Source organism: Sylvia atricapilla, chromosome 19, assembly GCF_009819655.1.
Source record: "Sylvia atricapilla isolate bSylAtr1 chromosome 19, bSylAtr1.pri, whole genome shotgun sequence".
Classification (NCBI taxonomy): Eukaryota; Metazoa; Chordata; class Aves; order Passeriformes; family Sylviidae; genus Sylvia; species Sylvia atricapilla.
The window spans coordinates 4,118,205-4,257,310 of NC_089158.1; the positions used below are offsets into that span (position 1 = coordinate 4,118,205).

General features: G+C 55.0%; 1 protein-coding gene across 4 annotated transcripts; it reads left to right on the top strand.

The window, feature by feature from the left end:
* The first annotated feature begins 18,600 nt into the window (after nt 1–18,600).
* On the top strand, nt 18,601–85,127 carry RGS3 (regulator of G protein signaling 3). Of its 4 annotated transcripts, XM_066332551.1 has the most exons (22): nt 18,601–18,647; nt 20,490–20,548; nt 21,182–21,276; nt 22,105–22,173; nt 22,853–22,913; nt 24,095–24,185; nt 24,775–24,842; nt 28,984–29,065; nt 29,737–29,842; nt 30,208–30,541; nt 30,903–30,942; nt 34,108–34,295; nt 36,041–36,124; nt 42,280–42,391; nt 48,105–48,145; nt 60,087–60,209; nt 74,511–75,149; nt 78,336–78,409; nt 82,034–82,135; nt 82,944–83,005; nt 83,630–83,796; nt 83,886–85,127. In XM_066332551.1, exons 2-22 carry the CDS (start codon nt 20,492–20,494, stop codon nt 84,069–84,071), a joined length of 2,781 nt encoding a protein of 926 aa, XP_066188648.1. In that variant the 5' UTR covers nt 18,601–18,647; nt 20,490–20,491; the 3' UTR covers nt 84,072–85,127. The 4 variants fall into 4 exon arrangements, with proteins under 4 accessions (XP_066188648.1, XP_066188649.1, XP_066188651.1 ...); XM_066332552.1 differs by lacking the exons at nt 18,601–18,647; nt 20,490–20,548; nt 21,182–21,276; ... (2 more) ...; nt 24,095–24,185; nt 24,775–24,842 and adding an exon at nt 26,703–27,019; XM_066332554.1 differs by lacking the exons at nt 18,601–18,647; nt 20,490–20,548; nt 21,182–21,276; ... (13 more) ...; nt 74,511–75,149; nt 78,336–78,409 and adding an exon at nt 79,454–79,555.
* The last annotated feature ends 53,979 nt before the right edge of the window (nt 85,128–139,106 follow it).

Consider the following 139,106-nt stretch of genomic DNA (forward strand, 5'->3'; position numbering starts at 1 on the left):
TGAAGGTTCAGGTGTCGCTGAAGGGACAGGGACAGGTGACGGTTCAGGGACAGGTGCAGGTGGTTAGCCCATGGTCACTGTGGGGTGCTGGGGGCTGAGGGGCTGTCGGGGCTGGGAGCAGAGCCAGGGCACAGGGGCGGCCTGGGCACGGGGAGCTGCTGGAGCCCTGGGGCAGAGCTGGCTCCTGTGGGGATGTGACCAAGGTCCTCCAAAACCCTTGGCATCGATAAGACTCCCTCTAACACTGTCTGACACTGTTACTGAGTAAGGCATGACCGTGTCCTTGGCCAAGAGTATGTGTGGCTGACAAAGTTCCAGCCTCTGCACCGATGCAGATATAAAACTTTTTCACTTATTTATACATTTTTAGCAAATAAATTAATGTTCTTTGGCTCTAAGTTACATAATTATCTTCATTACTTAGCATTCTATCTGCTCTTAGTTGTTAATTTCTCACTCTTTATGCTAATCTGGTGCACATACTTTATTACTTTAGTAATCTTTTTTCTCAGTCGGAGATTCTCCAAGTTTCCAGGCCTTAATCTCTGCTTTTCTCCTTACTCCAACACCCTTGAAGGGTCATAAATTTAAAATCCCAGATGTCCAATCTTCAACTCCCTTTAGCTTTTATTGAAGCTTGGCAAAGTTACTTTTAGCAAACTTGATGGTTTGGTTATTTAGGGATCAAAGTAATTGTAAGAGCTTGTGAAGAAACTTACCTAGTGCTAGCTGAAAGCGAGTACTGGTTGCAATTAACTAAAACAGTTAGTTAGGAAAGTTTCATCATTTCCAAGAGGAAATAACAGCTGTTTTCCCCCACATGGGTTTCTGGCCTCTTCCCTGTGAGGGCACAGGGTGTGTGAGCTCCTCCATCACTGCCCCACTGACCCTAAACCCTGTAATTCCATGAGACTTTATCCCTGTTGATAACCTGACCAGGTAATTAAGTAAGCTCCGAGTGCAAGAAAGCAGATTAATTCAGTGCTGTGTTGGAGCGATATTTGAAATTATGATCAGTGATTGGCAGCACAGCTCTTTTCCATGGAAAATGGGCATTTTCTGTTCTCAAGGGCAGTGTTACTGTTGTAGGCAGAGTTCACAGAAACTTGTGAGCCCAGGTGAAGGTGACTGTGGTGGACACAACACTGTGCTGGGAGAAGCACACACCAGTACAGCAGGGCCTGTGTGAGCCCTGGGTGACTGTTCCAGTGATTGGATTAATGAACTCCACCCCTGCTGTACAAATTGTATGTGAGTTTTGTTTTCAGCTCCTTTCCATGTGCTCTGTTGTTAAGCCTGGCTGCTGGGTGTCCCTGGGCGGATGTGGCAGTGCTGGCAGTGAGAGCTGCTGTGACAGTGACCATGACATGGATCCTGGACAGGCGGGTGGCTCTGAGCTCTTGGAGCCCTTGGGAGCCACTGCTGCTCATTTTGGTTTCTGTTTTTTGGAGCATAAGGTGTTTTTGTCCATGAACTGAGAACCAAGCGAGGTGGTGGTGTGGGACTACCTGGGGAAGGGCTGAGATGGAGCAGAGCCAGGAATGGGGCTGCCCAAATCCAGGGATATGGCCCAAAGCTGCCCCATTCACCAGCAAAGCCTGGGCTGGCACCACCCAGCTCCCTGTGTCTTCTTGACAAAACAGACCTTGGTCCCTGGTGGGAGCCTGTATTTGGTTTTAATTACAATGTCAGGAGGTTGGGACATGGAATCCCAGGAAGGGACCTTAAAGCCCATCCTGTCTCACCCCCTGCCATGGGCAGGGACACCTCCCGCTGTCCCAGGTTGCTCCAAGCCCTGTGCAGCCTGGCCTTGGGCACTGCCAGGGATCCAGGGACAGCCATCCTGGCCTTTAATACCTAAAGGTCCAGAACCTTTATATTAAATCAGCTTTCTAGTCTTGTTTCACTGCCACATGTAAAACATGAAACATGTTAGGCATGCAGTGCTCAAGTTGACTGCAGTGAGTCACATTTTACACTAGAACAAAAATATTCCATGTAGCACAGGTATAAACACAGTGACAGAGGAGCAGCAGCTCAGCTCAGCCTGAGAGGGAAAGCAAAACCATGGGACAATATTGTCCTTCTGTACCTCAGGGAAATGCTGTAACAGATTGAGATTTAAATGCTTTAAATTAGATATTAAGAAAACATCCTTCCCTGGGAGGGTGGGCACAGGGTGTCCTGGATCCCTGGCAGTGTCCAAGGCCAGGCTGGCCAGGGCTTGGACCAACCTGGGAGAGTGGGAGGTGTTCCTGCCCATGGCAGGGCTGGACTGAGATGATCTTTAAGGTCCCTTCCACATTCTGTGATTCTGTTTGACCCTGCACTCATGTCAGGAAATGAACACTGAGTTTTAAGCCCTCAGTGAGGGTGGGCACTCCCTTAACCTGCTTGTTTTTCACAAAATTGCTCAAAAATGTGACATTTGTGGTTTAGCTGCAGGCACAGAACTTACCCGGCTGTGTTTGTACTCCTCAGAACCCATTGTTAGTGCAGAGGGGCTTGAATCTCGCTTGTCTTTCCTGTGAAAATGACACATCGGTATCCTCATGGCCAAAGAAAGAAATATTAATACAAAAATACAGATTATTTCGCTGTAAAGCAGTCATTGTGGAACACCTTTATTGTTTCCAGCGCTCTTGAAGCCCTGTTTTGATGGGTGCCATCCAAGTCCTGTAAATAAGAGGCTGTTGATGCTGTAGACATAAAATCAGGGATGAGGTGTGCCAGGACGTGGAGCACAGGAGAATTCTGAACTGCAAACCCTTCCTTCTGGGCACTCCCTGCCTCTGCTCAGCATGTTTTAGGGCTGCAGGATTAACTGTGAGGTCCTGAGCCGGGGAACCAGTTCAGTGTGTCCCTGTCCCCGTGAGTCACCTCACACCTCCCTGCCCTCGTTAGCGCCGAGCAGATCCAAAGGAGCAGATCCCAGGTGACTCACGGGGACACAGGGCTCCGGGCAGAGCCAGAGTAACAGCAGGACAGCCAGTGTTCACACAGGGAAGGCAGGGACACGGGGACACTGCACAAACTGGTGTTGGATGAAGGCAGGGACACTGGGACACATCCTAAACTGGTGTTGGATGAAGAAGAGACACTGGGACACATCCCAAACTGGTGTTGGATGAAGGCAAGGACACGGAGACACAGCCCAAACTGGTGTTGGATGAAGAGACACAGGGACACATCCCAAACTGGAGTGGATGAAGGAAGGGACACGAGGACACAACCCAAACTGGTGTTGGGTGAAGAGACACAGGGACACAGCCCAAACTGCAGATGAAGAAGAGACATGGGGACACAGCTCAAACTGGTGTCGGATGAAGGCAGAGGACACAGGGACACATCCCAAACTGGTGTTGGATGAAGGCAAGGACATGAGGACTCATCCCAAACTGGTGTTGGTTGGTTTGCACTTACCAATTTAAATTTCATTGGGAGACTGTCCATGACTGCTCTGTTTCTTTTTTTTTTTTTTCCTTTTGGCTATAGAGGAAGAATGAATGTGAAACATTTGGTGATATCCTTTTTAAAAGGAAATAAGCTTTTACTTGGTCATTATAATCTGTAAAATTTTAAGTGCATTGGGCCTCTAACTTAGAGCAGGTGCCTGGAATTATTCCATTTTTCCTTGCCCTAAAGACAGGCCAGGCACTGCAGCCAGGAGCCTGGTCTCCAGAGGATGGAGCTGTCCCATGGAGATGTCACTCACACACTTCTCTTCCTACCTCAGGCCTCTCAGTTTAGCTCACCTCTGAGGAGGCCCTCTGAGAGCAGCGCTCTCAAAATATCTTCCTGGCATTCTTTTTTTAACCATAAACTAATTCAGCAGTTTTAACTGTCAAGAAAACGCCAGCCTAAAATTCTGCTGATCGAGTGGACTTTCCTATGTAACCTCAGGACAGAGACTCGGACAAATCCTGTGTACCAGGTCAGGAGCTATTTTCAGCCCTGTGGACCGACTATTGCATTAACTGTAACTTTGTTATTCCCTTTGGAAAGTGCTTTGGGAAGGAAAGCTGTAGGGTAACCTCTGTGTTACCTCTGCTGGCGTTCATTCGGGTTTGTGCCACCATGAATCTTGCTCTTGTTTGTGCTGTGGTCCAGCCAGAGCTGAGCTCTGCAGCAGGGTCAGACATCCTCCCACCCGGACAGATGGCCCTGGTGCTCTGTAACAAGGCTGGGAGAGTCGGTGCTCTCAGCTCCCAGGGAAGGGAAAGCCTCCCTGATTACAGGGAATGGGATCAGGGTTGAACAATACAGGCAACAATGAGGCTGTGCTGGGCTAATTGATCCAGAATACCAATTAATCCACAGAGGTGGCTGAAAGGTGCCCCAGTAGGGCTGGGCTAATTGTGTGCCACTACACAAATGGGATCCAGCTCCTTCTGTGTCTGCCAAATGTACACCGATGTTGATCCTACGGGAGTGAACAGTCCTTGAACTGAAAATGGTTTGAGGCTGGGCAGCTGTTTTGGGAAACGTCTCGTGCCTGCTCCTCTGTTGTGTTCTCCCTTGGGCATCACCTTCTGACATGAAACAGGAGCTTTGTCTGACCCAATGGGTCTGCTTTTATTTTCTTCAGTGTTCTTGAATATACTTATCTCCTTAAATATTCTTGTAAAAATTCCTCACTGAGAGGGCAATGGGTCACTGGCACAAGCTCCCTGGGGAAGTGGTCATGGCACCCAGGCTGCCAGAGCTCCAGAAACATCTGGAGGATGTGATCAGTCATAGGATTTAATTCTAGTCCTGCAAGGGAGTCGGGCTGGATGATCCTTCTGGGTCCCTTCTAGCTGGAGAGACACTCTGTGCCTGTTCCTGTGCTTGGGCTAAAGGGGGGAGTCAGGATCACAACTCTGGGGGAAGAAAGGATCCCAGCTGAATTGAAGATAAAAATGTCGGAGACCCTTGGTTTGCTTTGTCCAGCCTGGGGATGGGACCTCACCAGATGACAAAGGAGATCTCTGTCAAGAAAAAGGACAACTTACCATTTTCTGTTATGCCCCAGGACAAAGAAGAATGGCTTTAAACTAAAGGAGGACACATGTAGTTAGATATTGGGCAGGAATTGTTCCCTGGCAGGGTGGGCAGGGCTGGCACAGGGTGCCCAGAGCAGCTGTGGCTGCCCCTGGATCCCTGGCAGTGCCCAAGGCCAGGCTGGACATTGGGGCTGGAGCAGCCTGGGACAGTGAAAGGTGTTCCTGCCCATGGAAGGGGTGGAATGGGATGAGCTTTAAGAGCTCTCCCAGGCTGAACCAGTGTAAGATTTCTGGCATTTGATCTCTGTCTCCCCTCCATCACATGCCCTGGTCAAATTCATTTAGGTGCCAAATGCCAGAAATATTTGATTTTGTGTGAAATTAATGAGCTAACCTGGCTCCTCAGGAGGCAGAGCAGTGTCAGATGCTGGGGAGCAGAGCCCATGTGAGGTACCTGAGAGGAGAGCTCAGCTATTTCCTGCAGCTCCACACTGAGCACAGCAGTTCAGCTCAGGTGACAGGCAATAACTTCCTAAGCTCTTTTAACTTCATTACTTTGATCCATTTGACCATTCTAAGGCCAAAAGCATAATTCCCAGGAGACCTTTTGCTATATTGAAACTGATCTCTTTTATGAGAAGTGTCACTAAAGACCCAGCTTGGTTATTACATTGTTTTTATTGCATTAAAATAAATCAACAATGGATTAATACTCAGCATTTGTCAAAATGCTGCGGCAGGACTGGAAGCTCAGATCAGACATCCTCTAAGGAGCCTGGAATGTCTCATGGTGCTGCTCTTCTGTGCCATTGAGGCTTCAGAGTGCAGAAGAATGGTGCAGTGCTGCTGTAATTCACTGGCCTTTTAACCAGGTTAAGGCTGTAAGACAGGTGTGTCTTAAACACGTGGCCTGAGGAAGTCCCACTGCCATTAGGAAATGCAAAACCGAGGAGAAAGCCTTGAGCTGGAAAATTTGTCAGGTGTTTGGGTACTGTTTCTAAGTCAGGTGTGTGCCCAGCCTCCTCTTATCCTGCGGGCTAGGCATGGCAAAGGGGAGAAAGAATAAAGAAAAGAAAGAAGACGAAGAAGAAGAAAAAAAATAGTTTATGATGCCCCATTAGTGCTTTGGGGTCAGTGTCTCCTCTCAGCCTGCTCAGAGGGCATGGGATGTGCTGTGTGCCTTTCCTGAGGAGAGAATCATGGAATCCCAGACTGGTTTGGGGTGGAAGAGACCTTAATGCCCACTGGGTGCCACTCCTGCCATGGCAGGGACACCTCCCACTGTCCCAGGGTGCTGCAAACCTCATCCAGCCTGGCCTTGGGCACTGCCAGGGATGGGGAATCCACAACACACGGATAACCCACGGTGCTCTGATGGCCACTGTTCTCTCTGGCTGCTGTTTCCTCACTGTGAAGGATGACAGTGGAGGCTCTGCCAGCCCTAAAGGATGTTTCTGGAGGGGTCAGGAGATATCCCTGTGCCTCAAAGGGATCCCTCTCCTGAATTAACCCTGGATGTCTCCCTAACCAGCCCCAGGGCAGCAGGGGAAGAGGCCAGGCAGTTTCTGCAGCTTTAGAGTGTTCAAGACGGAAGAAAATCTGAACTGAAATAAAACAAGAGCTTCTCGCTCTCCCACCTTTTCCCTGCTGCTATCCTCCTGGAGAGGAGCTGGGTTATGGAGCAGCTCTTACAAAAACCATGCTGTGCTCACAGCTGCCTTAGTTTCAGGCACAGTTTAGCAAAGGCAAAGGTGAACTGTTTGCAGCAAGCTTGGCCCTGCCGAGAGACGGGCACAGGACAAGTGGTTGTGCACAGAGACTGTTCTGTGCTCTGCATCCCTGGTGAGCCACCCAGGGGCTGTGCCAGCTCCTGCTCACGTGGGGTTTGTCACAGAGCCTCTGCCTGCCCTAGAAATGCTCTGTGCTCCCAGCCACGGGCATCCTGAGCTCTGACAGCCCAGGGATCGCTGCAGGCTGCTCCCTTTCAGACCTTGCACTTTGTGGGGAAGGGACAGAGAGGGAGGTTTAGAAAAGAGATGAGCCAAAGAAGTTTGTTACCCAAAACGATGGGTGCAAAATGCCAAACACATCAACTCCTGTGGAGAGGCAGACACGGTTCTTGTAAGACTCTGGATGTTGCCAAGGCTCTGGTATTTTGGCAAAGCAGCAGTGCTGAGCTGAGTGCTGTGCTGGGATCGTGTGCTGGCTGTGAGGACACTGGAAAGGGATGGATGGTTTTGTGTAGTGGGCAGTGAGCAGGAGCAGCCCATGAGGTTGGCTCAGTGCTGGTTTAACACTGCTCTCTCCCAGCTGGAAGGGGCAATTTTCCAGCAACGTGGAGTCCTGAGTGCATCTGCCTCGAAAGGAGAAGACAAGGGAGCTGCAGGGGCGCAAAGGCAGCAGCAAAGAGCACACTGGGGATGTTGCTGCTGCTCTGGCTCAGATCTGGTCTCCAACAGGATGCTCACACTCTGGGATGTGAGCAGAGAGGGGGTGGTGGACCTAAAATACCCAGGCAGGAGAGACCTTTCCTGGGCCTCAGATTGGAAAAGGATTTGGTAATGTGCCAGTCTGCCTCTTTGCTGGGTTCCTAACTGGAGTTTTCCAGGGAGAGGCTCAGCTGTGCCTGCTGCAGAGGTGGTGTCAGGGACAGCAGCACCTCGGCTGAGCCTTGGGGAAGAGGGGCTGCAGTGTTCCCACTGCTGGGAAGTGCTGTGGTTTGTGTGTCTGCCCTATATGGCAGGCTGTGCTAATCCCAGAAATCTGCCCTCAGGATTGCCCCAAAATAGCCCAAACCCTCCTTCTTGCAATCCTCTTACCATCTGGGAAGCCAGATAATTTTTCCCAGCCTGATTTAGTTTCTTTAGTTCCAAAGGCAGCCTCAACCTTGTGGGTTTTCTGTGTGCATATGTTACCCTTTTGCCTGGAATAACTGTCTAAGCACGTGTTTGGATTTGAATATCCAACCAAAGGCAGACCCTAGTGCTGGCAGACTGAAATCTGTGGTGGAGAACGGTGTTAAATTTTAAAAGAAAGTAATTAATTCCCAGGCCAACCAGCTGAATGGGCAGTTTGCTGGAGACTCCAACGAAACTGCAGGTTAAGGTCAGCCCCGGGGTTGGAATGTGAGGAGGGAAGTTAGCAGGAGTTGATTCCTTGCTGTTGGGAGCCAGGAGGGAGCGGAGCTGTTGCAGGACCGCCATCTCTTCCCAGCTTTTTAATTTAATTTGTCCCTTCCCAGACTGGGTCTCTGCTCCCTTGGGACTTTTATATACTGGTCTGGATTGGGGTTCCCCTCCTCCCTTCGCAGTGGTACCACGATCAAAGGCTCGGGGCAGCTCAATCTGAGCTTGGACATTGCTGGAGAGGATCCTGACCCTGCGTGGGAGTTATGGAGCAGCTGGGAGAGCCGGGGCTCACACGTGAGTGCTCAGGAGATTTCCTCACTGCCTTGCAGCACTGCTCATCCCTGGGGGAGGAGGGAGGGATGGAGGGATGAATAGATGGAGGGATGAATAGATGGAGGGATGAATAGATGGAGGGATGGATGGATGAATAGATAGATGGATGAAGGGATGGATGGATGTTGGATGGAGGGATGGATGGAGGGAGGGATGATGGCTCTGTGGGATCTGGCTGGTTGTGGGAGCCAGATCCTGGTGGCTGGAGGAGATGAGAGTCTGTGTCCCCCGTTGTGGGGGCCTGGAGATGCCCAGCTCCAGGCGAGATCGTGTTTGATCTCAGGGCTCTCTGTGCTGCAGCATAGTGGTGATTTAAATCTCCTGGGTTTGTGTGTTAAGAGTGATTTCTGCAGCCATCGAGCCTCAAACCCTCTGGGAAATGGGTGGGGGGAATTTAATGGCCTGGGAGTCCCACAGAAACTCTTTACTATAATTTATTCATTATTATTGTGAAAGCCTTGTCCTCTGGGACTATTTCACCCAAAGCTGTGAGACTGCCTGCTTTCGCTGGAGAGACAGAGCATTTGTTCCTATCCTGTTTGCCTTTTAAAAGCCTTTTGCAATGAAGGCAGGGAGAGAGAAGGCTTTGTGTGAGCCTGGGGAGCTCCTGGGAGACAGAGGGGAGTGTAAACACCTCTGTGTGCTGGGAGAGCTGCAGCTGCTGCAGAGAGGAGCACACAAATCATGGTGCTGGGGCTGCCGAGGTGTTGTGCTGTGATGGGGACCAGGACACGGCAAGGCTGGGCAGGTACAAACTCTGCTCCCATTCCAGAGGTTCAGGATACCTGGGATTGTGGAGGGAATTGTTTGCTGTTCGCTCAGGAGGCTGCTTGGTGTGGTCTGTCCTGTGGGCTGAGCTGTGCAGTGGAAAAGGCAATCCCAGACTGGTTTGGTTTTTCCTGGGGGTAAATAAATTTGCTGGGAAAAAGCTTTAATTTTGATGGGTGGCAGATGGAAATCACAAGGAACGTCAGCAAATGGATTCAGCTGAACAAATGAAGGAGAATTTTTGATTATCATGAAAGCAGGAACATTGAGAAGTGGCTTAGAAATGACCCTGGATCCCTGAGCAGGGCCACTCCATGTGTGTGGTGGTTCCTGCTTGTCCAGGACAGAGCTTTGGCATCATTTACCTGTGTCTGTGGGGCTCTGGCATCAGCAGAGCTTCTGGGACATGTGGCCAGGGACAGAGGGGGACCGTGGCAGAGTTATTCTCCAACCCTCCTGTCCAGGAGGTGACACTGATTGTGATCCCAGGCAGACCATGGCCTCTCCATCTGCACTATAAACACATCCATGAGGGAGGGAGTTTGAGTCACTGTGAGGTTTCTCTGCAGACCCCGGGGCTGGGAGGATGAGGGGTCCCCAGCCCCTCCCTGTGGGCAGGATGGAAGAGCTCTTGGGATGTTCTGTAACATAAATACCCTTCAGTTCCTCTCCCAGTGCTGCCTGTTGAGAATGGGATGAAAATGAGGGATTAAAGGGTTCATCCCCACCTCAGCTCCATACCCTGGGCTCTCTTGCCTTTCAGCAAGATACAATAGAGGATGTGACATCTCCAGTGTCACCCTGTCGTCTTTTGGAGGAGCTCTGATTTTGGTGAGCTGTGCTGGAGCTCTGAGCTTTGCTGTTGGGGAGAGCCAGAGCTGCTCCCCTGGCTGTGCCCCTGTCTGCAGGGAGAGCGTGGAGCAGGCCATGGGGATGTGTCCTGGAATGCCAGGGTGCAAATATCAACTTGGGCAGCTGGGACAGGCCGCTGTGGGGTGTTGTGGCACTGGCTGTGTGCCTGGCCAGGCTGGATCCTGCCTGGAGAGCCTGCCTGGGGCACAGGGATTGTTCCTGCCTGCTGGCAAAGGACCCCTTCCCTCTCTGTTCCCCTCCTTGTGCTTCTGGGTTTTGATCACTGCATTAATCCCGTCCTCAAGGACCTGCAAAGCAGCTGTGCCAGATGTTGGAAGCCAGTTCCTTGTTCTAGGCAGAGCTGCTGGAGCAGCCTTTCTCCTCCTGTGTCCAGCACATTCCACCAGACCTCACCCTGGCCTTGGCTGCTTCAGTTCCCTGGAGGAGAGGCAGGAGCCACCAGCTCCCTGTGGCTCACCTGCTCCTGAAGGGTTCCAGAGGCTGCAAGGCAACTCTGGGAGTTTTGGGGCCACCAGGGAGGCAGGAGAATCTCGGTGGTGGCCCAGCCTTGCAGGGAGCCCCAGGCTGCACCTTCTGCTCTCCTCTGACAATGCCAGCTGGGGAATGGGGGTCCAGCTTCTCCCTGGACTCAAATCCAGCAATGCTGGGAGAAAAGGGAGATGTGCTGGAGCTGCTGAGGAGCTCCTGGTGCTGTGTCACAGATGCTTCTGCTTGCTGCCAGGTCCTGCACTGCCTGTGCAGCCCCTGCATTTTGATGAGGGCAGCAAAGGCCACTGCTGTGCTGGAGAAACAGGCAGCAATTAGAGAATAAATCACATCTTTGTTCAGGGCACCTCCTCACCCCACCCTGAGCTCTGGATCCCAGTGGCTGGAGGTGATGGGGAGCTGCAGGAGCACTGAGCAGCCCAGCTGTGCCCACAGATGTGCCTGATGCCTCTTCCCTTTCCCTCGGGCTGTGGGTGCAGGGGGCTACAGCAACGCAGCATCCATGGGGATGGATCTGGGTGCTTCCCAGGCCTGGAATGAGACTCTCACAGCCTGAGTGGACTCACCTCTGGGCCTTTTCTGCCCCACTGGTCACTGAGCTGCACATTGCCCTGCTCCCATCCTGGCTGGTGCCTCGCTGCTGTGCTGTGGGAAGGAGGGGAGATGGGACACCTGGCCCCTTTCCAGCAGGAAAGGAGGAGCTGTGTGCGGGAGCTGGCAGCAGAAACCCTGCCAGGCCTTCCCCAGCTCTGAACACCCCTGAGGCACCACAGCCTGGGCTGGCTCTTGCTTGGGTGCCTCCCAAGGGCCTGCAGGGTGCCAAGGTCAGGCTGACACTGCAGGCACAGCCAGCCCCAGCAGAGCTTTGGAGGCTGCTGGGGTGGTTTTTGTCTGCGCCAGTGGCCAAAGAGGCTTGGATTTATGGCCGTGGTACAATAGGTGTCCGTGGCAGTGATGGATTGGGCTGTGCAGAGCATTGCTCCCTCCTTCCCTGCCTTGTTTGCTCCTGTCCCTCCTGTTGCTTTTCCTTCTGTTTCAGGCAGTTCAGCTGCTGGAAGTTCAGCTGAATCCAACCAGTGCCGCTGCCAAACTTTGGGAGGAAAAGGTAGTGAGCAAACAGCCTTTCCAAACTTCTGCCTCTGTCTGGGGGCTGTGAAGATGGAGCTGGAGATATTTTGGGGTGCCTGGGGGCACTGGGCAGGGTGTGGTAGGTGCTGTCCATCCTGGTGCACACTGGCACAGGGCTGGGGCATGTCCCAGCACCAAAATCCCAGGTCAGGCTCTTTTGCTTTTACAGCTGCTGAGTGTGGCTCCATCAGGGGTGAGGGGCACTGCTCTGCCCTTCCAGGGAGTTCATCTGGGACTCCACAGCTGCCTCTGAGTTAAGGGAAGTGTAAAACACCTCTGCTGCTCTGATCCTACCCTGCTCATCTCTGTGGAAGAGGCGTGGGCAGATGTTTCTGGCCCTGCAGAGTTACTGGGCTGTGCTGGCCCCTCTGCTCTGTGCTGTGGCTGGGAGATCTCTGAACCAAGGCTCCAGTTCTGGGTCTGTGCCCTTTTGTCTGTCTCAGCATCAGATCCTGTGTTAGGTTTTGATGGCTGTGAGTGAGGAGGGCCAGGCTGGGGCTGCTGGGGCTTTGTCAGGCTGCTGGACATGAGGAAAGCATCCAATTCTACCTTTTGTGGAGCCTCCTCTGAGCCCCAGCACATCAGCAGGGATGGGCTGGAGCTGGGTCTAACCAGAGTCTTGCAAGTGTCCAGCTCTGGGGCCACCCACAGAAGGACAAGGAGCTGTTGGAGAGTGTCCAGAGGAGACCATGGAGCTGCTCCCAGGGCTGGAGCCCCTCTGCTCTGGAGCCAGGCTGGGAGAGCTGGGGGTGCTCACCTGGAGAGGAGAAGCTCCAGGGAGAGCTCCGAGCCCCTGCCAGGGCCTAAAGGGGCTCCAGGAGAGCTGCAGAGGGACTGGGGACAAGGGCTGGAGAGACAGGACACAGCTCCCAGTGCCAGAGGGCAGGGCTGGGTGGGAGATTGGGCAGGAATTGTTCCCTGGCAGGGTGGGCAGGGCTGGCACAGGGTGCCCAGAGCAGCTGTGGCTGCCCCTGGATCCCTGGCAGTGCCCAAGGCCAGGCTGGAAGGGGCTTGGAACAGCCTGGGGTACTTGAAGCAGGCATGGAACTGGATGGTCTTTAAGGTCTCTTCCAACCCAGACCATTCTGTCATTGTAAGCCTGTCCTGAACACCCAGTTCAGACCAGCATCTCCAGTGTCCTGGACAGCTGCTTGCAGATTAATAAAGCCCTGACAGGACTGGTCATCTGTTTTAAATAAAACAAAGCTGTGCTGAGCAGAGCCTCTGGGATGCACATGGTGTGTGGGATGGGAAGGGCTGCAGCCAGGGCTCCTGCCAAGGGTGAGTCTCTCTGAACGTGGCTCTGTCTCCTGCCGTGACACCGAGTGAATTGCCATTGTTCCTCTCCCCTGTGCTCACAGGGAAGGCTGGGGCAAGGTGCAGACAAACCCCTGTGGCAGGTAAAACACAGGGGCTCCAGCAGGAGCCTGTGATGTATCCCTGCTCCCCATCCTGCCGTGTCCTGTCTCATCTCCTCTTTTCCCTGGCAGGGACAGGCCAGAGCCCCCCGGGGCTGGAGCATCTCCCCGCGGTGACCAGGGCTGGACAGTGCCCCCGGCGGGGAGCCTCGGGGGGCAGGAGGAGGATCAGCCATGCCCGAGTGAAAGGGAAAGGTGAGCCAGGGGCTGCGGAGGGGCTGGGGCCAGCGGGGTCAGCCCTGGCCAGGGCTGGTGGTGGTGGGGGTGTCCAGCAGGAGATCTTGTTCTTCTTCATCCCGGAGAGTTCTGGGACAGCCCAGCCTTTGGGGAGGGTTTTTTCCCCCCAAGAAACCATCTCCATCATTCCTCCACACCCTCCGGAGCTGTGCTGCAGCACCCAGCCCCATCGCCAGCTCCTGGGTGGTGGAGTGGGCTGCTCTGCGGTCTTGCAGGGTGACCCCATAATCCTGGGGGTGCTGCTTGGCTCTTTCCTTGTCACATGAGAGCCAAGCAGGTGACCCGTGCCCTGCCATCCCCTTTCCGGATCACCCTCACAGAGCAGTCCTGCCCGCAGCGATGTCCCCAGGGTGCTGTGACCGCTCCTGCCCCGCGCTGCTGCGGTGGGACAGTTCCTTACCCAGCTGAGGACGTGCCACCAAAGCCGCTGGGCCACTCCAGGAGTCACTGACAGCACGGCGGGTTTGCCCTTTCCCTGCACCTCGTCCCTGGGACACCATCGGCAGCGTGGCCGCGGCTCGGGGGTCTGCGGTGGGGAGCGGGCACTGTCCCCTCCCAGCACTGTCCCCCCCGGCACTGTCCCTCCCGCACTGTCCCCTCCGCACTGTCGCCCCGGCCCTGTCCCCCCCGGCACTGTCCCCATCCCAGCACTGTCCCCACATGGGCACTGTCCCCACCGGGCGCTGTTCCCACCTGGCTCTGTCCCCACCTGTCGCTGTTCCCATGCTGGCACTATCCCCCCTCGGTGCTGTCCCCACCCCGGCACTGTCCCCATCCCAGCACTGTCCCCTCCCAGCACTGTCCCCCCCCGCACTGTCCCCACCTGGCACTGTCCCCCCGCACTGTCCCCACCCCGGCCCTATCCCCTCCCAGCACTGTCCCCCCCGGCCCTGTCCCCCCCGGCCCTGTCCCCCTCGCACTGTCCCCTCCCAGCACTGTCCCCTCCCGGCCCTGTCCCCATCCCAGCACTGTCCCCACTTGGCACTGTCCCCCCGGCACTGTCCCCCCCCGCACTGTCCTCACCCCGACACTGTCCCCCCCGCACTGTCCCCACCCAGCACTGTCCCCCCCCGCGCTGTCCCCATCAGGGCACTGTCCCCACCTCGGCCCTGTCCCCACCTCGGCCCTGTCCGCCCCCCCGCGCTGTCCCCCCGGCCCTGTCCCCCCCGCACTGTCCCCACCCCTGCACGTGCCCAGGTGCGCTCCCCGGGGCCGATGGGAGCCGCTCCATTCAAACCGCGGCGGTTGTTCCGTGTCCCATGGGAACTGCGCTCCCCGGGCTCGGCAGCGCGGCTCCAATTAGCGCGGCCCCTCATTAGCGCCGTGGTGCCATGGACAATGCGCTCCGGGTGTCGCTCAGCTCCCGCCGGGCCGGGCTCCTCCCGGGAGCTCCCTTCTGCCTCCGCACCTTCGGTAAGCGCGGGGCTGTCACCCGCCCGGGGTGCGGCTCCTGCCTCGCTGAGCCGCGATAATGCTCCCGGCGCTGGGGAGCGCTGTCCGGGTGTCCCGTGCCCAGCCCGTCCTGCCCCCGGGATGGACACGGGCTGGGGAAGCGCCGCTGGAGCTGTGTCCCCTTTGGGGGCGGGTTTGGGTGGCGGCGGTGGCTCTGCGGGAGGAGCTGGCCAGGCCCGAGTGAGTTTGGCTGTCTGGTGGATGTCCCGGCCCTTGGCGGTGTGGGATGGGCGGGCAGCAGGGTCACGCACAGGGCAGCTGGGTGCCCTTTCCGGGCGCTGATTTTTAAGCAGCAGTTTTGTTTTCTTTCAAAGCTTCTCTCGTTCCCATGAGCAAAGCAGGAAGTCGTGCAGTGAGCTCCTTCCCAGGGATGCTGCCCCTTCCCAGGGATGCTGCCCCTTCCCAGGGATGCTGCCCCTTCCCCTTTGGGACTTCTTAGTGCCAAACTGCTGAGGACAGCCTGGAAGCTGAAATCCTCCTGTCTTTGCCTGCAGGATTTAGGGCAAATAGTGTGGGTTTGTGGTGCCTCCTGGCTCTGTAACCAAGCCCAGGCCAAACATCATCTCTGCAGCCGCAGTTCCCCTCATGGGCTGAGCACCAGTGGTGAGATGTGCAGTTGTGTGTAACAGTTTTGGAGTGCAGCTACAGCCTTTCTAAATCCCAGTCAGCCTCTCCGTAGAGAAACTGCTTAAGAAGTATTCAGGCAGCAATCAAGCTCACACAAACACACACAGGCTGGCTCAGCAGAGGGGCAGAAGGCTCCCTGCCCCAGAACAATTCCCAGCAAACGTTTATTTCAGTGTGCTGAAGGTGAATCCGGAGGCCAAGAAGGTGAACATGTGGTTTTCTTTAGCCATATAGGGCCTCAGGTTCATAGGTGGTACAAGGGGCAGGGCAGGGGGCAAGTGACCATAGGGAAGGGAGGAACAGGACACCAGGCCCCATAGGGAAGGGGGAAACAGGGAAAGGGGATGCCACGGGGTGGGTGATGAGCTTGTGAAACCCAGAGAGAAGATTGCACAATGTCTGTGAGGATCCAAGCCTTTTTACATCTAAGGTATCTTTTAATCTTCACTTTTCCAGGGAAGGGCAGTTGGAAATTGTTTTAATGGCACAAGGCTTTCCACAGTTGTGTTCTGAGCTGCAGAGCTTGGCAGGACAGGGCCAGCACCACCCTCTCACTGAGGGTGACCAGGAGAGAGTCTTGCAAAGGGCTGGTGCCAGGGCAGGGATTGGAGATGGTGATTTTGGGGGTTGATGTGCCCATGGGGACCTCCTGTGCAGGCAGGACCTGATGCTGTGCCCTCTGGCATTTGTACAGATGGTTCTTGGCTGTCCCAGCCAGGGGATACACTGAGTTCTTCCTACAGAAAAGCATTTAGGAAGAACCCCAAATTTTCCATTTGTCAGAGACCATCAGTAAGGAACAGGTTTCCCTGCTAGATCTGCTCCCATAAAAGATTTCCCTGTCCCCTCCCTTAGCCTGGCAAACTTCTCTCATGGGTGGGAACCTGTTTGATTACCATCTTGTGCTTGTTCATGCCCATTTTCCCCTGTTCTCCTTGTGCCAGCTTTGTTCCTTGGCATGAATTGCCTCTCCTGGCCCTGTGGGTCCATATGGACGGGGCTGGGAGCTCTCTGTGCTGTATCCCTGCTGTACAGGAGATCTGGTTTTGGCTGAGCCTGGCTGAGTCCTGCTCTGTGATGGGATGTTCACCCACGAGCTGCATGTGGGTTCTCCTTCTGCCCTTCTTCTGCACTTATTTTAATTTATATTGACCTTTATTTAACAGAGAGGACCTGGACAAGCTGTGTCAGGGCCTCTCTGCTGGGGCTTGTGTCCCTCAGTTCTTGTCAGAGATGTATCAGGAGATAAATCCAGGTGGAAAAGTTTCTCTGGCCCTCTGCACTTGGATTGAGGTAGTTATGCAACCCATGAACCTGCCTTGTGCTGAGGGTGGTGATTTGTCCCTTCACCTGCTTGGGAGACACTCAGGAACAAATGCATAAGGAGGGAAAGGTCCTCTGCTCCTCACGTTGAGGAGAGCACCTAAACTCCCAATCCCCACTCTGGCCAATTTGTGCTTCTCCCCAGACAGGCAGAGCTGCTCCTCTTCTCCCTGCTGGGCTGTCCCTGGTGCCCACAGCAGTGACACACGCTGTCCCCACAGCAGTGACACACGCTGTCCCCACAGCAGTGACACACTTGGAGCGTGACCCCATCCCTCACTGTGCAAAGCCTTGGCCCCTGAGCTCCCCAGGAGCTCCCCAAGAGCAGCCCAGCCATCCCCAGGGCAGGACAGCTCCAAATTGGCATCTCCCCAAATTACCCAGCACAAAACCTTCCCTTCTCTTTCCCTTTCATTTCCCCGACTCCTCCTCATTTTTGGCTGCACGGGGGCAGTTCCCTGGATGGTGTAACTTCTGTTGTGTGCTAACAGTGGAGCAGCCTCAGAGAACTGCAGAGGGGTTCCCACCTTGTGCCCAAAGCCTGAAGTGGAAGGATAAAACTGGGGGACAGCGTTGTCTCTGCTGCAAACCATTGTTAGAGCTGTCCTGGCTCATCCCACCCGGGCCCTGTCTTTACTTTCTCACCTTGCACTTGTACAGATGAACACAGACACCATTTCCACGTGTCCATGCACATGTGAGCTGCTCAGAGGTTGGACTGGTTTGGTTTTTTTGAGTGAAAAATGTGTTCTCTGAATTGTTTCAGGTTAAACAATCCCATCAGATATCCCCTCCCAAGCAAGCCTGAGCCCTTGGGCGTGTCTTTGGCAAAATGCAATGTTGGGTTTGAACTTGCAAGGTGTTTATGTGTCTGTACATTATGTTTACTCGCCTGTAAATGATGTTTACTCACTTGTTGTGTTCTGTAAACTGGGGGAGAAGTGAAAATGGGATCTTTTGCTTTGGACTAAGGGAAACGTTGCAGCAGTGATGGTTTCAGCCTTTGGATTGTCCAGGGGTGTTGGGAAATGTTTAGTTTTGGTTTGATCCTGAACAGTTACATGATCAGAGACACTGCATTGCCATTAAAATCTGCTGAGGTTGGCAGGCCCAGCTCCCAGGGAACCTTTAGGGAGGACGTTCAGAGGGGACACATCTCCCCCTGCACCCCTTAACCATCACCCCCAGCCCCTGACAAACACCATGGGCTGGGGTTTTGTGTCACTCTGAGCCTTGTGGGGAGATTTTTGGGCTGCCAGTGCCTGGAGAAGGGAGGCAATGGGTGTGGGCAGAGCAGCAGGGCTCCCTGTGCCCTCACTGTGCGGGGCGCACCTCGGCTCTCCCAGCACTGACCTCCTGCACAGGGACGGGCACAGGGGCTTCAGTGCTGCCAGACAGTGCTGGCCTCCTGCCTGAGCCTCCAGGAGCTGGGCTGGGGATAGGGGAGGGAGACAGAGAGAAAGAGAGAGAGAGAGAGAGAGAGAGAGAGAGGGAAAGAAAGAGAGAGAGAGAGAGAGAGAGAAAGAAAGAGAGAAAAAGAAAGAGAGAAAAAAAGGGAGAGAAAGAGAGAAAGAGAGAAAAAGAGAGAGAGGAAGAGAGAAAGAAAGAGAGAGAAAGAGAGAGAGGAAGAGAGAAAGAAAGAGAGAGAAAGAGAGGGAAAGAGAGAAAGAAAGAGAGAGAGAAAAAGAGAGAAAGAAAGAGAGAAAGAAAGAAAGAAAAAGAAAGAAAGAGAAAGAAAGAAAGAGAAAGAGAGATATTTCTGGCCCTGTGTGAGCCTGCAGCTGTGGGGTGGGTGAGTCCCTCAGCCTGTCCCTCAGCCTGTCCTCTCCTGTCCCCAGGCCAGCTGAAGCTGTCCATTGAGGTGCGTGGCCGGAGGCTGGTGCTGCACGGTGAGTGTGTCCCTGGGGCATCCCAAAGAGCCACAGTGGGCACAGCACTTCCATGCTCCTCCATGGAGCTCTTTGGGGCTTGGTGGCAGCTGTTGGGAACAACTCTGTGCTGCAGTGGCACAAGTGGGAGCTCTTTGATTAGCAGACTGAACTGAAATTTCCAGAGACCTTCATTTCACAGTGAACACTGTGTTTGCAGCCATGTGTATCAATTACTTTTCTTTTATTCCATATGAAGAGAAAAAAGGCAAATACAGTTTGGAAAGGAAAGTCTGAAATGCTTTGTCTCTGCCAAAACCCTTTTGCTGTATTTGCCAGGATTTCCAAACTGCTCTGTTACCTCCAAACGTTGTTGTTTTGAACACCAGCAATATTTCCTCAATGAAAGTGTTTTGCTGGTGATTATCAGAGAGGCCAATTGGACTGTCAGAATTCTCTCTCTCGTTTTTTTTTTTTTTTTTGGAAACTCCTGTCTGAGGGTCTGGCACAGGCTTTACCCCAAGTCCTTCCATCTGGAGCAGCCCCAGCGTGAGCGGGGTGTCAGTGATGGTCTTGTTCTGATGGTGACTCCAGAAGAGGGTCTGGGAAGAGGGAAATGGTCCAGCAAGGGGGCAAAGGAGGCTCAGGGTCTGTGGCTGCACCTGGTGGCTGCTCAGGGCACTCAGTGTGGGCAGGAGGAGGCTGTGGGGTGATGTGGGTAGACCATCTGACTTTTTGGGTCTCCACCCCAACATCTTTAACACCAGGACAGGTGTGGCTGGAGGAGGAGGCCCTTGGTGCATGCTGTCCTGAGAGAACCTCACAAACCACTTCCTGAAGCACCAGAGGGGCTTGCAGAGCCCTGGGCTTTCCATCAGGCTGGGTGTGTTCATCAGGAGCACAACCTGCCTGTGACAGAGGCAGAGCCACTGCTGCCCTGCTGGGCTGGTGAGCAGGGAGCTTGGCTTTGTTCTGACAGCCCAGCCTGTGCTCTGCAGGCTCTGCTGCATGCCCCTGGCACAGCCCTGAAAAACCCTGGAAAAACCCTGGAAAAACCCCTGGCACACCTTTGGCATGTCTCTAGCACACCTCTAGCCCACCCCTGGCCCACTCCTGACACACCCTGGCACACCCCTGACACACTCCTGGTACATCTCTCTCACACCCATTGCACACCCCTGGCACACCCCCGGCACATCTCTCTCACACCCCTGTCACACCCCTGGCACACCCCCGGCACACCCCTGGCACACCCCTGGCACACCCCTGGCACACCCCTGGCACACCCCTGGCACATCTCTCTCACACCCCTGGCACACCCCTGGCACACCCCTGGCACACCCCTGGCACATCTCTCTCACACCCCTGGCACATCTCTCTCACACCCCTGGTACACCCCTGGCACACCCCTGGCCCATCCCTGTCACACCCCTGGCACACCCCTGGCACATCTCTCTCACACCCCTGGCACATCTCTCTCACACCCTGGCACACCCCTGGCCCCAGGCAGCCGCAGGGTCCTGCAGTGGGGCTGAGCAGTGTCAGGCCAGTGTCAGGATGTGGCTGTTGGTATTTAACTGGATGATACATTTGGCTCCAGGGCAGGGAGAGCGAGGCTGGGGGAAGTCAGGCAGAGGGAATGCAATTTGCCATCCGGATGCTTAACTGCCTCTGCCACCGACCTCAGCCCCAGCCTGTATTTATAGCACTTAAAGGGAAAGTACAATAGAGCCCTGCCCCTGTCTGAGGGCGCCCAGTGGGTTCTGCCCCACGAGGAGGGGTCACCCTGTGAGCAGAGCAGTGTGGGGTGGGAAGATGCTTTCCCTGCTGCTTTGGCGTGTAACCATTTCATTTCCCTTCCAGTCATGGAAGCAAAAGGTCTGATGGGACCAGAGTGCCGTGTGTGTGACTCCTATGTGAAGGTGGGTTCTCCTGGGGCTTTGCTCAGGGAGATTTGTGCTTTTTTAGGGGAATTTTTTGGTTGGCTCCTCCAAGCTTGCTCTGCACTGTTTGTTCCTTCCCCTTCCTTCTCCATCGTGCTCTGGAAAAGCATCCCCAGCACGCAGGGAGCTGGCTGGGCTCTTGCCCAGTGCTGGACAGCTCAAAGGTTTTGTTGGCAGTGTCTGCATGAGGCAGAAAAGAGGAGGACAGGACCCTGCTGAGGGCTGTGTCAGCCATTCATTGCAAGAACATCCAGTGGGTGCTCAAAGCCGATGTTTGCTGGCACAGGGTGGGTCTCCTGCTGGGATGTACACAGTGCAGGAAGCAGCTCCCCTGAGAGGGGGTGCGAGTCAGACCCCAGCTGGCCACACTGGTGTACATCACTCCTTGATTTTCCTGCTCTTTTCCCTCCATCCCCTGCCCTGAGCAGTTTTGTAATGCCATTACCTGACAGGCAGAAGGGTGAAGTGATCCCAACCACCTGTTAGGATGAGCTCAGCAGGATCTTTGAGCTTAGCCATCTGTACAAGTGCCTGTGGCAGTGTCCAGCCCTGGCAGCTGGGGCTGGTGTGTGCCCTGGGAATGTTAACACGCTGCTTGTTTTCCTCCCAAAGATGTCCATTGTGCCAGATGCTGACAGAAAGTGCAGGCAAAAGACGAAGACTGTGCCAGACAACAAAAATCCCGTGTTCCACGAGCACTTTGTGTTGTGAGTATGGCAGGGCAGAGGCAGCTCTGGGCCATCCCTCAGCACCACGCAGAGCAGTGGGGACCCCCTGCCACTGTCCCAGGGCTCCCTCCCCACGCCACAGCCCCGTGTCTGCTTTTGCTTTGTGATCTCTAATAAGCACTCAGCACGCCTGAGCAGCTCTGCTGCTGAGATCAGGAGTGACAGACATTATTCTGCTGGTTTTTGTAGCTGAAGTGCCTTGAACTTTTGGGCAGAGCTCTGCAGAGCTGTCAGCACACACAGCATGGCAGTGCTGCTCCTGCAGGCTCAGACTTCCCTGCTGGGCAGGAGTTGGACCAGCACACTCCATTTCCTAGGCCTGGCACCTGCAATAGTGTGAATGAGGAAGGTAAAAGGGTTTCCTACAGCTCCAGCATGTTTCTGCATGGGAAAAGAGCTGCATGACTTAGTGTTGGGTAGAGCTTGTCACTGCTGGGGACAGAGGCTGTGCCAGCTCTCTGACCCGTGCAGCGTTTGGGTTGGCACAGGGTGGTGGTTTCAGAGCATGAACTGTGGCTTGTTGCTTGCATTTACCCTTTGATGTTGGAGGTGTCTTCCTGCAAGATTTTTTTCCCCCTGGAACCACATGAGGGGTGTCCCTACACCTGTCCAGGAGAGGTCACATCCCCTGGCACGTGTGTGTCAGGAATGAGCAGATTGCTCCTTGGGGAGGTGCTGCAGTGCTCTGTGCAGAGACTGGAGGAGAAGACCTGGCTGTGAGGAGGCTGAGGAGTCTGTGACTGCGAGGGCAGCCTCTGCTGAGTGCTCCTGGAGAGGCTGATGGGCTGTGTCCTCTTCTTGTTACAGCTCAGTGCAAGAGGAGGATGAGCAGAAGCGACTCCTGGTCACAGTCTGGAACAGAGAGAGGAATTCCAGGTAAGGGGCTGCTAGCTGTCACAGGATCCTTTTCAGATGGGGCTTTTGTGGCAGAGACCCTGTCCCCTGCTCTGGTCACCCCGTGTGAGCTCCTCCTGGGCCCTGAGAGCTGGCCCTGACCTCAGGACTGCTCCGCTCAAGGGCTTGGGCCAGGGATGTCCCAGCTGAGGTCACACTCGTGTGCACCAGTGCTGGTGAGCACCATGGCAGGAAACCCTGCCCTTGGCACTGTTGCCATTGCTGCTGCTTGGTGCCCATCAGCTGGGGCAGCATTTAAACCCCTGCAGCCACTTGTGTCTGCACTGTTGGCCAGAGCCAGGTGGGGCTGGGACCTCCCCTCCCTGTGGGGACAATGCAGTGAGGGGCACCCCGGGGCCTGGCACCTTGCAGGCTGTGCTGCCAGCCCAGGCAAGTGTCACCTCCCTCTTTGGCCAAGCTCCTGCCAGCACCAGGCAGGCTGGAGGTGACCAGGGTGCTTCAGCCCAGCTCCTCCTTGCCCTGCTGCAGCTGAGCCACGTGGTGACACCGTGTCTGTTCAAACCAGGGGCACGTCCTGGGCACTGCCTGGCACCCAGCATGGGCAGGGAGGGTTGGGGGCTCCCTGAAAAGGGGTGCAGGGGGGAATCTGGTGCTTCAAGAGGCGTGTGCTGACAGTCCCTGAACTCTGTGTGTCCTGCAGGCAGAGCGAACTGATTGGCTGCATGAGCTTTGGGGTGAAGTCCCTCCTGTCCCTGGACAAGGTACCTCTGTGTGCCAGTGCAGGCTGTGGGGCTGGGCCGTGGCTCTCTGGGCTCAGTGGGTGGATGAGAACAGGCTTTTCCCACTGTGGGAGAAGTTCCCTCCCATTCCCAGTACGGGTGGCCAGTGTGAGACTGGAGTTGGTGTGGCTGTTGGAGATGGGTGAGGAGGCTGTTGGAGGAGGGATCCAGGCACAGGGGATGTCACACCCTTCAGCAGGGGCACAGAGGTGTCCCCAGCACATGCTGCCTGCCCACTTTGCAGTGGGGGGACACAGGATATGGGGCCAGCCTGGCATGGGTCACATCTGACACGTGGCTGAGCAGATGTGATGGTGGGACACATCCAGGAGCCTGCCTGATTCCCAGCATTGTGCTGACGGGCAGAGGGCAGGCACAGAGGGTTTTGTCTGTTCCTGCAGGAATTCTGTGCCAGAATCCCTGTCCCTGCTGCAGCAGGCTTGGTCACAGTGCTGCTGCCCCAGCCTGGCTGCTGCTCGGTAGTACAGCTGGCTCTGCCTCCCTCGGGCAGGGCTCCCAGGGCAAACGGCTCCCAGCAACCCCAAAGCATGGGAATGCTTCATCCCAGCGGTGAGGGATTCTGTCCTGGGGCAGCAGCTGGAGAGGTTTCATGGAAGTGTTAATGCATTCCCTGAGCTCAGAGAATCACAGAATATCCTCAGCTGGAAGGGACCCACAGGGAGCACCTGGTGCCTGAGAGAGTTGTCCAAATGCTCCTTGATTTTTTAAATTTCCACGCTTGAGGTGTGGATATTTCTTTCATAGCAGGAGACTAAAAAGGAGCTGTTGGTGGCCTAAGAGGTGGGTGAGAGGTGGCTTAAGCATGGCCTCCTCTGAAATTTGGAGGAGTGAGGTGCAGCTTTTTTAAAGCAGTGTGGTGCTCCTGGGACCTCAGCGAGGCTGAGATGAGCTCCTGTCTCCTGGCTGCTGCAGAGTACTGCTGGATATCCCTCTAAAAACCTGGAATCTTGTTGCTTCAGCGTTGCTCCTATTCCCCTTGCAGGGAGGATGGAATTTTAGCTGTTGCTGAGAGGATGACTCTGTGTGTGTGTGAGCAGGTCTGGGCACCTCTGTGTGCTGTACCTGGGGCAGCTCCTGCCCTGGCTGGGTGAAATGGGGCTGAGCATCTGCCCCTGCATGTACAGCTGCTTCCCTCCCCACAGGAGATCAGTGGCTGGTATTACCTCCTTGGGGAGGACCTGGGCAGGACCAAGCACCTGAAGGTGGCCATGAGGAGGCTGAAGCAGAGCACAGGTGTGTCCCACCACGGGAATATCCCAGGAGGTGTTGGCAAGGCATGGCAGAGGAGTCACTCCTGTGCCTGAGGCTGTGTGGAGCAGCCCCAGCCCCACTCACCCTGTGCCCCCACAGGCACTGCTCCAGCCTGTGGTGCACAGTGGGCACTGGCATCCCAAAAACTTGTGAGGTGGGGATTTTGGCTGCTTCAACAGGCCCTGATCTCCCCTTCAGCCTCACTTCTGGGGCTCTGTGGGGCCTCCAACCCTGCAGCCACATCTGTCCCTCTTGCTTGGCTTGTCCTTATTCTGCCTCTCAGCCTTGGGGCTCATTGCTGTGGCCACACTCTCTTTGCCCCTGGGCTCTGTGCTGGATGGTTGGGAGCTTTTCCTCCTGTCTGGGTCTAGCAGTGCTGCCAGGGTGTGCAGGAGCAGAGGCTGGCACGGGGCAGGGTGGGGCAGCAGTGCCTGTCTCAGGTGTGCACCCTGTGGGGATGTGCCTGTGACGTGTAAAGGTCTCATGTGCGGTGTGGGATTATCAGATGTGCTGCCACACTCATGGGGCCTTTTCTTTTTTTTTTAAAAAAATCTTTTAAAATTTATTTCAGAAGTTCAGCCAGGAAGTGGAGGTGCAGCCCAGGAGAGCCAGGACACTGTGACCCTGCAGCAGCTGAAGGTGGGTGTGACAGATGTGACCCACCAGCATTGGGAAGATGTGGGCTCAGGTGCCTGCATGAGGGGTGTCCAGCTGAGCCAAGGGACAGTGTTTTAGTGAGGGTGATGCTGAGGTGCTGTCACCTCCCTCTCATTGCTGTCACAGGTAATTTGTTACCCCAGTCAGGCCCCAGCTGGTGGAGGGGGTGATTTGGTGCTAACCCCCATTGCCTCAGGGACCTCCTGTTTTTCCAGTGTATTCCCACTCCAGACAAAGCCCCAGCACTGCCTGGGATGGTGGGGCTGTGTTGGATTATACCTTTTTCTGATCTAGGGATGGGGCAACCAAGAGGTGTTTTCAAAACTTTTATTCTGTTTTTAGTCTCATGTGAAGGGTAAGGCAGTACAGATGTTATAATTCATGCCATCATAACCAGAAACTAAACCTTTTCTTAATTATAACACATTATAAGCATTTTTTTGCCTATCAGCTTTTACTACACAATGTCGTCAATGCCTTAAAGCTGATTATCTAAAATTACCTCTCCTGGGTTCTACTACAGTGCACTTTTCATAGTTCCATTCTCCAAAGTATCTAGACTTGTTTGATAGGCCATTCTTTAAGACTTGTTTCTAGTCCCATTTCTCTCTTAACAATGTCCATCCTCTTCCATAACATTTCTAAGTCAGCGTTTCCTATTCCAAAGTTTGCACACAAATGCATGTTAAGTGAACCCTCTGTTAAGCTTTTAAGAATCCTCTACAAATCCATTTCCCACAGGGCTGGGGCTGGCAGGCTCCTGCCCCACAGCATCATCCCCAGCCCAGCTCTGCGGCTCCTGGGACACGTCTGCTCCTCTCCTCCTTCCAGGGCCGTGTGTATGGGAAGGGAAAGACCCGTGGTGGAGCCTGGGTGATTTATAGGAGAGGCAAGGGTGGGAAATGGGAACACAAACACATGGTTTGCATCGGAAACGGGGCTGGGGCGGCCCCGTGATTTATCTGTGCCGAATTCCGCCCTGTGCTTCCCTCAGCTGCGTTTGCAGTTATTTTTTTACAGCGCAGGGCTGAGCAAGACAAACAAAGCCAGCGCCCCTCTCCTCCCTTCCTCTCCGGCAGTCGCCACTGACTTGAAAGGTGGTGGCTGGGAAGGAAGGCTGCTCCTCCTTCCAGCTCCAGCTCCAGCGAGGCTGCCCAGGACAATGCTCTGATGGCTCTGCCACCGCAGCTCCCCTGGGAGTGCTGAGGCTCCTCAGTTCCCTGCCTGGCCTCCCTGGCCCTGCCACCCCCGGGCTACTGGGCAAGAGAACCTGGATTTTGAGTTCTCTCCAGCCTTCACTCCTTTTTCGACACCCTGTAGGAGTGTGGAAGATGTTTTCTTCTCTGTTGGAACCCCATCTCCAAAGAGATGTGCCCAGCTCTGGCAGTGGGGCAGCTGAGCCTTGCTGGGTATCCTGCTGCTGGCTGTGCTCAGAGTTCCTCTTGGCCTTTAATTCCCAAATTCCACCATGGATGCAGTTTAGTTGACCTCAGTACTTCCCCCTCGCTGACTTTACGAGCACAAAGCACGGGGACGTGCATATCCTCTGGGTCTGTGCTTTCAAAAACAAACTCTGCTTTTTTGTTGTGGGGTGTTTTTTTGGTTTTTTTTTTTTTGCTTCTATAAACCCAAACTTCTGATTTTTTTTATGAGTGTGGACTGGTGTCTTTCATGGAGAGAGGCTCTCACAGCCAGTGCCTGTGAAACGCCGCTCAAACATCCTCCGAGTGTTTGTGAGAACGTCTCAAAAACAAAGTGCTCCGTGCGCCTGAAGAATGCCACGGGAACAAAAGCCACATCAACAGAGCTGGGACTAGGGAATACTAAAGAGTTGACAGGAATTTTAATATAAAACTCTCTCCCTTCCTCGCCAGTGAGGGTTTTTCAGGAAGCCTCTGGCTTATCGTAAAGCGGCATACAGCGCTCGCAGGGGCTGGGGAGGTGAAAGGTGGCTTCCTGCCATTCTTCTCGGGAGCTGGGTTCCCATGGGCGGTCATGCCAGTTTGACTGGGGCTCCTTCCACGCTCGTGCGCTGCGAGGAGTCCGGGATCGCCGCGGGAGCCGCGGGAGCTCCATGGGCTGGCAGCGGCTCGGGGCAGGCAGCCATGAACCGCTTCAATGGACTCTGCAAGGTGTGCTCGGAGAGGAGGTACAGGCAGGTCTGTATCTCCCCTGCAGGAGCCCCCAGCCAGCCTTGCCGGGATTTCTGGGGGTTCTGGGGGTTCTCTTGCCGTGGCTGGGCTCTGCGGGTGCCGCTTGTGAGGCGTCAACTTACAAACTTTACAAACTTTACGGTTTGTAAATTATAGTGGGGATGGAAGGAAAGCATCTTCATGTGGCTGGTCTCTGCCTGGCGCTGCAGGGGAGAAATGGGCAGAGAGGGGTGCTTTTAAAAGTTATACAAATTATTAAAATACATAAATATATGTAACTATAAAAACAGATTTACTGTACAACTTGCAGGTAGCGTGCTGATGGTAATGATGTTAAGCTGCAAGGTGTTGTCTTACTTTCCCTCTTGTTAGAAAAGAAGCATATTAATATTAGGAATTAAAAAAGCAGCAGAATTCCAAACCCAACTGCCCCCTTCTTGCCAGGGCTGTGGTGACCGTCTCGTGCAGGAAAGCTGCTCTGCCTTGGCTGAATAACAACTGACTCTGCTTTGTCTCTTAGAGCTCCTCAAGCCTTTATTTTGAAAATTTTCTCTGCAGTTTTTGGCAAAGTTTGAGTACAGCAAGCCTCCCCACCCACCTCCCAGCTCATGGCAGATGCTCATAGTTCTTTAGTTCTGTGCATGGCAGGAAAAATGGGCAAAAATTGGGCAAAAATTGGGCAATCACTGCCTGTGATGGCCATGGTGGTGGGAGCTGAGGAGCATCAGCAGGGAGGAGAAGCTGCTCTTCAGTGGCACAGGGCAGGTGGGGGGCAAGGTCAGCCAGCTCAGGGAGAAGGAGTGGGAGACTTGACACAGGGGAAACCTTGAGCTGGGAAGTGCCCGTGGAGTCTCCGTGGTGGGAGAGATGCTGGGCTGGCTCCTGAGGTGCCAGTGGTTGGTGCTGGAGATGGAATTGTAGGATATAGAATATCTCGAGCTGGAAGGAACTCACAGGGACCATGGAGTCCAGCTCCTGGGTGGACTGAGTTGTGAGGTTCATTCAAAGGTGCAGAGCCACCTCTTTGAGGAACCAGCAAACTCCAGAGAGAAAAACAGTCAGTGTAGTGGGGCTGGATCTGTGTTTTGATCCTTCCAGGGCAAACCAGTTTCTCTTTTGAAGCCTGATTTTATGCTGAGCAATCACGCACAAGGTGCAGAGAAATGAAATCTCGCTGCCTTTGCCCTCCCATGGTAAAGGAGTGAGGAACCATATCGCCTCCTTGGCAACTTCTGCTGGATTTCTCATCTTCCTTCTGCCTTTTTGTTCTCAAAATAATACAGGTCAGAAGCTGGATTTTTAATTTTCTCTGTCAGTAAAACAAGCATCTTGACGAATGTCTTGGGGGCTAATCAGGTATTTACAGGATCTGTCACGCTGAGCTGCTGCTGGAAGCCAACATCAAAAAATAAGCATCATTTTCTTAATAAGCTCAATGCTCCTCGAATCAGGAGGAGAAATGAGCCTAAATCAACCCAGCATCCATCCTCTCCAAACTCAGCGAGGGAAAACACACTCAGCCCGGGGAAGGGGGTGATGCACACAGATGTCTGGAGGACAGGAGCGTGCTGAGCTCGCAGCTCACTCCGAAGCAGGGGAGTGTTGCTATTTCTGTATTCTCCAACAGGAAATGAAATGTTTAAGTGACTTGCTTAGAGAAGTCAGTGTCAGGGCCAGACTGCCAGGTTTTCCTTTCCAGTGGCTTCTCAGACCTTTCCTTACATTTGGAAGAGTTGGGAGCAGAGTGCGTGCTAAATGAACGCTCCTTTTGTGGCATTCCAGAGATCCTTGGCACTGCTTTTTAGAACCCTTTCCAGCCATTATCCGTGGGGGTCACAGTGACAACCCTTCCCCATCTCTAAAATGCTGTGTGCCAGCATTTCCAGAGGCTGTGGAGCAGTGTGGGAATGAGGGGGGATCACACACAGTGGCTGTTCTCCCACCTGACAGGCTCCGGTGTCTCCCTGCAGATCACGATCCCTCGGGGCAGTGATGGCTTTGGCTTCACAATCTGCTGCGACTCTCCAGTCCGTGTGCAGGCAGTGGACTCTGGTAAGAGATTCCATCCTTTTCATCCCTCTTGGTTTCAATGAATTATTGCTCCTTTTTTGGCTTCCCAGAGCCGGTTGTGATTCTGGACATCTCACGCCTTGCAGGACTCTGGGTACCTCCAAGAAACTTCATTAAATGAATTCTCTGTTTCCTCTAATGAGGTCAGAGGCCACTGGGTTAGCACTGTGTCACTGTTTTGGCAGCGTTTTGCAACAATTTGCAGAGATTTTGTTCCCTCTCCAACCTGAGAATTGTCTGTCTGGTCGGGTGACCTTCGGAAATCATTTGGGGGGGAAAACAGGTCAGAGGGGAGCAGAACTGCAGGAATCTCAGTTCCCTGAGTAGATCCTCTTGCTGTGGACCTATGGATGGGCTGGTGTCTCCAGTGTGCCCTGTTGCTCCTCACTGCACCCCAGGAAACACGGGAAGCTCATGCAGTGGCTAGGAGGAACACTGATGGCTCCATCCTGGTGCTGTGTGTGAATGTGCTGCGAGGTGAAGCTCCAGCTTGGCTGGCCCCACTTCATTTTCGGGTGTGGGTGTCAGATGGGGTTTGAGGGAGTGAGTGGTGCAAGCTGTGGAGCTCTCTGGGCATCTTCAAGCTCCAGGGCTTCTCCTCCTCCTCCCACTGGGCCTCCCACCTGGCAGGTGATGGAATTTATCCCTCTCAGGTGGTCCAGCAGAGAAAGCAGGTCTGCAGCAACTGGACACCGTGCTGCAGCTGAACGAGCAGCCTGTGGAGCACTGGAAATGTGTGGAGCTGGCACATGAAATCCGGTGAGTGTTCCCCAAAACACCCAGGGCAGGGAGAGGTGGTTGGAGGGAGCCCAGGGTGGGGCAGTGGGAACATTGAGTGACTGTGGGAAGGGGAAAGCGATGAGGGATGCAGGACACTGGGAAAGGATTCCCTGGAGGAGAAGGAAGGATGCAGGAAAGGATTCTCTGGAGGAGAAGGAAGGATGCAGGAAGGAATTCTCTGGAGGAGAAGGAAGGATTCAGGAAAGAATTCTCTGGAGGAAAAGGAAGGATGCAGGAAAGGATTCTCTGGAGGAGAAGGAAGGATGGAGGGGCTGGGGCGCTCGGCAGAGGGGCAGAGGCTTTGGAGGGAGCAAGACCTGATTTCCCCATCCCACCTGTCCCAGGAACTGCCCCACGGAGATCATCCTGCTGGTGTGGAGGCTGGTGCCTCAGGTGAAGCCGGCCCACGAGGGCATGACCCGCAGGTCCTCCTGCAAATCCGCCTACGACCTGCAGTCTCCTCCCAACAAGCGGGAGAAGAACGGGCCGGCGCGGGCCGAGCAGCGCCGCAGCTGCCACATCCTCTGGGACGGCAGCGAGGGGCTGGGGCTGCCCTCCTGGGACAGGTACACCGAGCTGGGCAAGCGGGGCCAGAGCACGCTGCCAGCCCTGTCCCGGGTGCCCTCGGCTGCGGACCAGAACTACATCATCCTGGCTCCTCTGAACCCCGGCAGCCAGGTAGGGCTGTGCCTGGCTCTGTGCTGCGGCATCCCCTGGGCCCTGCTTAGACTTTGCCAGCAGCAGCTCTAAATATTGGCTGATTTTACAAGCCACACCTCTGTCCCTTGGTGTTTTCCTAAACCTGCTGCCTCCCCCCAGGACTCCCCTCAGGGATATGGGGGAGGATGTGGGGAGTGTTGCCACTGCACAAGACCACACGCTGCAAGTCATTGCTCTCATTTTCTGCTGCAAAAATGGTTGGGTTTTTTTTTTTTCCCCCTCTCTGAAGTGCTTTGGCTTGGCTGGGTTTGGCACGTTAACTTTTATAGTCGGTTGTTGTCACTGCTGCAGGTGACCGTGTCCCCTCTGTCCCTTACAGCTGCTGAGGCCCGTGTATCAAGAGGACAACGCCACTGTGGGTGAGTTGTCCCTGTGCTGGGAATGCTGCTCAGAGCACTCAGCCCTAAGCTGGTCCTCCTGGCACCATCAATCCTTGTCCTGAGCCCTGCACAGGGCTCATGGTTTGGGGGCAGGAGCAGCAGGGATTTTGGGTGGGATCATCTTCCCACTGTGACTCAACCCCAAAAGCAGAGGGGAGCATGGCAAGGGTGAGCCTCACGTGGGAAGGTGTGTGGGAGCTCACAGAGGGCTGCTGGTGCAGACTTCCCACCTGGGGCAGGGTGAGAACATCAAGTGTGAGAGCTCTGAGCAGCGTGGGGCCGTCCATGACGTGTTTCCCTCCTCATCTGTGAGGCCCTGCTGGGAGAGCTGATCCGCTGCTCTGAGCCTCCCTTCAGTGCCACAGGAGTGAGGGTGGCTGTGGCTCACGTCAGTGCCAGCAGTAGTGCAGCTGGTTGTGCCAGATTTGGGGAATAGTCAAGCCCTGGGCTGCTGCAGAGTCTCTGGCAGTCTCTGGGCCAGCTCTCCTCAAAAACCCTTTGAAAACATAAACTCCCAACATAAACCACAGCTGTGGCAGGTGTGTGTGGGGTGCCTGGAGCTCCCTGGGGATGGTTGGACTGGTGGGAAGAGTGGGCTGAAGTGGGTGGCAGGGCTGGGCACTGCAGGAATCCAGGTCCATGTGGAAATACCTCTTGTGTGCTCATGGATTTGGGAGCTTTGGGAGGCTGTGCTTGCACCCTGGCCTGTCTGGATGCCCTCAGGATGAGCTGTGTATCCCTAGGGGAGCTGAGCTCTTGCAGGAGTGTGAATCCCTCAGCGTTCCCTGTCTGGAAAACTTGGTGCTGTCTCTAAGGTGGGGCAGTGTCCAGAGAAAGCCAAGTGTGGGGCTGGCAGAGCCATGGGGGCAGTGCTGGGGGGCAGGAGGGAGCACTCTGGGTGCCAGCCCCCTGTGCCTCGGGTGCTCCCAGCCCTGGAGCTCTGCAGCCAGGAGAATTTTCCACTCTCAACTGCAGGGGATGTTTTGTTCTGTGGATAATTGCAGCTCTTTCCTGCTGTTTGTGGATCCTGTGAAAAGATGAGCTGCACCACGGGGACTTGTTCATACAGTGGGGTGGGATTTGAAAGGCTTGGGCTTCTTCCCGTCACAAATTTTGGATTTTTGTGGATTTGTTTGTAATTATTTAATGTTAAGTTCAGAGGGAGGAAGGTACCAGTTAATCTAAACAGGGATGAAGTGTGGCAGCACTGAGCTGCCCACCCAGTGACAGGAGCTGACATTTGGGTGTGTTTCTGTGCCACGACTTGTGCAGGTAATTATTTCCTCTGATAAAACGAGGTGATTTAGGGATAAGAGCAAAAGCAAACCCTGAACGGCCCAGACAGATCTTATCTGCCCTGTGCTGAGCTGTCTCTCGTGCTTTGATGTTATCTGGCAGCGCAACCAGGAAAAAGGGAGAAGGGAAAATGTCAGGATTAATGCCCTCAGAGGTGGAAACAACCTCTTAGGTCACGAGGGTCCCCCCAGCAAAGGCAGGCAGCAGTAAACAGCCGAGCTGCCTTCCCAGCCCAGCGCTGGCTGGCTCTGCTGCCTTTATCTGCGAGTAAATGTGCTATTTCCTAATACTTAATGGAATATGTAATGCTGGGCAGGTTTGTGTGTTTGCTTTGGACAAGACCTTATCTGCCCCGGGCCATGGGCAGGAGTTGTTTGGCTCATTTCTGCCTGGGAAGGTTCTGGGCATCTGTTACAGTGCGAGGGTAAAAAGCTGCTGTGGTGGGAGCAGGAGCTCTGAGGTGGCTGCAGGGTGGGAAGGAGGGGTGCTGGGAGTCCCGGGGGGCTGCAGGAGGGATGCTCATTCCTATCCCTGAGACACCCCCCGGGGGGGGAGAAGGAGAATGCTCCAGCTCCTTACTTGGATATGTTCAATCCCACTGGAGAGCTCTGCCTGCAGCCCCAAGCTGGCTCAGTTCATCAGCTACAGGAGGAGCGAGGAAGGAAATATATGGATTTTTCAGTGGGGTTTCTTTTGAAGATGTGAGTTTTTGGTTAGAGAGCCATTCAGTTCCTGCTGGATCCGTTGCCTGTGAGTTTTTGGGCACAGCACAGGTTGCTGGTGTCTAGCAGGACAGGGTCTGGGCTCTGCTTAAGCAGTTGAGGTGGGATTACAGGAGAAAACCTCCTGTAGTCCGTCCTCTGAGTGAGGATAACTCTCTTCAGGGGAGAGGGAGAGACTGAAAACCAGTCAGGCTGCCCAGACCTTTCCCAGCCCCAGAATATAATGCTGAAAAACAGAGGATGATGTGATGCCAGCCTCATGAACAATGAGGTCATCCCTTATAAATACACCCAATGTCTGAATAACCACTGCTGGCAGCAGCAGGGATTGATCCCAGCCATGAATGTGTTTGTAACTTCTGCCTCTTTCTCTGGCACCTCCAATCTCAGTATCTTCTGAGAACTGTGATTAACCCACTGGCCCATGTCATGACATTCCTGCACTTTGCTATCTTCCATGCCCAGAGTCCAGAGCAGGCAGGACTTGTGTGGGTAAAAATGTAAATCCCTCTCCAGCTCTCCTGGAGCCCCTTGAGGCCCTGGCAGGGGCTCTGAGCTCTCCCTGGAGCTTCTCCTCTCCAGGTGAGCCCCCCCAGCTCTCCCAGCCTGGCTCCAGAGCAGGGGGGCTCCAGCCCTGGGAGCAGCTCCGTGGTCTCCTCTGGAGTTGCTCCAGCAGCTCCAGGTCCTCCCTGTGCTGGGAACCCAGAGTGGGACAGAGCACTGCAGGGGGAGACTCACGAGGGCAGATCAGAGGGCAGAGCACCTGGTGGATTGCTGGCCTGAAGCAGAGCTGCTGTGGCCACCCTGGGCTCCTGTTTGTACCTCCCCAGCCGTGTCTGTGCTGCTGGTGGCACCCACTGAAGTCCTTGGGCCACCAGCAAGCAGCTCTGGGGCAAAACCACCTGGAGGCATCTTGTGTCCCATTAGAAAAACTGGAATTTGTGCTGTTATTTCATGGGACACCTGGATAGCTGGGTGATGCCTGTCCCTGCAGCTCTTGGCTCCAGCAGCTCCCCAGGATTTCCATGCCTTCCTCCAGCCTGAGAGAGCAGGACTGAGCTGGAGTGGGCAGGGTTGGAGCTCTCTCCTCATTCTGTGTTTCCTTCTGCCTCCTCTGTCCATGCAGGGAATGGCTGTAAAGGGAAGTCCCACACGGGCTCTGGGAGGAAATCCAGGCTGATGAAGACTGTGCAGAGCATGAAAAGCTACGGGAACTACCAGAACTGCACCATAGTGAGGCCTCACATCCCCCATTCCTACGGCACCTACGTGACCCTGGCTCCCAAAGTGCTGGTGTTCCCCATCTTTGTGCAGGTCAGTGCAGGCAGAAGGGGCTGGGATGTGCCCAGTGCCCAGGCTGGGGCCAGGCAGCGGTGCAAGGGGCTCTTTCCCATCAGGTCCCTGTCATCCTCAGCTCTCCTCTGGAGCTGGCTGTACTTGGCACAGTGCTGGAGCTGTCTCAAAGGGAATTGTGTCCTGCCCAAGCAATTCGATGTTGGATTTTTTTCTCCTTTTCAGCTTTCAAACCTGGCCCCTTGGTACTTGCTTGGGTCATGAGGAGGTGTCCCAGCTTTTGGCCTTCAGAGCTGACTTTGGAATTGCAGATCAATGTGGCTCTTCTTGAGGGTTCTTTGTGCTGTCAGTGTGTGCAAACAAAGGGATTTTAGGTTAGCTGGTGGTCACACTAAAGTTTGGGCACCCTGTGCCAGGGCCTCACCGTCCTCCAGAGAACAATTCCTTCCCAATATCCCATCCATCCCTGCCCTCTGGCAGTGGGAAGCATTCCCCCTTGTTCTTCCCTTCATCCCTCATCCCCTGTCCCTCTGCAGCTCTCCTGGAGCCCCTTCAGACCCTGGCAGGGGCTCTGAGGTGTCCCTGGAGCCTTCTCCTCTCCAGGTGAGCACCCCCAGCTCTCCCAGTCTGGCCCCAGAGCAGAGGACAAGGATTCAGAGCAGGAACGACTTGACAGGGAATGTTCTGCCACTGCAGTTCCATGAGCTGTTTTAAGAACACAGCCCTGAATTTGGTGGTAGTAGTTCTACCTCCCTTTGTGGCCTTTGTTTTGTCCTTCATATGGCCAGAACCCCAAAAATCTCATCTGCTCCATATATTTTAGTACATTGCTGATGAATCTCTTCCTTTCTGAGCCTGTGCGGAGCCCTTTGTCCTCCCTTGCCAGTGGCATTGTCACCTCAGCTCAGCCTGGTGACTTCCTCTGGCCTGAAACCATGGTCCACATTCCCTGTCCCTGCACCCTGAGCCATGGGCTGAGGGCAGTGTGGGCTGGGCTGCAGCTGGGGGCAGGAGTTTGATCCCCTCTGTCCTCCCTGATGGCACCTGGGTGACTCCTCAGCTTGTGTTCACCTGCTGGGCTCTGCCTTTGGTAGGGACACAATGGCACTTTCTGCCTCCTTACTCCCGAAACTCATCTTGGATTGTGCCTGGGAATCTGCCACCTCAGGAGCTGGTTTTATCTTTGCACTGTCTTATGTGCAGGGCCCTGTGCAGATCCCCTCCTGTTCCCATTGTGCTGCTCCCAAGAGTGGTCCCAGGCTGGTGATGCAGGGTTTGTTCTGCACTCAGGACACCTGAACCTGTCCCATTCTCCACACTGACTGGGGAGCTGGCTGGAAAGGCACAGGAATTCTTAAAAATTGCTTTAAGAGTGATGCACACCATCAGGTACAAATGCTGGTGCCTGAGGGCCGTGGGAACCTGACGTGCCAGCACTGTGGTTGTGCTTCCTGCTGCCACACACCCATAAATAACACCCCCGTGCAGAGCAGCCCCTGTCAGAGGCAAGGGCTGCTTGTCTTTTCACAGCTGGGGCTGGCGTAGGTGTGAGTGCAAGGCTTTGTTTGCTCCTCTCACTGGACTGCAGACTTTGTGTCCTTCTGAGCACAGTGCAGGGTGGCTTCTCCCTGAGGGAGTGACAGCTCAAAGTGAGGACAAAGTGGGTTTGGTGGATGGAAAATATATCTCACAAACCACACCACCAATGGAAGGTTTGACTGTTTCTTTTGTCTTTTTTTTTTTTTTTTTTTACTCTCCAAACATAGCCCCTGGATCTTTGTAACCCAGCCCGGACTCTGCTGCTGTCAGAGGAGCTGCTCCTTCATGAGAGCAGGAAAAGGACTACACAGGTAAAACTCTTCCATGTTGTCTGAGCTCTCCAAACCTGCTCTTCTGCTCTCTTACCCAGAGGATTGAATCATAGAATCACCATGTTTTGGGTTGGAAGGGACCTTAAACTCATGCCATCCCACCCCTGCCATGGCAGGGACACCTCCCACTGTCCCAGGTCACTCCAAGCCCCATCCAGCCTGGCCTTGGGCACTGCCAGGGATCCAGGGACAGCCACAGCTGCTCTGGGCACCCTGTGCCAGGGCCTCATCCCCTTCACAGGGGAGAATTCCTCCCCAGTATCCCATCTGTCCCTTCTCTCTGACAGTGCAAAGCCACTCTCTGTGTCCTGGCTTTCCACACCCTTGTCCTTGTCTCCAGCTCTCCTGGAGCCCCTTTAGGCACTGGAGGGGACTTTGAGAAGGGACTGGAAGAGACACCTCATTACAGTGAGAAGGAAAATGTTTTTCATTGTGCAGTGATTATATCGATATAATACTTGGAAAGACTTCTGGTCAGTTTATTGTGGAATAAACTAAATATAGGAACTGTTCTGTGCTAGAAATGAGCCGTTGTTCCTGTTGCCTTTGGGCTCACAGAGAGGAAACTGCGGGTGGCAAATGCACATCAGTGACAGCCCTGCAGACTCAGGGACAGGGGGTTTAAGGACATTTTGTGCCAGGTTAGAGCAGCACAGACAGAATGGTTCAGGCTGGAGGGCACCACTGGAAGCCATCCAGTCCCATCCCCTTGTTCAGGGATCCCCTGAAGTCACTTGGGATTGTGTCCACATGGCTTTGCAGCATCTCTAGGGAAGGAGAATCCACAGGCTAGAACTAGAACCAGACAGAGAACTCGCTACAGAAGTTCTCAGAATTTCAGTTCCTGAAAGAGCTCACGTGTCCTGTCCAAATTCCTCTCCTTCTTACTTCAGCTTTTCTGCCCTGTTCTTGGAGAGCTGTTGGAGATCTGGGGATACAAGAGGACTTTGGCACCCTGTGGATGAGACAACTTTTACCATCCAAAGTGGCAGAGTTTGGATGTGTTGGGCACATTTACTGCTGGCTTCACTTGCATCCAACTGCAAAGTGTGCAAAGCCTTGGAATTTGGGAGAGAGGCAGAGCCCCCTCGTGCACTGCTAACCAGTGCCAGTTCTTCTGGGGTGCTTTCAGAGGAGCTCACAGAATAATCAGGGGTTGAATTCAGTGTGAGTGAACAATGTGTCACCTTCACAGATCTGTAGAGGAAGTTTTATTTCCCTCAATTTAGTTTCTGGGTGGCCAATAACAGAAACCCAGAGCCACTTCCCATCAACTGGTCAGTGCAAATCAGTAGAAGGTTGTGCTGAGTGACTCCTCTCTCCGGTTTTTATTGTGTAGTTCACCCCTTGCTTTGACTTGAACCACTTTTCATGCCAAAAAAATACATGAAAATACATCAAAGTGCATGAAAAAAATCCATGTTTGATTGGAAAACTTGGCACTAACTTGTAACTAAACCCCTTTCCCTGTCTGTCCTGCTGTCCTGTGCTGCTCAGGGTCTTCTGGGCACCTGCAAGAATGAATCCCAGGTCAACTGCTGGTTGTGTGGCACGGCTGTGCTGGATGGTTTGGGAGAGCAGCTGAAGTCAGGGAGCTCCTCTGGGTGGGTTGGAGGCACCTGCCTTCAGGTCAGGCTCAGATATTTGGACTAGCAGCCAAATGTGGAATATTTATGGGTAACTGGGTGGAGTATTTGTGCACGTGGGGGTGATGAAAAACCCCAGGACGAGTGAGTTTGGAGGAGGGGGTCTCTGCTCTTCACAGCACAGACTCCACTGTGGGCAGGGTCAGGAGGAAAATGTCTCAGGGAAAGAACTCTCCTTACAATGCTCTTGGGATGAGCCTGGAGCCGCGAGAGGATTTCCCAGTTGGAGCTGGTGCCAGCAAAGGGCAGGATGCTGGCCAGGAGTGTGAGGCAGTGTTTGGGAATGTTGGTGCCCCAGGGCTGTGTGTCTGGGTGAGCTGGCACAGGGGCAGGGCAGGAGGGGCTGAGTCAGTGGGGTGAGAAATGAGAAGGCGTGAATGAACCAGCCCGTGGTGCTGAGCCCATGCTGGCAGTGACAGTGGTGACAGCAATGCTGGCATGTCACCCATGGCCCTTGGGAAGGGCTCTCTCATGTCTGAGTGTGTGTCACAGCAGTGGAAGGCTTTGTGGAGCTTCCAGCTTCAATCTTCAAACCCGTGCAGGTCTCTCTGGAGTGCCAGGCTCTCGTTCTCCAGCAGAGCAGGGCTCTCTGCCCTGGTGCTGCTGGGCTGTGAGGGGACAGAACCTGAACCTCTGCAGCCAGCAAGACCTAAACCAGAGTTTGCAGGAGGGCTCTGACTCCTCTTTTTGCTGGACTTGGGTTCTTTCCCTCTCCAGCCTTCTCTGCTGCCTGGCCAGAGGCTGTCTTGTGTCCAATCAGTCCTTTCTTCCTGCTCCATGAGGTTTTTGTTTTCCCACTGCTCTTCCCACACAGCCTCTCTCCAGGTGGGCTCCTGTGGTTTGCAGGACTGTTCTGTATGTGTTAGTGATCTGCTTTGCCTGGGAGGCTCAGGAGAGGAGGGGCTGGAGCTGGAGGTCCTGCTCCTTTCCTTTTTTCCCAAACCCGCAGCATCTTTTCCCTGTGGCAGTTTCCACATCAGGCACTGCATCCCTGTCCCTGAGCAAACACTCTCCCATCTCCTGAAGGAGTCAACCTATCTCTCTGGAGGCTTGCCAGGGTCTGTCCTTTCCCTGACCCTACCTCTGGGGCAACCCTTATTCAGGCCTTAATCACATCCTGTCTAGACTTTGCTGCAATTCCCATTTTATGGGCTCCTGAAATCCCTCCAGCCCGTGGAGTGCCAGAGCAGCCAGCGGGCGATGGGACTTGAGGTGTCCAACGTGGGCTTTGGCCTTGTCCATCCATCTCCAGTGGACCTGGGGGCCTCCCAAAGCCCTGAGGTGTCTCCTTGTGCCCTGCTCCTCTCTCCTTTCTGCCACTCTGGCAGGGTCTGCAGCTCAGGATGGGCCTTCTGGACTCCTGGAAAACCTCATGGCTGGCCTTGGCTCGGTTTATGCTCTTCTCTGTAGAGCAGGAGGCTTTCTCCTCCTTTTCTCTTCAAGGCTGCATTTCTGGGCACCTTTTCATAGTGATTTTGTTGGCACATTTTTCTTTTCAAGGGGAGATGTTGGCTCCCTGCTGCCCGGGGCAGGGCTCAGTGGCAGTCCCAGGGTTGTCCTCTCTTGGGCAGCACACTGGCCCACTGCTCCTGCCTTCCCTCTGGGCTTTCAGTTCCTCCTGATTCCCCTCAGGAAACTCTTGAAACGTGTCCCTGTCTCCTGTGCCAGTGCTTTGCCAGCTATGTCCTGTAGCAGGTCAGGTCCCTCAGCAGAAGAGGCTTTGCTGTTTGCTGAGGTGCAGAGCACACTCAGATGAGCAGTGTGGGGACATCAGGGTCAGCCTCTATGGACGTTTTCCCCCCTGTAAAATCTGTTCACCCCCCTGAAAGGTCCATGTGACCATGACCATGTGGCCTGATCACTCCAGCAATAACCCAGGGTGCTGATCTCTGTCTTCAGAGAGCCCTTCTGTCCTGTCAGCTCTTGTATGTCTGACTTTGGGGTAGGAGATTACTTCTGGTAAACACCTAAAGCTACTTTGACTCTCCAGGGAACAACTCTGGTGAATTCTGTGACTTGCCTGGGTGAGCTCAGACGTTGTGTTGTTTGTTTGCTCTTGGCTTTTATGAGCCCTGTGACTTTTCAGGGTAGATCCGTTTGCCAGGGGCTGTTACAGACAGGTCTCAGCCTGTCAGTGTGTGATGGCAGCCTAGGGCAGAGCTCCACTGTGCTCCTCCAGTGTCCCCCTTGTCCCTGCTGCCCTGGGGCCGTCCCTGAGTCCCCTCCTCAGCTCTCAGGTGGGGGATGTGTCCAGCTCCCACCTCAGGGTCTGCCAGAGCCCCAGGCCCTGCTGCACTGCCTCTGCAGGTGGAAGGGGCACTTTTGTTTTTCCTCCCAGCAGCCTGGAGGAGCAGAGGGACCTCTATCTACTGCTCTCAGATCAAAAGTCTTCCTGGAAGCAGCATCTGATGGAGATGCTCTTACAGAACCTGCACTGGATGTGCTTTTACCTTCTGCATCTCAAATGCAATCTGATCCATCTTCCTGTAAAAGCTCAATGTTACCTGTAAATACTTAGTCCTTTAATTCCATTTCCAAGATTTCCTATTGAAACTTGCTTGGTTTTGAAGTGATTTTCCTGCTGCTCACAATCGTTTTTCTACCCTTTAAACTTTCACAGGCAGTAGGTTTTCAGTTTCTTTCCTCCATTTCTGTGTGACTGTTAGCTGATCATGCTTTTATCTCCTTCACTTTGGGTTGTTATTCCCAAAATCCCTTCAGCATCTCTTCTTTGGGGTTGAAGGAACTGAGATGGCACCAGATAAGTCCCTGAAAAGTTACCTTTTGGCACAAGGTGGGCATGGGACGAAGGTTATAGTGCAGTTTCTACCTGGTTATTCCTTGTATTACCAGCAAGACTAGAAGGAGTGAAGAAAGTGGATGTGGGCACTGGGCCAGCAGAGTGTTGAGAGCAGAGGAAGGGATTTTCCAAATAGCACAGAGAAGAACAGCCCCTCCCTGGTTTCATTGTCAATTAAATCTCCACCAGCAGCTCTGTGCTTACTGAGAATCCCACAAACATAAACTTGCACTGCTAGGAGAAATCTTGTGGCAAGGGCTTGGTTTTGGATTTGGAGCCAGATGCTCTTCCCTGATGTGAGACTCCCCAGCATGTGCTAACTGTTACCCAGCTTGTCCCCCTCGGGATGTGTCCATCAGCCACGGACGCAAACTGTGCTGTCAGCTGGGACTTGGTCCCTGTGGGAGCAGAGTCACCTCTCTGTGCTCTCTCCCACCTCTCTGGGACTCTGAGTGTTGTCTCCTTTTGCAAAAGCATTGCTAAAAGGCCACAAACTCTTCCTTGCTGTGGCTCAGTGTTGCAAAGCTTTCCCTTTGCTGTGGGAGGTTTTGGGGGGCACCCCAAGGCCCCTCACCCTGAGCAGGTCTGGGACCCACTGTGCCATTATGTCACTGCCACATTGCAGCTGCTCCCTGGCATCTCTGGTGACCAGGGCCAGGACCCAGGGAAGGGCTGGAGATGAGGGAAAGGTTCTTCCCCCAGAGGGTGCTGGCACTGCCCAGGCTCCCCAGGGAATGGGCACGGCCCCAAGGCTGCCAGAGCTCCAGGAGCCTTTGGCCAGCGCTGCCAGGGATGCCCAGGGTGGGATTGGTGGGGCTCTGGGCAGGGACAGGGGCTGGGTGATCCTGGTGGGTCCCTCCAGCTCAGGATATGCTATGATTCCATGATTCTGTGATCTTTGAGGCTTTCTGTGTGCCCCAGCTCCTGGAGGGCAGGGCAGCCTCACACCTCAGCTGTGGCACCAAGATTCTCATCCCTGGGAGGCTTCTGGCTCCAGGATCTTCAGTGCAGTGGAGAAACTCATTCTTATTTTAAATGTCCCATTAATCTGAACTGATTGGACTGGGGACCTCAGGCAGGACTTTTCCCACTGCTCTGGAGGAGCTCCCAGCCCCTGGGACATGAGGCACTGCTCGAGCACAGCAGTGCTGTGCAGACACTCAGGCTGGTGTTTCCTTTCCACCCCCACCGTGGTTTGAGGTGTCAGGTTTGTCCACTGCAGCTGCTCTCTGTGGGCCCTGTTCTTGTCAAAACCAAACTTTACTTTCTCGCTGAGAACAGTGAGGAACTCCCCGGTGAGGGTGATCAGAACGATCAGATTCGCTTTCAGGCTGAACCTTCTGCAGCCTGCTGGGATTAGCCGGCAATTTATTCCCTCCTCCCGCTCTGATTTGTAACTTGTGTAAGTGGGAAGTGACAGGAGGGAGCAGAGGGGGTGTGTTTGTGTGGTGTGGAACTGTCGGGCAGGTTTATCCCTCCTGTCACAGGACTCCACAAGCCTCAGGAGGCGGCTTCCAAGTGACGGGAGCCTCCTGTGAAGCTGGCTGGGTGCAGCAGCCATCAGCCCCCTGAGAAGGGCTGGCTGGGCTCCCTCTTGAGGCTGGTGCCTCTCCCCAGGGCACAGGACTTTTCCAGTGCCAAGAGATGAACTCCCTATCGATTCTCCTTTGCTGCTCCTGTGCTTCCAGGTGACTCTCTTTGTCTACTCCGACCTGCTGCTGTTCACCAAGGAGGATGAGCCCGGGCGCTGCAACGTGCTGAGGAACCCTCTGTACCTGCAGAGTGTCAAGCTCCAGGAGGGTGAGTGTCTGCAGCAGCAATGGGAGACATTTTGGGGGGTTTTCTGGCTGCTAGCTGCAAAGGTTTCTGGCAGGGAGAGCAGCCCGCTGTCCTGCTGCTTCCAGTGCCATCCAACTGGTTCTCCCAGGTGATCCTTGCCGGGGTCAGGGCCAGCATCAGCCCTGCTGCCCCTGCAGTAACCTGGGAGCTCCATCTCCTGGGGTACCTCAGGAGCACTCAGGCCCTTTCCAGCCCTTTTGGGTGCGTGTCTCAGGATCTGGGCTGCCATCCCCCAGGGTCTGTTCCCCTGGCTGGTGTCACTGTGACAGCAAGGATTGGCTGAGGCTGGGAAAGGGAACTGAAGGCCTGAGGTTTCCCCAATGGTGCCTCAAGGGAGTTCAGACATTGGCTCCAGGGGTGGCTGGCCAAGCTCTGATGACCTTTACTTTGCTGCTTTGCTTTGCTACTTCTCTCTTCAGACGCCCACGGTTTCTCTGTTGCTCACATCCATCCCCCTGCTCACCCCTCTGGGGAGGAAAGAGCAGATCCTCAGAGCAGGGCTGGGGGCCTTGCCCCCACTCTGCACCTTGGCTGACACCTTTGGTGTCTAGCTGAGGGCTCAGAGAGGGCTTTTAGGGCAGGGGTGACTGGAAATGGGTTATTTCAGGCTGTACAAAAGACTCCCTTGATCTCCTCATGGTCTAAAGAGGAATGAGAGAATTGCTCTACCACATCCTATTTGCTACAGTGGTGCCACTTCTTGGCCCTGGGCCCACTTTCACCTTGTTCCTTTGTCTGGTGTCATTGCTTTTTGGGTATGGGCTTGTTTGAAGTACAGTTACCTGACTGCGCCACAGTTCCTCCTCCAGCCCAGGCAGCTGCCCTGGGAGCCCAGGGGGCAAACTGGGATGAGATGGAAGGGAAAACTTTCCCGTCATGAGGTTGCTCAGATACTGAGTTGCCCAGAGAGGCTGTGGGATCTCCATGCCTGGAGGCATTCAGACTCCCCAGTGCCCTGGTCTGGGTGCTTTGGTCAGGGGATTGGACTCCAGAGCCCCCCAGAGAGGCCCTTTCCAACCTGAGTTACTCTGGCAGGGATGAGCCAATGTCTTTCTGTCTCCTGTGGCTCTGACCAAAAGCGATGAATCCAGATCTGGCTGCTTCTCCAAAGGGATCTTTTTCAGGGTGAATTTTGCTGCTTGCCATGACTTTTCCCAGCTGAGCCACGAGCTCTGTGGATGGGCTGTGTCTCTCCACGTGCCTCACATTGTTCTGAGCCTCGGTGCTGGACACCACAGGCTGCCTGTCAGTTGTTATTTCCCATTTCCAGCAATGTTTCTGTTTCCAGATGAATTCCCTGACCTATTTGGTGGGAGCAGAAACACAAGGGAGGGAGATAGGACATCAAAGCCACGGGCCATTGAGAAAAGCCATTGAAGCCTCCCTGGGCTTTGGGGAGTGTGTTCTCAGCACTGCTTATTTCTAAGAAAGGGACAAAAGAAATTGTTCCTTGTTAAAGTGCTTTTGGTCAGCTCCTGGACCGTGTGTCTGTGCTGTCCCTGGCTGGTCCCAGAGGCTGGGGAATAGCTCTGTTCTTTTCACCTGCCTGCAGAAATCAGCGTCCCTGGTGCTGCTCCTGCCTCGGCACACCGAGGTCCGTTTGCAGCAGCACAGGATTGTGCCTCCTCACCTGAGGCACAGTGGATTTGTGAGCAGTTTTCTGCCACTTATTTCCTTGTTGTCATAATAACGTGGCTGAATCGTGTCTGGAACAGCTTCCCAAGGCTCTCCAGAGGAGATGCAGTCCCTGCAGCACTGACCTGTGCACTGGGAATCCAGCTCAGCTCTTCAGGCAGCCCAAACCCTCCTGCTTCGGGGCAGAGCTGCTTCAAAGGCGGCTGGAGAGAGCAAGAAGATGTCTGTGCCTTTTGGCAGGGATTTGCTGCTGCTCTCCTGAATGACTGAGTGGCACATGAATAGGAACAGGCGTGTGGCTGCCTCCAACAATTGAGACATCTCCGGTGCGCTCAGGGCCATTGTGCTGTTTCCTGTTCCTGCTCTGTGCGAAAGCAAATCAGTCTGATCTGCTTCACAATGCTCTCTCTTCCTGCTTTACAAGCCCAGCACCAGGCTGATGAGCACAGCCAAGGTTCCCAGTGACACAGGGCTGGCTTCCTCACCAGGCACTGTGGGAATTTCCACACGCTGGGATCTTGGTTCCCTTCTGGGTGGGTGTGCTCAGCTTGGGGACAGAGAGGAGCATTAATCCCACACTGGGAGCCCCATCCCCAGCTGGGAACGAGGGCTTCTCATGTGCTGCTTCACTGGCCTTGACATCCCAACCTGCTGTACTGTGCAGCTCCAAGATGCTCAAGGGCCAAGAGTAGGATTTACAAACCTTCTGTCCTTCCTTGGGATGCTGGGGAGCACCCAGGCCTTGCATCCTGCCACTCTTCCCCAGGGACATGTGTCCCAGTGGGACAGGCTTGTCCCCTCCTGGCAGCCAGGTCTGGATGTGCTCAGCAGCCTCCCTCCCTTCCCACATGTCCAGGTCCTGGCAGCACCTTGTCCTGGGTGCTGGCTGCAGCCACAGCCTCACTGAGCAGAGGGGAGGGTTTGGGGTCAGGGTGCCTGCCCTCCCCAGGGCATTGCCACAGCCCTTGGGCTGTGCACAGGAGCAGCTTCCCTCTTTTCCCATCTTTGTGACCCAGCACCAGGCATGCACCCCCAAATCCTGAGGGCAGGGGGTGCTTTCCATGGGCTGCACAGGGAAGGGGCAGAGGCAGAGCAGTGCTGGGAGCTGCTGCTGTTCTGGGTACGGCAGTGTGGCTGTGCAGGACAGAGCTCAGCTGGACAGGGGACAGTCCCCTACTCTGCTTCATGCCCAGCCTGGCACTGGGACAGTTCCTATTGCTCTGGAAGCCAAACCAGTCCCCACCACAGCATATCAGAAAGAGAAGGAAATATTTTCAAGTGAGTGCTGTCCTACTGCTGATTTCCATTTAGCTTTTCCCTGGCTTTCGCTGAGGGAATGTGCTGTGCTGTTGTTACAAGAGATGTGGGAAGCAGAGCTGGGGGTCATCCCGGGCATCTGTCACTTCTCCAGTGCCAGGTTGTGCCTCTCCCATGTTTTTCTGGGCCCTGGGGCACATCAGGCTCTGCTGCTCCACCCTCACCCTCCCGACACTTGAGAACATGGAAGGAATCCTGGCAAACCTGGTTTGTGGCAAAATCTGCCCCCAGGTTTGCCCTGCTTGGCTCTGCCACTGTCCTCCAGCCTCCCCCTGTGCCTTGCCAGGGACTGGCCCTGCCTCCAGCCCAGCTGCTGGGATGGGCAGCCAGGTTATTACTAGAGTTCTCCCTAAAGGTTGGTAGAAAACGGGATTTGAGCCATTCCTTAGCCCAGACTGGCTCCCTGCTTTATGTGTCCTGTAGGCACTGAGCTGCTGGGCCATGTGTTGCAGTGAGTCCTGGAGGGACAGGGGACAGGAGCTGCTGGCTCTGGAGGCTGCTGGTGCCAGGATTCACAGCTCAGTGGAGAGGAATTTGGAAGGGAACTTAATTCTGGTGCGTTTGGATCTTGTCAGGATCACTTGTTAAGGAATCCACAGAGGCCCGAGAGGAGCAGGGTCATTCCCTGGGCTGTTACACTTCAACATCACCTCTCTTTGCTGAGGATCCTCACATCAGCAGGGAAAACCTGCTTAAAGCTCCCGAGGAAACAGGGCTGGGGTCTGTTGGTCCTCTGTGACCTGCTCTGCCAGTCACCCTGGAGAGGAAGAGCAGGGCCCCAGCTCAGGGGCAGCAGGAGGAGGTGGTGGGCTTGTGGTGTGCCAGCAGCAGGCACAGATCCTGCTTCCAAACTCTGCCCTTTCTGAGGGGAAAAGCATTGGGTGAGGGGCTGCAATGGGCTGCACAAGGAAAATCTCCCTGATGGTGCTGCTGGGATTTATGGAAAGGGGCTGGGAGCACTTGGACACTGCCAGTGGGGGTGTCTCTGTGTGCAGAGGTGAGGGATGGGCTCCCAGCCAGGCCCATCCTGCACCTCCTGCCAGGGTCCAGCATCCCTCCCCTTCTGGGAATGATGGTCTGGAGGGGCAGCCCTGGGGCCAGGCTTCCCTCACCTGGCCTGGGGGAGCACAGGGAAGGTTTTGGGAACACACAGGGGCTCCTCACCTGAGAGGCCCACAGCAGCACTCCCAGTGGTGCTGGGCTCCAGCAGCCACTGTGACACAGTGTCCTGGTGTCCCCATAGGGATTTTCCAGCCCATGTCCTGCAAAATGCATTAAAACTGGAGCTGGCAGTGGAGGCAGAGCTGTGACCCCACAAAGGGCAGCTGGAATAGACACCCAGCAAAGGGCTCCAGACAGCTTCTTCATGGGTTTCACATTGCCCAGGAGTGACTCAAGAGGCACTTGAGTCCCTCAGTGGGTCACAGCTCTTATCTGGACATTTGGGCTGCTGCCTGCAGCAGGAGAATGGTTTTCCTCTGGGGAACAGGGTGTTTCCAGCCCTGTGCAGAGCCTGTTCCCATCGAGCAGCTCAGGCTGCTGAAATGAAGCAGAGCTTGTCCTGACACCACTTCCAGTGGGATCTGCAGCCATGGCCAGGCTGCAGCCCTGAGCTCCTGGCACGGATAATGGCATTAGGAGTGTCGGGGAAGCAGCAGCCCCACGGTGCTGCCAAGGGCAGAGCTGCTGTGGGGAGCCAGCCAGCTCCTGGAGATGGGATGTCCTGCCCCAGAGCTGGGATGTCCTGCCCCAGAGCTGGCCCTGTCCTGGGGCAGTTTCATGTCCTGCTGTGAGGCTGGGGTATGCCCAGAGCTGGCTTCCCTTGGGGCTGGGGACACACCAGGGCTAGGGGCAAGTCTTCAGGCACGCCTTTTGGTTGGATGCAGGGAAGGCTGGACCTGCAGCCTGCTGGAGCAGCCACAGTCTGACACATCTCCTGGGATATCTGGCAGCCAGCTGAGGAGCTGTTCTGGGCTGCTCTGTGATTTAGCAAGATGTGGATGGCAGAGTTGGTCATTGTGTTGTCCCCAGCACCGTCTCCTTTCACAAAGCTGTGGAAGGGCAAGTTCCTTGGCTGGGTCTCCCCAGAGTCTCAGTGTGGCCTCAGCTCAAAAGAGCAGGATGAGCTCTTCCCCCTGCCCCATGCCTGCTCCTTCCCATTGCTCTGGCATTTGGCTCCATCCCCTTGGAGAGGCACTGCCCCAGCTGCTGGCACTGGTGGGGGCTGGGACAGACAGCAGGACCTCCAGGACCATGCAGGACTTGGGGCAAGAAGCCAGGAATGAGATGCAGGAACAGGAGCTTCCCTGTCAGTCCTCCTGGGAGCCAAGTGCCCGCAGGGGTCAGATGGAGAGACCCATCTCTGGTTCCCAGGGTGGCTGTGTGGGTGCTGCAGGACCTGTGCAGCCCCTGGGAAGCTCCCACAGGCTGCATGTGCCAAGGTTGGGCAGCAGAGCCTGCACATGGCCTGTGAATGAACCAAACCCTTTTCCAAAGGAGAAACCCCCAGGAGAATCCCTGCCAGGGCAGTGAGTCCCTGCAGGACCCGCCTGTGCCCGGCCCGGGCAGATGCCACAGACATCACCCAGGTCACAGCCTGGTACTGGGGGACAACAACAAACATCCATTCAGTGCTGTCTCTTCGCCAGTTCCTCTGCCAGAGGCTCCACTTGCAGAAATGCAGCTGCAGCTTCGCTCTGATCCCGGTTTTTCTCCTCTGCAGGTTCAGAAGATCGCAAGTTCTGCCTCCTTTACCTTGCAGAGGTGAGTGCTGCTGTTTTCCACTTTAACTTTCCAGTGAGAGCTGGACAGGTACCGACAGCTCTGTCCTTTCTTCTGGGGCAAGGAGCACTGAAAAAATTGATTTTAACTTCCCTTTAAATGAATTTGCCAAAAGCCTGGAAAAGAAACGTAATGGCTGTAGAATGTATGAATAAGAAGCTGCTAAAAGGAGCTTGGGCAGCACCAGGACAGGTTTCTTTTCCCCTTCTCCCTGTGGATCTTCCTTGAGACATCTCACTTTTGTTTTCTCTTTGGATTCTATCTCCTGAGGGCAGACTTCTTTGCCAAATGTTTTGTCATTATTTTTAGGCACCTTGCTTTCCTTGTTTTCAAACATCCAGGTGTGGAGCCCTCAAACAAAAAAAGGAACCCCGTTTTGAAAGACAGAATCTTAGCTGTAAACCCACATGTAGCTGAGTACTCCAACCAGATTTGGGGTGACCTAGACATTGGCACAATCCCTTTGGTCAAGTAAAGAACTCTGCAAAATAGGTTCACACTGCACCTCCCCAGTCGTTGAAGGCTGTGGGTTTTTTCCCTTTTGCAGTGACTTTACTGTGTTCCTGCTTTCAAGGCCTTGTATTTTCTGACGTGGAAAGGTGGGTCTGGGAAAGCTCCCCAGGGCACAGAGGAGAAAGGCAAACATTGCTCAGCAGCACTGTGGAATAATGAACCATTGTGAAAGTTGGGTGCCAATGCTCAGCGTGGAAGTTGTTCACCTTGAGTGGCTGGAGCTGGGCCAGGGCACGACTCACTGCAGAATCCTCAGCTCCTCTCCTGTTCCTTCCCTCCTGCTCCTTCCTTGTCTCCTCTGCTCTTTCCCGAGGTGGCTGGGCAGAGCTGAGCCTCCCCTCGGGGTTTGCTCAGTTTGTGTCCCAGGGCAATGTCACCCTGGGCTGGTGACAGCTCATCCTGGGCTGTGACTCAGCCAGGCTGCCATGGGTGTTTGGGTGAGGCTCTCCAGCATTTTCTCAAGCACCTGGAAAAAGACACTCCGAGCTGGATATTTGGGTTAGAAGCTTCGTGCCCCTAAGTAGAAGTAATCAAAAGAGAGGTGGCTGTGTTTCATGAGATCTTGAGAGGGGAAAAGGTGTCTTTGTCAGGCTGCAATGAAATGCTGGGCTTTATTCTGAGGGGCCTGTGAGAGCTCTGGTGATGGAGATCCCTGGCATCCCTTGTGGCTGCAGTGGAGTAGTTGGATAGGAAATGTGAGACTTTTGCATTCCTGCCTCCTGTTCCCCCACAGACTTCAGTAGTTCTGGGCTGGCCACGCTGTGGGACTCTGCAAACCCTTCTCATTCCTCCTGTCCTGCTGGGGTATTTTGGGGCAGGTCACAAGTGGAGTGTGATTTCTGTGGTGACAAGCAGCTCTGCCGCATGCTGGACCCCAGGAGTGGGTGTTCAGCCCCTGCACTGGCCAGCCCAGGCTTTGAGGGGACATTGGGACAGCTCCTTGCCAGGCAGGACATACCCTGTGCCACCCCTTCCCTCCCAGCCCCACGGCTGCTGCTCTGGCCTGAGGCAGAGGCACCAGTGGCTCCAAGGTGAAAGGGACAGCAGTAACCTTGCAGCTGTAGGTTCTCCAGCAGTGGGAAAATCAGGTTTGAAAGGGGAACAGAGTGGGGGATGTGTCTGAGTCAGCAGTTAGCCAGGGCAGGATGGGGCTGTCCCAGCAGACTGCTCTCAGACTTCTCTTCTGGGAAACAGTGACCTGCAGGTCACGTCCCCAGGAGCCACGTGGAGGGGTGACTGGGCTGCAGGGGCTGGAGCAGGAGAGCAGGAACCTCCCAGATGTGCAGCACAGGGGTTGTGTGGCTCAGTGGATTGCCCTTGGCCTCAGGTGGAGAGATGGACTCTTCTGAAAGAATGGGAATTTCTGGGAGCATTCCAGCATCTGATTCCTGCAGGGAAGCCAAGAAGAGCATTTCCTTCAGGTTGTCTCTCTTTTCTTCTCTGCATTCACATTTTGGGAGCAAATCTTTGCTCACAGGGTTGTGGGGGTGTCACCAGGAGGCTGGGAGGGGCTGGTCCCCTCAGAGGTGTCCCTGCTGCTGGCTGCTCACAGGAACACTGCAGGGGGAGGCTTTGGGTGCCTCTCTGGGAGGGTGGGTTTGTGTGACAAGGTGGTTTTTACAGTGGTCGTGCTCTCAGGTGAAGGCTGGGGCTGGACCCAGGAAAGTGGGACTTGCCCCACACACGGGGCTGTGCTCTGGGGACATGGATTGTCCTGGAGAGGGGCTGGCTGTGCCCTGGGGACATGGATTGCCCTGGAGAGGGGCGGGCTGTGCTCTGGGGACACGGATTGCCCTGGAGAGGGGCTGGCTGTGCCCTGGGGACATGGATTCCTCTGGAGAGGGGCTGGCTGTGCTCTGGGGACATGGATTCCTCTGGAGAGGGGCTGGCTGTGCCCTGGGGACACGGATTGCCCTGGAGAGGGGCTGGCTGTGCTCTGGGGACATGGATTGCCCTGGAGAGGGGCTGGCTGTGCCCTGGGGACATGGATTGCCCTGGAGAGGGGCTGGCTGTGCTCTGGGGACACAGATTGCCCTGGAGAGGGGCTGGCTGTGCCCTGGGGACATGGATTGTCCTGGAGAGGGGCTGGCTGTGCTCTGGGGACACGGATTGCCCTGGAGAGGGGCTGGCTGTGCCCTGGGGACACGGATTGCCCTGGAGAGGGGCTGGCTGTGCTCTGGGGACATGGATTGCCCTGGAGAGGGGCTGGCTGTGCTCTGGGGACATGGATTGCCCTGGAGAGGGGCTGGCTGTGCCCTGGGGACATGGATTGTCCTGGAGAGGGGCTGGCTGTGCCCTGGGGACATGGATTGCCCTGGAGAGGGGCTGGCTGTGCCCTGGAGACATGGATTGTCCTGGAGAGGGGCTGGCTGTGCCCTGGGGACATGGATTGCCCTGGAGAGGGGCTGGCTGTGCCCTGGGGACATGGATTGCCCTGGAGAGGGGCTGGCTGTGCCCTGGGGACATGGATTGCCCTGGAGAGGGGCTGGCTGTGCCCTGGGGACATGGATTGTCCTGGAGAGGGGCTGGCTGTGCCCTGGGGACATGGATTGCCCTGGAGAGGGGCTGGCTGTGCCCTGGGGACATGGATTGCCCTGGAGAGGGGCTGGCTGTGCCCTGGGGACATGGATTGCCCTGGAGAGGGGCTGGCTGTGCCCTGGGGATGTGTTCAGGCTGCTGGGAATTGGGGTGAAGGGGGATCAGGAGTATCTGGCTGCGTGCCCCGTGGCTGCTGGTGGCAGCTGGGGAGGATGGGGATGGATCAAGGCAGGATGTGTGAGCTGTCCTGGCTTTTTTGGCCACATGTCACCCTGAGGAGTGTCTCCCCATCCCCACCTGCTCCATCCCTGGCCGTGTCAGCAGCTCTGTGTGTGCTCAGAGCCCTGTCCTGGCTCAGCCCTCCCTGCTGGTCCCCCCTGGGAGCTGCTGGTGGCTCAGGAGGGTTTGTGGCCACTCTCAGCTGGGCTCCTGTCGCCGTGGGCCGGGCAGACACATCCATTGTGCCGCTCTGACGGGGCTGGGAGGTCAGAGGAAGCTCTCGAGCTGCTGTTTCTTGCCCACAAATCATCTGCAATGAGCACTAATGTGTTTAGTGCTTCTGAGAGCTGAGAGGAGCCCACGGGGCTGGGCTGACACTGCCTTTGCTGCAGGAAGAGCTCTCTGCTGGAGCCTTGAGCTGCAGTCTCCTGCTCTTGCTCATCTTGAGGCTTTCTGAGCAATGTTCTGACCCCTAAGGTCACAAATTTGCATTTGGATCTGACATGTTACTAAAGGAAAGTATGTTCTGATACCTGCGAGTTGCTAAATTTATTATAAACAAGAGAGAAAATTCCAATCTTCAGGAAGTGTCCCAAAAAAGCTTCTGCTGGTCATCCTGTCTAATTGTGTGTAATAAATCACTGCACAGAGTTTAAACCCTGGGCAGTTTGGTTATTTGCAGGCAGAGCTAGCAGGAGCTGCAGAGCACACAGGGGGTTTGTTTTACAGGCTCTGCAAGGTGTGAATCGCAGGGTTTGGAGATCCTGAGTGCAGATGGACCCAGTTCTGGAGGGGCACTTGACATCCTGGAAGGATTAAATGTCGAAAGAACATGGAAAACAGAGGGAGGTTCTGCACTGAGCTGCCCCCTTTGGGGGTTTTGTTCCTTCTGGTGGCTGAGGGACAGCTGTGACAGTCCCAGCACTGACACGAGGCAGGACTTTGGAAGTGAAGGTGGCACCTTTTGATCTCAGGAATGCTGTGTGTACTTCAAATCCCAGAATCCCAGAATAGCTGGGGTTGCCAAAGGCAGAGTCACCTGGAGCAGGTGATACAGGAATGTGTCCAGGTGGGCTTGGGATGTCTCCAGAGGGGGAGACTCCACACCCTTCCTGGGCAGCTGTCCCAGGGCCCTGCCACCCTCATGGGGAAAAGTTCTTCCTTGTGTTGGGTGGAACTCCTTGTGTTTTAGTTTATAGCCATTACAGCTCCTCTGCTTTTTCTATTTGTCAGCTGATATGTTAAAAAGTCCTGCCAGTGCATTGAGACCTGGCCTGGGCTTCTTTCCTGTCAGGATTTTAAATCCAAAGAGCACGGTTTGGAGTTGAACAGCCCCTGCCTGTTTTGAGCTCTGCAATAGGTGGAAGTGGCACAGGGTGCCCAGAGCAGCTGTGGCTGCCCCATCCCTGGCAGTGTCCAAGTGTTGGATGGGGCTTGGAACAGCCTGGGACAGTGAGAGGTGTCCCTGCCCATGGCAGGGGTGGAATGGGATGAGCTTTAAGGTCCCTTCCAACCCAAACCAGTCTGGGATTCTGGGATTCAGTGTGGAGCCACATTTGTGCACCCCACAGGATTTGGGGTGTGGGAGTTTGTCTGCATTTTCCTCATGCCACCCCATTCCCTGCAGGACACACTAAGCTCATGGGATGTGTCAAAGCTGTCAGAAGGAGATGTTTGCTGCCTGGTGGGAATGGGCAGCCTCACAGGGAGCCATGTGGAGCTGTGAGTGTGCTCCAGGGCTGTATTCACACCCTTCCCTGCTCCGGAAATATCCTGCTGAGAGGAAACTGCAGGTCAGGGGTTTAATGCATTGTTACAAGTGTTTGATTCCAACCCAACATATTCAGACCAAATTGACTTAAAACCAAACAGCTCAGTAAGTTTTTCCTTTGAAAAGCACTGGCAAGTCTGATCTTTTTTTCCCTCTGGAAGTTTTCATTCTGCAGACACTGGAGTTTGTCTTGGGAAACTTCTCCAACAGAAAATCCTTCCAGTAGCAACTCCTTGTGCTGCTGTGGTGAGCACTCGTCCACAGCTGAGCAAATTGATGCTATGGATCTGTGCCTGAGCTGGCCCTGCCTTGGACATGCCCCTCCTGAGTGCACGGGACAGCCTCTGGACAAGTGCCAGAGAAATGTCACCGTCCCCTACCTTGCCCCTTCAGAGAATCCCAAACTGGTTTGGGTGGGAAGGAACTTTAAAGATTGTCTTGTCCCACCCCTGCCATGGCCAGGGCCTTGGACACTTGCAGGGATGGGGCAGCCACAGCTGCTCTGGGCAGGTTGGCTCTGTGTGGACACATCCCTGCACCAGAGGATCCCCTGCTCCTGTTCCCACCCTCAGCTGCTGCCAGGGGAATGCTTTGAGCAAATGGATCACAGCAATGCTGTAGCCTGTGCTTCACTCCATTCATGTCCCAGCTTATTCCACATTTTGGGAACATTCATTTGGGAACATTCATTTGGGAACATTCATTTCCCAAAGTGTTCTCTGCTCCTGCTGGGAGTCAACGCTGCTCATTGAATGCCCTTTGGGATGTGGCATTGTCCCAAAGGGAGGAGTCGGGGAGAGCCCAGGTTCTGTCTCCAGGCAGCAAATCTGAATTCTGGGAAAAGCAATTTACTGATGGCACAGAGGACAAGTCTCGGGAACACTCTGGGACATGGCGGGTTTTGTACACCTGGGTAATTTTGGACTTGGCTGTTCTGGACACGTCATCAGAAGAGTTTGCAAGGAGCATTTTGGGCACTGTCTTGGCAGACCTAAAGGGCACTTGGGCAGATGGTTTGGTGGCAGGGAAGACGGCAAAAGGGCTGGGCAGGGGGTGACATCAAACCTACGTGACCAAGCAACAGCTGAGGGGGATTTGTTTAGGGAGAAGGGAGTGGAGATGAGCCTTTGTCTGGGAAACGGGCTGTGTGCTCTGTTGGAATTGTGTCTCAATTTCCTCTCATTCACAATAGGCCAAGAGATGGTGCATGTCAGGTTGTGGGTGTAATTTGTGTGATGGGCTTGTCCCGCACAGGGGGAAGGATTCCCTGGGCTGTAGGGGAGCAGGAACTGCAGGGCTGTGAGGGCTGGGATCAATTGCAGGACTTGAGGTAGAGACAGTCTGGAGACTCCTTGCTCTCACCAGTTTTGTGACATGAATATTCTGAGAGAACAGAATTGTGTACCTCTGCCTTCCTTGCTCTGTTCCCAGTCCAGTGGAAGGGGTGGCTCCCTTTGCTCCAGCCATTCTGCTGCTGGTGGCCAGGAGATGTTACCAGATGAAAAATCCTTTCCTGCTCTCTGACATTTCCTTTGTTTCCTCCATGGCTCATTTCTGGGATGCCAAAGAGGTTCCCCAAGCCTTGAGTCACACAGCTCACGTGAGAGCTGGACACTGAGTCCCTCTGCCATGTCACACTCACAGCAGCAACTTAACTCTTTCATGAACTGAGCTTTCCATTTTCCTCCCTCCAAAGGCCCTCAGGTCCCAGCCCCTGCATTTCTCTGGGTGATGCTGAGCAGTCCAAGCTGCAGGTGCAGTGAGACAACGTTAGAGCAAGGGAAAAGTCTCTCTGGAGGATGCTGTGACATGAACCCATGTGCAGATTGTCCCAGATGCTGAGGCAGTCCTGAACTGCCCAACCCAGCATCCCCATGACAGCTCCAAGCTCCAGCTGTAGAAATGTCCCCCTGGTCCAAGCTGTCCCCTGGGATGTCCCTGCAGCTGGAGCACCCACAGCAGTGGCTCTGGGGCTGGTGGTTGCTGCTCTGTACAGACACACCTTAGGCTTCACCTCCTGGGTTTCCCTGGGTCAGAAACCAGTAGCAGAAGCCCCAGGCTGGCAAGACCCAGAGCCTGGGCACAGGGCAGCTCCTGGGCACTGCCAGCTCCCAGTTTAGGGCTCTTCAGGCTGAGCAGGGAGTGCTCATGTCCCAGCTGGAGGAACAGATAAACAGGGACACTGCTCTCCTGCCTTTGTGCATCTTCACACAGCTCAGTTTGAACCTGAGTGTTGAAATAACAAAAAAATGTGGGATTTCTTTTTCCCCCAACTTTAATTTTGGGGTCACATTTCCCAGATGTTGGCAAAAAGAAGAGTTGACATGGTGCAGTTACAGTGCTAAAGAGATTTTTAAAAGGCCCAGGCAGCATGGAGTGATGATTGCAGAGGGTCCTGTGGCTGTTTGCACAGGCTGGAGCTCTCTGTCCATGGGGCTGTGCCAGGGAAGAGGCATGGAAAGCTCTGGGAAAGCTCTGGGGCTGTGCTGGCACTGGGTGGGTAAGCTTGGTGTTGCTGGGGCCACTCAGCTCTGAGCTGTTTTCCCTGAGAGGAAAGGATGTTTGCAGAACAGGAAGGTGCTGGCCCTGCTCTCTGTTTGCCAGAGTGGTGTTTGCAGTGGGAGCTCCGTGCCTGCTCCTCTCAGGGATCCCTGTGAAGGCTTTTACCTGATGAGCTACTTAATGACAACTGCCTGGCCTGGGAAAACAGCCCTGTGTCCTCACTGGCTGCTCCACAGTGGGTGGAAAAGGTTCTTCAGGCTGATTTTCCTCCTGGGTGTTTAACAGAGAACCACGGAATAACAGAGTGGTTTGGGTTGGAAGGGAGCTTAAAGCTCATCTTGTCCTGCCCCTGCCATGGCCAGGATGCCACTCCCTAGATCAGATTGTGCAGGGTCCTGTCCAGCCTGGTCTTGAACACTTCCAGGGATGTGGCATCCACACCCTCTGGGCATCCCCCAGGCCGTGACATCATCAGCGCTCCCAAAACCCCACAGCGGAGCCACGCAGAGATTGCTGTGTCCTGCCTGTGTTATCTCCGTGCACATCCGCTCCTGCAGCATCCCTGGCACCTTTTGGGCATCCCAGCTCTAGCAGGGCCCCTGCTGTTCCTGCTAGGGTTTGTTTCATGGGCATCACCAGTGTGCCCAGCAGTCCAAAAACCACGGGAGGAGCTGTGGTCCCCTCAGTCCCCCCAGCACAGCACAGGGAGCAGACAGAACTTTCTCACCAGCCCTTAGTTGGTGGTGCATGAAGTCAGCAGGCAGCAGCTGCCCGTGTTTTGTGCACAGGATATTCCCAGGGCTGGCTGTTTCTCCTCGGGAAGGTTTGCTCTGTGATTTGGAGCTATTGTAGTCTGGAGCAGTTTCCGAGGTACTTCCCCTCTGGGATCTCTGCTGGCTTTGGCCACGGCCCAACACCCCGAGCCTTGAAGGCCAGGGGCTGGCAGCCCTGTCCCCAAAGCACCCTGTCATCAACCCTGGGCAGAGAGGAGCCCGGGGAGGGAGCAGAGGTGCATCCCTGCATCTATGGGAGGAGATGGCCCATGGCAGCTGTGGCTGTCCCTGAGCCCTGGCAGTGTCCAAGGCCAGGCTGGACGGGGCTGGAGCAGCCTGGGACAGTGGGAGGTGTCCCTGCCCATGGCAGGGGTGGCACTGGATGAACTTTCAGGCCCCTGCCACCCCAAACCAATGATTCTGTGACACCCTGCGAATGTGTCCTCTGCACAGCCAGGGGGGACAGAGGTGACAGAACAGCCCTGGGCTCTGCTGGGCACTGAGCTCAGGGCACCAGAGGTGTCAGACTGGGTCTGGCTGGTTCCTGCAATGCCTCAGCTCTGCAGTGTCACACGGAGCCCCACGTGTGTGCTGACCCTGCACGGAGGGGCTGTCTGCAGGCAGGGCTCCGTGTGGAGGGTCTGGGGGCAGCTCCTGTGATGCTGGTGTTCTCTGGGAGCTGCTGACATGATTTATGGGCTACAGAGCCCACGGGCCCTCCTTGTGTGGTGTCTGCATGGCCTCACCTGGCTGCCCTGGGGCTGGCTCTCAGCCTGGGAGAGCTGTTCCCATGGAGCAGAAGGAAGGTTTCCTGCAGATAATCCTTGGCTGTAGCAGGGCCTGTTTGGAGCTGGGGTTGGCTTGCTTGGGACGTTCTCTGCAGTACCTCCTGTGTTTTCCTGCTCTCCAGGAGCAGTGAGAGGGCTCTCGTGCTGGTACTGCCCTGCAGCCATGGGCTGACCCGTGGCTCCTGGGTCCAGCTCCCAGCACCTGCAATAACATGTTTGTCACTGGGGGAAGGCAGGCAGAAAGCCACTGGCAGCCACTTCAGTCGCTGCCTTTATCTGGTGGCAAACGCCCCCTTCACGCCATCTGCATCCTCCTTTCCCAGCAGTGTGAGATTAAACCCTGTTTTCTCTCTGTAAATATTGGCAGGCCCAGCAGCAGCCTCCCTGAAGGAAAACAATAACGGGGAGGCTGTTCCCAGCTCACGGGGCAGCGTGTGCAGCTCCCTGTCCCCAGCCTCCCCTGTGTGGGAGATCAGTGCCCAGCATGGGCCAGGCTCTAGGGACGTGTGCCACGAGTTTTATCCCAAATAACACCCAGCCCTTCATCTGCCTGCATCCCAAAGGACTTTGCCTGGGTTTGGAGGCAGCTGTGAGTGCTCAGCCCCTGTGGGCTGGGCTTTCCCCAACCCAGGTGAGAGTTTTTGGGAGATCAGGTTAATGGGAGAGGGAAAATCAGAGCTCTTTCCTTGGGAAATGTATATTGGAGAGGTTAAATGTCACTGTGGAGGAACAAAGTGATAATAAAATACATACACGTTGGATAAATGGAATTTTGGCTGTTCATGTCCCCCCTCAGCCTTGCCCACAATACCTGGGACACACATCAGGGTGGTTGCCTTTCCCTGAGTTCTGGAGCAGAGGGAAATCTGCTCTCCTGGCTGTGGTATTCCTGGGGTCAGGGAGCTTGCAGCAGCTGAGGGGGAGCAGGAGGGAGCAGAGGGGCACTTTGCTCTCAGCAGCCAGCGGGAGCTGAGCATGGCTGTGTGCTAAATTCAATCACAGAGATGGGCTGTAATTAAATCAGAGAGGGGCTCAGGGCAGGGCTAGGTGAGCTCTGTGTCTGTCACAGCCAGGGGACACGAGATGCCCTTGGAATTGCTTTAAGCCTCGCTCCAGGGAATCACAGGAGTTTGTCAGGGCTGGGAGTGTGCAGCAGCTACAGCATCAGGGTGGGCTCCTCACAGCTGCCTCCATGGCTTTGGGGCTCTGCTGAGTTCTTGCTTTATTCTCTTCTCACCACAAGTGTGGGGCAGAGAAATGCCAGCCTGGATTCCATCCCAGCAAATGGGTGCTCATCCTCTCCTCTGAAAGGGGGAATGACTTCCTAGGGATGAGTGTGTGTCATAGTGGTCCAGGCTTGTGTGGGAAAAACTCACTGTGACACTCCAGGGATGCTCAGAGCATCACTGCCACCCACCCAGGATCTGGGGGCAAGGGGGAGCCTCACCATTTCCTTCCCTTGAATCCCAAACCTCTGTTCATTGTGATTATGCTCAGGAAGCCTGAGAAGGGATTTTCAGTGTTTAAGCCTGTAGGAATAACTGTGGGGATGTCCAGGTATAAGAAACCTCAAACTTTCTTTTTCATGGAAGTCTCCTCATAGGGGCAAAGGACTGAACCAGAGCCCTCTTTCCCAGGAGGTGATGTGGGAGCTTGGTTTATTTACCACTTTAGGGGATTTTGGATGAAGCATGAATGAATTCCCATCCAATGCAAACAGTGGTTTAAATGGTGTGACTAAAGAGCATTTCCCCTTCTGGCTGTGTTATGTCTCTGGAGTCACAAAGCTGCAGGTTCTCTCTGACCTTTCTGGGAAAAAACAGTTACTAGGTTCCTGCCCTCCTGGAAGGAAATTCTAGGGGGAAAGAAAAGGCCTTTTTTATGGCCCTTAGTGAACAACTCTTTTTCCTTTCTTTGCAGTCTGTCCTAAAGTTATGCTTTTATTAGTTTTTTTTTTTTTTTTTTCTCTTTCCATCTGGCCATTTAAGGAGATGATCCGACCTTGGGCATTTCTGGATCCTTTATAAAGTGAAATGTGCAAAATCCCAGCAGGCAGCAGACGTTGTAATGCTTAATTTTAAGCATGAGAGCTAAGCAGTTGAAGGGCTGGGAGACAGCTGCTGAGACAACTTGGTCAGAAAGTCCCTTAAGTGAGTGAGATTTAGCCCAAAGAAAACCTGTCCAAGAGGAACAAAAGATGTGTGCAGGGAAGGGCACAAGAAGAGGTGGGCTCAGCTGGGATTACTTCCCATCATTTCTTTTAATTCCCTCCATGCTGCATGTTGCTAACAGACAGTGGGTGACAGAGGTGGAGCTTCATCCCTAAATTCATCCTGGGGTGTGTTAAGTGAGGAGCAGGACGAGGAGGCTGCTCCGGAGTTTATCCCCAAACTCATCCAGGTGTTAAGTGAGGAGCAGGACAAGGATGCTGCTCTGGAGCTTCCCTGAGCTCTTCCTCCCAGCCCCACCCGGCCCAAAGGCTCTTGTTCTCACCAGTTCATGCTCTGGTGCCTCATCAATGTTTGCATATGGCAAAGAGCAATTTCCACCCTCGGTTTCCACTGCAGTGGCACAGGACTGCCCGTGCTGCTCCACTCCTGCTCCGGGAAGCACGGCCAGCTGCCCTGCGCCGCTCTCCCTGTCTCCGGAGGGAGCTGATGTCCAGTCCCTTTCAGTCTCCTGTGCCCAGGGCTCGGGGCAGGGCTGTGAGCTGTCCCCTCACTCTGCCGGCTGTGGGGAGCAGGGACTTTGCAAACCCCGGCAGGGCCTGCGACACTCAGCTAATGACCTTCTCCCTGCCTGTGTTTCCTTTACGTCAGAAGTCGGAGTGCTTATTAAGTTTGGAGGCTTACTCCCAGGAGCAGAAGAAGAGGATCTGCTGGTGTCTGGCTGAGAACATCACCAAGCAGCAACATCCGGCAGCAGCTCCTATGGAGAGCAAGGTAAGAGAGCCAGGCGGGAGCTGGGAATTCCTGCCTGGAGCACGGCAGGCTCTGCCTGCGTGGGGCTTTGCTCGGCGATGCTCCTGCCAGCAGGGCACTGCAGGAGGCTCTTTGTTTGCCAGGTGAGGAGCGAGGTTGTATTCAGCACTGCTGTGTGCTGTGTCTGCAGCTTCCTGCCCTGCCTGGGGAGCGGTGGCTGCGTTTGCATCCGCTGGCTGGAGCTGAGGCAGGCTGGGCTGAAACCTCCCAGCATCTGTATTTGGATATTTGGACAGCTGAGGCTCTACAAACCTGTGGCCAGCCTGCTCCCAGACTCCCAGAGCTTGCCCCTGGGGCAGGACTGAAAGCAGAGGGAGAGCTTCAAGCTGTGATCTCTGGGTGCTGATGAAAAGCCCGAGGTCATGGCAGTAGTGGGGCAGAGATTTGCCCCTCTTCTGCTCTTGGGTGGGCTCAGGTGTTTGATCCTGACCCCACAGATGTCCCCAAAGCACAGAGGGGTCAGTTGGAGAGTGCTGTTTTTCATGCCCAGTGAGGCAGCGCCGGCACTTTTCCCTCACTGGAGAGCTCCAGCCTGGCCCAGGAGCGCTGTCTCAGCAGCTTGGGCAGAGAACTGTGTGTGTGGAGGGCTCTGAGGCTCTGTCACATGTGCCTGCCCTGCGTGGGTGTAGTGAACACCCTCACCCACCTCCTCTGGGGCTGGCGCTGCCCCACGCAGCCGTCTGGGACAGTGACAGTCTCTGCTGGCTCATGCTGTGTCCCCGGGGTCGGGTTTGGATTGTTGGTGAGTGACACTGCTCTGGGAGAAGAGAAACCCCTGTGCTGAGTGTTGGGGGAGATTTAAGTGCTGCAGGAGGGGATTTCAGGAGTAAAACCCCCAAATCCCTCCCTTGGCTGGTGCAGGGTGGTGGAGCAGCTCCTGCCCACATCACTGTCCCCGCGTGGGTGCCTGGCTGGGCTGGCTCCAGGACAGGTGACTCCAGGGCAGGTGTCTCCAGAGAAAGTGGCACCAGGGCAGGTGTCCCCAGTACAGGTGTCTCCAGGGCAGGTGGCACCAGGGCAGGTATCTCCAGGGCAGGTGTCTTCAGGACAGATGTCCCCTGTACAGGTGTCTCCAGGGCAGGTGTCTCCAGGACAGGTGTCTGCAGGGCAGGTGTCTCCAGGACAGGTGGCACCAGGACAAGTGTCTCCAGGGCAGGTGGCACTAGGGCAGGTGTCTCCAGGGCAGGTGGCACTAGGGCAGGTGTGTCCAGGGCAGGTGGCAGCAGGGCAGGTGGCACCAGTACAGGTATCTCCAGGGCAGGTGTCTCTAGGGCAGGTGTCTGCAGGACAGGTGTCCCCAGGACAGGTGTCTCCAGGGCAGGTGTCTCTAGGGCAGGTGTCCCCAGGACAGGTATCTCCAGGGCAGGTGTCTCTAGGGCAGGTGTCCCCAGGACAGGTGTCCCCAGGACAGGTGTCCCCAGGGCAGGTGTCCCCAGGGCAGGTGTCTCACCCTGGGAGCCTTGGCACAGGCGGGGCTGGCTCTGCCCTGCCCGCTGCTGGAGCAGGGGGCTGCGGCTGTGGCTCTGCAGCCTCCCAAACTGGGTCAGCACAAACATCTCTGCAGCAGCCAGAGCCTCTGGATTCCTTTTCCTGCACGTTTCAGGGGACTAAAATAGCAACAGCAGCACACAAAGCCTGAGAACCTCGTTACCAACCAAAGCTCCCGCTCTGCAAACGGCCCTGGGCAGCTGATTCACGAGGTGACAGCCCTTGGCCGTGGCTCCTGCTGTCCTGTGCTGTGTCTTGCTGCCACAGCTCCGTGCCCAGGCGTGGGGGCCCTGCTGGAATCCATGGCATGGGGCTGCTGCTGAGGTCTGGCGTGGCTCTGTGCTCGGCTGGGTGCCATCCTGCCGTGGGCTGGGGATCATCCAGGGTCAAGCTGTGCAAGGACATTTCCAGAATATCTTAAATGGGTCCTAAAACGGGGCATCTTGGTGGCACTGCATCGTGACAGGAGCTCTGGGCTGTTTGGGCTTTCAGGGGATGGTGCTGTTTGTCCTCCCCAGCCCAGACTGTTGGTGGCAGGGCTGTGCTCAGCGCAAAGCCCCAGAGCGTCTGCTCCCTGAGTTGTGGAAGGAGCCTGGCCACTGGACAGGTGAAAAAGCACTCCAGAAGACATCACAGCTCCTTCAAAGGCTTTTCTGTGCCTCAGTAGCCAGGAGGATGTTCTTTGGGTGCTGTGGAGAACCATCATGGGCCAAAGTTGTGACAAAGGGAGTTTGTCTTGGCTTGCCAAAGCTGATGGAAATCCCACTGGTGGGGTGTGGGGTCAGGAGGGAGAAAAGGAGCAACTGCCAGGCAATTTAAATTGAGTTTATAGCACCATTCCCATCCCAAGAAGGTGTAAAGTGGCCAGGATGCAATTTTAAAGCAAACCTGGTGTGAAATGCAAGAAGGAGCTCCCAAGCCGACAGGGGAGAGTGCTTGAGGCAGGGCTGGGCAGGAGCCTGACCTGGGAGAGCTGCAGCTGGGGCTGTGTCCCGCCTGGTTTGTCAGGACACACCTCTCTGGGGATGCCAGAGCAGTGGGAGGCAGGAGCTGAGAAAATCAGCTGCTTCTTTGCAAGGGAGAACCGATCCATTAGCTTGGCTTACCAGTCATTTGATACTAGGGCTATTTAGAGAAAAAGCCCAGTGTCTGCGCTCTGTGAACAGATAAATTAAGCTGGAAATATCAGCCTGGCCAGGAATCTGATTTGCAAAGCCTTCAAAACCGCTCTAGCTCAGCAAAAGGCAGCTCGTTCTGCTGTGGCTGCAGTCTGACCAAGGGGATGTGGGCTTTGCTGTGGGTGGGGGAGTGAAGGGCCAGCACAGCCTCGGTGCCAGCAGAGCTGAGCCGTTTGCCAGCTGAGTGCTGGAGCCAGGAAAAGGGACACTGTCCAAGCACAGAGCAGCTCCTCAGGAGCCTCCATGGCTGCCACCAGTGGCAACCTTCAAGCTGTGCAGAGATCAGACAGATTTTGGGCTGTGGAGTGGGACCTCCTGTTTTTCAAGGCCCCCTGAGTCCTGCCTGGGCAGGGCAGCACTAAGGGCAGGAAGGTCCCTGTGGCTCAGGGACACGGCTCTGCAGAGCTGTCACTGCCTCTGGCAGTGTCCCCAGGGAGGATGGTGTCAGGCCAGGAGGATGAGCTCTGCAGGGGCTGCACTGGCACTGCTGCTTTCAGAGCTGGTTTTGGAGCAAAGCTGTTGGTTCCTGGAGGACTTGAGCAAATGCAGCATCTGCTTCTGGAGATGGAGGAAGAGAAATCCATGAGGGATGCAGCTGTGATAGTCCAGCCCTGCTCCCAGTGGGCTTTTCCTGCCAGAGTCAGCGCAGGAGGAGCTCTGGGGACAGCGTGGCTCTTGTTGTGGTCCAGCTCTCTGTCCCCAGTGTCTGGGAGATGTGGTGCAAATGGGGCACTGCTGCCACTGTGAGGCTTGGTTGAACTCCCCTGAGCTGCAAACCCACCCAGCCAGCTCCCAGGAATTACTCTGTGGGTATTTTCTCCATCTGTAGAATCTTCCTCTCTTCATCCTTGTGTCCGGGTCTGCTCCGGGATGCTGCTCCCTCCTCTGTGCCTGTGCTGAGCAAGCCCCTGTCAAACACATCCGCAGGGTGAGGCAGCTTGGCAGCAAACCTTCCCCACCAGGGCTGTGTGTGTGGAGCCTGGAGCTTGGCTGGGGCTGCCGGGAACCACAGCCATGGCAATGTGATTACAGAGGAGCAGCGTTGTGCATTAACTGAGTTAACCCCGGGTTGGGTGCTGACCATCAGCGCCGGGCTGCCCTAAAACTGCTGCAGCAGCCGGGGGTAATTCAGCCTGAAGAGAGGGCAAACTGCAGAGCAGGGGCAAGGCTCAGGGACTGGAGCTGCTCCAGCCGGTTTGGCTGCCAGGGAAAAGATCCACAGCACAAGCCGCTGTGTGTAACGGACCTGCTGCCACCGTCTGATTCTCACTGCTTGTTTCTTTGTGTCTTCCACACTCAGAACGGCTGATTACTCTTCCCTTCTGGCTCCGTGACCTGAGATTACCTCGGAGATGATGGCTGGCTGTATCTGAAAGATGCAGATTATCCTTAAGCTAAAATAATTACGGACACTCTGTGGCGTGGACTTTGGGAGTCCAGGACGGGTGCTCCCCTTGTTTCCCGAGGGAGGTGGTGGATGCTCAGCACTTTCCCGAGCCTGGCAGTGAGCAGGCGTGGATGAGCCCGGCCCTTGCTGGCAGCGCTGGCTGCGGTGCTGGCAGTGAGCAGGCGGTGGGTGGGTGTGTGCCCGGGGGGGCTCGGTGTCCCTTCCTGGCCGCCCCCTGCTCAGGAAGGGCAGAGCTGTTTCTCTCACTTATTTACAACGTGCTCGACAAGTGCGAGTAAATGAGCTGTCAGCAAAAGCAAACAGTGTGTGATGGAGGGGTGATTGAAACCAGGGCTGTGGGTGGGAGGGCTCGGGGCTGTGGGGACAGCCCTGCTGCCCCGGGCACCTGCAGCTGGGGACAGTTCTGTGTGGGTCACCCCTCTCCTGTCCCATCCCCTGCCTCCTTTCCCTCATCCTGAGCACTCCAGGCACCCACCCTACTGTCCCCCCACAGTCCCAACAACTCCCTTCTCCTCACACTGGGGCATCTCCCAAGCCTTCCTTGCACAGTCCAGGGGCTGCTGGCACTGGGGTGGCTGTGACAAACACTTGGGGACAAGGCTGTGGATAACCCCATTCCTCCCTGTCTCTCTGAGCACGCGTTTCCCTCACAGCAGTTTAGTCAGAGTGTGATCAGCTCTTCGATGGGGCAGGAGGGGAGGATTTTATACCCTCTTATTTTGTTTTTGGTCAAAGTCTTTCCATTTTGGGCTGGGAAGCTGCTGCCCCATCTGTGCCAGCTGTGCTCCAGGGGGTTCTGCTCACCTGCTGCTGTGGGGGAGGACATGGCCAAGGGTGATGGAAACCTGGATCTTCACCAGAGCCTTTCCTTCCACAATTCCAACACGAGAGGCTGGGCAACGCTGAGCACATCACAGCCGTACCTGGAGGGCCAACCTGAACCTGGCCACACCCTCCAAGCGCCTAATTGTGCTGTCAGGGGGCTCAGATAGGGGAGAAACCTTGAGGGTGATTCTGCCCCAATGAGGGTTAAAGCATCAGCTGGCAGGACGTGCAGCCAGGTCACAAAACCAAAACAAAATCTTGTTCTACTGTTCCACGCCAGGAAGCACAGCCCAGCTCTCAGCCTGGACTGGGAAAACTCATTACAGCCAAAGGCTCCGTGGATTTGTGAGGCTGTGGGACCAGAGATGCTCTTCCTCTCTGAGTCAGGCTCCAGTTCACCTCTGTCCGCTTAAAAATCTGGAGGAAGCTGTCCCTCCTTGAACAGAGTCATGGAACCACAGACTGGTTTGGGTTGGAAGGAATCTTTAAAATCATCCAGTTCTACCCCTCTGCCATGGGCAGGGACATCTTCCACTATCCCAGTGTGCTCCAAGCCCTGTCCAACCAGGCCTTGGGCACTGCCAGGGATCCAGGGGCAGCCACAGCTTCTCTGGGCACCCTGTGCCAGAGCCTCACCACCTCTGTAGTAAAGAATTTTTTCCTAGTAACTGACTTAACCCTGCATTTCTTCAGGTTAAGGCCATTCCCCTTTGTCCTGTCACTTCAGGCCCTTGTCCAAAGTCCCTGTCCAGCTCTCCTGGAACCCCTTTAAACACTGGAAGGAGCTCTAAGTTCTCCCCAGAATCTTCCCTTCTCCGGACTGAGCAGTTGCACATCAGTTGGCTTCCAACCTTCATTGCAAGGACACGTCCCAGGCCCCCAGGAAGCTGGGATGTGCCTTGGGGCTGGGATGGAGTACTGATCTGTTTATCACCTGCCCTGAACCCTGCCTCACTGAATGCTGGCTCCCCTGGCCTCGCTGCTCAGCCCTGAGGTGCTGCTCCTGGTGGCACCGAGGCTCCAGGGGCTCCCAGTGCCCAAGGCACGGGCGGGAGGTGTGGAGCAGATGGACCCTCCTGGGTTTGTTCGTTTGCTTAGCTGGGCTCCGGGGCCATTAGGAGAGCAGAGCTGCCCCTCCACAAACAGCTCCCGTTTCTCTGGAGATGCTCTGCAGCTGCACCCAGCGAGCCCGCATCCCGCATCCCCTCACCCCGCCTTGGGGTGAGCCAGCACTTCCATCACGGCCACAGGCGGTTTCAAACCCTGGAAGGGCTTTGGCCAATCCCCAGAAGGGCTGGTGAGAGGGAAAGTGCCGGCAGGAGCGGCGCCGGCAGCCCGCGGGGGCTGAGCCGGGTGAGATCATTGGCACAGGGTGGTCAGAGGCTGAGTGCTCTGAGCCAGCGCTGCTGTGATTTAATGAAGGTGCTGGAAGGGCTTTGTTGCAGCCTGCCAGGCTGGAGCCCTGCTCTCCTGGGCCCAAACACCTCCTGCCTTGAGTGGCTGATCCTGCTCTTCCCTCCAAGCGTGGCAGGGCAGCCTCTGAAGTGAAGCTCAAGTAACTCCTTGCAAAAGTTACCCAAACCCTGATATTTATGCAGAGTCAAAGAATCTATTCAAAATTCCACGGGGCTTTGGGTGCTGATGCCAGAGTGGTGTGGGACTGGTAGTCACAGCTACATCCTGCCCCCTTGGCACCCTGGCCCTCCACAAGGCTGGGTGTCCTGCCCTGGAATGAGCATTTCCTGATGCACAGCAGGGCAAGGCCCGTCAGCACCACTGCAGGAGGGCTGTGTGGGGCTTTGGAGCTACCAGGGTTGGGTTTGGGACCATCAGGGATTCCTCCCTCCTGTGTGTGGCTCTGGCCATGGCCCTGTTGGAGGCAGTCACAGCAGAGCTGCTCTGCCAGGTCCCCTCCTCTTGGTGGATGTTTCCTTCCAGTGATCTCTGCTTGGCAGCAGGAACAGCTTCCAGCACCAATCCTATGGTCCTGTGTAAGTGAGGTTGGGATGAGTCCTTCCCAGTGGATCTGCAGTGGCTCAATGCATCAGGCTCTGGTTGTCACCTCCCTCATCCTGCCCAGGGGACAGAGCTCTGCCCCTGCCCGTAATGCTGCAGAGATTCCCCTGAGCAGCATGGAAGGGAAAGGGTGCTGAGGGTTGTGGGCTGAATGGCAGTGACAGGATCTGCTCCTTCCTCTCCCTTTTTACTGCCAGGGATATTTATGACCCAGACATCATCTCACAGCTCCGGGTGCCCCAGCCCTCGCCCTGCGGTGGTGAGGCTGCAGGCAGCAGCTGCAGCCCGGCTCAGGAGCTGTATCCCCATCACAAAGGGGCACGGAGCAGTGGGTGTGGGCAGGCTGGGGTGGTCGGCTGGGTCATTCCTCTCTGACAGGGGCCAGGAACCCTCAGGCTGGGGGTGCTCTAAGTCTCAGGGACATCCAGGTACCCCAGTGTGGTGACATCCTGTGTCCCACAGACTGCAGCCAGCCAGGTGGCCTCAGAGAGGGAACAGGCACAAACCCCACCGGGCCCAGCTCCCTTCAGCAGTGCAGGCAGGACGGGAGCTGAGCACAGCTGTGGGGGTGGCTGTGCCATGTCACTGCTGTCCGTGGTGGCAATGTAGCTGAGCTCAGCTCTGTGTCCAGTCAGACCAGGGAGCTTCCACATTTCCTGTGCCACTGCAAAGCTGTGGCTACCTGTGAGGCAGAGGAGGCAGCACGGTTCCTCTGCTCCAGCCCAGGAGCATTCACGTGGCAGCTGGCTGAGCAGGGGGACGTGTGTGCCCAAAGTCCGTGCTGGAGGAGAGCTGAGCACAGGCTGTCACTGCAGCAGCGAGGACCCCTCAGAGAATGGTGCCTGTGGGACAGATAAAACCAGCACATGTCTGAGAGTGGCTGTGCAAACTCCCCTCACTGACCCCTCCCTCCCTGTCCTCTCTGGAACCATCAGGACAACTTGCCTGTCTCTGTCAGTGAAGTGTAATCCCAGGAGGAGAAATGCCCAGCCGAGGCAGTCGTGTCCCCAGCCCGGTGTGCATGGGGGTGTCACGAGAGGGCCCTGGCCTTCCAGGAGAAGAGGAGGGGCAGATGGTCACGCGTGGGCTGTCCCCTGGATGGACACCATCCACCATCCTTGCCTGTTTATTCCCCCTGTCCCTGCCCATTAGGGTCGAGCTGCCCACGGAGGTTGAGATGCAAAGGGCAGAGCGCCCCATTGCAGAGCATCCCCCACTTCAGAGCCATTACTTTGCCACGGAAAACAATGTGGGGGGAAAACCCGGACGAAGGGCGAGCTTGCAGCAGAATTCCCTTCATCAGGAAGCAGCGGGATCTCTGCGCTCGGTGTCTCTCGGGGGCAGGACGGGGCAGAAGGGGAGCGCGGCGGCTCGCAGGGTGATGCGCGGCCCTTCCTCGGGGCGCAGCGGCCGTCCGCTGCTGTCAGCAGGTACCAGCACCTCCAGGGAGAGCCGGCAGAGCCATAAATAGCACGGGGGGCACTCGGGAGCCGCGTCTGGGAGAGGCTGGGGCGGTTTCAGGCGCCGCTTGACACGGACATTAATAACGGCGGGGGCAGAGCCGGAGCGCTGCGGCAGCAGCAGCCGAGCGCCGCCGCGGGCACATGGCGGGGCCGGGGCTGCCGGCGGGGATGCCGCTCGCTCGGCCCGGGGGATGCAGCTGAGAGCTCGCGTTTGGTAGGTTTTACAAGCCAAGATTGCAGCCTGACGGCCGGAGCCTGGGCTGGGCAGGGTCCGGCTGAGGAAGCGGCGCGGGGCGTCGGGAGCGCTGATGTCCTTGGGGAGCCGAGGCGCCCTGCTCCCTCCCGGGGAACCTGTGGCTCCTCTGCCACCGGGCTGCGCTTGGGAAGGTGAATCCAGGACGAGCGAAGGGGCATTGGTAGCGCGGGGCTGTTTTGAGGTTCCCTCTCAAATCGGGGCTGTGCCGTCGGCACCAGCTGGCTCCTGCTGTGGGATCAGCATTGCGGTGCGCCCACAATGTGGGCTTTCTGCTCCAGGACTTTCGCAGCCTTTTGATTGCCGTGCCTGGACTGGCGCTGGGGTCCAACCGGCAGGTTCAGCCTGGAATTGTAGCCGTGGCATGTTCGGAGTCTTGCTAGAGACGGAGGGCACCGGCTAGGGGATGGGCTGGGATCCGGAGCGGGGCTGCGGGCAGCTGCGGGTCGGGGCTGGCAGCCCGGGGCTGCGGCGGGGTCCAGGTTTGTCCGGGTTGGTGGCTGACACCTTCAGCGGGTGGTGACACCGAGATGCAGGGGGCAAGCTGAGCCTGCGGCCGGGCTGCTCTGCCCTCGGCTGGGCTCCGATCCCGCTGAGTTTGGGCAGCGGAGCAGCGCCGGGAGCGGCGCGGGGCCGGGCTGGGCAGAGCCCTGGGGAGTGCAGCGATGGGGAATGGGGCTTGTGCAGGGACCGTGGGATCCTCCCGTGGGATTCTTCCCCCTCGAGGAGAGCTGCTCCTGCCAGCGCTCTGAGGCAGCCCGGGGCCAGGTTTTTCGGGCGGTACAAACATCACCCCCGCAGTCTCCCACCTGTACCCCCACCCTCAGTGGCCTGCCCCGGGCACTGCTGGCCCAGCCTTGGGGTTGATACACCCGCGCTGCTTTTGCTGTTACGCTAATTGCCGGGGATCAATTATTCATTGTGCAGTAATGAAGCGGGGAGGGGTAGAACACCCGAGCCCTGGGCTCTGGCCGGCCTCGCAGGATGTGAGGAGCAGAGCTCAGGGAATGCTCCTCGTGAGCACTTTCACCATGACTCCCAGGAAGATTTTCTCACGTTTAGTAGTTCTGCTTTGCATTTCTGTAGCTTTGCTTTCTTCCCCTCAGCCCCGTGCTGTGCATTAGATGCTGTTCCCTGTAGCCATGAGCTTCCTTGGTTCTCGGTTGTCACTTTTTAAATCCTGAGGTTTTCAACAGCATTTCACAGCTTAAAGTTTCTGATCTGGTGGATCACAATTTGTCCCAAGCTAAGAACCAAAATTGTAAAATATTTTCCGTCTGCTTTAGGAAAGATCTACTTTGGAAAGGCTGATGTTTCCCTGGATGATGTAGGTGCTCTTTTCCCTGCAATCCAGCTGATGTGGGGTGGGATGTTGCCTCCAGCACAGGAACCCACTGCTGTCTCCAAATAATTCTGGAGAGAGGGTTGGTCTCATTCCCATGGAGTTAAATGCTTTTGGGGACAGGTCAGGCATCACAGAGCAAAGGTCCTTTGAAGGGCAGCAGGAGCTAGAGAGGTTCCCCATGGGACACGTGGAGGATGGAACTGCCATGGTCAGGGACAGCCACAAGATTGGCTCTTCCTCCTGGAGCTCCATTCACTCCTCCTGGGTGAGAGCACAGCTGGAGCAGCACATCCCTTCTCTCCTGCTCACAGATATCCAGCAGCCTGCAGGGACTTCCCAATCCCTGATTTTGGCTGAGGAGGTACCTGGGTGCAGGGTGGCTCTCTCAGCTGTGTTTTGCCTCCTCTTCCTCAGCATCACCACAAAAGAAAGAGAGAAGCTCAGCATCCCCATCAGGAGCTAGGAAAAGCTCAGTTAAATGTCTCTGTGGCCAGGCATTCCTTGAGCCACAGTGATTCCATGACTGAGAGGAGCAGAGGCTTTGAAATAAGAAAGTGAGAGCCTAAAAAAAAAAAAAAAAAAAAAAATCCCAGCCCTTCCCTTGCTGGGGATTCCAGGGAATGTCACTTGTGCCAGCACTTCTGGCAGCAGGAGGGCTGACAGAAGAGGGCAAGGGCAGGGCAGCCTTCAGCTCTCAGCTGTGCTCTCTCCATGGCTGGAGTTTTCCCAGCTGGAAGTCCCAGCTGTGGGCCACCAGCAAGGGCACATTATTTAAAGAAATGCTGGAGAAGTCGACGTTGTGCTGATGCTCATTGAAATTTTCTCTGCTGGTGAACTGGAACAGTCCTGGATGTGAGCAGCAATCAGAAAAACCTGCTCGTGGTACGGACCCAGGAGCAGAGGGTTTGCAGTTCTTCTGCCCTGTCTTGCTTTCAATAAAACTTAAAAAAAACTTGAAAAAACTTAATTTTTGAGATAGTGAGTGATTCTTGAAGGCAAAGAGAACCCAGGGAGTGAGTAACAGGTGCAAGATTTGAGGATGTTGGAACAGGCAGGGGAGTGTTGGGGATTTTTTGGAGTGTGTTGATATTTGTTCAATGAGGAGATCGTTCTTAGGAACTCTTTTTCTGTTGCTCTGGTCCCAGACCTATCACCCTCCTTCCCTAAAATAACTCCTGAGAGCCATCCTTGGCTTTGGAGGCAGCTCTTGCTTCTGCTTTCTCCTCCCCTTCTCAGGAAATGCTGCCTTGGCCTCTCAGTCTGAGGCAGAAACTGGAAGAGTGAAGTGTGAGATCCTCCAGGGAGGATGGAGTAAATCCCCTCAGCCCCTCGACCTGCCTGGCTGCAGACAGGGAAACCCAGATGCTGGGAATGGAAAAACCAGTTTGCTGAGTGCAGGGGAAGATGCAAATGGTGAAAAAAAGGGAAATCTGGAGATCAGGGACACCCAGATGCTGAGAGCAGTGAGACCAAGCCATTGAGAATGCAGAAATCCAGATGTTGGCCGCTGGCTCCTCAGGTGCTGCTGCTGCAGTGAGAGCATGGAATGCTTTGGGTGAGTCTGTGAGGTGGAAGGACAGCAGCTCCCTCAGCACCAGCACTGCCACCAAGCAGCCCCTTGGCTGAAGTGCTGAGAAGGTGTCAGCCCCCCTCAGGTACTGGAAAAGCTGCTCAGGGAGAGCTCAGGGCCCCTGCCAGGGCCTAAAGGGGCTCCAGGAGAGCTGCAGAGGGAATTTGGACAAAGGCCTGGAGCGACAGGACACAGGGAATGGCTCCCAGTGCCAGAGGACAGGCCTGGATGGGAGATTGGGCAGGAATTGTTCCCTGGCAGGGTGGGCAGGGCTGGCACAGGGTGCCCAGAGCAGCTGTGGCTGCCCCTGGATCCCTGGCAGTGCCCAAGGCTGGGTTGGCTGGGGCTTGGAGCACCCCAGGGTATTGGACCCCATGGAAGGGGTGGGATAAAATGGACTTTAAGTCCCTTCCAATCCAAACCATCCTGTGAGTGTGTGAAACCTGGTCACATCCCCATCCTTGAGGTCCCAACTCAGCTTTGGCTGGCCTTGGCTTTGTGCTGATGAAGTCCCTGGTGCCTGTGGCCAGGAGCAGATCTGTGGGCTGGCAGTGATGGCATTGCTGCCTCTCCTCCCCTGTCTCTCCTCACTCCAGGTGATGCTGAGCAGAGCTCAGCCCTGTGCAGACAGGATTTCACAGCCCTGGTGATGCTCTCGGCCTGAGATGGAACCAACCCTCGCTCCTGGTGAGGCTGCTGCCCATCCCCTCCATGCCAGAGAAGAGCAGCAGAGGCTCTGATTGAATTAGTGCAAGGATTTAATTTAATCCCCAAATGCCTCTCGTTTTAAAGGAGCCTGTTCATTTCCTTCTAGGACCTTATCAGATTCAGGCACCCAGCAATGTGAGCAGAAGGACGGGGCAGATCGGCAGTGTTGGGGCGAGGGCTTTGTGGGGCTGTGTGGGTTTTTCCTCTAATTATTTCAGGAGATAATGATGACAGTGATTGCAAGACAAATAAAACATCAGCAGCATCATTGAGGCACACGCTGGTGCAAATGGCAGCTTGGTGGGGCTGGGAACATTCCCTTTGACAAGGAATTACTGTGGGGAGGGAGCAGAACAGCCCCAAGGATGGGGTGAAAGGAGCATTTGCTTTGTGCCTGACACCAAATGCAGCTGTTTCGTGGATGGAGCAGTCATGAAGGGACCAAGCACATCGTGGTCTCTGAATTTTTGTCTTCAGACTCACTGGGGCAGTTCAGGTGATGCTGGGCCGAGCCAGGCTGGGTGGGACAGAGCCGGTTCTCTCTGCTACAGGTGTCACAGGGACCCTCTGGGTGTGCTAAACCAGGACAAGGCACAGCTGGACACATGTGGGCTCCTGCCCATCTTCCTGGAAACCTGCCCAGCTCTTTGCCCCCTGAGCTCAGGCAGGTGCTGCTGGCTGGTGTCTGTGCTGTCCCCTGTGTGCACATGGGGCTCACCCTCCACCCCGGGGTGTTTCCTGGAGGTGACAGCAGCTTTTGCAGCCCAACATCTGCACACAGCTGGCCTGGGGCTGTCCAGGAGTGGTTACCACTCCTGTGCTCTGGGGGATGAGGGGTGTCCAGCAGCAGGGTGGCTCTCCCAAGGGTGCTGTCACAGGCTGGGACCTCTGTGGGGACACAGCCTCTGTCCCCTCTGTGGGTGCCTCTTCCCAATGGGATGTGAGGCTGTGTGGGTTGAGTCCTGGGGCTGCTGCCCTTTTTGAAGCTGAAGCCAATTTTTGCAGAGGGGTTGTCTTTGTTAACTCCAGGTTTCTGGTTGTCATTGGGTTTGTGAAAATGCTTGGATCTCAGCTGTGAAAATGCTTGGATCTCAGCTGAGGACACAGTGACTTCTTTTCTGGATGACGTGTTAGCTGGGGATGGTTCTGTGGAATTGCCCCTGCCCCAGGATCTGTGTAGGAGGGAATTGCTTCCTAAAGGGAGGATTTTTCTCTCCTTTGGTCTTTTTTTCCCTGATGGGCTGGTTTTGCCCCTTTGGCTTAGGCAGAAAAAGGCAGGACCCCACTCTGGCAGGGGAGGGCTCGTCACAGGCTCCCCCTGCTCACAAGAACAACCTTGGAGGTTTTTTCCCTTGGGCTTTTCCCTTTGAAAGATCAGAGCTTGCTCAGGCCTTCCCCGACTGCAAAGAAACCTGGAAAAAACCAGCCCCAAAGGCTTAAAGCCCCATCAGGGGCTGGCAGGACTGGCTGTGGTTTTGTAGGGCTTGCCCAGAGCCACGGGCTGAGCTGGGGCACTCCAGGGATGGGCAGAGCCCAGCGCTTCCCTTTGGCATTTGCTCACGCCGTGCAGGAGGGGCCAGAGCTGCTGGGTTTCTCTGCAGCCCCTGGGGAAAATCCCTGCAGGGCAGCAGCTCCCAGGGGACACACAGCCATCGGGAGAGGATTCTGCCTCTGTGTCTGGAGGTGAGCCCGCACTCCGGAGTTCCTCAAAACCTCCCGGAGCTGCTGGGTGCTGAAGGAGAGAGCTGAGTGCCACCATTCCACTCCTGCCAGCCGAGGGGACCTGGCGTTCCAGGGCTCAGGAGCAATGGGTGCTGACAGAGCAATGGGCGAATTGACACCGCCTGGGGACGATGCCATCCCACCCCATCAGAGCACTGTTAGCACTGTTCAAATCGGGGCCAGCCTTGTGGGTGGGGTGTGAGGAGGTGAAACGCTCCCCAGGAAGGTGACCAGAGAGACCTGAGGTGCTTCTGCTTTCATCCTTCTTTACCTTTTCCTCTGGCAGATGCTGGAGACGGACGCCGAGAAGCCGGGGCAGATGCACTCGGAGGATGGGAAGGCAGCAGTGGGTGATGTCCCTCCGGCTGCCAAGGCCGAGCCCTGGGACGCTCTGGGGGCCACCCGGGCTCCCCTCCCGGCGGAAAAGCAGCCGGTGGCCACGGCCAAGGGAGAGGAGCAGCCCAGCTCCCTGCCAGCCTTTGTCATCCCCGAGCTGCGGCTCGACAGCACCTTCAGCCAGAGAGCCGTGGGCACGGCGGGCAGCGCCACGGACGGCGAGGACGAGGAGGAGGATGAGGAGGAAGATGAGGATGAGGAAGACGAGGAGGAGGAGGAGGATAGCGACGAGCAGTACCTGGAGAGGAACGAGCTGAAGCGCAGCAGCATGATCGAGACGTCGGGCGGGCAGGCCGGGTACACGCTGAGCGTGCAGGGCTCCCTGCGGCGCCGCACCCACAGCGAGGGCAGCCTCCTGCAGGAGGCCAAGGGCCACTGCTTCACCTCCGACACCACCCTCAACTGCTCCGACAGCCAGGCCACCGCCCCGCACTGGGCTCTGCCCTCCCCCAGGACCCTCAAGAAGGAGCTGGTCAAAAACGGCGGCTCCATCCACCAGCTCACGCTGCTCTTCTCCGGCCACAGGAAGGTACGTGACCGTGCGCTGTGCTGGGACGGCTCCGGGGGTGGAGGTGTCCTACACGGGGGTCTTGTCTCCTTCTGAGGGTCAGGAGGGATCTTGCCCCTGACAGCCAGCTCTGGGAGGTGCTTGGCACCCGGGGCATGTCCCCAGAGCAGCGTGCTGGGGCCGTGGGTGCCCATTCCCAAGGCTGCATCCACCCCCGGCAGGTCCCATGGCCTGGGCAGCCGCTGCCTGCTGGGGCTGGTGGTGGCAGAGGTGCACCTGGGGATCTGTGCTTGCACAGGACTGCTCCCAGCAGCTGTGGGGAGAGTCCCTGGTGACAGTCCCCGGCGTGCAGGGGGTGCCAGGAGCGGTGTGACCCTCTGCTCCCACCAGCCTTCTGCTGGGCTTTGACCACTGGGGGGGTCCATCTCACGACAAAGCTGTGGTCAGCAGTGATGTGTGAGCCCACCACGCAGGAGGAGCAGCAGAGGCTGTGCCGAGGGACATCTGCCCAGGACTGGCCTGTGCAGTCTCAGGGTGTGGGGTGTCCCCTGAGCCCCCAGAGCAGAGCTGGCCCTGGCTGCACTGGTGCAGGAAATGAGGTGCCAGTGCAGACATCATTCATGGGAAGCTGTTGCCATTCTCCCCAGGTGACACTGGCAGGGAGCTGAGAGTGGCCCCTGTCCCCACACCTTGCTCTGCCCTGCCAAGCCCCCCCAGCTCCATCCCTGCCTCAGCTCTGGGTGCTGCCTGGGGCTCTGGTGCTTGGCACAGGACTGCAGTCCATTGCTCAGGGTCGAGTTCCCAGCTCAGGATCTCGTTTCACAACTCAGGACCACGTTTTGCTGCTTGGGACCACCTTGCAAAGCCACAATCTGCTCCAGAGCAATGGGCTCCTTGGCAGGAGAGGCTGCTGCAGACCCTGGGGTTAAACCCATGCTGAGGTTAAACCCATGCTGGATTAACCCTCTTCCTGCCACGCTGCTTAAAAAGCCACCCTGCTGCTGTTTCCTGGAGGAATTTTTGGGGTCAGAGTCCCTGACCAGCTGGAGAGAGCCCTTCCCGGGGTTACAGACCGCTGGGATGGGGCTGCTGTCCGCAAGGGAGTCCAAACTCTCTTGGAGACTGATGCCAACGATTGTGTGCGGTAGGAGATGGGGGGGTTCAGACCCGCCCTACCCCCCGATAAAGAACAGCCACCCTTGTGTCGGGGACACGGTCGCTGCCTGTCACACGTGCCGGAGAGGCGGTGACAGCGTCAGCGCCGGCTGAGAGCGTCCCGTTAGCGCTGCCGTGAGCGGCGCCCGTAAGGAGAGCTCACAGTGCCGCTGTGTGTGCAGCCCCGAGCCTGCAGCCCTGCAGCCCTGCAGCCCTGCAGCCCTGCAGCCCTGCAGCCCTGCCCGAGCCGGGTGGGCTGTGTGTCCCTGGGGGATCCACCCTGCCCCGGGGAGCCGCCAGCCGCGCATCCTGCTCGCATCTGGGGGGATGTTTTCCCGCAGAGGTGAACGGAGCTCCTCCTGCGTTAAACGGTTCTGAGGCACATTAAACTGGGATTTTTGGGGCAGGGATTGGGCAGTGTGGTGGCTGCACCTCCTGCAGCTCCCAGTTCCAAGCCTGCAGCAGCTCTGGCTCTGGCTGCCTAAATCCCTGCCTGTTCCTACTGCCCTGCTCCCTGCTCACATCACCCTGCTCCCACTGCCCTGTTCCCATTGCCCTGCTCCCATTACCCCATTCTCACTGCCCCATCCCCACCGTGCTCCCACTGTCCTGTCTCTCCAGCTGCCTGTGCAGGGTGTGCAGCAGTCAGGGAGGCCAGACACGGGCCTGAGCCACTGTGGGATTGGGCTACTGCAGCCCCTCTGCCCACACTTTGGGAGCACTTCTATTGGTCTGTGCCTTGGAATAGTTGAATGAAACCTCCGAGCTTTTTGGAGCAGGATACTGATGCACAATTCCCATGTGGAATTCCTCCACCAAGCTGTCGAGCACTGGCGGCAGCTGCACCCTGCGGCCTCGGCTGCAAGGCTGTCACATCCATCAAGGTTCTCGGTCATTTTCCCACCTGGGAGTGCTTCAGAGGGGCTCATTCCACAGCCCTATTTAACCCCATCGTGCCTGATGCGCCTCCCCGTTTCCCCCCTCCCCGCGGTGGGGCTGGTTGTTTCACTGGGCATTATGGGGAGCACTGGGACTGCTCGGGAGAGCTCTGCTGTGCCTTTTGTCCCCGAGCCCGGAGCCTCTCCGGACAATGGCAGGAAGCCCCGGCCAGCCCGTCTGCCGGGGCCGGAGCGGCCCGGGGAAGGTGCTCGGCGAGGGCCGCATTGTTCGGGCCCCATAAACTCCGGAAACCCGGGCGCAGAATGGAAGGAAGTGTCCGAAAGCTCGGGCCCGGGGCTGCGGGGCTGAGCACAGGGTTCCCACGGCCCGGCGGCGGGGTGATGATCCTGGAAAGCGCCTGGCAGCCCCGGGAGCACGGGATGAGCTGGGGGTGGTCGGCTGCATGCGGGGCGGGATGCAGGGCTGGCCGGGAGCATCTGCAGGCTTCAGGAATGGATGGAATGCTAAGCCCCCGAGCTCTGCCCGTCCCGCGGGTCTCGCTGCCTGCTGCCAGACTTTGGGGCTCAGAGGCTGTGCTGGGGCTGCCCTGAGCTCATGGCACATTGCAGATCCCCTTTGGTTTGTCCAGATTACCCTGGAGCAGTGGTCAGAGGGCAGACTTGAGAACTGCAGTGATACAATTCAATTAGAGGTGAACTGTTCTATTTCTCCTGCCTGGAGACTGCTGGGAATTCCTGATTGATTTTGGGTGCCCAGCCGAGTTCTGGGGGGCTCTTTGGGTGGTGGCAGGATCCCTGTGCCCACTCAGCAGCAGGAGTAGGAGCATCAGGAGTGGGATTATGAATGTCCTCCCTGTAGGTACCACTGTCAGCCCCTTGTACCTGGAGGGTACCTGGGCCACTGGCCACCTGGCTCCTGGATGACCAGGAACACCACAAGCTGAAGGGGGCAGAGGATGAGTGAGAGGGAGGTTCCCGTGTCAGGAGCTTGTCCCATATCGTTGCCATCATGAGAAAGGACCCTGTGGGTGCTGTGGGCGTGGGTTGTGTGGTGTGGGGACTGTGGGGACGCTGGCCTTGCTGGTTGGTGACACAGAGAGACATCGTGGGCATGTCCTGGTGTGATGACACTGTATTTCTGTTTCCTCTGTAGCTGAGTGGAGCAGACCCTGAGTGCAGCTGTGATGAAGGGGATGAGACCTCCCGCAAGAAACGCAGCAGGAGCCTGTAAGTGTCACATCGAGGGTGGCATCAGGGTGTGCCAGGGTTGTTTGTGGGGTCAGACGCCTCGGCCGAGCCCCACTGGTACCAGGAGCCCTCAGGCTCTCTGTCTTTTCCCCCTGACTTTTTCCAGCAGCAAAGCCATGAATGAACTCGGGTCTCACTGCAGTTGGATTGTTTCCAGGGAGGGTGCTGGGGACACTGCCCAGCCCAGGTGGGAGCACCCCCTTCCACCGTGCCTGGACGGGGTGAAGACACCAGCTCTTGGGAAAACCAGCTTGCCCGGGTTCAGGGAGAGGACATGCAAGCAGTGAAATCTGAGCTGGGGGCCTCCTTCCCGCTGGCCCCATGCCGGGAGGAGGAATGGGGAGGTTTCCCACCGCGGGCCCGGCTCAGCCCTCGCGGCACATCCGCGGCAGCGCGGTGGGAGCAGGGACCGCGGGGACCCCCGAGGGACACCGGCAGCCCCTCTGCTGCTCTCGGTAAGGCTTCGGGCTGCCAAAAAGTGGCTGCAAGCAAGGACAAGGCAGCCGTGGCCTTTGCTCTCCTCAGCCACAGCTGTAGCTGAGCGGGGCAGGCACACAAGCGAGGATGCTCAGGAGGGAACTGCTGCAGGCCGCCATCCGGCCGGCTGCCGGGGCCGCGGGGGTGCCCGTGCCGTGTGCCCCGTGCCCTGCCCCACGTGTGCCGGGCAGGTGGAGGAGCCACACGTGGTTCCAGCGGCTCGGGGTGCCGGGGGGACTGCGCACGCAGCTGCCCGGCCCCGCCGGCTGTGCCAGCGAGCGGCACTGTCGGCCCGCGCTGCCTCATCGCTGCCGTCTATTTTTAGCTCCTTTTTTTTATTATTTCTCCCCCCTTCCCCGCCTCCAGCCCTCGAAATGAAAACGAAGCCCTCGCAGCAGGGACGTCCCCCCGGCCGCGTGGCAGGGGTCAGGGGCGGCGGCGGAGCGGGCTCTGCGCTCACCTTGAGCGGCGGGGGATGCTCCGGGGAGCTGCCGGCAGCGCCATTGGCTGCGCGGAGCGGTGCCAGCCGCCGCCGGGGCTATTTATGGGGCTGCGGCCCGCGGGTCCGCACTCGCTCCTCTGCCGGCACACGCTGCCGGCCCCGATGTGCCACGCCATGGTGGACTTTTCCGAGAAATACCTGGAAAGGTAGGACAGCCGGCGTCCTGCGAGGAACGGGGATGTGCTGCCCGGGGGATGGTTTGGAAGCAGCGCGGGGTGATGGTGCTGAGCCTCGAGGTCCTGTTGGGGTGCCTGGGCAGATCACTTTATAGAGGCAACTCCGGAGTGAAAGCAGCAATTTTTAAATTGAATTATTTTGGCTGTGGCATTTATTGTGCAGTGTGGCCGCAGCCGGGGGCTGTACCTGCCTGTGGCTGTTGCAGCCTGGGTTAGTGCCACTCCTTTGCAAGGCTGTGCAAGAGAAGCAGCACGTGGAAGTTGGGGAACTTCCTTAGGAGGTGTTTGCCCGGTGTGTTCCAGCTGGAAAATGCAGCCAGGAGCCGCGATCACCTGCCTGGTGCGGGCCAGCTGGCCTTGTGCCGAGGGCCGTGCTGTGGAGGTGACCCACGTGTGTCACACAAGGGGTGTTCAGTGCTCCGCCAGCCCCGCTGGGTGCGGGCTGCTGCCCTGCTAAAGTGGGAACACTGCTGGAATTGTTGCTCGAGGCTGTGTGGGATGGCTCGTCCCGTGCGCTGGCGGGTCCCCGGCTGCCGGCGGCGCTGGCAGCGCGGTGATGGGAGGCGATGGCAGGTGGCGCTTGGAGCGGGAGGCTCCGTGTTTGGATCCGCTTCTCCCGCGTTAGCGGGTGCCCGGCAGCAGCGGGACGTGTGTCCTGCTGGGATCACAGCCCAGGGGGTGTGAGGGCAGTGAAACTCTCCGTGTCCGTGAGGGTATGGACGGCACCAGGGACTGCGGGGAGCGATTGCCCTCTACAATCATTCTGCGGCTCACTGGACTGAGCCCTGGGGTTGTTGCACTTCTTTTCGTTTTTCCCAGTGGTTGCTTTGTTTTACTCTCCTGGGACTGGAGAGAGCTGTGGGTCTGGAGGACATCACCTGGGATGGGGTGGTGTATCCGTGCCCTGAATCCCTCCTGTCGCCCTCGTGTCCCTGGGCATGGCTTGGCCAGGCAGAGGTGGCTTCTCTGAGCATCCTTGCTGTGCTACCTGTGGGAGGTCCTGTAACATTAAATTCGCAGAATCAGAAAGAGCAAGGAGTGAAAACTGAAGTCGCTTGTCTAATGAGATGTCAGATAAGAAGTTTCAGATTTAGAGGGCACAGAGTCCGTGTGTGCTGAGAAAGGACTGATGCTCTTAAGTTTTGATAAATGCATTATATCCGCAGGCAGTGAAACCCCGTCTGTGTGCACTTTTATGATGAGATCGAGGAGAGGTATTTTAAATGGAAGAAATTAAAAACACAGATGGAAGCTGTAATTCTTTCCAGTTATAAGGGTTCCAGCCACGTGTAATTAAGACAGCATTATACTTGCTTTTCAGTGAGTGACAGATCACTGTCACTGGGAGAAGACTGCCAGAAAAGGCAGTGAGAAGCAAGGTCCAAGCGCTCAAACTGGTCATTGCCGAATTTTGGGGGGTTTTAGGGAGGTGTTTGGTACCGTCTCCCCCGGGCCGCTCCATCCCGGTCCCGCCGCGTGTCGCTGTCCCCGCGGGTGCAGTGACGGCGCAGCGCCACGCGGGGGCAGCACCGCCCGTCCCTCCGTGCCCGTGCCGGGGGGCTCCTGTTCCCACGGCGCTTCCCAAAATCCTGTAAAACTTTGTGTTTTACACAGAGCTCCCTGCCTGTACAGGGCAGCTCTCTGGGCCAGCCGCGAGCCCCACGGCCCTGTGTCCGTCAGTCTGTCTGTCAGGGATGCTGGAGCACGGCGGGACCCGTGCGCGGGTGACAGAGCGGGGTGTCTTTGCTCCAGTGCCCTGCGCTGCCACTGCCGACCGCTCCCTTTTGGAAATGTCCCCACGGCCATGCCCCACACGGGCTGCCACTAAAGGCACGTGAACACCCGTGGGGTGCGCATCTGTGGGGACACAGGGCAGCGCTGTCGCCTCTCTGCTCCTCAGTCCGCTCCGCCCCGCCGCCGGCCCCGCTGCCTTTGCCGGGATGCCTGCGCTCTATAAATAGCCCTCGTAAATCCTCGCCGTGATTATTTTTCCCCGCCGTCTCTTGAAAGGCCCCACTATCCGCCTCGGCGCTGATTTTTCCACCTTTCCTCAAGTTGCCCCAGCAACGGCGGGGCCGTCCCAAACAGCGGCGGGGCTGACACAGCCTTTCCCCCCGCGCCGCCCTTAAAGCTCCGCGCTGCGCCCTCCCACTTCCCGATCCGCGCCGGGCGCCGCGGGCAGCAGCGCGCCTGGGACGGGCGGCGGAGCGGAGCGCACGGGCTGTCCCCGCGGCACGGCTGTCCCCAAAGCCATGCCCTTCTTCCGCGACCTGTCCAAGCCGCAGCCGCTGGAGTTCCACGCCGAGATGCTGCTGGCGGTGCAGAGGCCGCACACGGGCAGCCTGCAGCGCCGGCACACCATGAAGGAGTAGGTGGCGGGCGCGGGGTCCCCGCGGGGCCGGGGGTCGCCTCGCCCGTCTGCCCGCTCACCCTCGCTCTTCTCTCTAGAGCCAAGGACATGAAGAACCGGCTGGGGATTTTTCGGCGGCGGAACGAGTCTCCCGGGGCCAACCCCTCCGGCAAGCTGGACAAAGTGCTCAAATCGCTCAAGTAGGTGCTGCGAGCGGGTGGCGTGGGGATGGGGGACCGTGGGGGCTTGGGGACGAGCTGTGGTCTGGAGCTCCTCGCCTCCAGGGAGGCTGTGTTCACCCCGTTTGGGGAAGCTGTGGACAACGTTTTTGTATCTGGAAGAGCATTTAAAATGTTTTTTTGGCTGAAAATCTCCTGCTGGAGGGTGAGAGGTCCTGCCTGCGCGGTGGCACCGCAGCAGCTTGGGCTGGAAATTTACCTGACAACAGCGTTCTCCCAATGCCTGTCCATGGAACTTTTAACTGGCCAGAGGATGTCTGAAAAACCACTCTGCTCTGGAGATGCTCCAGCAGCTGGAGACGAGCCCTCCCTGCTCTTGCTCCTGGCAGCTTCCCTGGCTGCTTGAATGGGGCAGCTGAAATCCCACTTTTCCGCAGCTCCGCACCACCCGGAGCTTCTCCAGTTCTCCCTCAGGCACCCCAAGTGCCACAGCTGCCTGCACAGACCTCCTGGGCTTGGATTTTCTTCCTGCCAGCCTCAAGGCAGCAGTTTCCCTTTGGCAGAGCTGCTGTGGTGCTGCCTGGTGCAGAACCCAGTTCTGCCTTCAGCTGCTTTGCTAATGCCAGTGCCGAGGTGGGAGCCAGGGCCAGCCCCTCGGGCACACAGTGTGGCTTTATCCTCTGGAAACGTTTAGCGGGAGGCTGATTTGGGAGCTGGGAGCAGCCGTGCTGGGCTCACAGCCTGCCTTTTAATCCACTGGAAATGTTTAGCAGGCAGCAAAAGCAGCTTTTGCTGCTGAGCTTTGCCAACATGCCGTCCTTTTTAACAGGCCCACTCCCGAGGAAGCACTCAAGTGGGGAGACTCCCTGGAGAAGCTGCTGCTGCACAAATGTAAGTGTATGTCCGTCCCTTCCACTTGTGTTTGCTGCCAGGGGAATATCCAGACACGTGCCTGGATAAAGCTGGGATTTCCTCTGTTAATCCTTTCCGCTGTTTGGGGATGCACAAAGCAAAATTAGCCTCTCTCTTGTTTGTACCCCTCCTGCTCCTGACTGGCCTAGGGGGGAACTTGGTGACAGGAGCCAGGGAGAGCTTCAGGTCAGGGCTGCAGCCCCACAGCTTGGGGAGGAGGAGACAGTGATCCATGTCTGTGCCCAGAGATCCGTGTCTCTGCTCCATGGAGCAGGAGCTGCTTTAGAACATCCCGAAGATGGGAGGACAGCCCTTCTCAGACACCTCTTCTTTCCCCCAGCCCAGGGGCATGGCCAGGGGATCCTGTCCCCCCTCCAGCCCAGCCTCCCTTCTGGCTCTGGGTGCTGCAGCCAGGCTGGGGAGGTGGTTCAGCTCCTGGGTGGGCTGTGCTGGCCTGGCAGTGCCACTGGTGCCTGTTGGACAAGGGGGTTTCTGGGGCAGTGCAGGGAGGTGGTTTGGGCTGCGGCTCTGCAAGAGCTGAGGGTCTTTGGGGCTGTTCCCTGTCTGTGAGCAGGAGTAGAGCCGTGTCCCTGTCCTCCACAGACGGGCTCGCTGCCTTCAGGGCCTTCCTGCGCACCGAGTTCAGCGAGGAGAACCTCGAGTTCTGGCTGGCCTGCGAGGAGTTCAAGAAGATCAAATCCCAGTCTAAGATGGTCTCCAAGGCCAAGAAGATCTTCGCTGAGTACATTGCCATCCAGTCCTGCAAGGAGGTGAGGGCTGGCTCTCAGGCTGGTGTGCGGCTCCCAGTGTGGTGGCTGCCTGGAGAGCTGCTCATCAGCCCTGGTTCCTCTGCCCACAGGTCAACCTGGACTCCTACACACGGGAGCACACCAAGGAGAACCTGCAGAACATCACCCGCAGCTGCTTCGACCTGGCGCAGAAGAGGATTTATGGGCTCATGGAGAAGGACTCGTACCCCCGCTTCCTCCGCTCCGACCTCTACTTGGACATAATCAACCAGAAGAAAGGCAGCTCCCCACTGTAGGCCCAAGGACTGTCTCGGGGCAGGCTGGGAGCTGTGTGTTTACATGGAATTGGGCAGTGGAAGCCTTCCTGGGAGCTGGTGGGAGCTCATTGTCCTGCTCGTGCCCCCGGGCCGTAGGGACACGGGGCAGCTGAAGGGACCAACAGGCCGAGCAGTCTGGTACTGCTGCACCACCCCGTCCCACCATCGCTGGTACGACGCCTCTGGGGTGGCCCCGGCGTGGATTTAGCCAGGAGGGGAGCTCCCACGAGACTACTGTGAAGCACCTGCCCCAGCCGTGAGCGTTGCTGGAAGGTGGAGAGTGAGCCCAGAGCGGCGAGGAGGAGGGGTTCTCCTGCAGGACTCTGCCAAGGGGACACCGACACGAACGTCGTCCTGGATTAAAGCCTTGTGAACTGGAGCAGCCCCAGGATGCTGCTGTGCTTCCCTGTGCTGAGGGGCCTCCCGGCTGCCCCAGAACAGCTCTGGCAGGAGCCCGGCGCCTCCTTGGCTCGTGGTGGGTCCCCCCGGGAGCAGCGAGAGCCGGGTCCTTGCCCCGTGCTGGAGGTGTGCAAAGCACCCCCTCCTGCCCTCACCCCTCGTTTATTTATTGCCCTCCCGTAGCTGGACACGTTGCTGTGTGATAGGAAACCCCCGTGTCCTCCCCATTCCCAAGTTACAAGTGCAATATTTGTGTGTGTCGCGGCCGAGTTCTCCGGCGGAGCGGATGCCTTTTTCTTTTTCCAGGTGTGTAGATTTTGTAAGGTAGCAGGTTTTGTGTGCCAGACCCATTCCCTGGCAGCGGGCCGCTGGGGGAGCCTGGTGTAAATATCACTATATCGATGCCCTGACGACGGAGGGGTTGGTGATGGAGAAAAGCAACTCTGTGCAGCAGCTGCTCTCCTGACTCTGGATAACAATGCTGTGTTTGGGAAGCAGGGGTCCCTGCTGGCCCTGGCAGGGCAGGATGCACTGCCTGCCTCCCAGTTTACAGTGCAAAGCATCTCTGCAGCTAGAAAAAAAAAGCCTACATTGTCATGGTCATAGGTAAATAAAAGGAGAATATAATTTCTTGTAGCTGGCTTTTGTTCGTGCCGTGTTTGTCAGCACTGGTGGAGCTGTGCAGCCCTTGCCTTGCTGAAGAGTGTAAAATCCTATTACCGTGTGGCTAAAGAAGGGAAAAATCTGGTTCTGTGAATTTCTGGGCTGTTTTTTTACGATAGAGCAGCTGCCAGATTGCTCCTGAGGCCAGATCTGGGTGTAGCAGCAGAGTTTTTCCCAAAGCGAGACTGTTCCCAGGGACAGTGGTCGCTGTTAAACACAGCAGGGCATGAACCTCTGACCAGGGAAATGCCCAAACACAGCAGGGAGCTCCTGCAGCTCCGGCTCCCTCTGGGGACACACCAAAAGCAGCAACAAAAAGCTATTCCAGGTCCATGCATGACTTGGCAGGGCTTCTCCTCCCCAGCAAGGGCAATGCTCTGGTGTGGGATGCAAATATCTTGTAAAGGCTGTTCAGGGAGTGTTTGGTACCTGAAGTGTCACCTGGTTGTGGTTGGCCTTGGCTCAGGGGTGTGGCTGTGGTGTCACAGGGCTGTGGTGTGGCCGCCCAGAGTGCTGCTGGTGATGCCCAGGGATGTGTGTGCCCCAGCTGAGCACAGCTCTCCCCAGCTGTACCATCTCCTCTGGGCAGCTGCCTGCTTCCCCTCTTCAAGCCACCAGCAGGTGATGCCAGGCTGGGACACTGAGGCAGAGCTGAGGGCTCTGCCCAGGGCTTGGCTGCAGACGGGAGGGTTGATGAGGTGGCTCTGCTGGTGACTATCCTGGAGATGCTGTTGGCGTTGCAGGGTCAAGGTCCATGGGTGGTGTCCCAGTGGTGACCCAGTCACTGACCCTGGAGCTGCTGGGACCCAGTGGGTGGGTGCACCCTCCCAGCTGCCTCCTCCAAGCCAGACCCTCCTTCTTCTCCTGGCATTGCCCAGAGCTTTCATCACCTCTCCTTCCCAGCTGTGAGGGTGTCCCTTTGTGTCTGGACTCAACACAGATTTTCTTGCACCTCCTCCCTCTTTCCATCTGCACTCTGCTGAACTCCTCACTCCAGCCCAAACTGTCGGTGTTAGCAAACTTACAGCAGGTCCCTTCATTGTCCTTCCCCACCCATTTTTCCATGTGCTCAAGCTCACTGGGACACCCACAGAGGGTCTGGGCTCGGGGGCTCTGAGGCCACTGGGGAGCTCAGTCCCTGCTGTCACCTTCTCCCTGCCCTGAGCACAGCCCCAGCAGCCCTGGTGCATCCCATGGTTCTGGTGATGCCCAGGAGCATCCCAACCCCATAACCACAGTGGGGTTTGAGCCTACAACTTGCCTTTCCTCCAGGAATTATCCCAGCCCAGACAGCCAGGCAGGCAGGGACGGCTGGAGCTGCTGTGGGGTATGTGGGGTGAGAATCTGCTGCATGACTTTGATCCCTGCACGGGACAAAGGCACCGTGGGGGTGGAGAAATGGGGACCTGGGGTGACTCCCTGGAAATAGCCCTGTGAGTGGCAGGAGCTGTGTTATTGCTGTAAGAGAATTTATTGCTGGGTTCCAGGCTGGCCTGAGTCACTTGGCAAACACCATCCCCATGTGCTCGGGGACACTCAATTCCCTGGAGAGACAGGCCTGGGGGGTGAAGCTGGAAGTGCCATGTGCTTTTTCCATGTTTTCCTGGGATGGCCAGTGACCCCTGCACAGGACAGGTCTCAAAATGAACTCAGGTCTCCTCTTGGACTCTGTGGTGACACTGAAGCCACAGCTTTGTCCTCTCTGTGCTGTGGGAGAGGGGCTGTGACAGCTTCTCCAAGACTTTGTGCTGCAGAGCAAAAGGTGTGAGGAGCTTGGAGGCATCTGGGTGGGAAGTGGATGGGGGAAGTCATCCTGTTTGTTCTGGGGGGCATTGCTGGGGTGAAGACCCAGCCCCACTGCCCTGAGGGGACACGGGAAGCTCTTACAGGGACACTGAGCTCACAACACAGAGGGCGAAGAGAAATGTCCTTTAGCACAAAATCAGATATCCAGGACAGCATTCAGTGATGCCAAGAGAAGAAATTCCTGACTTATCAATGTCAGTGCCACAAGCCTGCATGATGGGAATGGGAATTAGGTGTATTCCTAATTTGAGCCACAGCCTCAACCCAAGTGGCACTGCTGGAGAGACATTCCCATGGCAGCAGTGCTGGGATCCCAGGGGGTCACCCGGCTGGGGATGGCCCTGAGGGAGGAGAGGGGACATTTCTGCACTGAAGCCACCCACGAAGGGTGACAGCAGGAGCTGCTGCCTGTCCTGGGCTCATCCTGAGGATCAGGGATGTGGGGAAGAGCTGCCTGTGGACATCTCTGGGGCTGCGGCCAACGGGAATTTCCCAATGTGGAAACGGGTGCCTTCCAAAATAGGGAGGACCTTATCTCAGCAGATAACAGGGGTTTATCTCTGGGCTAAAAATTAGTGGTTGCTGAGTTGCAAATAGTCACAACTCAGCCGTGTTTGTTGTGTGCAAACAGGGCAAAGTCCACCGAGGTGCTCCTGGTTCATCCACGGGACAAAGCTCACCCAGCTGAAGGCAAAGCTCCCCAGGGAAGGGATGATGTGGGAAAATGGGAATTATCACCAGAAAGAGTTGAAAGGTTCAAAACCTGACGTGATTCTAGGTGTGAAAAAGGTAAAGCGTCCTAAGGTCCTGGGTTTAACATGGTGGTTCCCTCACACCCTCAGGGACGAGGAGGTTGGGATGAACAAAAAGCACTAGGAGAGGTGGGAAAATGTCACACCTGTCCCAGGTGATGACCTTGACCCTTCAGGTGTCTCTCAGTTCAGTATTTCATCAGCTGCCTGACGTGGCTGGCAGCCAGGGATGGGTGCTGGGGTCACCTGTGGTTGACGAAAGCAAAGGAAGTTGTGAATGTGGCAGCTGAAAATGCAGCTCAAGCTGCTGAGCACCTCTGGGATGAAGATTTTCTGGGAGAAGGGAATGAGGAGCATGGTCATCCCAGGTGAGCCCCTGCAGCACCTGGGCTGCAAGGAGCCTCATTCCAGAGCTGGCTGGAAGCCAGGAGCATAAAGCTTTTCTCTTATTTCTGCAGAAATAGAGGTTTGCCTTTCTTTGCAGGTGTGTCCTGTGCCCCAGGACGCTCCAGCACTGCTCAGCCTTTCGTGGGCTTTTCCAAGGCACCCGTCCTGGAGGACAAACTCCCCCAAATAAACATAACTTTCTACTGAGCAAGATCATTCCTTGGACCCCTGATTAGACAAATATTCTCAGAATAGAAGCAAGGCTGCTTTCCAGCCCCAGACTAAACACGGCTCAGCAGTTTGATACTGAAACCACTGACACAAGAATTCTCTGCCTGGAGTAAACAGCTGAGCTGCTGTGACAGTCCCTTTACCGATTACTGAGGCTTGTCAGCAGCACCCTGAGCTCTAATTTGGGTGGCTGAGATGCCCAGGAGGTGTCTGCAGACCCACCATGGGAGCAGCCAGCCGTCTGCACGGCGGGGATGGAGGTCAGGCTTGGTGTGGGCTTGTCTGGGGACTCTGGTGTCCTCTGGGTGTGATAAGGGTGAGAGGGTGCAGAGTGTGTTTGAGAGCTCTTGGCTTTCTTGGTGGTGACCCCGGGGCTGGGCTGGGCTGGCTGAGGGATGCTCAACTCCTTGTCCCGCCCAGGGTGCCACAGAGGCCCTTCCAAAGCATCCTCAGATTGAGACTGGCAGGAGCAGTGCCACCAACCTCTGCGGGTGGCATTAACGATGTCACCCCTAAACAATCCAAGGGAGCAAATGCAGAGAAAGTAAAAGGCTTCTGAGGTAAAAATAAAACCAGACTCAGAGGTTTCTGTCCAGCACACAAACCCAGCTCCGCTGGGCCGGTGCCAGGGCAGGAAATGCAGCGGTGGTCAGAGTCCCCTGGGTGCCTCCAGCTCATTGGGGAAGCATTGTTGTGTCCCTCTCATTGCTCATTTTCTGATTCTTCCCTGCATGAGGTCATTTTTACTCAGCCCGTCCAGCTCACACACTCAGTGGGGCTGGGGAGGAAGGTGAATGATGTGAGTGCAGCCAGCCTCGAGGCCGGGGGAAGCTGGAGGAAAGGAGGGTGAAAAATACTTTTATTTGTAGCTGAGCAGGGCTGGGACACAGCAGGGGATGAGGGAGATCTGCTCCTCAGAGGCACCCAGTGCCAGCACCTCCAGCCCCTTTGTGCACGGGGCACAGGCAGGGATGGAGCTGATATCGGGATTCTCCTCTTGGGAAAAGCTGGGATCCCCCAATTCCCTGCTCTCCTCCTTTGGCAGAGGTGGAGGAGAGGAAGAAGAGCCCGGCAGGAGCAAGTGGGGGCTGTGGATGGAATGTTTGCACAGGAGCCATTTGCAAGTCATTTCTTGTCCCTTCCTGAACTAATGGGACAATTATTTCGGGCCACACGTGTTTCTCATGGAAAGTTCCACCCAGGCCATGCGTCAGCTCCTCGGGGGAGCAGCCCTGCTGTCCCTAAGGTGATTTTCTAGACAAAGACAAGCAGGTGAAACTCCTGCTCCTGGGGACAGCTGTGATGGGTCACAGAGCACCAAGCAAACCTCGCAGGGCAGGAGGGGCTCTGTGCTGATCCCCAGAGCCAGACAAGGTCTGCTCTGCTCGTGGATGGAGCTCCTGGGCTGGACATGGGCGTTTTGGATGCGTCCAGCTGATTTTGTTCTCTCCAGCCACCTCAAGAGGGGTGTGGAGAAATGAAAGGGAATCCTGTAGAGGCTGCTGAGGTGGAAGGATGGGGAGAGGTGGGATGTCACGGCATCCACAGCTTTGGGTTAGAGCCAAACTTCTCTTGGTGACACAACAGGGGACAACAGCACAGAGTGACAGCTTACAGACCTTCAGCTGGGACGACAGGACAGATGTTCTCATGGCAAAGCTGGCACAGCAGGAAAACAGCCCCCAGAGAAAAGGAGTGTCATTGCTCCACCCCAGTCCCAGCTGACATGTCCAAGTGCTGGGGACATTCCTGCTCTGTGGGAGGGTGGGGACAGAGACCCCAGGGATGCGCCCCTGGCACACTGAGGGGCTTTGCAGGCGGACATGGACAATGTCCCCCCAGACACAAGAGGTGCAGGACAGAGCTGCAGGAGGCCAAAGGCCTCATGCGAAGATAAATCCTGTGTTTTTCTACGAGGAAACGACTAAATTCCATAGTTTGAGGATGGGTCCATTGTGTTAATGCTGGAGCTGAGGGAAGAGCCCTTCCCTTTGCCCTCTGACCACTCAGAATCTGTTTGGTTGTGGGTAAAAGACGGGAGCTGAGGGCCAAATCTTGGCCTGGGTTGGGCTGTGGGATGGCCCTGTGGAGCTCAGGGTGACATCCCTGCTGTGCCTAGCTGCCCTGTCCCCTGTCACAAAAGCTCATCTCCCTGAGTGGTAATTTTGATCTCCACATTGTTGTGTTTTCTAGACAGAAGTCCTAAAATCTCTTTTTTTGGCCCCCCAGGGCTGAGCAGCAGCGATAGCTGTGCAGGGCTCGGGGCTGGGATGGAGATCCCCATGGCTCCCACAGCTATTGCCCTACGCATTTTATTTAATTTGGCATTTGTGTGCAAACAATTGAGTTAATTAACTCGATGATCTTTCAGGGAGCACAAGTGTAGCCAGAGGTAAGACGTCTGATAAGTGGATCCAGCCAATCTTTCCTTTCCTAAAATAAACAGAGAGGAAGGAAGTAGGATGGGAGCCCCTGAAAATCACATTTTAAACAGTGTCAGCTTTTATGGCTGAGCCATAAAACCGTAGTTCCTGAAGCGCTGGCATGGCATTAATGAGATGATAATTACGGACACACTCATTACTGCAGCTCCATCAGAGCCCAGGAATTGTCTGTGGCAGGGAGTGGAGTGGGCTCTGCCTGCTCTCCTCTGCTGGGTCCTCTGCCAGGGAAGTCATTCCCAGGGCAGTTCTCCCTGCTCCTCCTGCTCTTCCCACAGCTGAGGCTGCAGCCGGGTTGGTGTCAGCACACAGGGCAATGCTCAGGCTCCCGTGGGCAGCTCTGGGATTTGGAGTCCCTTTGGGGGATTTTCTGGAGTCCTCAGCACAGGACTCGGAGCCCGGTGGCAGAGTGACCTCCCAAGGGACAATCCCTCCCTGTCCCTCCTCTCCTGCACAGAGGAGCCTTGGCAGCAGCTTCAGGGCCACCACTGAAGATCCAGAGGGGTCTCAGCTTGGCCCTCCTGGTCCATCCTTTTGTCTGAAAAGGTTTCAAAGGCACTGCCCCTGTGCACGGGGGTGTTTTAGAGGAATGGAAGTTGGCTGAGGAATGTGTCAGCCCTCGCTGGCTCCTCCTTCCATCCTCCAGAGCACCCTGGGCTCCAGCTGAGCTCTGAGCCAGAGCCTTCTGTGACCTGCAGAGCCACTCACCCCACCAGGGGGTTATTTACTTGCACTGTAGGAAGAGGAGACTCCTAATGTGCCCACAGACCAGCACAAGAACTTGATTTCTCCTGGACCTGGAGAGAAAAGCCTCCTGAGGAAGGTGGGAAGATGATTTCCTGCTCGTGTTTGTGGCTGCACAGGTTCATGGGGTCAGGTGTGGCACCAGCAGCCAGCCTGAGCTCTATGCTGGAGGTGTTTTCCAGTCTCTGGTTTTAAAGACCACTTGTACTTGGGTTTTCTGGTTCCATCCTCTTGCTCTGCTCATCTCCCCTGTTTCTGGGAGTGGCTGAAGCTCCCGCTTGCCAGATAAAGACACGTTTGGGGATTTCAGCTGGGTTTTTAACCCTGAGGGTCCTGTCTCCTCAAACGCTCCATTTCTTGGGTGGGATTTTGATACCCATCTAGTGGGTGCCACTCCTTGGCCTTCCATCCTCTCTGTTCTCTGCTGTTTCTGTGGCTGAGGGTGTTTGGATGGGCATCCTCACATCTGGGCTCAGCTGGAGCTGGGCTCAGGCTGGGCACTGAGGAGGGGCACCCCCAGAGGTCACTGCAGTGTCCCACTGGTGGTGATGCCACAGGAGCAGTGGGACCCAGAGGGGAGTCCCGTGGCTTTTCTGCTCCTCTTCCTCCCCCTGGTCCTACCCAGCACACTCTGCAGCCCTGCCCACCCCCACCTGCAGCTCTGTGGGGATGAAAGTAAGAGCTGGTGAATCCAGGTGAGAGATGGGGAAATTCTCACCCTGGCAGTGCTGCAGGGTCCTCCCAGTGGCCTTTGCATGTGGCAGACACAGCTGGGCTGGCTGGGGACACTGCTGGGCCACAGCCACAGGCGTTGTCCTCAGAGCATCACGGCCAGAGTTCAGGTGGGACTCAGGAAAAAGAACAAGCTCCTGGGTCCTGCTCCTGTGGAGTGACAGGACAAGGAGAAATGGCTTCAAACTGAAAGAGTAAGTAGGATCTTGGGCAGGAATTGTTCCCTGGCAGGGTGGGCAGGGCTGGCACAGGGTGCCCAGAGCAGCTGTGGCTGCCCCTGGATCCCTGGCAGTGCCCAAGGCCAGGCTGGACACTGGGGATTGGAGTGACCTGGGACAGTGGGAGGTGTCCCTGACTGAGGAAAGGACCCTTTCAACCCGAACCAGTCTGGGATTCCCACCTCCAGGCACCACGAATTCAAAGCCCTCTGCTGCTGAGCACCCTGTTTTCTCTGCTCACAGACCATCCTGCTCCTGTCCCCCACTTTTCCATGGATGCACAGAGTCATCAGGCAATGCCAGACTCCTCCAGGATGAGGAGACAGGGATGGAAAGCCCCGAGCTGGAGCAGGGATTGTGTGGAGCCCCACTGGCTGCCCTGTGCTCTCCTGTGGTGCTGTGCTCGGTTATTTCCAGCTGTGGCTTCTGGAAACCTTCAGTGCTTTTGCCACTTTTAGCCCTGGTGGCTCAGTAACTGCTCCTGGCAGGGCTGGGGCTGCTCCTCATTTTCTGGAAAAACCTTAAAATGCTGCCGAGTGTCAGAGGAACTCCAACTAAGGAAAAAAATAACAACCAGAAAAACAAAACCTGGTCTTTTTCCAATCAAGCTACAGTGCTGTTGTATTTTTCTTAAAGAAAAACACATCCCCCTTTTTCCTGGATCCAACTGGCCCATGCACATGCACTCTCCATTGTGCCAAGCTCCCAAAATAACTGCAGCTGTCAATGGAAATAAAGCCCTGGGAGAGTCTCCTGTTCCTGTCTCACCCTCCTGAGCTCCTGACGTGTCACATACTCTGTTGGTGACAAATCTTTGCTGTGGCAGCTGCTGGGTGTTTGAATGCCAGTGTTGTGAGGAGCCATCCCCAGATGTGGCTCCTCCAAGCCTGGCACACATCAAGCGCAGCACAAGGTTGGGAGTTCTGGTTTGTCAGTGGATCCCTGCAGGGTTTAACCCCTCTGGCAGTGCCCCAGTCTCGGCCAGAGCAGGGCTTTGGGGTATTCCTGGGCTCCACCCCATCCCAGCACATCCATTCGGGGTCCAGCCACTGATTCCCAGATTGTTTTGGGCATGGGAGTGCTGAAGATCTGCATGTTCCAGGTCAAAAAAACGAACAGTCACAGCACTCGTTCCTCTGGATGAAATCCCTCAAATTATTGTCTGTTTTTTTTTTTTTTTTTTTTTTTTTTTTTTTTTTAAATCCTGTTCTCCCCCTCTAAGAGGGGGCCTGGAAGCCTGGGGGACTCTCCTTGGGGGTGGCTGCTCTTCCACAGGCCCAGGTGTGTTTACAGGGGCCACTTGAGGCTCCTTTTCCCAGAAACTACAGAAATGCCCTGGAAAATCAAGGTTAAACTCAACCTCTGGCGAGGATGCCCTGGATTGGAGCCCCAGGGCTCCGATTTCCCATGGGAAGACTGGGCTCTGCCAGGGATTTTGGAACCAAAGGTGGCCTCTGTGAGCAAGGCTGGGAGCTGGAGCTGAGGCTGGTCTGGGCTGACATCATCCGCAGGGTGCTGTGGTTTCACCTTGTTGTTCCCTCTGTTGTGCACACCCATTTCTGCAGCCCGGGATCTTTTCTGCCCTGTGGGGCTGCACCACGGGCTGTGGAGAACAGCAGGGATGGGGCAGCAGGTGGGAATGTGGAGGGTAAAAAAGGGCTGGACCTGCTGGGTGCCTCCCACTGCCCCCAGGTGATGAGGCTCCTCCTGCACAGCTGGAGGTGACGCCACTCGAAATGTCACAACTCTTCCTGTCCTCTGACCTCGGTGTGACTGTCCTGCAGCAGGGCTCCTCCAAAGCTGCAAAAGGCCAGGTCAGAACGGGCTTGGGGTGGAGCTGTTATCAGGCAGGGCTGGGCAGGGAAGGGAGTGCCAGCCTGGCCAGCCCCTGCCTGGTGGCACTGGGGGATGAGTCACAAGGGACACGGCAGGCTCAGGGTCATGGCGTGATTCAGCTCCAGGAGTCACCTCTGTGCTGCCTGTGCCCCGTGGTGGGGCTGGCACAGGACACACGGGTGGCCCTTGTCCTGCAGATCCTCAGCAGAGCCGTGGCCACCACAGCACAGGGGGCTGCAGGGGACACTGGCAGCTCCCCAGTCAATCCAGTCCTGACCACTCTCGAATGGAAGGCATGGATTGGGTGCTGCTTCTCATTAAAACCATGGGCCATTAATTGGGGAGCTGAGGGAGTGCAGGGGCTGAGGCCAAGGCCAGTGCTCCTGTGTGATTGCCAGCTCCTGAACTTGCAGGTCCTGGTGTCACAGAGTGTCCTGGTGGGCCCATCCTGGACCAGGGTTTCTGGTGCCAGGGCTCCTGGTGGGATTTGGCAGAGCAGGGCCTCGACTGATTGGGGAGGAGGTGGAAGAAAAGGAGCTGGGCTTTGTCCTCTGAAGCCACCGAGTGCCCGAGGCAGCCCCGTGGCTGGAGCAGGGATGGGAGAGTCCTAGTCCCTGCTCCAAGGACTTCCAGCACCTCGTGGGCAGCTCCGTGGGAAGTGTTGAGCAGTGTGCTGGCCCAGCTCACGCAAGGGGATGTCCCCTGTGTCCCCTCCATGGCCCTGTGCCCCAGGAGGAGCTGCTGAAGGGGCCGCTGCAAACAGGGATGAGCGAGCCCCCAGACCCCGTGGTGGGGCAGGAGGCAGTGCTGGGGCTGCAGGAGATCCCCGTGTTGGCTGCACTCATCTGAGGAGTCTGAAAATGCTGCTGCTCTGGGGGAGATCCCAGAGGTCCTTCTTCAGACACATTCCCTGGAATTGCAGCAGGATGTGGCACTGCTGGAGGCTGGGCAACTCCAGAGCAATTCCACTTAGACCCAGTGCCCCCAGTGGGACCAGAGCCCGTCTCTGGTGACCACCTGCTCCTTCCACCACCCCTCTGCTCTCTCCTCCACCTCCCACTCACTGCTGGGGATGCTGCTGCCTCTCTCCTGTCTCTGCTGCACTCCATGGATTTGTCCCAGGGCTGTTCCCACTGCCTCTTCCCAGCCCGCTCAGTTTCTTAGGATTTTTTTTTTTCCCTGCAAATCTGAACCAGGCTGGTGCTTCTAGGGGGTTTCTGCAGGGTGGAGATTTCATCACTTTGTTGCCTCCTGTTGTGCTGATGGCAAGGCTCGAAGCCTTTGGAGGTGAGGTTTGTTTTTGGGTGTTACCAGAGCAACCCTTGCAGGCTGAGAGCCTTTGCCTGTCTGCAGCACATCTGTCCAACAGCTGTTTCCAGGCTGTACCTGTGGGCTCGGGGCCTCGCAGGGGGGGTCTGCTCTGCTGGGACCCTTCAGGGGGCTGGAGCCTGGTGGGAAGCCAACAACTGGCCCTTGGATGTGGTTCCCTGTCTGCCCCAAGGATGGAACCAGCTCTGGAAAGTGAGTTTACAGTAAAAGGCTGAACTCAGCTATAGGTGGGGGAGTGGGACAGGGCTGGCCACAGGTTCTGAAGGGTGTAGGGGTAAAGCCCATGAGGAGAGGCTGAGGGAGCTGGAAAGGGGCTCAGCCTGGAGAAAAGGAGGCTCAGGAGGGACCTTGTGGCTCTGCACAAGTCTCTGACAGGAGGGGACAGCCGGGGGGGGTCGGGCTCTGCTCCCAGGGAACAGGGACAGGAGGAGAGGGAACGGCCTCAGGCTGGGCCAGGGGAGGATCAGGGTGGACACCAGCAGGAATTTCCTCATGGAAAGGGTGCTCAGGCCCTGGAAGGGGCTGTCCAGGGAGGTTTGGAGTCCCCATCCCTGGAGGTGTCCAAGGAAGGCCTGGACATGGCACTCAGTGCTCCGGGCACAGCTGGGACTCGATGGCCTTGGAGAGATTTTCCAGCCCAAATGGTTCTGGGATTCTGTGTGGCCAAGTTCAGACACTGTCCATGCCAGAACATAAAGGACCTGCCATCCACTCAGTGACTCCCACCAGGCTCTTGGCTTTCCTTTGCAGTCTTTTGGGATCTCGAGGCTCCCTGTGCAGCACCTCCCAAAAGGAACAATCTCCAGCTCTGCAGCCAAGGCTCAGCTGGGCATGGATCACTCAGGCTTGGGCAAGAGTCCAGAACAAAGCTCCCCAGCATCCTCTGATGCTCACCCAGCACATGCAGGAGAGAGGGCTGGAAATAGCCTTGGAGTTTGGGTGTCTTTGTGGCTGGGAACTCGCGGGGAAATTCCCTGCTTGACTGCCAGCAGTTTTCCAGAGGCGTCTGCAAGCAGCCCGTGCCTCTGTGCACATGCAGGGACCAAATAAAGGCTGGCCTGTGTCTGCAGGGGAGGAACAGCCCCATTCCAGCTGCTGTGGCAGCTCCCAGCAGCATGGGAGTGATGGAGAGCAACGTGTCCCCAGCTGCTGGGGCTGTGGGAGAGGGACTGGAGACAAGGGCTGGAGGGACAGGACCCAGGGAATGGCTCCCAGTGCCAGAGGGCAGGGCTGGGTGGGAGATTGGGCAGGAATTGTTCCCTGGCAGGGTGGGCAGGGCTGGCACAGGGTGCCCAGAGCAGCTGTGGCTGCCCCTGGATCCCTGGCAGTGCCCAAGGCCAGGCTGGACATTGGGGCTGGGAGTGACCTGGGACAGTGGGAGGTGTCCCTGCCATGGCTGGGGATGGAACTGGATGAGATTGAAGGTCCCTTCCAATCCAAACCAGCCTGGGATTCTGGGATTCTATCAAATAGACATTTTGGGGGTCTTGGAGAGGAATGGACATGTTCAGGAATGTTGTTCACAGCCGCTTTCAGGGAAGGATCCCTCAAATTTCCTTCACCTTCCTTCCCAAGGTGCAAATTTTTATTAATTACACTTCAAAGAGGTGCTTGTATTTGTTGTGAACCTGTGTTTGAACTGGAGCAGAACAAAGGAACAATGAGACATTTTGAACATCAGAAATTCAGAGGATGGAAAAATAAATTACCCTCAATTTCTTTGGGCTCCATCCCAGCTCCAGGACAATTGATTCTGTGTTTCCCTTGAACACACTGGATGTTCCCTTTACTGCAGCAACTGCAGAAGATAAGAGCCATGACCTGGCACCATCTCTGGGTGCTGAGGAATTTCTAAGCTCATTTTCTGATAAGAGCCTTCCCAGGGTGGTTGGAAACAGTCTGTTTTCATGGGTACTCTGCAAGGTCAAGTTGTTTGGCAAGGGCCACCCCCCAAAAAAATGCTGACCAGACTGAAATTCGGGTGGGAAACAAGGCTGTGGCACTGCAGACCCTGCAGCTCATGGTAGTTTAGGCATGAGGCAGGTCCTGCTCACCCAGGAAAAGCAGAGGGAAGGAAGGGAATTCAAGCTGTAAAAGAGCTGAGTGAGACATTCACGTTGTCCTGCTGCAAGGGGAAGGGGTTTCTGCTCCAGGAGCTGGGTCACCCACCCTGGCTGCCCAAGATTGGCTGTGTCTGATGTAGAGCAACATTTGCTGCCTTTGGCCTGGAATGCCTGTGGACTGCAGAATTGACCCCACTGAATTTTGTGACCAAATCCAAGCTCTGCCTGTCCAGGAGGGGAACAATCCTGCTCCCCTGAGCAGGTGGAGGAATGGGGGGCTCCTGGTTCCCCACCTTGTGCTGCAGACCCATAACTCCATTTCCAGCTCCAGCCCCCCATTGGTGCTGGCTCAGTCCAGGACTCGATTCCTTTCCCTTAAAGCAGCATCCTGAGGGGTGCCCTGCCTGCACCCAGCCCTGCTCTGGAGCTGAGCTGCCCCCTCCCTGCTCTCTCCAGCAGATTCCATGGAGCAGACAGCTCGTGCCAGGCAGGGCAGTGACCCCATGGCTGGACACAGAGGCAGAGCTGCCTGGGCTGGATGTCTGTGAGGAGCAGAAGGGAGAAGCCAGAATCCAGCAGGATGCACCAGGGTCCTGCATCGCCCGCAGTGCTGCGGTACCATTGAAAGGTGTTGGAAAAATCCCACTGGCTGAGAAGTGTCCATCAGCTGGGCCTGCTGCACCCTGCACAGTGCAGGATGTCCCCATTCCCACCTGCCCATCCAGCTGGAAAAGGACTTTGCCTTTCCAGAGGAGTGGCCATTTGCTGGGAATTCACGTAGAAGAGGACAGGGTGTCACCCCACTTCCCAAGGCTTTGTTCAGGGGGCAAAAAGGAGAACAGATGTGCTTTGACCTGTGCACAAACAGCCCCCAGAGGCTGTGGAGCCTGGGGTCACACAGCTGGGGGCTGGCTGGTGGGAGCTGCCAGGAGAAGAGGCAGCAGAACACCTGGGAGCCCAGGAGCAGCACTGCAAGGGGGCTTTGGCGCTCTCTGCTGCACACAGGCTGCTTGTCTGGGAGCTGATCCAGTCAAACCCTGGAGCACAGAGGTGTCATTGACTTCAGAGGGACTGGGCACCTCCTTGAAGGAGGTACTTGTGTGTTTGAGGCTCTGGAGCAGGCTGTTTGCTGGATGGGGGCTCAGGGTGTAACTGCAGGATCCTGAAATGCTTCAGGGCTGAGATCACTCTTGGCCCTGTGGAACGACTGCGGAAGATTTATTGACGTTTATCTTCATTGCTGCAGAAAAATGAGTGGTGTGTTCGAGCCAGAAAGCCAAAATCAGGCTCGGAGAGGGGGGTGAAAGGCACCTCTGCTTGGATCTGCTGCTCAGCTGGTTCCTTGTTGTCCCTGCTGCCAGGATGGAGCATGGCTGTGGAGCAGGGCTGGCACACAGCTCCTCACCACTGGTGCCAGCAGGGCTGGGGGTGGGCTTGGGCTGGTGCTCAGGAAACGCTGCACCTCGTGCCAAGAGACTCTCCAGGACACAGAAAGATTCCCTGGGTTGGGCGGATGGCGGAGGTGGCCCAGGGAAGGCTCCGTGTGTGTCCTCCAAGTGCCCATCCTGCATCCCAGCAGCAGGAAAAGCCTCTGGGTTGTTGGGAAGACACAAACCTTTTGTCTGAGAGCCAATGGAAGAGCCAACCAAGGCTGTGGCTGGTGCAGCTGGCCTGGCTGGTGTTCAGTGGGGCTTGGACCCCTTTGGGCTGTGCTGCCCATCCGCAGGGAGCCCTGGACAACCCCCAGGGACCAGAGCCCAGGAAATGCCGGCCTCTGCGGAGACCCTGTGTCCATCCCAGCCCCTTTAGGAGACGCCCTGATGGAGGTGTGGATTTCTGCCCTCTGCTCCCTTCCCTCTGCTGTTTTCCCAAAGCAAATCTCCAGAGGGCACCTCCGAAATGCGCTGTGCACGGCCAGAGCCAAGGGAAGGACACCCCAGCAAACATCTGGCCCCCTCAGCAAACATCTGGAGCCCCTCTCCGGCGTGGCTGGTGGCCCTGCATGTCTGAGAGCTTCGCTAATGCCCTTTGCAGCTCCGCTGACGTCTCCTGCTCCTCACTCCAAGGTATTTTTAGCAGGAGCTGCATCTGCTCCGGCTGCGGCTCTGCCCGCGAGTCCTCTGCAGCAGATAAGGGAGCAGCGAGGAAACAATCGCTGCCTCAGTTATTTTTGGCTCTGAGGAGCTCCTCAGCAGCAGCATGACTTTTTAATAAACAAAATCCCCCTTTATGCAGGGCGCGGGGGAACAATCGGCCCATTGATCCCCCGCACTAAGGAGGCTGCAGAAAAGGAGTTAATTAATGAGAGCTGGGCTGGAGGAGCAGACAAGGGGCTGCAGAACAACGGGGCTATTCTGGGAAGGGCAGGAATGGCTCCTGGGCCAGGAGGCTGAGTTTCCTCTCTGTCCTGGGGTCTGTTCCTACCTCCAGTGCAGCCTCCCTGAGCACTGGAGAGGACAGAGCCTGTGGGTGGGATCTCACCCATCCCAAGGGATCGGAGGTTTGGGGCATTGGGGAGGTTTGGGCTCTGCAGGAAGAGGAGCCAGAGGAGTGGGTGGCTGCTGTGGGTGGCACAGGGACAATGGCCTGGAAAGGGCTGATGGAGGCCAGGACCTCCCACCCCACTGCCTCCTACTGAGGCTGCTCTGCTCCCACACTTCATCATCCTGAGCTGGGTCATCGGGTCCGACACGAGCAAATGGCTCCAGAGGGATCAACCCCCATCCTGGTGCCATCAGCATTGTCCTAAGCACTGGGACAGCAGCTAAAGAGGAGTTTTGGACATTTCTGTTGAAACAGCCTGGGTTTTGGGAATGAGAGAGCAGCTCTGCCCAGGGCAGGTAAAATCCCAGTATCTGTGCTGGCCTGCCTGGGTAGTCTGGAGATTTTGGGATACGCTGTGGGTTCCTTTCCTGTGCCTCACAAGGGAGGTTTGCTCACTGGGAATGGCTCAGGCAGAGGCACAAGATGAAGATATCTGATAAAAGGGTTTAGTGGTGAGCAACACCAGTTGTGGGGCCTTGTTAAAGTCCTCTGGAGATGCCCTTTCTGTCAGTGCTGTGTCTGGTATCAAGATGTTGAGAGGATTTGGCCCTTTGCCATTGGAGCCAGAGCAGCAGGAGAGGGGTCTCTGCTCCTGGTATCAAACTCAGATCTCTGCTGAGTTGCTCAGCTCTTCCCCGTGCTCTTGGCCAGCGTTAAAAGGGGAATAAAGTCTCCTCCCGAGAGATGTGGGGCTTATTTATAAACAGTTTCAAGTGTTCTGAGCTCTGCAGATGAAAGGGGCTGTTAGAGTACAAACCAAAAGTCTTCTCATCAATCCTGAACTGTGTGATAACAGTTTACCCTGCTATAGGAGCTTCCCAGCTCCTTTTGGTTGCTCTGACAGCTGATCGCTGCAGTTGGAGGGATGCTCAAATATCTGCTGCAGTGACAACTTTCTGTAGCACCCAGCCTCCTCCTCAGCTCTGTGCTGGTGTCCAGGGCTGCCTTGCTGGGTGTTTCCTGGGAAAGAATGCACCTTGGAACAAGCAAGGCAGCCAGACAGGACGATAAAATCAGGTTTTTCATTTATTTATATGCCAAAAATGTGGTTTTTTGGGCAGCAGAGGATCAAGTTGTCTGATTTGACATGGGCTTGGCATCCTGGAGGAACAGGCAGAGCTGCTGGTCTTGAGACTCCCTGGTGAGACTCAAGACCAGCTCTCAGGGCAGCCCCCACCTGTGTCATCCAACTTCTCCAGGCATTTCCCATGTGCTGGTAAAGCTGCTCCTGCCATGACCTGTTTGGGTCAGGGACAGTTCTTTCACACAGTGTCTGCATGAAAACTCCAGGGAAAGCTGAGCTGGCTCCCATGGCTGGAGGGACAGGAGAAAGCACCAAGCAGGGCCTGACTTGTTATCTGCTGGCATCTGCTCAGTCCTGTGCTCTTCTGGGAGCCTCAGATGTGGTCAGGGCTCTGGAGGAGGTGGGGAGACGAGCATGACTGGGGCTCTGGGGGTGTGATTTCCAATCAAGTGATCCCCCACAGACGGGGTAAACACCCTTTGACTGGGGCAGACAGAGAGCTGCTGGCACTGGGCTGCCCTGATCTGCCACCACTGCTGCTCCTCTTCCAGCCCAACCCAAATCCACCCTCTAATACATCCACAGGAACAGCCCTGCTGCCTTCAGAGCTGCCAGGCTGGCTCCAGAGGGAAGGGAAGTTCTTCTTCTTGTCCTCCAAAGGGACAATGTCTTTCAGGAAAGTGGCTGGAGATGTGAGAGGGCTGAGCCCGAGGGATGAGACCTCTGCCCCCTGCACAAGTGCTGTGCCCAGCCACCCCTGGCTGAGCAGCTCTTTCCCATCTGAGAGCTGGGATGTGACTCAGGTGCTCCAGTGCTACTTCAGGACCCTTTTCTCCCAGTCCTGGCTCCAGTGTTCCCTGTCCGAAGCCTCTCAGGGGCTGTGTGGAATTGGGCAAGACCTGCTCTGCCCCTCTCTCTGGAGGGCTGATCTTGGCTCTCTGAGCCCTTGCCTGAAGGTTCTTGTTTCAGTCCTGGTGGTCATCCTGCCCAGAGCCCCCTCCTGGCTGGTGTAGGGTGACCCGTGGCCCTGGGGACAAGGACAATGTGCATTTCCTGTGCTGCCTTCAGCCTGTTGGTGCTATATGTGCCCTTGTGCCAGGCTGGCTCACCTTGAGATGTTTCTGTTCCTCCCGGCTCCTGCTGCCTTGGCTGACCTTCATCCCCGGCTGAGGAGGAAGCTGTGCAGAGAAATGCCAAATACCAGGTGGGAAATAAGACCAGGATAGGAAAATTACCACTGCTGAGTCCTTGGGGGAGCAGAGTAACAAATCTTTCCACCGAGAGCCTGGCACAAGGCCACCTCTGCAGACAGGAAAATGCTCTGCACTTCCATGGCCAGGGGGAGGGCTGGGGGGATGGCATGGACACCAAACATCCTACAGGGAGGGCAGAGAGCTTGGGCATCACTCCCCATGTGCCAGGGAGCACCCAGAGCGGACAGGATCTTGTCTGGAATCCAAACAACCCATCAGCTGCAGCTTCCAGGCTGGAGGATTTCCAGTGGCCCCAATGCTGTGTCTTAGCCCAGGGCTCAGGCACAGTAACGTTGGCCCCCAGTGCCTGCAGAGATGGTCTGAGTGCTCCCACCAGATTCCTTCTTCTGCCCACGTCTGCAGCAGCTCTGAGATGTGTCCTTTAGCTGCCCTGATGTGTCTGAAACAGCAATGGGGGCCACGGCCAAGCACCTGAGCCCCACCCCAGGCTGCCGCTCTGGGTGTTCTCACACAGGTGAGGAGGCTGTGGTGTGACACAGGGAAAGCTGGACAGTTTCTAACCCAGGTGGGCCAGTCTGTAGGGTACCAGCAACATTAGTCCCTCCAGTTCAGACAGGAGAGAAAGGGAATAACTAGGCAAAAAAATGAAAACAAAGGAGGTGAAATATTTTTCACTCAGCACATGCACGGCCTGAGGGGGATGGTGTTGGATGCTCTTCTGGACTGGGAAAGAGGCTGGAGCCTTTCACACTGCACTTCTGGCCCCACAGACTCCCAGAGGGATAAGGTGTCCCCTGGCCATGCATGGCTGGGGATGCTGCTCATCCTGGCAGCTCCACAGCACTCAGTGATGGGGAGTGATGGGACACATCAGCTGGGCCACTGCAGCTCTCCCAGGGCAGATTAAAGGCCCGAGGCTCTGCCCACAGTGTCCCCAGGAAGGGGTGATGGCTGTCACAGCATCCCAGGAGCCACATGGGTCAGTCTTGCAAGAGCTCACTGAGGCTGGCTGCTCAGTTCAGGAGGTTTTTATGGAAGGTGGGGAAGTGTCTGGTGGAGCAGCAGGAATGTGGTGGGTCAGGAGGAGAGAGACATTTCCAGCGTCTGTCCAGTGCTGGAGTCCACAGCCAGATGTGTGGGGACAGGGAGCAGTGCTAGGGACAGCTGCTAATTAATCCAGGGAATGTGGCACCCCTTGGAGAAGTGGGTAAATGTTCCTGGGTCCTCCTTCAGACCCATCTCCAAGAAGGAAAGTTATCCACAGGCTGGGGAGCGATGTCAGCCCCACGTCCTACCCTATGGCTGTGAACTTGAGAGCAGAGAGCCTGCACAGGACACTTGGCCAGGGGATAGAGGAGAATGAGAGAAACTTTTGGCTCATTTTGGCAAGCCTAGGTCTGGTTTGCTTTTGTTTCTCTGTCTCTTTATAGCATCTGTGAATGTGGTGCTCCTGTTTGACTCTTGGGAATAGAGATTTGCTTGCACCATCAGCCTGGTTTATGTTGATGGGAACTTCCCAGCTGGCTGCCAGACCGTGAGTCATTCCATCCCTCCGGGCACAGCACTCCCGAAAATCAGGGACTGCTCCTGTGCTGCAGCCCTGGCTGCCTGTTGTGGAGAGGGAAGCAAAACTGTGCCCAGCTGGGAGCCCAAGTGCAGAGCTGGGCTGAGAGAGCATCTTGAGGAGCAGCCGAGCAGCAGCACAGGGCCAGTGAGCTTTGGGCTCGCTCAGCAGCTTGGATTACCTCTGTGAAAGCCTTCTTGCTGAAGAATTTTAGCTCTGGTGTGAGGCCATGGGTGCCAGTGCCACAGCAGGCTGGGCTGGGGCTGCATCCCTGCAGGACACAGTGTGTTGCTTTGCTGATCCTGCCCGGCACCAGCAACAACTCCAGGGGCTTCCCCGAGGTGCAGGAATGAGGAGAAACAAAGGCCAGCACTTTCTAGAGGAGCTGGAGCTCTTGGCAGCTGTGGGGAAGCTGAGGCAGAGTGATCCAGGGGTGACTCTTGGGGCTGGGTGAGGAGGGGCAGTGCCCCCGGACCTGTCACACCCTGTCACCACTTCCAGCTGAGGCAACGAGGGACGTGGGATGAGCAGGGACCTTCCCAGCCCCAGGGAGCTCAGGGATGTCCTGGCACCATGGCCAAAGGGCTGGGCAGGAGCAGCAGCAGTGAGGAGGATGTGCCAAATGCCCAGTCAGGTTCCCACAGCCCAGTTCCCCAACAGGTCTGGACTGGAGAGGAGTCCCAGGAGATGGCACGGAGCCATGCAAGGGCACCAGGGCCTGGGGAGGATCCTGGGTGTAAACGTTTGGTGCTGCTCCAGCACGAGCACAGGGAAAGAGAAAATGCAAACTTCCAATGCTTTCAGTATTTTACACCTCTGTTTGGAGAGCAAGGAGACAATTCCAGCAGTGATACACTTTTGTCCACTGATGTTGTCTTTATGGATCCAGAGTTATGAGGACAAGTTTTTCTGTGCTGTCACAAGCCAAATAACCCCAACCTGCTGAGAGACCCAGCTGTGAGTGCCATGCACTGGCCTGTCCTCACTCTGGTGCAGTAGATCCATGAATGCCAAGAGTTCCCCCAGATACTTGAATATCCATAAAAAATCAGCACTGTAATCCCCAGGAAAGGGTGTGAATGTTGGGTAGAATAAAGCACCAATTGTGAGTGTTGTAATGACAAACAGCCCCTTTTTTCCTGGGGTTTCTGGAGGCAATGAAGCACGATTAGAAAAGCATAAAGATAAAAGCACCGTGGCCATGCTGCAGCAGAGGAGCAGAGCTAGGGCTGAGCTCAGAGGAAGGGGTTTCACTGGGCCCCTGTGCTGGCCCAGAGCTTTGGGAAAGGTTCTGAGGATAAAACTCATGTGCCTCTTCCCACAGAGCACCTGGCAGAGCTCAGGGATGTCACTTCCTTTAGTCAGCTGCTTTGTCAGTTTGTGCTGTGGTCCCAGGATTTTGGGCTGCCATAGAATGGAATCATAGAACAGAATGCCAGACTTGTGTTGGAAAGGGCCTTAAAGCCCACCCAGTGCCACCCCTGCCATGGCAGGGACACCTCCCACTGTCCCAGGTCACTCCCAGCCCCAGTGTCCAGCCTGGCCTTGGGCACTGCCAGGGATCCAGGGGCAGCCACAGCTGCTCTGGGCACCCTGTGCCAGCCCTGCCCACCCTGCCAGGGAACAATTCCTGCCCAGGATCCCATCCAGCCCTGCCCTCTGGCACTGGGAGCCATTCCCTGTGTCCTGTCCCTCCAGCCCTTGTCCCCAGTCCCTCTGCAGCTCTCCTGGAGCCCCTTTAGGGCTCGGAGCTCTCCTTGGATCCTTCTCCTCTCCAGGTGAGCACCCCCAGCTCTCCCAGCCTGGCTCCATATGACAGAAACCCTCCTTCCCTCTCAGGGTACTTTGGGTCCAGGTTTTCTCAGTCCCAAATGTCTCTGGACAATGCTCTGAGCTGAGTTTCGAGGAATCCAACTTCTCATACACGAGAAAAACCACGTTTGGTACATCTCCTTTCATTTCCTGCTTCTCTACCAATTAAACCAACATAAAAGCCATAATGCCATAAAATATGGGAAACATCTAGAAGGGGAATTGTGAAATAATTTCCTCTTGATGTAAGTACTCCATCCCTCTCAGTGAAACTGCTTGTAATTTTTGTTTAATTATACAGCTAATCATGGTGCTAACGAGTGATCCACAGTGAATGTTCTACCAGGGCTCTGACTTGGTACTGCTTTTGAAGTGGGAATCTTTTCTCTCTTTTGAAAATGAGTAAATGTAATCCTCTGGTTGGCTTGATGCATGGGTTCTAAACGTTTGTGTATTTTGACAGTACTTTGTGTTTCCTCAACTTCACATCATTGCCAATGTGAACAAGGTCAGGTTGGACAAGTCAGGGAGCAACCTGGGATAGTGGAAGGTGTCCCTGCCCATGCCAGGGGTGGTACTGGATGAGTTTTAAGGTCCCTTCCAGCCCAAACCATCCCATTATTCTGTGATTCTATGATTTCTCCCCCACACAGCCCCTGACTGTGATTTTACACAGATTCCATCCCCAGTGACTGGCCCAGAACTGGTTTTGTCTAGAGTAGAGAGAAGCTGCACCAAGGAGGTTCAGAGTTGATCTGAGGGAACATTTAGTTAGTGAGAAGGTGATCAAACACTAGAACAAGGTCCCCAGAGAGGTGTTTCATGCTTCAGGTATGACAGTGCTTTAGAAACACTTGGACAATGCCCTTAACAACAGGCTTTAAAGTCGGGTCAGTCCTGCTCAGGCAGATGATACCTGTTCCTTTACTGGACTATTCTATTCTATTCTATTCTATTCTATTCTATTCTATTCTATTCTATTCTATTCTATTCTATTCTATTCTATTCTATTCTATTCTATTCTATTCTAGTCTAGTCTATTCTATTCTATTCTATTCTATTCTATTCTGTTCTGTTCTGTTCTGTTCTGTTCTGTTCTGTTCTGTTCTGTTCTGTTCTAATCTAATCTATTCTATTCCACTCCATTCCATTCCATTCCATTCCATTCCATTCCATTCCATTCCATTCCATTCCATTCTATTCTTCCATTGACTGAAATTCTAAATCTGAAGGAAAACCCCAAATGTTGGCATTTACCCCAGGCCAGATGATAACCAATTTCTACTCAGTAACACCAGGTTATTTCTTTCTGTTAACGTGCAAACATAAACATTAATGCAATCTTAAGTGTATTTAACCTCCACCCAGAGCATCACATTAATTTGCTGTACTGCTGTGGAGTTAGGACATTATTATTATTACTACCAAACCATTCATTTAAAGCACTGAAATGCACAGCCTGTAAGCTCAAAATGAAGCTGCTCTGCCACAAAGGAGAAATTAGCAATTCAGTCATTCAGTTTTGGCCCTGCTCTTAAGAAAAGTTTTGGTTCCAGTGTGACCACACTCTCTGACAGGAAATTTTCTCCCAGAATAGCTTGGCTGCTCTGTGGTGAGGTTTTATCCTGAAATCCACTTTCCCACACTCTCCCTTTCTCACACTGTGGCTCCACCTGAACCTTGGGTGAGTCTCAGGAGGGCTGTGTTCACTCTCTGGTCCTGCAGGTCAGACCAGGGTCGGTTTTGTTGCACTTGAAGCACTTTGTGCATCTCCAAGGCTTGGCTGAACACACACACCCCCTCTGCAGGGCTGAGGTGGCCCCAGGGTGTCACCAAGGCTGTGGTCACCTGTCACTGCCATTGCTTTGCCAGGGTAAAACTGAAAAATGAAGTTTTTCCATGAGGCTGTGACCTGTGGAAGAACAACCTTTGCAGTGAGGCTGGAAATCAGTTACCAGGTCTGTCAGGTACTGACTGTGCTTGCAGGAGGGGTTCATTTTTATTCCTGTGTAGGCAGCACCCTTTTCTTCTGGCAGCCCAGGACCATCTCCCCATGTCCTCACCACCATCCCACCACTTTGGGCCAGGATGTGGCAGCTGGAGAAGGAGCACTGCTGCTTACAGAGTGAACACCTACAGGGACATTGGGTGGGCACACTGAGGAATGAGAGGCTGGAGAGCAGAGCTGTGGGAAGGGACCTGGGGGTCCTGGTTGATGGTCTGCTCATGAGGGACACGAGTCAGCAGTGCCCTGGAGCCAGGGGGGACATCCCTGACCTGGGGACATCAGGCCCAGCATTGCTGGTGTGGCCAGGGAGGGATTGTCCAGCCCTGCTCTGGGCTGGGGCAGCCTCACCTTGAGCCATGGGGACACTTCTGGGCACCACAATATGAGAAAGAGATTAAACTGTTAGAGAGTGTCCAGAGGAGGGACACGGGGCTGGGGAAGGGTCTGGAGGGCCATGAGGAGCAGCTGAGGGCACGGGGATGGTTCAGCTGGAGCAGAGTGAGGGCAGAGCTCCCCGGGGCTGCAGCTCCTCCCGAGGGGCAGCTCCAGCTCTGCTCTGGGACAGGGACAGGAGCCAGGGAAGGGCTGGAGCTGGGCCAGGGCAGGCTCAGGCTGCAGAGCAGGGAAAGGCTCTTCCCCCAGAGGGTGCTGGCACTGCCCAGGCTCCCCAGGGAATGGGCACGGCCCCGAGGCTGCCAGAGCTCCAGGAGCCTTTGGCCAGCGCTGCCAGGGATGCCCAGGGTGGGATTGGTGGGGCTCTGGGCAGGGACAGGGGCTGGGCTGGGTGATCCTGGTGGGTCTCTTCCAGCTCAGGACATTCTGTGATTTTGAGGTCACCACGGAGCAGACCAGGCAAGTGTGGTCACTGCCATTTCTCTGCTCCACAAAGGTGGGTGAGGGCTGAGTCCCAGGCAAGACAGGGCTTGAAGAAGAAGCTGTTTTTGTGGCAGTGCTGGTCATGGGGAGGGAGATTCTGGCCTCAGCACTCGCCTTTGGCATTGGCAGCCAGCAGCTGCTCTGCCAGAGGGCTTGGCTGGTTTGCTGTAAATAACTCCTGGAGCCTGTGTGCTGTGCCCAGGCCTGTGACGGCAGGAGCTGGGAACTGAATCCCAGCACATGATCCCACTGGCTCCTGTCCACGGCAAAAATACCTCGGGAGGGATCAAGAACTGCCCCGTAGTCAGGACAGTTACAATCTCTCACAAGAGCAGCCAGGCATTATCTGCCCACAAAACACTGCTGCCGGGAGATGTCTGGAGCCCAACAGAGCCCACATGACCGGGAAATTGAGGATTGAGCCTGGATGTCTGGCTGCTGCCTCAGCCCTGAGGAGCAGCCCAAAGACACGGCTTCCAGAGCCTCATGCCATCCAGACAGCTCTGACCAAGGCATGTCTTCCCTTGCCCTCTCTGCCTCCAGGTATTTCCCACCTTTTTTGGTTTTTCCTGCCGGGAGGGCTCTAATCCCTTCTCTCTCCCCATGGGGCTCTTCCAGCCATTGGCAGCAGCTCTCCTGACCCTGTTCTGTGGGGACTGGGGACAGAGGGAGGTTCTCTGCCCACTGCTTATGCTGCTCTTGCCCTCCCTGATCATTCCCATTCTTTGCTGTCCAGAGGATGCTCTCTGGAAATGAGCTGCTGGACAGGCTGGACAGCTACTGCCAACTCACCAAGCTGGGCAGGAAACCTTCTCTCCTTTCTTCCATGTAGGAGAAATACATCAAAACATTCTTCCAAACCCACATTTGAGTCACTTAGGAAAAGTGTTCCCCTTTCCTAAGTAAAGGGGTGACAAAGAATAGAGGAAGGATCTTTTTCCTGAATTCATCTCATCATCTCCTCATGGACTGATGGAGGTTCCTTCCTCTGCTTTCGTCAGTCTAGAGAGAAGCAGTTCTTGGACATGATCTAAGGGATGGGAAGGGACAGCCCAGATGGGGAGGATCAGGAAAAGTGTCCTGTTCTGCACTGCCCTTGGACTGCTGAACTTCACAAATCCTGCCAAAGTCCACTTGACTACAAGAAGAGCTTAAAAAGGTCTCTGGTAGGCCAACACATCAGAGAGAAGGGGCTGGGGGTCTGGAGAAGACGGACTGATGTGCACTAATGGAGAAGAGGCTGCAGGGGAGGAAGGCAGGATAAAGATGTGAGAGGGTGCCCAGGGCAGGGTTAAAAGCTGCTGAGGACAGAGGGAAGAGGGAATTTCCATGGCTCAGTCTTGCTCTGCACATCGCCTGCCCCCAGCCTGTGACATTAATCACTGTCTTTCGCCAGCACCAGAACAAAAAGATCCCTCCCCTCCATGATATAATAATCTGGAAATTCCACAGCTCCAGTTTAGCCAGTGCCAAAAACCTCATTCTGGAGATCCTGCTCCATTTTTCAAAGTCCCTGTGCCTTTGAAGCCGGCTCCCGATGTCAGTGGGATGACGCTCCCTTCCCAAGGAGCGATCCAGCCAAGTCTCCAAACCCTGTGAATCACTCTGGCCTCGGGGAATTGCCACAAGTCACTTGAGTGGCTAAAAATATCTCCAAGGAAGCAGCACAAAAATACCCATATCCGCTGACGCTGGGCTGGGAGGGCACACTTCAAATTCATCTGGTCCCGTTTCTGCCTCCTCATTCCCTGCAGGCTTATTCCTTAGTGGGAGCAGATCCCAGCCAACACAGGGGTTTGTAGGACACTGTTGCTGTTCAGGGGCAGAGGGGTGGTGGAAAAAAAACGTTTGTGTGGTTTAAAGGTGCCCCTCAGCTCTGATTTCCAGGGGATTCTGGAGTCCAGAGTCAGGAGTGCTGAGCAAAGGGGCTAAGGGTGCTCTCAGAATCGTGGAATTCAGCTTGGAAAAAGCCTCTAAGATCACGAGTCCAGCAGTTCCCCCTGGAATGCACTGCCAAGGCCACCACTAAGGATGTCCCCAAGTGCCACATTTACACATCTTTTAAATCCCTTCAAGGATGGTGGCCCCATCACTGCCCTGAGCAGTTCAGTTCCTTAGCACCCATTCCATTGGGAATTTCCCCCTAATATCCAAACTAAACCTACCCTGGAGCATCTTGAGGTTGTTTCATCTTGTCTTGATGGTTGCCAGGGCTGGGTGTGATTCACCTCCCCTGGAGCTGCATCCTGCTGTGTCCCAGCAATCCTGCTGGGAAGATTTCATCCCAACAACTTCTCAGTGAGAAGCTGCAGGTGACAGAGGCACAGAAGGGTCATGCACAGCCTGGATGTGGTGCCCAGCTGGGCCATGGGCCCTGCAAGGACCTTCCTTCTCCCTGAGATGGTTCAGCACAGAGGAGCAGCCGTGGTGATTCCCCATGCAGTGTGGCCAGGAAGGGGAATGTCTCTCACCCCTCCACAGGTCCCATCCAAGCAGGGATAAACCAGTCCATCTCCAAAATACACTCTTCTTTTCCTGTGATAATAAATGTTCTTCCCCAGCCTGGACTCCAGCACATCCAGCAGCATCCAGTCCTGGAGCAAGAGCTCCTTGGAGCTGTGAGCACTTGTGGTGTTTTAGGAGCATCACACTCATCACGGTGCCTCTGGCTGAGGGCAGATTTCTCCTGCTGTCACTTCTGGTTCCTCTCAGACCTGGAGTTTACAGCACAGTCCTGCTTTGCTGTCCCCTGTTCTCAAAGGAGGCTGATGGCCAGGTGGGGATGTCCCCACGGTCTGTCTCACATCCCCAAGGGCACCAAAGCTGTGCAAAGACAATTCCTTGTCACTCCCACGTCAGCACTGGGAACCTGCCAGGATAATGAACTTCAGCCCATTGAGTCCAACTGTCCCACCTGGAGGAGAAATGTCACCTGAGCAGCGAGAGGTCACCCAGACTCCAGAGTCTGATGTCCTGCTTTTCCAGGGGAGGATGGACCTGGGTGACTGTGGCAGTGGCCATAATGCCAAAGACAACACAGGCTCTCCGTGCTGGTCACGTATACAGGACACACACATGGACTTTGTGACAACTTGGAACGATGTCATGTCCCAGATAGAAACTGATTCCAGGGAAGGAGTTTGGCTGTTGCCCAGATTCTGGAGCAAGAGATGCTGAAATGAAAGGGGGAAGACATTTGGGTTGGGAAAAGTGTATATATCTAAAAAAAAAAAAAAAAAAAAAAAAAAAAAAAAAAGTTTGACTGCAAACAAAGCAAAGAATAATAAAAAAAAAAAAAAATTGGAAAGAGTCAAGTAAACATCCTCCATGATGATATTTCCAGACAGTAGAGCTATGGTGCAAAGCTGGCCTGGATTTGTTTATGCTGGACACAGTCATATCCGAGTGGAAGATTATTGCATTCGCTTCCAGAAATAGCTGGAGAATACAAGCACCAAACATCACCCTTGTACAAAGGTTACATCTGCTGGAGGCACAGCACAGATCCCCAGCAGCCAGGGATTGATGTCATGGACAGCAGCAGGAGTATTTCTCTGAGTACAGGGTACCTGGTGTCTCCTTAACTTACAGGAATTTGGTCAAATGGTTTAAAAAAAAGTTTATTTCTCTGTGGTTTTTACTGATTCAACCCATCCTCCCTCTAAGTCACTGCAGTAATTTCTGTCCCCCAGCTGTGTCAAGGTGAGGTCTGAGCACATGGCATCTGCTGCATCCACCAAAACAAAATCAACCAAACACCGTCACGAGATAAAGCGAAGCAAAAATAACAAAAATTAACCCATTTAAGCCCTTTTTACCCACTTTATGGAGGTGGCCCTTGACCCCCCCTCCCCAAAGGCAGGTGGGTGATGGACCAGAGCTGCACACCCTGAGGGCGAGCCCGAGCCCCAAGGCCAGGAGCCCAGGCACCAAAGCCAAAGGAGAAGTGCTCCAATCCGTTTGCCCCACGCTGGCCCACGGGAGGGAAGTGTTTTTCCTTGGGAAGGGCTCTTTGGGATCAGGCAACACGTTAATAACCGAGTGGAGCCTGTCTCGCTGCTGGTGCGCCTGGCTCCCAGCCCGGGCTGGGATTGAATTACCGAGGAGAGAGAGGAGCAGAGAGGAGGAGAGAGGAGGAGAGAGCCCCTCAGAGAGCTCCGAGCTGAGATTGGGGCTGGGCTGTGCCAACCAGCCCTGCAGAGAGGGCCAGGCAATGGGGACACCGGGGCCAGGCAATGGGGACACCAGGACTAGGAAATGGGGGATACCGGGGCCAGGAAATGGGGACACCAGGACCAGGAAATGGGGGACACCAGATCAGGCAATGGGGACACCAGATCAGGCAATGGGGTCACCAGATCAGGCAATGGGGTCACCAGGGGCAGGCTGAGGGGACACCGGGGCCAGGCAATGGGGACACTGGGGCAGGCAATGGGGATACCAGGACCAGGAAATGGGGGGACACCAGAGCCAGGAAATGGGGGATACCAGGGCCAGACAATGGGGATACCAGGGCCAGGCAACAGGGACACCAGAGCCAGGAAATGGGGACACCGGGGCAGGCAATGGGGACACCAGAGTCAGGCAATGGGGACACCAGGGGCAGGAAATGGGGACACTGGGGCCAGGCAATGGGGACACCAGAGCCAGGCAATGGGGGACACTAGGGCCAGGCTGGGGGGACACCAGGGCCAGGCAATGGGGACACCTCTGATGTTCTGTGTGGAGATCTCACGGGCCCCACACAGCCCAGGTGGCAGCTGAGACCTGGCTCGGTGTCCCAGGTGCCACGGGCACTGCCAGAGCTGTGACCCCAGGGGCACAAAGGGGATGATTTGGTGCCAGTGGGAGCGGGGTGTGTCAGCTTCTCAAATCCAGGTAATTTTCTGCAGGACAGCCAATGTCCCCTGGCTGGCTGAGCTGGTGTCCAGCCAAGCACAGGGCTCTGAGGTCCCCCTCACCCCATTGGGGTTGCTGCTCCCTCTGCAATGTGATCCGGGCTGGGAAAAGCAGTTTGGAGGGGCTGGGCTTGTTTAGGGACCATCTGCTGTGGGCACAGCAGGGAGGGGGTGTTTGGGAGAGTTCTCTGGGCATCCTTAGAGCTTTCATCCCATTATGGAATCATGGATATCCTCAGCTGGACGCGTCCCACCAGGATCCCCCAGCCCAGCCCCTGTCCCTGCCCAGAGCCCCACCAATCCCACCCTGGGCATCCCTGGCAGCGCTGGCCAAAGGCTCCTGGAGCTCTGGCAGCCTCGGGGCCGTGCCCATTCCCTGGGGAGCCTGGGCAGTGCCAGCACCCTCTGGGGGAAGAATCTTTGATGCCTCATTTAAAAAGTTCATGGCAGGATGAAAATGAGGCTTTCATTCCTCCTATATTGTTATATTTTTATCATCCGTAAAACACTTTCTGTAGACAAACGGTGTTGATTTGAGACTTGTCCTTTGGCAGAATTGGGGTTTTTCAGGGAGTTGCAGCCTGTCCAGATCTCCTTGTACCTGGCACGTGAGGACACGTCCCTGACAGCTGCAGGAGATCCAGGAGGTTTGGAGCAACAGAGACCTGGGATTCACTGCTTCAAAATCAGAGCCTTCCACAACTCAACCCCCCTAAAACATGTGCATGCTCAATCTGAGACACAAACCTGCTCTAAAAATTCCCCACTTCTCTGATGTTTATGATGTGGAATCAGCGTGGATTTCAGAGAAAATGATTGATTCAGGTTAAATGAGTGTCACGTGCTGAGATCCCTGTGAAGTCAGGTGTCTGCAAGAGAACACACCCAGGCAAACAAAACCTTTTTCTGCTGATTCTGCTTGGCACTGCTGTGTTTTTTTTTTAGAGAAGGTCGGTGTTTATGGCCAAGGAATTTGTTGTCAGTCCTTGGCTGTAATTTACACTTCAGTGGATGCGTGTAATAAATTTTGGCACACAAAGATTAATGCAGGCTCATTTTTAAAGTATTCTTATGTGTTTTAAAATGAACACTGAAAGCCTTCAGCACTTGCATACCAAGCACTTTCTATCTCTCTTGCCATCTGTGTTGTATTAAAGAATACAAAAACTTCAGCTGGGCAATTCCTGCTGAATTCCCTGGGATAACTCTCAGGAAGACAGGGCTATTTTCTGATGGGCTGCCTCAACATTTATTTATATTTAATAGGCAAAAGATCTCGAATCCTTGGCAATTCTTCAGCCCTTTGCTAGGGGCAGGAATTCATAATCAACTCAACACAGTGTATTTACATCAGACTTTGCTGTTTAACACATGTGGGTTGAGAACTTGGGAGGAAATATTCAGCCTTCCCCCCCTTTAATTTCTGACTTGGAAAATTAAAATTTTAGTGGCAAGTGGTGAATCATCATCAGAATTCAAACCACATGGCAGGAGCACTTCTCACATTTTCAACCCTCCCCAGTGCTGCTTCTTCCTTGAAAATAACTCGACAATAGATTATTTCCCTCTTAGCTAAGCTGTAATGAGCCACATGAAATGCTTTGGAACCTTCATGGCTTTAGACTTCAGAAACCACAAATAAAAGTATGAATATTTTAGCCAAGTCTTCCCTTATTCTCTCCAAAGAGTAGTTCATACATTATTGGTGATACATGGAGCTTTTGTCCCACAAAAGGATCCTTTTAGACATGGAAAACAACTGTATTTAGCTGAGTGTGTCCATGGATAATGGACTGTGCTGCACATCTGTGTCTCCTGCAGCCCTCCTTTGCTTATTCTCGTGTTTTGCTATTTCTTAGCAACAAAAGGAAGCTCGAAGAGTTTTGTTTTTTTCCCTAGAAATTGCACCAGAAGTGTCTTTGTGTTCCACTTTTACACTTGACAGTGCACCACGAGCATTTGAGGCATTTCCTTGGCTCATCCTGCTCAGCCTTTGGAGGGTTACCACTGGCTGTGCTCAGTCCTGGATCCACGGCCGGGGAAAAGGCAACAGCACTTCCAACACCTTCATCTGTAGATTGAAAATTGCTCTTGGAGCCAGTCACAGGCCAAATCATGCCATAAATACCAGATCATCACTGGCCAGGCATGAGGGAGGGTTCAGTGCACCAGGGGCTGCTCAGCCCCACCTCTGCCTGGAGCAGGGTCTGGTTCAAGGCTGTGGCAGCTTCAGGTTCTGTTCTGCTCAGATTTGGGTTGTTCTGGAGCCCAGAGAGATTCCTCTGCTCTGGAGCCAGGATGGGAGAGCTGGGGGTGCTTACCTGGAGAAGGATCCACTGAGACCTCCGAGCCCCTGCCAGGGCCTAAAGGGCTCCAGGAGAGCTGCAGAGGGATTTGGGACAAGGGCTGGAGGGACAGGACACAGGGAATGGCTCCCAGTGCCAGAGGGCAGGGCTGGGTGGGAGATTGGGCAGGAATTGTTCCCTGGCAGGGTGGGCAGGGCTGGCACAGGGTGCCCAGAGCAGCTGTGGCTGCCCCTGGATCCCTGGCAGTGCCCAAGGCCAGGCTGGACACTGGGGATTGGAGTGACCTGGGACAGTGGGAGGTGTCCTTGGCCATCACAAGGGGTGGCACTGGATAATTAATGTCTCTTCCAACCAAACCTTCCTGTAATTCTGTGATTCCATAATCTCTGTTGGGGCCCTGAGTAGCCCAAGTGCATCTGCTGGGTGTTTCCACTTCCCGGAGGTTTGACTCAGTACAACAAACATTTAGAGACTTTTCTTTTCTGTGCCAAAGTCCCTAAATTTTGATTCAGAAACTAAATTTTGATTTGCTGCCCTTGGGCTGTCCCCTGGCTCAGAGCTTGGAGAGGACAATGAGATGAGGGGGACCAACCATCTCCTCCGTGTGCTCTGATGGGTTTTGCTTCGGCATGATCCTGATCCTCTTTTCAAATAAAATCATTTTCAGTTTGGTGGGTTTTTAAACCAGGCCTTTTTCAAGCTAATGGCAGAATGGGAAGAAAAAAAAAGGTTTTCTGGGCAAAAAACCTGCTCTGAGAGTTTCTCTGCCCTGTGTCTCCAAGGAGGTGCCTGTTGTCTCCCCAGAAATGTGGAGAAGCTGCTCTGGGGGTTCCACACCTGGCTGGAAAAGCATTTGCTCCGTGGATCCCCCCCAGTTCTGGCTTGGGAAGGTGACACCAGGACGTTCCCAGGGACAGCCAGGGAAGGTGACAGTTCTCAGGGACACCTTTTCCTGCACAGAGCCCCGTGCCCATCCCGTGGCCTCTCCAGACCCCACCTTCCCCAGGGGCCCTGGGATTTGGGGGCAGAGGGGCTCTGCTCCATCCCTGCCCAGCTCCCTGTTTCCATCCTGACTCCTCTCCTCCTGCCTTTCCAGGCTGAGTGTTCCCAAAATGTCCCCCCTGTCCCTAACCAGAGAGACAGAAGATAGCCTTGCTCCTGATCTGTTTTGCAGACAGTGGCTGCTCCTCCCCATGGCCTCAAAAAGTCTCTATCAGCAGCTGTTAAAATCAAAGAAATCATACCAGGATGAGGATTTTACACATTACTTATATTATAATTATTTTTTTTTCTTTTCCCGAAGAAAAGTTTTGTTATTTCCTCTGCTGGCTTGATTTAAGTGTTTCTTGTATTAGAATTTTTTTTTTTTCCTAAGAGGAGGGTTGAGATTTTCTCTGCTGGGTTTTTTGCACCTAGTAGAAGAAAGATCCTGACCATGCCTTGCTTCCCACTGGATTCAACCCCACACAAGCCCTGAGCAGGGGCCACAGTGCACAAAGAGCTGCTGTAAATCAGCCTGGCAGCAGCAACAAAATCTGACAGCACCAAAAGAGCCCCTCGTTGGCTCTGCACGCTGGAAAGGTCTGGCCCCGTGGCAGGGTTTGTGTTTAGAAATGCTCCTTGCTCATTTGTCCACAGCCTGGTTTATGTATTTATTTCTATATTCTGAGCAGAGCTGTTTGCTTTGGCCACCCCGAGGGGCTCTCTGTGTGTTTGGTTTCCAAAGCACAGCCTTGGAAAGGGAAGGGGCAGGCTCCTGCAGCAGGCAGAGCTCCTCATTTGTCAGCACAGCCTCCGGGATTATTTTTCCAGGTGGATTTTTAAGAGGCACAAGGCAGGAGAAGCCTCTATGCAACCAAGGCAGTCTTGGCTCATCCTTGAGGGGGGATCCTCTCCGACCTGAGAGCAGCACAAATGCAGCAACCAGGTTAAAAATGCACCTCTGGTTTGTTCCCTGGCAGTGGGAGGGAAGGTCTGAGGGCGGCAGGAGGTTTTGGAGTTGGTCTCTGCTGGCTGCCATGGATCTGACAGTTGGACATGGAACAGTCAGGGCTGCACCACCTTGGGGACATTCCCCAGCTCTGCCAGGGGACAGTGGCTGGGGAGGGGCCCGGAGCCCGTGCAGGGAGCAGAGCTGTCCTGGGGCAGTTCAGAGCCTGGGGGAAACTGGGGCCAAGCCCTGGGAGCAGCCTTCATGAGCTGGGGGCAATCCCATGGAAAAGCAATGGGAATGTTGCCATGGCTTTCAGTGGAGCCAGGATTTCAGGTTTTCAGATTTTCAGGATTTCAGGATTCCAGGATTTCATGATTTCAGGTTTTGGGGATTTCAGGTTTTCAGGATTTCAGGTTTTCAGGATTCCAGTATTTCAGGATTTCAGGATTCCAGGATTCCAGGATTCCAGGATTTCAGGATTTCAGGATTCCAGGTTTTCAGGATTTCGGGATTTCGGGATTTTGGGATTTCAGGATTCCAGGATTCCAGGATTTCAGGATTTCAGGATTCCAGGTTTTCAGGATTTCGGGATTTCGGGATTTTGGGATTTCAGGATTCCAGGATTCCAGGATTCCAGGATTTCAGGTTTTCAGGATTTCGGGATTTGAGGATTTGAGGATTTCAGGTTTTCAGGTTTACAGGATTTCAGGTTTTCAGGATTCCAGGATTCCAGGATTTCAGCCTCTCCCTGTGCTGAGCCTGAGCAGGTCTGTGAGCAGCCATCCAAGGCTCTCTCTGCACACCCCAGCTGGAGACTGCTGGTTCTGAACGGGTGGTGGAGGGCACTGAACTGGGGCATTCAGCTGCCTGATGCAGGTGATGGTGCTCCAGGGAACCTGAGGCATCTGCAGGGCTGGAAGATCCAGCACGGACCCCCAGGATCTCTTTTAGGATACCCCAAATACCAAACCAGGCTTGTGTGGGCAACTGTCCCCTCCTGGGTGTCACTGGCAAAGCTTTTCCCCGCTCTGGGGATGTTCCCCAGTGCCCAGCACGAACTCCAGCTCTGCCCTGAGCCCCACCAGCATCACCCAGAGCTGAGGCCAGACCGAGTCCAAAGCAGAGGCTGAAATCCCGTGGATTTGTCTGTGGAGATACTCGTGCTCCTCCTTTGGCTTTCCCTTCATCCTTGCCCTCCCTTCCCTCCACTGGGAAGAAGCAGGGAGTGAAAAATCTTCCCTCGGCTTTTCCAGCCTCATTCAGCCTCATGTTCAGCCCCCTGGGAGGGACTTGGGGCTGTCCAGCTCTTGGCCACACAGGGGACAAGCAGAGATACTGCCCAAGGTGGAGTTGTGCCAGACTGAATGGAAAATTGCCCAAATCCATGGATCCACAAGGATGGTGCCCAGTCCTGTCCTTGTCACTGGGCTCCAGGACCAACCTTACCCAAACCAGGGCACTTTTCTGGAGTTCATGGTTTTAAACATGAGAGGGAAGGAGGCACTGCAAGGATGAGGAGTCCTTGAGACAAGTCCAGCACTGATAATTCCTGCCAGACAAACAGAAAGCACTTTTTTATATACAGTGACAAAAATAATGGGAATAACAAACCCAGTGGGTAGAACATTTTGACTTTTGGTGAAGCACTGGGCACTGGAATTTTTTCAGCATCCTTTGGTTGCCCGCTGGCTTGGACAGCCCCAAGTGCTGGTGAATGTTCAGCAAGCACAGCTCTAGGTGGGCTCTGCCAGATTTACCTCCCTAAGAGGCACCAGGCCAAGGAGAGCCGAGCCCTCCCTCCATGTGCCATGAGGTAAATCAACCTGGATTCGTTTTGAGGTGGAGCAAGTGTCCCTGAGAGCTGCTTTGTTTCTTTCCTAAACTTCCTAAATGAGGAGGGAGGTTTAGGGTTGTCCTTTATCTCCACAGCCCCTGTGTCACCTGTGTGCTTTGGTGTCCCCCCAGAGCTCTGGGAAATGTGGGAACAGCACCCAGGAGCAGCTCCTGCCTGGGGCAGGTGCTCACAGGGCAGCGAGAAGCTTGAGGCAGTACCTGGGCTGGGACAGGACTGTCCCCTCCCAGGGCAGGAAAAAGGGAGGAGGGGCAGGAGAGCCCAGCCCAGGGCAGTTTTCAGCCCAGTGCCCAGCGACAGGACACGCTCCTGGCTCGGGATGGGGCTGGGAGAGGCTCCTGCAGGGCAGGGATGCTCCTCCAGCAGCATCCAGCTCCTGGCCCTGCACCTCCAGAGGCTCTGGGTGGGCTCTTTCCACACTCCTGCTCCGGCCAATACCTCCACTCCCCTTCTGGACCTCGGATGTGCCTCAGTGTGGCCAAGGACCTGCCCTGCAGGAGGTTTAACTTGAGCACACCCACGACTTTCTCTGTGCAGTCAGCCAGAGTCCTTGACAGGACAGCAAAATCTCTCCTTTCCCAGTGATCCAGTATGGATTTTCCAAAGGAGCTCAGTCTCTCCTCTGCAGATGGTCTCTGCTGAGGGCACAAATCCCTCTCTGATGCTATTCTGGGGTTTCCTGCTGCTCTATACATTACCGGGGGATACTTGCATAATTTTAACCTCAGTCCTATGTAGGCCACTTCTTATTTTTAAAAAGGAAGTTCAAAGTCAAATCCTTCCCAAAACTCCTTGAGAAGTCGATTAAGGTGTGTCCTACTTTCTTACAAGTCCTTCAACCAGAACATTCCCCCACGAACATCCTCCTGAACAGCATCAGTTGTGTCCCCATCCCCGTGGGGACCTTCCCCACCCCTGTCCCAGGGGTGAGCAGGGCACAGCAGCAAGGATCCTGTGCTGGCCACCCAAAATCAGCGTGTGGCTGTCAGGGGAGCTGTCCCTTGTCCTCTGTGTCACTCTGAGTGACCCTGGGCCCGCTGTGGGACTCCTGTGTCCAGCTGCTGAGTTTGGGGGTGTGTGAGAACGAGTGAGAGCAGCTGGATCTCAGATAACATTCCCCTCTCTGCCTGCAGAGCCTTGCCCTGAGCTCTGCCGTGCTGCTGGATGCCTGCTGAGGGATTTCATCCACCTGAGCCTCCAAGTGGGAAAAGCCCTTGGGAAATTGGAGCTTGCATTCCCAAGGTCACCCCTCTGGTTGTATCTCCACACTCAGGATGAAACCTCTGGCTGCAGCTCCAGTGAAGGAAAGCACAAGGAGTTGGCACTGAAGGTTCCTTGCAGCCCTGGAGTTATTCTTTGGATCCAGATCCCTGTTTTATTTATAGGTGCTGCAGGCTGGGGGTGGCTGGTGCATTCCCAAGCCTCATCTCCTTGTCCGTGCTGGCTGCTCACCCAGATGCTGCCAGATCCCTGCAGAGCAGCAAAGGGAGAGCTTAGCACAGCTCAGGGAGGAGGAGGAGGAAGAGGAAGGGGAAGAACATGTGTGAGGTGAAACACTGGGTCCTCCTCGAAGGAGATCATTGGCTTCCAGAGGTCTGGTTTGCACTCAGGCTTGACAAATCGAAGGAAGAGATTCCCTGGAGGATGGGAGTTAACACCTAAACCCATTATTAAAACCATTATCAAACCATTATCATCACCAAGTTTTTAAAAATAATTCCAGTTGCCTAGATGTGTTAATGATGACAACACAAACCACAATTGGGCTGACTCATAGGAAAAGAAGCATTTTCCTTCTGCCTTGTCATGAGCCTGGTCCCAGAGAGCCACTTGCTGCAAGCCAGGATCCCAAAATCTGAGTGAAAACTGTTAATGAGAGCCAGAGTGTGAGTCATGGTGTCTTTGGACACCTTCAAGATTTTCCTGAATGACAGTAGGTGATAGAAATAGAAAATACAGTTAGGAGAGACAGAAATAGAGATAAATCACCCCAAATCCTGATTCATCATATTTTTAGCCATGAGCTATGTGGGAAAAAAGCCCTTGGCCTGCGCATGAACAGCCCTGTGTCCTCAACAACGCTGCAGCCAAGGAGAAAGGCTCCAGCCAGCACAGAAACACTCTGCTCTGTGAGGCTGGACTTGTCTCCATAGCACTGGGGAGTTTTAGAAGTGGCAGGAATATTATCTAGACGCTTCAGAAACATCTCCTGGTGCTTGCTGTGCCTGGTGCAGCTGCAGCAGCGTTTGGGGAAGCCTCGTGGACACGTCAGTGGGAAAAGGAAAGTTTTGTGATGAGGCTTTGCTTGCATAACATCCAGGAAACTTCCCAATAGAGCAGGTTCCCAATCAGGAAAATCAGACTTCCCAGCATACTTTCCTGGAAAGCAGCATGGCAAGTCCTTTTCCCTGTCCCTGGGGTCCCTCTATTTCTGATGATAAGTGCTTCAGGAGAGTTTCAGCCCCTCCTTTCCTCCCTTGGAGTCACTTTGGTTTCCTTTTGTTTTATCATTAAGGCAGCCCGATCTTTATTGCATTGTCAAGAGTTCAAACAGGATCTCTCTGCTAGGACCTGGACATTCTACAGAAAGGACAGGGCCCTGTGGGGGCAGGTTTTGAATTTCACAGGCAGTTCTGACCATTCAGAAAACAGAAGGCAGCTTTTGGGAATACCCCAATAAAAGCTGAAGCTGGGTTGGAGATTTCCTCTTTTTCCCCTGTCTGGTGAGCAGATAACACGTGGGCAGCTGAGGAGAGCCTGGTTAGCCCCTGGCTGCCCCATCCATCAGCCTTTCCACCCCAAACCCAGAGAGAGGAGTTTCATCCCCATGAGGACAGGAGATTCCTGCATCTCTGCATCTCTGGATCTGGAAAGGTTCTTCATGACCAGCTCATTCCATCCCCGCCATGGCAGGGACACCTCCCACTATCCCAGGCTGCTCCTTTAGGCCCTGGCAGGGGCTCGGAGCTCTCCCTGGAGCTTCTCCTCTGCAGGTGAGCAGCCCCAGCTCTGCCAGCCTGGCCCCAGGGCTGGGGTCTCACCTGAATGGGGCAGGTGAATCTCTGCCCTGTGCCCATGGCACTGGGGGATCAGCTCAGGCTCGGGGGTTCTGGATGCCAGCTCCATCTGGGAGCCCTTCCCGGGAGCTGCTGAGCACAGCCCGGTGTGATATCAGAGTTATTTCTCAATCTGCATCCCTCCCCTGGGGCTGCAGTCCCCAGGGATGCTCAGAACACCCGGCTGCAGGCACTGCAGTGGCAGCAATTTGCTCTCGTTGAAGGCCCAACCTCTGCCTTTATTATCAGCTGGATAATTACTTTGTTGTAAAAACTTGTCACCCTTAGAAGTAATTAATTTCTTGGAAGCAAGCACAGCAGATGGGCTTCTAATTTCTTTGAAATCACGTAGGAAGCAGGGGAGTCTCTCGCTCAGTTTGATAAACACGGCATTTGAACCCGGCAGTTGATTCCTTTTCAGCCTTCCTGGGAAATCTCCCCTTGGGGGCTGGATGCTGATTCACTGCAGGGCCGAAAGGCTCCGAATGGGATCAATTTATGAAGTGTGGCCTTGCCTAATCCTTTCTGGGCACATTTCCTGTGGGCAGGATGTGTGACTAGGCTGGGAGGAATCACCCTGCCGCGCTGGCAGCCGCTGCCTGCGGAGTTTGGGATGGATTTATTGGGCTGGGCAGGTGCAGAGGTTCCCTGCAAACAGCTGGAGCTCTCCTCAAGCCTCCCTGACAAGGAGGATTTTCCCCATATGCCAGCCTTGCTCCAGCCCCTGCTGCCGGGTTATTCACTGCCCTGCAGGGCTCTGGGGAGGGATTTGGGCTCCTCAATGGCAAAGGTTTCCATTCATGCTGCAGTCTGCCCATCTGTTCTCTGGCTCGCCGAGTCCTACATTCTCCTTCCTGCAGCTTGAAAGGACAGCTGAACTCGGAATATTGGGCTGGGAATAGCCAGGCGGCTGACAGAAAGAGAGCAAAGCTCCCAGCAAGGAAAGTGAGGGGGAAACAAGAGCAGGAGAGCTTGGACTGCACTGGAGCGCAGTGGAGGCGCTTGGGGCTCGTCAGTTTTGGCCAAAATCTGTGTGGGAACGAGCCAGTGAGGGAATAATCCCAATTCCTGGGCAAAGGAGGTCTGGCTTGATGGGGATAAAGCTCCTCTCTCTGCTCTGGTTTGGGTTGGAAAGGTTCTTATTGATCAACTCATCCCACCCCAGCCATGGCAGGGACACGTCCCTCTGCCCCAGGCTGCTCCAAGCCCCTTCCAGCCTGGCCTTGGACCCTTCCAGAGATCCAGAGGAAGCCACATCTTCTCTGGGTAACCTATGACAGGGCCAATTTTTGTTCCCCAAGAGCCACTGAGGCAGAGAAACTGTGACCCCCAAAACCCACAGGGCCCAGAAAATGGATTTTTTTAAGAATTCCAGCAATAGCTGTAGAAATTTCTAAAGGAAATTACAGTGGAAATACCTACATTTTTTCCCCCCTTTGCTCAGTAGAAAAAATAACTTCCAATTTTTCAACATTTCTGCAGAAATCAGAGCTCTTCCTGGAACTGAGTTTTTAAAATTTTATGGAAATCCTTGGCAAACACTTCATGTGGGAGGCTTCCGGACAGTTGGTGTCTGTCTGTCAGCCCAAGAACCTAAATCCTGGAGGGAGTGCTGGGGGCAGATGACAACCAGAGGCTCCTGAAAGTGTGCAGTCACTTCATGTGCAGTAATTAAATGCAGGATCATTCATGGAAGGCTCCCAAGGGCTCCCAAAAATTCCCTCCCAGCAGGAATAGGCCGAGCTGCACCTCTCAGCTCTCAGGGCTCTGCTGGCTCCTGCCACTTCCCATGGATGTGTCTCCTCCTGAGGAAGCAGCCAGGCCCCTGTGTGAGCCAGGGATGGTGTTTTGGGGGGTTCTCATTCCCCCCCAGTTCATTTCCTGAGAGCTTGGACCTCATTCCTCACAACGGGAGAGGAAACCAAGGTCCAGAGCACTCCAATCCCTGACATTTTCTCCCTGTTCTTGCAGGGAATGACCTAATCCATGCTATTGTTTCCTAAGCCACTTGAATTTCCACTCAGCCGCGTTTCCATTCTTTCCTCAGTTCTTAAAATATTTTTCGACCTTTTTATCAGGAAAGAGCAGAGACCTGACCATGCCTTTACTTGTTCAGTTTGGGGAAAGGCCATTTCTCCACAACATATTTTTGTTCTGTTTATACAGAACTTAGCGAAGAGGAGAAAAATGTGGAGTTTATTGCTGCTGAGGAAGGAGCAGATTTGCATTTTCCAGCCCTCGCTCTTGGCTGGGCTGCTCTGCCCTCTCTGCTGCCCTCAATCTGGGGGATTAATAAAAATATAGATCTGCCCACCCTGCTGTGAGTTTCTTCCTAAAATAGTAAACAGATGCAGCCTTGAAGAAAGGAACAAATCACAGCTGTATCATCACCTCCTCGGTACCTTTGCTGAGTTTTCTCCTGTTTTCTACTGCAAAAATCAAAAGATTCTCTCTCTTTTGGGGGACTTGTTTAAATCCCGAATTTATATATATTTATATAAATTTAAATATATTTATATTTATATTTACATCTATATTTATATAAATTTATATTTATACATATAAAATTATGTATATAATTATACACCCCACTGCTGGGAACATTTCCTTCAGTGCAGCTCATGCTTTGACCCAATCCATCCCAAGTCATGGAGATGTTTTTTCTTAGCAGCTCAGCAGCCTCGAAGAACACGTCCAAGATCAACATTTCCAGGTGGCCTGAAGTTCTCTCCATGTCCCTCTCTTTCCAGCCACCAAACAGGGTGTGAGGGACCCACTCCAAGGACTTCATGGAGCTTCTTAGGTCTGGGGGAGACAGTTGGGTTTGTAGGACTGATTCCTCTCCTCTCCTCTCCTCTCCTCTCCTCTCCTCTCCTCTCCTCTCCTCTCCTCTCCTCTCCTCTCCTCTCCTCTCCTCTCCTCTCCTCTCCTCTCCTCTCCTCTCCTCTCCTCTCCTCTCCTCTCCTCTCCTCTCCTCTCCTCTCCTCTCCTCTCCTCTCCTCTCCTCTCCTCTCCTCTCCTCTCCTCTCCTCTCCTCTCCTCTCCTCTCCTCTCCTCTCCTCTCCTCTCCTCTCCTCTCCTCTCCTCTCCTCTCCTCTCCTCTCCTCTCCTCTCCTCTCCTCTCCTCTCCTCTCCTCCTCTCCTCTCCTCTCCTCTCCTCTCCTCTCCTCTCCTCTCCTCTCCTCTCCTCTCCTCTCCTTGTGGAATTGTGTATCTCATTTTTCCTGCTCTAACTCCCTGCATTGGCTCCCAAACCTCCCCATCCTTTGGCGGAGTTAAAGCATTTGGCTGGAAAGGAATCACAGCATGGATACAGTACAAACCCAGACACGGGATATAAAAAGCCTGCTTCTAAATTTAAACCTCTGTTAACAGCTAATTTAAGCAGCTAATTATATAAAAAATGCGCGAGCCCCAAATTTGCCAATTAAAAGTTAATTAAACGAAAACTCAGTGAGCTTCAATTTGTCAGTTAAATCCATCTGCTTCCTGAAGCTTCCTGCGATCCCAGAGCCTCAAAGCCGTGCCCGCAGTGGGAACGGTTCTCTGCTCCATCACAGTCACACAGATGTCCAGAATCCCAGAAAAAGCCCCAGGAGCGATGAGCAGCCTCGGCCCCTGGGAGTGTGCCCAGACATCTCCGTTCGGGGGGCCGCAGGGGAGGAAGGCTCTGCTTGGGGCTGGGGCTGCCCCTGCCCCGCTGAGGGAGTGGGAGGGGACACGGAGGTGTGCAGGGGACATGGGGCTGTGCAGGGACACGGAGCTGTGCAGGGGCAGGGAGCTGTGCAGGGACACGGAGCTGTGCAGGGGACATGGAGCTGTGCAGGGACACGGAGCTGTGCAGGGACACGGAGCTGTTTAGGGGACACTGAGCTGTTTAGGGGACACGGAGGTGTGCAGGGGACACGGAGCTTTTTAGGGGACACGGAGCTATTTAGGGGACATGGAGCTGTTTAGCGGGCAGGGAGATGTGCAGGGACATGGAGCTATGCAGGGGACACGGAGCTGTTTAGGGGACATGGAGCTGTTTAGGGCACACGGAGCTGTTTAGGGGACACTGAGCTGTACAGGGGACACTGAGCTGTACAGGGGACACGGAGCTGTTTAGCGGGCAGGGAGCTGTGCAGGGACATGGAGCTGTTTAGGGGACACTGAGCTGTGCAGGGACACTGAGCTGTGCAGGGACACTGAGCTGTGCAGGGACACGGAGCTGTGCAGGGGACATGGGGCTGTGCAGGGGACACGGATGTATTTAGGGGACACTGAGCTGTGCAGGGGACATGGGGCTGTGCAGGGGACACGGATGTATTTAGGGGACACGGAGCTGTGCAGGGGACATGGGGCTGTTTAGGGGACATGGGGCTCTTTAGGGGACATGGGGCCGGGCTTGGAGCAGGCAGCAGCACCATTAAGGCTGTCACCATTCAGAGCAGTCTGCAGCAGGGCTGTGCTCAGGCTGTGGCTGCAGACGGCGGGATTCCCCCTGGACACTGTCCCTGTCCCTCCGTGCCGGGGGACACCCGCGGGGCTGTGCCGCACCGGGACCGAATCCCGGGGGATGCGCTGGAGGATGGAGGCGCCGGGCTGCGATCGGCCTCAGCACGGGACAGTGTTCTGGGGCTTTCGGGCTGTCCCTGGCAGCTGATGATGCTTTTCATGAGCCGCATCTGCCGTCGGCTTTCTTATTGTGTTTGTTGAATAGAGCGGCGCTGGAGCAGCACAGCGGATCTCGGGATCAGCGCGTTCCCTGGGAGCAGCGAGGTGGGCAGGGCGGTGTGCCAGGGCCGGGGCACGGGGGCTGCTCCTGTCCTGCCTGGTGCCTGCTAAACCCGCTGGGACACGCGGGTCCTTTGCTGCTGGTTCCGGGGTTACCCTGATTCACGGCTTTGGCACGCTCAGCTGGCCACCAAAGGAATTTGCTTCCAAAAGAAATAAAACCCCCATCGACGTTATGTCCCTCCCTCTCCGACTCTTGCTGCCCACACGCTTCAGAGCAGAAGAAAGATTTTCACTGATGTTGCCTGAGCTGGAATTTCAATTTCCAATGGATGCAACTTGACGTCCCACAGCCCAGATCGTGCTTTGGGCCCACGGCTGTTAGCCCAGCAGTGAGGCCACCACCTCCAGCACACGAGCATCCAAGCTAAGCTGGTGCCAGACCGGCGAGAGACAGCGGCTCTGCGGCTTTGGGCAGCCCAGAAACTCCAGGGGCACATCTGGAGGCAGGCTGCCACCCAGGTGACAGGGCTGGGACGTGGCTCCCTGGTTCTCAGCACCTGCATTTCTGCCTCCGCCAGCACCAGCAGCACACCCAGGGCCCTGCTTTGATCTCCTTCGGCCTCGGCTCTTTCAGCTGCCCATGTGTTCTCCAGCTGAGAATCTTCAGCTTGCTTTGTGACTTTCCCCCTTTCTCACTGTGAGAGGACTTTCATCCCACTCCCAGCTGCGTTTATCTCTAATGGCACCGAGTTTGGCCTTTGTTTTCAAACAACACAGGCACGGCAGGCTGCCCCACGGGGTCTGGGATGTGCTGTGGTGTTGGTGGCAGGGACACAGCTCCTGGGGATGGCTGGATGCTGCAGGAAGGAGCAACAAGTCCTGGCAGTGGTTCCTCTGAGTGTCAGAGCAAACCTGACAGAGCCAGGGCTCTGCTCCCCGTGTGTTGTGTCAGGTTTGGTCACTGGACACGCAGAGCCCTCCTGTGCAGCGCTGCTCGTGGAGGGTCCCAGTGTCCCTGTGCTCAGCACAGCCTCAGAGCAGGAGCCCAGAGCCGAGTGCTGAACCGGGAGCACAAGTTCGTGCCCGTCCTTGCTCCAGCCTGTGGAGAGCTGGGGCTGGGAATAACACCTGGGGACCACCAGAAAGCCTTTCTGACTCCTCCAGGGCTCCTCTGTGCCTGCAGGAGAGGGGTCACACACGTCCAGCCATCGGCACCTCCACATGACAGCGTCAGGGCAGAGCCAAAATCACCCCCATGGGAGTTTCTCCTGGGTTTTCCTGCTCCGGCTGCAGCCAAACTGGAGACCCCAAAGAGCAGGAGGGCAGCAACCTCCCCCCTCTCAGGGTCCTCTCGAGGGAGGGACTGAAGGTCTGGCCCAAATGCCATTCTGAAAAGTGTTTGGAAGCACTGTGGTGCTTGGGGAGGGGAGAGGAGAGAGAAAATAATCATAAAAAGGGAAAAAGTTGGGAGCAGGTGTGGTGTGGTGGGTTCAGTGGTGACCAAGCAGGTCCCTGAACCCAGAGTCAAGTGCAGAGCCTGGGAAGGGTCAGCCAGAAACCACAGGCTTGGACAGGAAACAGCTCCAGCTCCACACTGAGAGGGAAGAATTCATCCTGCTGCCTTTGTCCCCTCCCTGAAGGAGCATCCATGAGCAGCAGGGTATTCCATTTGCCCAGGTTTTTTGGTGCAGTTGAAGCTGTAATTCCCCAAATTTGACTGCACCCTGGGTTGTTGCTGCTCAGGAGTGCACAAAGCTGCTCTCCTTGGGATCTGAATAGCCCAGGATGCCGTCCCCAGAGCCCAAGGGAGCAAATAAAGGCCTTTCTGATGCTCTCCAGTCCTCTGGCACTGCCACCAGTCCAGCTCCTGTCTCTGTGTGCTGCTGTCTGTGCTCTGCTCCTCACAAGAATGGATTCAATATCCCAATAATGCAGTTGGAGGCTGCAGCCTCTGCTCGAGCCTCTAACAAACCTCCTTAAAATAATTCTTTGACACAGCCAGGGCTGGTTTGGTTTACAAGGCTTGAGCACAAGGTTTATAAATGAGGTTTGGAATCAAATTCCTCTTGGCTCCTGAACGATCTAATCGAAAACCAGCTGCCCTTTGTTTATGTAAGGAATCTTCTGGCCCATGGAGGTGTCCTGGAGACAGATTTGATGCTGAATTTTGGGGTTTTGCAGCAGCACATCAGGGAAGCAGTGCAGGGCTGAGGACAGCTCTCAGAGGGTGTGTCTGCACTGGGACACCTGCGCTGGCACCTGCACCAGTGGGAACAGGGATTGAAACATTCACTGCTCCATCCCCAGGGAACAGCTCTGGAGTGCAGAGCTGTCTCTCAGCAGCCCTTCTGGCTGGGATTGGGAGCTCAGACCACCAGGGTTTGGGCCAATTTCTCTGAAGGTGTTGGCACAAATCTGGGTATTGAAGCAGCATTTTTCAGGCACCCCTTGGTGGTGTCTTTTGAGGTGCCACATGTCTGGATGCTGTTGGTAGAACCCAAAACTGAGGATCCACCAGGGCAGAACAGCAAACTGGTCTGCACAGGGGCTGCCTTGGTCCTCTCCCAAAGCCAAAGACATCTGGCTCTGGGTGAGGTGGCTGGGAATGGAGGAATGGGAGGAGTGGGAACACTCCTGGCTGGAGTTGGCTCCTTGGGTCGATGTGGCAGCCAGTGACACTCCCATGGCACAAGGGAAGGGACAATGCACAGCTGGATCAGATCCTCAGGATGGGGCAGGGCAAACCCATGGCTGACCTTTCCTGGAGCCCCAAGCACCATGTGGGGCTGGGAACACCCAGGAACTCCTCCTGGCCAGCCTCCCTGGGGCAGGGCTGGGTGCCAAAGAGAGGAGAAAAAGGGAGATGGAACCATCAGATCACACCTGGGCAGCACAAGGCACGGGACACCCCATCCCCTGAGCCAGGGTGTCATCCTGGGGAGGGTGATGCCCTCACAAGGGGACAAAGGACATTTTTATCTTTCTCAGCTGCAGCCTGCCAAAGGCTGGGAAAGTCCAGAGGAACATTCCCCAGGGCACAGTTTGTCTTCCAGCAGTGACGAAGCGCTGGAGGTTTGCTCACCTGTGTTTGAAGCTCTGTGTGCTTTTGGGACAGACAGTCTCCTCTGCTTTGCCAGCCCAGATGCTGAGGGCAGCCCAGATGTTCTGCCTCCTGCTCCTGTGGACATCTGTTTGGGAGGAGAACCCCTGTTGCTCCAACAAGTGCAGGCTTCTGCCCCGATGAACATCAGGCTTTATTGACAGAATGAGTAAATATTGACCAGTGGAAAGTTAAAGCCAATATTTGCTCTGAGTTTCCCTAAATCCAAGTGTTTACAGAAAGTGAAATTCAAAGTGCTGACCCACAGGTTCCCGTTTGTGACACTGCCTGGCCCCCTCCAGGCCAGGGAACGGCCAAACTCTTTGTTCCCTCATTCCCAGACATTTCCAAAGAAGGTGCTGTCTGTGGGTCAGGCTTGAGGAAGGCGCTGACCCACACATTAAACAAATTCCTTCCCAGAAGAAATTATGAGTGCAGAAAATGGAGGATTTGGTAATCTCCAGTGTCAGAGTCAGGAATTTGATCAATACATGAGATGATTTCTTGGCAAATCAACTTATGAGGGACAACAAATAGTAATTCATTCCCCCTGCATGGTTGGAAAGGAAATGACAAAGTCTTGCTGCAGCACAGAAAGGTTTGGGTTGGAATTTAAAGGTCATCAAGTCCAATCCCTCTGCAGTGAGCAGGGACATCTTTAACTGGACCAGTTTGCTCAGAGCCTCCATCCAACCTGCCCTTAAATATTTCCATCAGTGGCCTCACTCCAGCCCTGGGAGTTGTCCCACCAAGTGTCAGGAATGACAACAAGGTCACAGCTTCCTTCCCACTCCAATTAAGATATTTTATCTGCTCTAATTATACCTGACCCTCTAGAGGTGGCATCTCCACCCTTTGAAAGTGCCCCCCTTAACTCATCTTGATCTTTCACCTTCCCATTAAATTCCTTAATTCCTTTTGGCTCCCAATATTTTCCTCACAATCCCACCAGCCTCCCAAGCTCCCCCTCCTGCTGCTGTTTGCATTTCCATGTGGCAGATGTTCTTTTTAGCAGATATTTACAGTCCAAAGGAGGGGGAGTCCAGCTGCGCTGATGGGCACAAACAGAGCCACATTATCTCTGCTGCGGCCAGGCATGAAATGTAACCAAGCCTGCAGAGGAATAAATGTTTTGAAGGCAAGGCGAGACAGCCTGTTCAGTGCTGAGTTCAGGATTTATTATGAGGACAAACACTCATGTTTAGGCCTCCCATTTAGAGCTTTTGGCTTTGTTTTTGAGTATGAAAATAGCAAACTGTCAGCAAAATGTTTTGGGTTAAAAAATATTGCTCTGGGGGGAGAAAAATTTCCCTTGGTAGTTTAATTGCCCACTTTTCTAGTGGGTATTCAACTAAAATTCAACGAAACTATAATTTCTAGAGCAGGGAGTAAGAAAATACTTGGAGTTCTAGATCCAGCTAACCTGGAGTAATCAGGACCTTACAGCCCTCTGGGATCAGAGCCGGGCTCCAGCCCTGTCTGTTAGAGGTGCTGGAAGGTTGGGTCACAGAGGGAATTTTAATCCATGTTTTATTTCCCTGCTTGGCCAATTTTTTAGCCATTTGAGGGCTCAGGCACAAAGCAAAGTTCAGTGACTTTGGGTGGATAGTAGAGTTTTTTGGCACAAAGCCCTCTGGGGGCTGGTGTGTCCCTGCCTGGTGCCTGCAGCCCTTTGGAGAGCACCAGGAGCCCTGGACAGCCCAGGAGGAGCTGCTCCCAGCCCAGGAAGGGATCTCAGCTCGGGGTTGTGGGGATGTCCCAGCAGCAGCAGGGTGTAAGAGGGGCTGCTCCATCTGAGCTGTGAGCAGCTGTGGTGCTCCATGGTCAGAAGAGCTTTCCCAGAGCCTGGCAGAGAGACAGGAGCCCAGGGCTGGAGGCCACCAGGGACCCTGTGGTGCTGACAGGAGGCACCAGGTCCTGTCAGCACCATGGAGGGGATGAGGGACACCAGAGCCCAGAGTCCCCAGACTGAGGCTGTTCCGAGCAGCTGAGGAGCAGCTCTGTGTCTGCACCATCATTAACTGACCTGGCACCGAGGAGCTCCTTGGGGTCTGATGGAGGCCAGGCAGCCTCAGCTGCTTTCTTCAGGTCTGGGACTTTATTACACACTCAGGGGGTTTCCACCTGCAAGGACTGAGCTGCTTTTCAAGGCTCCTTCCCAGTCCCTACTCCCAAGGCAGGGCTGAGCCTTTCACTATATGATGGAAAATTTCCTGACACACGCAAGTCAAAGCAAAACCAGACAGTTCCTTTTGCAGAGCTGTTCCTGCCCAGAATGGCCAATGACCTTAGGAAAGGCTTAGGAAACAAGAAAAGGGGAAAAAAATAATCAAGGTCAGAGTGAATCTTTTTTGGTTCACCCTGTTTCTGGCCAAAGTAAATCAGGGACATCCTGACTCGGAAGTTAAAAAAAAAAAAAAAATCACTTTATTCAGCTTGTCCTGACCCTGGAGGCCTCACACTATTCCACCTTCCTTCCTTCCTCCCACTTCCCTACCAGGCTTCTCCACGCTGGCAGAATTCCTGCTGGCATCCCCGCTTCTTGGGCCCCCAGAAGTGATAGGAAACATCTCCACGGTGCTCAGGATTTCAGGACAGGATTGTACCTGTCAGGTGGAGAGGGTCAGTTTAGATGGGAGATTGGGCAGGAATTGTTCCCTGGCAGGGTGGGCAGGGCTGGCACAGGGTGCCCAGAGCAGCTGTGGCTGCCCCTGGATCCCTGGCAGTGCCCAAGGCCAGGCTGGACATTGGGGCTGGGAGTGACCTGGGACAGTGGGAGGTGTCCCTGCCATGGCAGGGGTGGCACTGGACGGGCTTTAAAGTCCCTTTCAACTCAAACCAGCCTGGGATTCTGCAATCTTGGGATTATTGGACTCTGGGATTCTCTGTGCTAGGGAGGTGACACCTTGGGGTTTTTTGCTTTCTCTCACCTTCCTGGGCCAGGTGCCCTCCTGAGGAGTGAGCAGGAAAACCTGTGGCAGGTCCTCAAGGACACTACAAAGTAATTGCAGTAAAGGGTCACTCTGGATTTTCCTGCTCTTGGCATTTTTATCCGTGAGTCCTCACAACTGGCCAGTGCATTTCTGGTCCTGGCAGAGCTCCCTGGGGATCAGTGCTGGACAAATTCCAGCCCAAATCTCCTACTCTGGGAGCTCCAGGAGCCCCACACTAATTTCCCACCCAGGTCACCTCTATTTCAGGAGTGGCCTGCTTCCCCTTCAGAGAAGCCTGGGGAAAAGTGTCCTCCAAAAATTTCCAGGAGCCCTCTGAGACTGGTGAGAGGAAAATCTGTTAGAGGAGACAGGGGGGAGAATAGAGGACACAGAGTTTGGGCACAGCTCTCGTGGGATGAGAAGCCCTTTCTGGTGGAAATAGAGCCAAGGAGCCCATTCCCCCCATCTCCAGGTGATTTTCACCCACACTGAACTCTGCACAAGTCCTTCTTGGACCAGAAGGGCAGAAAAGGCCTCAAATTTATGTAAAAATGTTCATCTAACTGTATAAAAAGCAGGTTTCCTCCTCAGAGAGCTGCTGGGTGGTGATGTGTCAGTGAGTTCTTGAAAAATACAGCGGCTTGGAGAAAGAAAACACGGCTGAGGATTCCCCTGTGCTCCTGGGGAGGTGGCTCATCCCTGAAAAATGATGATTTTTCACTCTGGATCTGAACTCTGTGGCAGGAATTGATACCAGGATCAGGGTAAACAGGGTAAAATTCACCTCACCGTGTCCCTCAGTCCTGCACATCTCTGCCCCTTGAAGGCACTGGATCAAATGTTAAACAGCACCAAAATAAAAAAGTCAGAAATGACCCCATCCTGTTCCAGCGGGCTGTTTTTGTAAAGTAAAAAAAATATTGCTTTTGCATAAAATAAACACAATCTTGCCTTTCCCCCTCTCAGGAATGGATTTCACTTGGAGTAAAAGAACAGAAATAGAACCAGGAAAAACTTTGTGTGGCAACAAACCAGCCTGATGTTAATGATGCTTCCCCTGGGGCTGCTCTGAAAATTCTCCCCCGGCTGCATCACTGAGTTAAGGAAAAGTTGCATTAACTCAGTGTTTTTCTTTCGGAAAACTATTCCTGGAATGTCTCTTGTTCCAACACATTACGTCAAGTGACTCCAGGGGTTTTGTATAGTCTCAAAGGCTCAGCTGGAAAAGACCCTTTAGATCATTCAGGCCAGAGTGAAGCTCCTCCTGAGGGGGCTCAGGGCAGGCTCAGCTCTGCCCACTTTTGCTTTTTCTACTTGGCTCGGTTCTACCCATCCCATTTCCTGCCTTTCCCACCGTTTCTGGGATTTATCTGCTTTTCATCTATTCCTTACCAGAAGTTTCTGGCCCATCCCATCCCATCCCATCCCATCCCATCCCATCCCATCCCATCCCATCCCATCCCATCCCATCCCATCCCATCCCATCCCATCCCATCCCATCCCATCCCACTTCTTGGCCCTCAGTGTCACTGCTCAGCTGCTGCCTTTTCTTCTTTTATACATAATGTGTATTTATATAAAATATAACAATAATATGAAATATAAGAAAGTAAGTACAGACAAATAAACAAATGTATGGATACATTTATAGTTCAGAATGTGTAAAACCAGGAGCTGAGAAGGGAACAAACATCAGCCCAGCCATGGTGCCAGTGGCAGTTTCCTGGGGGACAGTGGAGGAACACCACATTGGTGATTTTGGTCACCTCAGCAGCTTTTTGGGGTAAATCCTTGGCACCATTGGTCAAAGCTGATAAAGAAAACTGCTGCTACTTGTGGATTTTACTGATATTGGACATTTTCTAATGTCAAAATGACTTTGATACAACTCATTGGAGATCTAGAGTCAAGACAAAGAATAAACCCTGGGGGTGATTTCCAAGACCTCCCCACTCTTCTCCTCCATCCCATTCTTCTGAACCATCAGGAGGTGCCAAGGCAGAAATCAGGGCAAGGGCCACCAAGAAATTGGGTTCCTCATGGATTTTTCAGGCTGGGGGTGCTGAAAATCGCAAATACAAGGATAGTCCCATAGGAGGACCTAAGTTCTACACTTGAGTACCTGAAGCAAGAGAAATTTGGATGCTTTGGTGTGACAGTTCTGGCTTCTTTTTTCTGCCAGGGGTGGGATTAACAGCACCAGAGACAACGTTCACGTTGGGACTTAGATGTTTATTAATTCTTATCTATAACACAGACTCATGAGCCGTGAGCTCTAACTAGCAAAATAGAAAATGGGGGTGTCTCTAACTCTTTCCAACGTTATTTAAGCATAAACTACCCAATAACAAGATGACACCTGTGTTATTTATACTTTTGACCCAATAATGACCACCATAACGTGGACCTTTTCCACCCAGTTAGAAAAAACCACCCAAAACCATGAAGAAGAAGGTGAAGAAGAGGGACTTAGACAATGCCTTAAATTCTCCACATTGCCCCACATTTATCTCTAGATACCAAAATCTTAAAATCTAAGTTTATAAAATTATTTTGGGCAAAAGAGCTGATCCTGACACACAAAGTGGAGTGTCTGAGGAGGTGCAGCTTTTCTGTGCAAGATCAAAACCCACAGATGAGGAGGAGCCAGGGCAGCAGATCCAGCTGGGTAAAATTGGCCTGAATTAGAAAGAAAAAAATGCAGCCATTGTTTTGGTACAACGATCTGCCAGAATTTCCTGAAGACCATGTAAATACATCCTTAGACCACAAATATTTTTAAGCTATAAAAAGCGTCTGTCAGACAAGCTCCAGCTTTTAATGCAGCCCAAATATGGTCTGTGACGTCAATCCCAATCTATTTCTTTCTGAAAAATGTAAACTGCAGCAGTTGTTGAGGCTCTTTTAGCAAATATCAGAGGGAGAATTCATGGAGATCTTGAAAACCTTAATGAAGAAGTGTTCTTTTATATGCCTAAGAGAGGAAACCCCTGCCGCAGCAAAAAAATGTAACAAATATTCCCAAAATTCAATACAAAGCACTCAGCAAAGATTTGGAAATCCTCCTCCAAAATCAGAACGCTAGATGGGATTTGCTATGACAACCCCACATTCCTATGGAAAAAAATCAAAATGTATAAAATATTTAATGGCAAAAACGGCTGAGTGGGAAAGTTCCCATCTTGGTCATGGGAACAGAGCATTGCAAAACCCTTCTGTCCTGAGACTGCAGCTCCCGAGTGGGGCCTGGTGTGTCCAGAACAGGAGAGAAGGACTCAGCTCGTCTCAGGAGCCAACTTGCCCAAGTGGAGTCCCCCCAGGGGCTGTATTCCTCAGCACCACTGCCCAGATGTGCCCAGATGTGCCCAGGTGTGCCCAGGTGTGCCCAGAGGAGTGACCAAGGGAGTGCCCAGGGAAGTACCCAGAGGAGTGACCAGGGAAGTGACCAGAGGAGTGACCAGAGGAGTGACCAGGGGAGTGACCAAGGGAGTGACCAGAGGAGTGAGCAGAGGAGTGACCAGAGGAGTGAGCAGAGGAGTGACCAGAGGAGTGAGCAGGGGAGTGACCAGAGGAGTGACCAGGGGAGTGCCCAGGGGATAGCAGAGCCCTGGCTCTGATCCCTGGAGGAAACCCCTGCCATGGGCAGCCTTCCCTTGACCATGCCCTGAGATGGGCAGGGTGGGAGGAGATGGGAGCAGCCCCAAATTCCCCAATTCCCCCTTCCCTGGAGCCGCAGGAGTCCCAGTGTGTGGGATCAGTGTGCCAGGAATGCAGCCCTGGAACAGCACCTCTGAAGTGCAGCTCTTCCCCTCCCTGCATTGTCACTCTAATGGCAGCAGCGTGTATTTTGATTTCTACTGGCTAATTGCTTCTTAACATTGTTATTCACAGAGACTTTCTCTGCTTTGTTCTCATTTCAATGAAACCGAGACAATAAAATGTCAAGAAATACCAAAACAAAAGCAAACCTCCTGTAAATGAAGCATTTAGGTGGCATAGCTGACAGAAAAAAGATGGGGAATGTGCCATTATGGATTTAGTGTTGCTGTGAAATCACCTTCATTTCAAGTTGTAGTTTCTGTACTGTTTTCTGTTTGTTTGATTAATATTTTACAAATTCTGACAGAAAATGCATCCTGTAAAGTACAAAAAATAACATCCCTGGTAATAAACAGCCGACTGAGGCTTCTCTTCCCTGCTTTTACTGCAACTGAATAAAACAGCACTGACTAAACATCAAGAGTGTTTTTTTTTTTTTTTTTTTACACAGGAAAGTTGGATTTATATATGGAAGAGAGTTATTTCTAAAAACAATCCTTGGTTTTATTCAGAAAGGCTTGGGCAAAGAATGGAAAATAGATTTAAATGATCAGATCTTTCCCCTGCCTTGCTTTTGAATGGCTGGAAACCTGGGAAAGTGTCAACGTGCTATACACAAAACCATGCCCTCTTTATCCTCCCTCTGCTCAAAAAACAGAAATAAAGATTGCAAACAAGGCAATCTTACAGCCAGCACAGCTCTGAGCGGCATCAGGGGTTTGGGGTTCCCTGGGTCACAGAAATTTCTGCTTCCTCCCCTCATGGGGAGTCCCAAATCAGGGGCATCGAGTGGAAATGCAGCTGCAGAGAGACCCTGATACGAATTCTCACCTCTCCCCTGATCAGGAATCACAGTGTCTATGCCAAATAATAGCCCTAATTATAATGAGATTCAAACACAACTCCTAAATCAGCCCGAGATTCTATTTAACAGTCATCTACTATAATGCAATGGTTAATCATATCTAACCTTAATACCAGCCTAATCCTTCAAATTATTTCAAATTTAATTCCAGCCCAAAGGCAATTATCTCTTGAAATTTAAAATCTAAGTCCTTGAGTTTAATCATCCCCACAGATATAACCCTAAAACTTATCTAAACCTACAGATACAAAGAAAAACCTAATTGTATATTTTAACCTCCAAAGTAACCCATTTCTAATTAAAGCTCAGTCCTAAACTCCTCGTTATCCTGACCAAGATTAACTCCAACTGTAATCCCCCATCCTGATCTGCAGTTCTCTAAATAAAAGGAAAATAGCAAAGGAGAAATTCTTTTATTCTCTTTTTTTTTTTTTTTTTTTTTCCCAGCTGGATGTTGCACACAGACAAGGGAAAGATGTGGAGAGCTTCACGTTGGTTTTGGTGCCCACCTCATGCCAGGGAGGACTGAGGACATGGAGAGGGACTCCCCAAAGGCTGTGTGAGCCAAGCCAGTGCTGGAGCTCCAGAAATACCTTTAGTTGGCAAAATGGATCTGGTTTTGGAGTTTTTCATTGCTCCTGCAGCTGTGGCTGATGTTTATGAGCAGTGGCTCTTGGCCAAACTTTCCTCAGCCCAAAGCCACCAGCAGAGCCCCTGTCCCTCCTGTCCCTCCTGTCCCTCCTTTTCCTCCTGTCCCTCCTGTCCAGCCAGGCAGGGAATGCACAGGCAGGGCTCCAGCCCAGGCAGGAGCACTGGGGAACAGTGAAATTCCACTTTGGATGTTGATTTTCTGTCGGTTTTGAAGGAGGTAAATTCCAGCCTGCCTGGCT

What these genes read in the sequence shown, in the direction of transcription:
- RGS3 (XM_066332551.1), top strand. Translation starts at nt 20,492, where the DNA reads ATGGAAGCAAAAGGTCTGATGGGACCAGAGTGCCGTGTGTGTGACTCC. An exon ending in GAGCTGGCACATGAAATCCG is followed by an intron (nt 29,843 to 30,207) that starts GTGAGTGTTCCC and finishes CACCTGTCCCAG; the next exon opens with GAACTGCCCCACGGAGATCA. An exon ending in TGTTCCCCATCTTTGTGCAG is followed by an intron (nt 34,296 to 36,040) that starts GTCAGTGCAGGC and finishes CTCCAAACATAG; the next exon opens with CCCCTGGATCTTTGTAACCC.